Here is a 109,534-nt window from a genome sequence, read left to right as displayed (position 1 = left end):
TTCGGGAAGTCTTGTATTCGGTAAGTCTTGTATTCGGTAAGTCTTGTATTCGGTAAGTCTTGTATTCGGGAAGTCTTGTATTCGGTAAGTCTTGTATTCGGTAAGTCTTGTATTCGGTAAGTCTTGTATTCGGGAAGTCTTGTATTCAGTAAGTCTTGTATTCGGGAAGTCTTGTATTCTGGAAGTCTTGTATTCGGGAAGTCTTGTATTCGGGAAGTCTTGTATTCGGGAAGTCTTGTATTCAGTAAGTCTTGTATTCGGGAAGTCTTGTATTCTGGAAGTCTTGTATTCGGGAAGTCTTGTATTCGGTAAGTCTTGTATTCGGGAAGTCTTGTATTCGGGAAGTCTTGTATTCAGTAAGTCTTGTATTCGGGAAGTCTTGTATTCTGGAAGTCTTGTATTCGGGAAGTCTTGTATGCGGGAAGTCTTGTATTCGGGAAGTCTTGTATGCAGTAAGTCTTGTATTCGGGAAGTCTTGTATTCGGGAAGTCTTGTATTCGGGAAGTCTTGTATGCGGGAAGTCTTGTATTCAGTAAGTCTTGCATTTACCTCACTTAAACATTTATTTTCTCTTTAAAGATATCAATCGTACAATCCTTCCGCTATTCCACAACGGTTATTTTTTTTGCTTCCTTCCATCCCAAAACTCTTTCTATCTATAATATAAAGTTTATTCGCTTATTTCCACTTTTCCCTCTCAAGTTTCCGTTACTCAATACCGACGAGATTGCTGTTTTGCTCTTCGTTCGGTCTTTTTATCGGGTACACAAATAAACTCGTTATTTTCACTTTTCCCCTCAACGTGTATTGAAATTCCTGCGCGACCGGCAAGAACAAACAACAACAGCCACTTAGGAGGACAAAAGTGGTACTGTTAACTCAAAAAATAAAAATAAATAAATAAATAAAACCAGCGGCAACTTCAACTTCCCCTCACGATTCACTCAGCGGCTGCCTCGCATTGCTCCAGAGAGAGAGAGAGAGAGAGAGAGAGAGAGAATGTGAACGTAATAAGTAAAAATAAACACCACGAAACAAGCTTCACTAGACTTGGCGTGTGGAGGCGAGTAAGTTTTTTTTTCTTTCTTTTTCTACTGTGTGGGCGAGACGTGTGTGTGTGTGTGTGTGTGTGTGTGTGTGTGTGTGTGTGTGTGTGTGTGTTCTTACCAATCTGTAATTATAAATGATAGAATCGAGCTCGTAATGTTCCTCGTGTGTGTGTGTGTGTGTGTGTGTTGGCGGCCAGTTCGTGACTGAGGGTATGTTTTCCTAAGTGCATATCCCTATTAGCATAAAAAGGGCCATACGGTCACCCTATTTTTTGGTCCGACCTTTGTATGATTTACCATGCCGTGATCACGAGCTGGACTCGTCATCTCCACTGGGTACGGCTGAGACCTTCACACACTACACACCCCATCCCCCATTGCTCAAGGGGGGCAGTAACCGCTCCCTGTCCGTGGAAAAATCCCGGCCTGAGCGGGGCTCGAACCTCCGCCTGCCAGGCCGCGAAGCCTGACAGCACAGAGCTTTAATCACTGACCTATCGGAGCGATGTGTGTGTGTGTGTGTGTGTGTAATTCATCACCATCACGGCCTGATCACGTGTTGGACTCGTAATTGCCGCAGCAGGTACCCTCCCGACATGAGCAAGTGCTCTTTATCGTCGATCTCTGGGTACTGCCAGGACCTCACACACCACACACCCCATCCCCCTTGCTCAAGGGGGGACAGTAACCACTCCTAGTCGACTGAAAGAATCCGGCCTGAACGGGCTCGAACCGCCGCCCTGTCAGACCGTGAAGCCTGGCAGCGCAGTGCTTTAACCAGTTGCGCCACGGTGTGTGTGTGTGTGTGTGTGTGTGTGTGTGTGTGTGTGTGTGTTAAAACGGGCTATTACACTGGGCAAATTTTCCGTGGATCTTCAGTCATAAAATCGTCGATTTTTGCCAACGTGGACATACTACCGTCGTCATCCTATCACACTTGCCTCGCACTCTCAGCGCACCGTGGTCTTGACCGACACATTTTCACAAGTATGGCTGACGTCCCTGTTCGCACCCCCGTTTTCACTCAAAGTGCTGTTGCTTTGGTTCTAGTGACACTCAATTTACACAAGCAACGGAAAAAGAAAAGAATGTGGAGGCGGCAATGGCTTACAAGAAGAGAGGAGCGCAGTGAAGTGATGCAGCTATTGCAAGAACTACATCTAGAAGACAAGGAAGGCTACAGGCAATGGATGAGTCAGCAAGGACCAGATTTATGAAATATTGAGCCTTGTGCAACCATCTATAGCCAAGAAAGACTCAAGGCTTAGGAAATCACTGTCTGCTCTTCCTTCTATGTAGTTTTTTTTTTTTTTTTTTTTTTTTTTTTTTTTTGCATACAATTCATGCCTGTGATCCTGTGCACAAAGCTGGCATGTCCCGTAATTTCTCAATTAAAGTGGCCTCGGAGGCCTTGGTCCAGGCAACAACACTCATAGCTGTGCGAATGTAGGGACAGTAGGGTGTAGCTTCTTCCTCCTCTTCTTGTTTCTTGTTATTGCTGCTGATGATGATGGTGAGTACTGAGTAATACCATCGTCCTTCGGTGAGATCTACCGTAGCTTTGGAAGATCGATGGACACGTCAGAAAACCACGGAAATGAGAACCACGCCAGCGGAAATTGTGGTTTGACTGAAGATCCACGGAAAATTTGCGGCTGGTGTGATCTCGCTGACGAGAGGCAGCCTTAACTATATATCTTTTTAAATACACATACTTGTTCTTTGTAATATAATTGTGTTATAAAGAATGTAATGAAAAAATAACATCATTGCTTGTCAGGAAAATCTTTACCCCATATTTTTTAAATGATGAAATAAATTTATCATAATGTAATTACTTGTAATAGAAAATAAAAAAAAATAATAAAAAACATTATTACATGAACGTTAAACTTTTATCCAATGTTCATCATGTGAGAAATAGCTCCCGAGAAGTCTATTACGGGATGTTCCTCGAATTTCGCGGTGGCAGACTTCAGTCTTGTATCTAAAGGATCCAGTACTTCTTTGGTTTCATCAGCGCCACGCCTGCTGCTACCTCCTCAGCTGCCACCTCCAGTCAAACGGCTCTTTTTTATAGCTTTGAAACAGTCGTCAACCATCTAGGTAGGTAGGTAGGCAGGCAGGTAGGTACACAGATAGATTGATAGATAGATAGATAGATAGATAGAGAAATAGACAGACAAACAGATATATAGATAGGTAGATAAAGAGATATCGATAGGTAGATAAATAGATAGATAAATAGCGCCTCCTCTCCTCTCCCTGCCCTTGCGTCAAAATCTTCGCAAAGGTGCAAAGATCAGGTTACATCATCGTTCTGTGGTTTCCGTCTTTTTACCTTGTTTGCGATTTATATACTCTCGCTCTCTCTTTCCTTGAACAGAAATCGCCGCCTCCCATCCCTGTTGTCTACTTACGCGCTGTTCCACTCCCGTCTTTTGATTATTATTCGTGTTTTCGATATTTTAGTTTTCCTGCACCGTATTCCCTCTAGCTGTTCCATCCCTTGCCCGTTATTTCAATCCCGTCTTTCACTTGTTATTCGTGTTTTCGATATATTTTTTGTTTTCCTCCAGCGCGTCTCCCTTCCCTCCTCACCCCTGTTTCATTCTCGTCTTTCACTTTCTATTCATGTATTCGCTATTTCAGTTTTCCTCAAGCGCGTCTCCCCTCCTGTCCCTAATACCGCCGTTTCAATCCCGTCTCTCACTTTTTATTCGTGTCTTTGATATCATTTTCGTTTTCCTCCATCGCGTCTGCCTTCCCGTCCCATCCCCGTTGTCTTCTACTTGCTTGCGCGCTGTTTCATTCCCGTCTTTCACTAGTTATTTCTTGTTTTCAATTATATTCTTTGTGTTTTCCTCCAGCGCGTCTCCCTTCCTCTCCCTCCCTGTTGTCTGCCCTCCGCCTGGACTTGCACTCCACCCTTGCCACCGCCTTGCTCTGCGGGCGGGGCAGTTTTTATAAGGCGCGCAGGGAACACCGTTAGTAGGGACAAGTCGAACAAGGTCAACCAGCCAAGCCCAGGTCTCGCTGTGGTCAATCTAATATATTTTTTTTCCAAATTATTTCTATCAAGGATGGTTGGGCGATGTTAGTATGTTATGTGAAAGAGGGGGGAGAGGGGGGGGGAGGTAAGTGGATGAAACTGAACTCGACACAGAGACAGTGGAATCCCAGGCCTCACTAGATACGATTTTTTTTGCCCATTGCTATATTAGTGTAGTTACTATGGACCATATCTTCCACGGAGTCCGCTTGTGCAGCCTGCGTGTGTGTATGTGTGTGTGTGTGTGTGTGTGTGCAGTCTGCGTGTGTGTGTGTGTGTGTGTGTGCAGTCTGCGTGTGTGTGTGTGTGTGTGTGTGTTATATCGGTGACCGTTCAGTGAATCTAGGCCTATCAAAATACGGTTGTTAATTAAATTTTCGGTATACATTCATTTAATTATTTTCATTTATAAAAAACAAAAAATCAACAACCCTGCTTTATGTTAATACGTCTGCCTTCAATCCGGCTGAAGTATCTGCCTGAGTCTGCCATCGCTTCATTCTCTCGGGGCCGCGTCTTGACTGGGCTCCGAAAATGTGACTCTTCCTCTCCCAGACTCTTACATTTCCAAATCTCCAACATCACACATTATCTCTCACCATCGTAAAAACTCGGAACAGCGGAAAGCATACATGGTGTAGACGTTAGAGGCAAATAGATAACTAAAAACGTCCAGGATCAAAATCATTTCAGGAGTGAGGAGAGACTACAATATCGTCGCTCTAAACCTAAACCTTCTTTTGAGCTGCTCCGCTTTGTATCGCTTCTTAGGTCCTACTTGATACTTCTTCACACTTCCATACTTCACAACGCACACTTATAATTCACTGCATAGGCTACACTTATACACTTCACCCTGCCTGCAATGAGCTCTGTTTTTTTCTATTCACTTTCATGCTTCCAATAACTTTGCTCTTTTTATTTTCTTCTCCTTTGTTTTCTTCACTTTACCATACACTGGACTTTTCTTTTTGCATTTAGCTTTTCTGTCCTTATGTTTGTTTTCCACTGTTACACTAAGTCTTGTTCTTTTTATTTCTCTTTTATTGTTGAGTTCTCCTTCTCCCGCGGCTGCCGAGCATTACCGGAGATGGAGAGAATGGTAGAGGGGTCACTATGTTAGTTAAATAACTTAAATAGTCGAATTTATTAGTAAGATATGGAGTTTAGAAGCATTCAGTAAGACAGTAACAGTTGAGAACAAGAAGTATTTTCTCTTCAATAAAGTTTTAGAAGAAGATTGTCATATATGCGTATACTTTTTAGATATAATGCATAGGTAGCCTACACAAATATTTTTTTACAGTATTCTCGACGCAATGTGCAATCTATTAGTTCACTTTATTTATAGTCTACTCATGTGTGTAGGGTCAATATTGAACAGGGATTGCGTTGTGGAAATAAGCCCCTATTGACTTTCTTGTGCCATCCACCACATGTAGCTACACCTGCATATGCTCGTGATTTATTCATTATAGAGTTCCCACATTAATAAATCAATGCATAATCAAGCCAACAAGTCATGTGGTTCGGGATAAGCAGCCTGTATAGAGCGAATATCTATGTGTTTCTATGTAAAATCCGCGCCATCTAGTGCCGGGGCAGAGCGGCGCCGTGAGGGTCGGCGAGGCAGCGGCACCGAGGGACTCCGCGGCCCAGCGCCAGCACGTAAGTGGGACGTCCTTAACCCCAGACAAGATGTGGCCTCTGCGAATGAGCTAAATCGAGGTCCTTGTCGATGCTGTCATGCAAAGTCTGTCAGTTATTTGCCGAGTAAATAACCCGTGAGGAGCGGGAGTAGACAGGCAAGCCGTGTAAATGCTTTCCCAGGGCAGCCTCAGCAGGAGAACCTGGAGAAGGCCCCTGCATGACCCGTTCTTCCTAGGCGGCTCGTCAAACAAGAATAACAATCACGGGCCGATTTTTCATTCTCCAACTATTAGGAGACGTGTTAGGTCCAAGATCCATGGCATAATGACCATAGAGCAGTAGGCACCCCTAGTAGCCGCTGCTGAAGCCTCACTGGTACATGAAGTATGAATACATAAAATTCCAGTTTACTCTCCTGCTTAGCGACTTGGCCTTTCTTCAAAGACCATCAGCGAGAATGGTCAAACAAAGATTGATTAGCATACCTACATGCCACCTCTTACTGAAAGCATCTTGCAAAACAATAAAATGAAATTAAGATGTTTTGATGGGTAAAGATATAGTTTAACCTCACTATCTCAAAATACCATGTATGCCGTCATATGCATAGTTAAAGGATGAAAATATGACCTTTAAGTACAAAATGAAGGCATGCATAGTTAGAAACTAACCTAACGTAACCTTGCTAGCATCGCTGAGACTGCAGTCTGGGGTGCAGTAGTTAGGTTTGATTGTTACATTTTCTTAGATTATTTTAGTTTTTAACCATATTTGCCTTTATATAATTAAAGGGCATGTTTTTGACCCTTTAACAAAAGTATGAAGGCATGTATGGTATTTTTAGTTGGTATAGACAAACTACTACATATTTACCTATTGCTTGATTGTGTGTAATACAAACCAGGTATTTCAGTATTGAAGGACCCGTCGCACTCTGGCTTTGCCACTTTTTTGATGGATCTAATTGTACTACTCATCTCTATAACCATTTCCTTTAGAAATGAATTTCTACAAAAAAAAATTTCCTTTCACTTAAAAACTTTGTGCAACTCTCTACTGTGAGTCATTTTCCTAAGATTATAGAAAGATGGTAGAGGCCCCCCTCAATAGGTTTTGTTATGTTGCAATTATTAATTTAAAAATTTATTTAAATAAATGCTTGATTTTTTATGAATTTTGCAATATTTTGTGCTGCAGTGTCATTACTTGTCTATTACAGAAAACAGTATGCAGAAAATCACTGAACTGGAACCCTCTTTGACATATCGTCCCCTCAGAGACTCTCCAGGTGAGTTTTACTGATGCTGCAGCAGACACAGACTAAGTTAAACAGGAACCATGTAATAAAGAATGGCACAAACTTGTTATCTTACTCTTGCCCACTCTGTCACTGAGGCATTTTGATGGTCTGTTCCCTGGCATTCACCACAGTTACCATATTTTTTGGTACATAAGATACAACTTGGTTTATCTCTGGTGAAAAAACTGCACTCACATTTACTATGATATTATGTAATTTTTATGAGACTACTTTATTATCAAACAAAAGCAACTGTTAATGCAGAAAAAAGATGGATCAAGTGAGCAGGTGGCATTCTTGAGGAGAGGGGATAATGAAAGCTTGCTAAGGATCTTGACACTGTCTTCTAATTATTATTGTTGTGTCTTAGTAACACCAGAGTAGTTTAGCATGTGCCCTAAAATATATTGTTTCCATATTTGAAAAATGCATCATGACTCATTCAGTTTTCCAGTTTTGCTGTCTGTTAGATTTTTTCAGTAGATAATTTAGATCCCCTACAATTGGCTGTATATGATACATCAAACAAGTTGAAGCTAATGCAGTGAGGCACAATAGTAAATCTTTACTAATTAATAATTCATTTCAGGTCACTGTGCTGAAAAAACTGCTAAAGCAAAGTCGACATCTCAAGAATTTGCAGTAAACTCTAGTACCTCTGCTGAAAAAAACAGAGTGACACACAAAGCCCAGTCAGCAGAATGGGATTTTCATGGTTTTACCAGCTCTGAGAGTTCTACCACTTCACCACTTAAAAGAAAAAATGCTGATGCTGATATGAGTGCCATAAGTGAACACAAAATCTGCACCATGAAAAGTGTAAGTGCTGTAGATAGTAATCAAGATTCCTGTATATCAACTGAAAACTCAGGACAATAAGTTGTTCTAATGCTTCTTTTGGCAATAAAACCCAGCCTTATATGGATGAGAAAGCATCCTCTTTCTCATTAATTCCAGAGCTCAGTAAGGATGATGTCCCACAGCCACCCGTGATCTAAAACTCTCAGTGCCACATTACCGTAACTGTAACAACTAATAGCAGATCTCATTCTAAAACTGTTCAAGCAACTCAAAACATAAATACTTCTTTACAGTCTGAAGATCAGAATGGAGGCCCTCAACCAGCAGGAAGCTCACCAGAGAATTCCAAGTCAAACAACTACAGTGTTGCAATTGCAAGATGGCTTGAAGCTCACTGTTACAAAAACAAGGCTTCCGGGTTTTCTAATGAAAACTTGTCTAACACACCCTGCATGAAAAAAGGTTCATGTGACAAGTGCCAAGTCGATATTAAAAAAACTCGTCAACCAGGTAAAGAAATGGACATATGTTGTAACCATAAAAGCACATGCAAAATTAGAGTAGGAAGATTTTAAAAGAATAATGAAAAAAACTACACCATTAGTTAGTGCATTATATTATTTTGCCTGCCATCCATGACATCCCATATTTTAAAGTGGAACAAGTTTGCATGTTGTGGGCCCAAGGAAATCAAACATATATTACAACTCTTTCACCATTCTAACTGTTAAGGACAAACAATGATTTATTCACTCACACACTCACAGACACACACACCCACTCTTTCTCCTCTCTCTCAAAAAGGTTTTTTGATGTTTGTTTGTTTCTTTGTTTGAATGATAAATTGCATACCATGAGGCTCTACTTGTCGACATAAAGCTTGAATATTGCAAGAACCCCTTTACATAGCAGTGGTGGGCACGGTTCTGCTAATCCGCTAATTGCTCATTAGTGAAGCTAACTTTTTCATTAGCTGATTAATGTTTTCGCTAACTTTGGAAAGAGTTAGTGGACCAGTTAGCTTCCGGTAAATGTAGTTCCTCCTCTGCTAACTTTAAGTCCACTAAAAAAATCATACAGGTTAGTTCTTATCCGTTGTAGGCAGACACAGCACCAGTTGAGCCACATGACGCAGTAATTCCAGGGCTTCCACTTTTGGGTAAATTACGCCTTAAAATAGGCTAATTGGACAATTATTAGGGAAAATTTTTGGTATTTTAGGGTATTGCATCTTTCATTTCCAACTCTTTGAACTGGGATTTAATGATAAGAATTCAATATTTTCCACCTGACAAGAAATAAACAAAATAATAAAAATAAGTGTCAGTTATGGAAAAAAATTAAAAATGCATACATTTGCGGGAATTCTTGGGTAAAATATGCAGATTTAGGATAAACTGGAAGTGGAAGCTTCTTTCTTTTCTCTTCTTGTTGTTGCTTGTTGGGCTCTTTGTTCAGTTCAGCTGCAATGTTGTCACCGTGTAGTCGCATTCATTATTGTCGCCTTGTTTTTTGTTATCGACGTCATGGAAAGTGACCCGAGTGAGGACGTTTTTGTTCCTCCTGAGGATGCTGACCCTGTTTGGGAGCCGGCAGCAGCTGTGGGTGCGGCAGAGGACACTCAAGCTGACAGCCAGAAGTCCCAGAAGTTCCAAAACCCATGGCCCCACCTAGAGAAGTACCGTACTTTGTCCTTAAATCAAGGGATACGACGAACGCCAATGTCTTGCACTTTCTGCGCGTCATGTGCCACCCCTAAGAAGACAATGCATGCTATGCCTTTCTGGAAAGCTTTATGTTTAAGCTACAACATATTGAAATTTCAGGTCACTAGATCTGTTTTTTACCCTTTCCATCTGTGACGCAGACGTCGGCGTCACAGTATGGAAAGGGTCAAGAGGAAATGGAAGAGGATTAATCCTCTTCTAAACCTCTCAATCCTCCTCTAAATTCCTCTTAATCTTCTTCCATTTCCTCTTAAGAGGTTTAGAAGAGGACTAAAGCCCTTTCCATACGGTGACGCCGTCGGAAGCCGATGTCGGCGTCGCCGGAGTGAGGGGGTTAAGGGTTTCAGAGCCAGAATACTAAACCGAAGCTAAATCCACATAAAAAAGTTAGCGGTTAACAGTTAGTGTTAACTTCCACTAATTTCTTTATCATTTTAGTGGTTTAGCATAAGAGAAGCTAACTTTTTAGTTAGTGGATTACCAGTTAGTGAAGCTGAATTTTCGGTTAGCGGTGCCCACCACTGCATATTAGGTAATATGCATACTATGATCACACGTGTTAGGCACATGGAATCAATCTTAGTGCTTGACAAATGTCAGTACTGTATTATGCAGTCAATTCCTGAAATAATGATAAAAGTAATAAAGACCAAGATTATTCAAAGGTAACAAGACAGAGGGCAGTGAGTGGGGCAACAGTGTGCATGAGTAAGTTTTGTGGCTGAAATGTATTTTTTGTTTATTAGTTTATTCTTTTTTCTTTATGTTTGTTGGAATTCGATATTCTAACTACTTGTGAGAAAAGATAGAATTTGGTCATAATTATATGACACCAATGTTAACTATATTTCCTATTACTTGAGTATTCTCCATTCTTTGTTAATGAATCTCATACTAAATATGTTATGTTATTTCAGAAAACAATGTGCGTGATGGGAACTGTGAACAAAAGAAAAATTCAGCATCAAAGATAACGAAGCTGAGTGAAATTATCAAGCCAAATGACTGTCGGACATGTTAGTTTTCCTTCTTGGTTTAGTTTTTATCTTATGATTTTTTTTTCTGAAAGTATGTGGAGATAATTTCACAAACTATTGATATTGGGAAATTATATTGACTAATCTCAAATACTATTTACAGATTCTGGCCCTATTCAGCGTCGCGTTGTAAACATGAAGGAAGGCGGCAAAAGAACTATTATGATTGTGAAAAAAGAGTCCCTCAAGAACTTACAAGCCAAGGGTCTTATTCAACCAATTCGAAAATGTAGGTATTTTTTAACTTGTATAGTTGACTTTCTTTAACAAATAATTTTGCTATCATTTATGTATCACACTTTTAATGTTATACAGAATGCTTTGACCATTAATCCAGTCACTAAAATAAATAGACAAAAGTAATTCTTTCAATCTGACTCAACAGTAACAACAATACATACTGTGCTTATCTATATCTATCTATCTATCTATCTATTTATCTACCTATATATGGATAGATAGATAGATACACATATTTATATGGCCACTTTGTTCAGTGGCAGTATTGTATCCAGTGAGACTATTTGTTTCCTGCAACACTGTAATGCTACAGTGTTGGATTAGAATATGATATGTTAGTGTGGAGGTCATGCTGGTATGAATGTACTTATGTAGATAAATATGGAAACAAAGAATAATAGGGAAAAGTACAATTGTTTTACTTGACATTTCAGCAGATTGCAGTCAATTTATATTTCCCTTTCAGATGTGCCTCATCAACCAAGTGCTTCTCAATCCTTACAAGAAACAAATAACCAGTTTTCTTCAGAAAGTACAAAGCATCTCGTTGGACATACCTCTGAGAATTTGAGTTCAAGAAAAGGAGATGCATTGGTCTGGAAGGATTCATCCATTGTTTGTGAGGGCCAAGAGCCAAGCACAGAATCTAGCAGTGATCAGTGTGCCTACAGCAATTCCTCAACTCAGACATGTAACCTCCTCAAAACAATTAAGGGTCTCCAAGCTCCTGTTACAGTGTCATGTGCAGATGTCAATGGATCTGATTCACAGTCCATTAAATTTACTGTTCAGCTGCTTGGAGGAGGTAACAAATCTTCAGGGACAAACCTCCCTCAGCATCAAACAGCTTCCTCAAATAGTGGTCCTCTCTTTACAGTTAGTCAGCCTAGAACACAAACCAGAGCTCTTGTAGATTCTAAGCAGCCTTCAAGTAACTCCATAACATCTTCAAACTCTGAAGTAGATCATCTACAGATAAGCCCAGAGGAGAACAGATCAACTGGTGGCTGTTCTGTACTTGGTTCTGTGAGCTTAGATGAAGATATGTCCTTTGAAATCGCTCAAGATAAGGGCACTGGTTTGCCTTCTAAAGATAGCACTGAAGTTAACTGCTCTGATAGCAGGACCATAGGTATAGAAGGAGATACAGTGGGAGATAAGCCTTCAAAAACAAGGCCCCAGAAGAGAGACAATGTGCAGTGGATTGCCATGCCTTCATCAGGAACTGCTGTTAAAGAAGAGCAGACAGATTCTCATAGTAAAAAGTTGCCTACCATAGCTCTCACTTCTTCAGAGAAGCCTGGTGTTATCTACAAAGCCATTCCTGTTGAATCACTACTTCAAACAGGTATGTCAGATTTTCATATTTCATCATGTATTGTTACCATAGTGTTGTACTGTGACACATTACTTTATTGATAGTAGTAGTCCAAGGTAATAACATAAGTGATGTGAAAATAGCTGTGACTCATTTCACTATAAACAATACCTTTTGATATACAGGCTCTTCCCCCTTTTTCCTCATCATCATCTCATCGACGCCTGCTCCTAGGAGCTCCCACCAGGGGATCGCCTCGGCAGAAGAGTTTCCATTTCTCTCTATTCAGGCACTCCCTCCTTGCCTGATCAAAGTTTCTCACGGATCTTTCCCCCTTCTCCATTCACTCCATGTGACCAAACCACTTTAAAGTCTGTCACTTCACTTCTTCCACCACTCCACACTTTAACCTCTTTTAACCTTTGCTTGTATATTAAATTTATCAATTATTTTTTTAAGGCTTCTCACCATGATGTTGTTATTGCATCATGCAGAACAGTAATATTTTTATTGGCTTTGTGTAACATGGATGAAGTGCAGTGCACCTCATTTATGAATCAGAGACAGGTCTGAGTTGTTCTTTTTTCATGATGTTTACAAGTTTCATTATTTTTTTTTCAACAGGTCAAAAGCTGCATATCACACCTTCATACAAATCTGCGAACAAAGAGCTGAAGGTTAAATATGCCCGCCTTCTGAAAAAGCATAGATACAGGTATCATATGCTGCTTAAAAAATACACAGCTCTTCAGCAAACATGTGCTGAGCTGAGTGAGCCTGGGACACCTCAACAATTTATTAAAGATGCTCATAAATTTTTATCAAAAGAACATGTTCTCTTTCTGGAAAGCCAAATGTTTTTGAGAAACCGGGCTGGATCAGGCAATAGATTCTCAAGAAACTTCATGAAACTCATGATAGAATATTATAAGCGGAGTCCAGCGGGCTACAGATATCTGAAGACAATATTTACGGTGCCATCTGTACCAACTGTCCAGAAGTGGATGAATAGGTCATTTGAGTTTGGAGATTTATATGGCAATGCACCTGAGGATAATAGCAATGAAGCCGATCCACCACCCAAATCAAAGGTCAGTGATACTTCTCAAAATTCTAACTCTAATCAAAAAAAGGTTTCAAAAAAGAAAACAGTAGAAAACATGGAGTGTGAAGAGGGCTCATCTGATAGTGATAACTCAGAGGACTGTAGCCTTAAAGTGACTGTATCATAGGATGCACAGTGTTTCAAATCAACAGTCACCCAGCATGTTGAAAAAGAAGGATGTGCCAGGTTGTAACAGTTTGAGGAAGGATGAAACCTCCAGTGAGTGGGAAGTTGAACATTATCAACAAGCAATAATTTCAAGGGCTGACAGCCATTTATTGCACCATGCCAGAATGATGTAATAGTAATGGCCTGTGCTAATACTAATATTAATGGCCATTATCTATATCCTCTCTAGTGAATATTCCTAACGTTACCAATGCCAGATGTTTACGTGAGTTTATATTCTTAATGTCGTCATAATTTCAAATATTTATGACCTGCATATGTTTCATTATCTACCGTTAATATTATCAATTCTATAAATCTAGAATTAGAAGGGAATATATCATGAAGCCTGAAACAATCAGTAATAAAGAGTCATATATTTATTATGTATTACCTGATTGTATGTGTACCAAGATATTCTGTGGTCTATATTGGTGAAGGCTGGTAGAATTTTGTAACCAATTTATACCAATCAATAAATATATCTTTCTTAAGAATTTTTCCACTGCTGTAGTGCAAACTGAAATCCTCACTCTGTTTATTCTGCTTTCCGGTTGTTGGTCTTTCGGTGAGGACTTGAACTTTATTTCTTATTATGATGTGGATTTGTTATTTTCTAGATTGAATTTTTTTACTACTTTTACTTCCTTATTCCTTTTTCTGTTTCTTGGAGATGACATCGCTGTTAGCTGACATGATACAAAATTACTGGTTCACCAAGAAATTGGTCCTGGCAGACTGTAAGACAAACATACCACTTGAATGTTTACTACCAGCGTCATATTTGCTGCAGCACTAAAAAGGCCTTCCATGATGTGATTTGAGTGTGAGTAGCAATGCAGAAACATATGATAATAGTGTAGCCTTTCTAAGACAAAAATATAAAAAAATGGAGACCGTTCTTATGGCTAATTGTGATACTACTATACACGCACACATGTCAGTTGCATACAGATAGACAAATGAACTGACAGACAAAATGAACAATAGCAGAAATAGTTGTACATAGTGCTAGTAATGGTGTCAGCTGCAGTAGTGGGGGTAGTGTAGGGTAGTATGCTAGTGGAGACAATGGTGTTTTCAATATAGAGAGAAACATTAATAGGAATTCAAGACAATCTTATAACATAATGAAGGACTTTATTTACATTGACGATAACAATAGCAGGGACAAAGCGTAACTAAAGCAAAACAACTTTGTGGTGGATATTTGTCACCTAAAGTGTACTTTGAACATGGATATTTTTTTGTTATGATTGATATTATTTTTATTATTATTATTATTATTATTATTATTATTATTATTATTATTAAGAACAGCTCTACCAGCAACTAAACCTTTTTTTTTCTTATATTAATAAGATACAATCATATGTATTTGGTTAGCTAGAGAGGTCTGTCACCTATCACTTCATCTGACCTCATCTGTGTGTTAGCTGGTCACCCGAACGGCCTCCCGGACCCACCCAGTCCAACACCATGTCCTCACCGCCCACCCTCAGGTTCAGCCACTCCGCTTCTGTTTCCCCCGTCCCCCGCAGCGTTACTCTCTTATTTCTGGATTTCTGCCCCCTACTTAGTTGAGGTTGCCGTTGCTGCTCCACTGCCTCCGTCAGCCTTGGGACTGTTTCCTCGGCCTTTGCACATGGGATCTGGCGTCCTCGAATTCTGAAGCCGGCGCCACTGCTGAATTGCCCACCGACAAATATGAGAACAATGGGCTCTCTTCCACTAAATGGTACTAAACCTGCAAAGGAAAGGACCTTGCCGTCATAATCGTAACTCATCCTAATGGGTTGGCAGAAAGTAGGAATAATAATATTTTGCAACCCCTCCAAAATATGCCCCAGAGTTATCAAGGAAAAAAAAAAAATCTAAAGTGGTGAACCGTATCTTGCAAATGAAATTGCATTGCAATCAATTAAATAACTCGTTAGCTCTTGGTCCAACATTTTTGTCTGAAAAATTACAAATGTCTTGTCAAATTCGCCAGGTCATACTTACTCTGCGCGCCTTGGTCGATGGAACCACAGTACCGTTGCTTGGCCAGGAAGAGGTATGCATTGGCACAGCCCGGACTCTTCTCTACGTCAAATTCTTCCACCACCAGCTCAACTCCGCACGTACTGCCACTCTGCCTGGAAACAAAACACCAAAAACAGGTTACAGCAAAACTAAAATATGAGACCCCATATTACTGCTAAGAGTGTGTGTTTGTGTGTGTGAGAGAGAGAGAGAGAGAGAGAGAGAGAGAGAGAGAGAGAGAGAGTTCTTACTATCTACAATTTTTTTTTTTTACCCAACTTATGGAGGCATTAAAAAATACATATCCCTTTTATTGGTCATTTTCATCCATCCTTGATAAATTTGACAAAAATGTTCTCTGTTTTCTTAATTTCCACATCTCTTAAGAACTAGGAAAAAAATCTAGAAATGCTATTCCACATTTTTGCAAACTCCCTTCTCCTTGTCACACTCACAATACTCCAGCATGCCCCTCCTCCCCTCAGGCGTTACATAACTTTTGTACGCTCCTTATGAGTACACCGTGTAATATAAAATGTTATAACACGGGCATCTCCATTGTTGTACTCACTCATCAACAAACTGATCAATAAATGCTGTTAGATGTTGGGGTTGGTGTACCTGGCCATGGCTGTCTCGAACGGTCTGAACCACCAACTCGGCGATGTGAACTCCTTTGTCCTCTTCAAGAGTCTTCATTATTGTCTCTCGGGGAATTTACAGTTTTATTGAAAGGTGAATATTTATATAGACGTGTAACAATTTTTGATACATGAAAAAGCCACATGGATGCGTGTATGGCAAATCTATTGATCGATTGATTGATAGTTTATAGTCGGGTCGACTGGTCATCTGACGATTCAAACTGGCTCTCCATTACCATTCAAGCCAATTGATTAATTACCCAGCCTGATTTTGGTCTAAATAATATACGGATGCATACTCTTGCTGAGTTATATTTTGTCGTGGACTTGGCCATTTGAAGAGTTTTTTGGGTGTCGCATTGAGGGAATCTATTCCAACTGTGTGTGTGTGTGTGTTTGTTCTGTGATATGAATTAACCTGCTGATTGCAAGGTATTAATTTAATTATATGCATACTATAATCGCTTACTTTGTTGTATTTTACAACAATAAATATTTCAATTCAATTCAATTCACTGTGCTTACCAAATAAAGAAAATTGGTAAAGAATCCGAATTTCGTTATTTTGCTGGAATAATTTTCATTGCTGTATTATATTTAAAACCGAGTCTAGCATCTTTGTATACTTGAGAGATTATCGTACTCAGAACATTGTATTTACCGTTGTTGTTTTTTGACAATTATTGCAAAAAGACATCAATAAATTACCATTTCAACGAATACTATAAATGAATCTAGTTATTGGGGGTGGAGGGGACAGATTTTGGGTCGGAGATCGGCAATTATAAGAGGCTGAGTACGATCATTTGCCACCAACCCACCGCTGATTCCCCGCCCGCCGCAGAAGCCGTTCCGCCGCCATTGGGTTTGCTCGAGCTGACCCTCACTGTCTGGGTGTTGACATGTACCGGCTTTCTGTCGTGGGTGACGTTCTGACGTGGATATTTGTACACTAAACACCTCACCGTACCTCTTGAAGTTCTAATGGAAGTTGGAAGAGTGTGATGGAGCACTTGCGTGAGGATATTACCGAACGCCAGAAATTGGACCCCGCCTCGCCGCACCTTCACACAGTAAGAATATTATTTTCACGCCATTACCATTTCTATGATATTGCTTCATGCTAGATTGTATAACTTAGCCGAATGTATCCTTATGTTGGCGTATTACGGTATGTAGCTTATATGATTATAGTTAATTTGAACTTTGTAGGTTATTACGAAATTAGACGAGACAATGGAAACGCGATGTCCATTTGGGAAGTTAATTTCTTGATGTGATTGAAGAGAAGTTGGCTAGTCCGATTGTTGCCTGGTAAGTCTTTAGTTCTCCCCCCCCCCCCCAGCATTACGCAGAATATGGCGCGGAGTATTCATTCGGCTGTTACCCAATAATTATTCTTTACCCCCTACAGACTGACCCACATCTTAGATCATATGTTAATCTTCGTCACAAAAGAGCTTATTGCGGACTTGGCTGATCTTGCCCTTGACGGTGGTTGAGGACCCATGAACCTCCGAAGCCCGTGTTCACGCCAATCTTCGAGAATTGCAATGTTGATATCAGTTATTAATGATTGTGCGCACATTAGTATATGCTTTTAAATCTCGCTCTTGACAAGGGAACTGTTGTAAGCAATAGGTATTTTAGGAGAGCTGCTGGGTAGTAAAATTATTGCAGTCGAAAAAAATGCAGTTGGTTTGAAAGAGGAGGAAGAAATGTGAAGAGGAGGAACTAATGAGTATTGCTGTTGAGGTGAGGTGATGAAAGCTTACCTCACGATAGAGTAAAAGCAGCGGGAGTTGGCGTAGTATGGCGCTGGGAAGCCAGGACTCTGTAGGGTAAATTCTTCCGTGTTGACCACCTGATGGCACGGCCTGTCCCTATGGGGGGCTCCCAGCGTCCTCTTGGCTTCCCTGTCGGCTCCTCTATTGGTTACATTGCTGACAGAGGATAGGATGGAGGAGGTGGTGGTGGGGATGTTGAGGGAAGAGGCATTGATCTGAGGGGCTGGCCGAGGAATTAGTCGGACAGGGGTGACGGTGGGTATAGTGGGGGTAGGCGTAACGGGAGGAAGAGTTGGAGGAGGGAAGGTGGGAGGTGAGGTCGTAGTGGGCGGGAAAGGTGTGGTGGTTTGCCATTGGGGTGAGACAGGGAAATACGGGCATGGGGTGGTCTGCTGAGTGTATGCGCTGCTGTACTGGTGGTTGGGGTATTTTGGTCGCGTGTTCCACCATGGCCGATGATGGCTGTATTGCGGTTTGTTGGGCCTGTGGTTTTGGTGGTGGTGGTGATGGCTGTGAGGGTAATGATGGTGAGGTCGATAGGTCGGACGGTAGGGGTACATAGGTCGGAAGTGACCACAACTGATTTGAGTTACCTCGATACTGAACCCTCGCCCTGACCCGAAGACATCAGAGTGGAAGAGGATGTTCAGTTGTCTGCCCGTGAAGTGATACTTGCCTGACAGGGTAAAGAAAAGTAAATGCTTTACTAGATACAAAGTATATAACATCATAATTTTCATATCTGACGCTGCAACACTTAGCTTTCTTTCGATATTTTGAAAATGGCCTATGTAGTATTAGAATGCTCAAGAACGGTGATTTTATTATTTTTCATAACATTCATCCTTCATTGACAAAGACTCTTTGGCATTGATATTGGTATAATTACAAAGTTGAGCTTTGCCAAATGTAGCCTTTTGTTTGATTCCTGTCACCATTCCATTGCGTTCCCGAAGATAGTTATGGGTGAATCACCAGGTGGGGGGTACACGCACGAACGAAGGAGACTGAGGGGAGGGAGAAACAGAGGAAGGGAAAACTCTACTCACGGATCTCCCCCGGTATCCTCCGCCCACACAGTCGTTCCTGGACTCCAATTTGAAGGTAGTCTCGAGCACACCCCACGCCGTACTCGATATCCATGTCCAGCACCTGAAACAGAGACGGACCGGAAGCTTATATCGGCTCTCTTCTCAGTGTGTACCTCCATATTCCAGCCTCAAGTTCATCTGATTCTCATCCCTTTCCTTACATTTCCTGCCATGGTCTCTGAAGCAGCAAGAAACTTACAGTTGATGGCGGAGCAGAAAGTTGGTCCGGTTTAATCAACGAAGCTATAATTAATTTACTCCCTCATTACTTTTTACCTTTATATGAAGCTGGCATATGTCACCCGAGACTTTGTTGACAACGTAGCGGCAATTAGAATTTGGTGGGTAGGAGTTGGGGTAGTTCGGTGACTGTAGGGCGGCGGTGGGCGTGGTCACGAAGCCGCCACATCCACCGGGTATGACGGAGGAATTGGTCTGAAGCACTCTGATACTGTACCCGCGGCCTCCAATGCTCACATCAGCGCCGGAGTGAAAGCGTATGACGACTGAATTTCCGACGAAGGGAACGGTTCCTGAGGACGAGGATAATACCATTTCCAATAAAAGGCGAAAAATAGCAGTGCACTCATCTGAAAATACCTGAGAAAAAGATCATAACTACGGAAGAGATAAAATTAGAGAGGTGGAGAACATTTTGAAAGCCTTTTGTTCTACAGTGGACTCTGAGAAGATAACTAAAGATGATGATGAGATAAAAATGTGGCAGATGAATAGTCTAAAAGTTGTATGTAGCCAGTTGAACGTAGAAGCCAAGCTATGTATTAGGGACTGCAGAACACTCACTCGTCTGGCCTGTGAGCACTCCGCACAGCCGCTCCCCGCCCACCTCCAGATAGTCGCCGGTGCACCCAAGTGTTGTCCCAAGCTCGAAGTCTACCAAATCCAGAAACAAACTGAAAAAGGTGGAGTTTGCCTTCATTCGCCATCGAAGATCTAATTGACTCGACTCTGCTACAATCATTGCAATTGTAAAAAGCCAAAATTACTAAATTTATTTGTAACACTTCACCACGCAAAATATATTGTGAAACTTGACAAGAAACAAGCCGTTGGGAAAAGTGTATAAGGGTTACTATACTGAAAAACACGACTCATTAGAATGAGGGAACGATCTTCTCAGGAAATAAAAATCATCTCCAATACGCTCTTCATAGCTTCAGCTGAAGGACAGTGAACTGCGCACTAAAATGACATCTGGACCTCAACTTGCCTGGTGATGTCCGCGGATGAGCGGAGGACTGTAGTGGTACAATCTGTGGAGGGAGGGTAGCGCACGGGGTAGCTCGGGCTGTTCAGGCGGAATTGAGGCAGTGTCACGGTGGTGTCACACTCGCCGGGAGAGATCGGCGGCAGCACAGGCCCGAGACAGTTGGTACTCAGCTGCGCAACACTTATCTGTAACACGGGAACACGAGATTGAAAAGGGTTGATGCACAATAAGAATATAGGCTACGCTCTTCCCCCCTCAGTTTTATAAGCATTTTAAAATTATATTATTGTTATTAAAATTTTTACTGTAAAAGACAGACCCCCGTAACATGCTGCTGACATTAAGAAAACTAGTTTATATATATATATATATATATATATATATATATATATATATATATATATATATATATATATATATATATATATATATATATATATATATATATATATATATATATATATATGTATGTAAATATATCTATATATATATATATATATATATATATATATATATATATATATATATATATATATATATGTGTGTGTGTGTGTGTGTGTGTGTGTGTGTGTGTGTGTGTATATATAGCCTATAATTTAGGGTCGGAGGCGTCTCGATACTTCCCTCTTGAAGGGGCTTAAGTCATAAGGAGGAGGAAATGCTGTAAACAGACTTTGCATTCCTTAAAATTATTGTATTAAATTGCACTTGAAAATGTATAAAATTCCTCTTATTATTTGTATATAAAATAGTACTACCTGGTGATGAGTTACCTCTCCGCACCCATCGTGAGAGCAGGATTATGGGAGAGTCAAGAACATAATAATGACAAACCTTAAAGCCGCGACCACTCTCCGCGGCGTCTGAGTGGAAGCTAAGCGTGGCAGTCTGACCGGTGAAGGGGATGGTCACTGAAAGATGAAAGAGAACGTTTACGAGGTAAACACACGCCTTCGAGTTCCCTGCCTGCTGAGTGTATGTGACAGAACTTTGTAAGTCTCCCATGACGCACCACTTACCGACACGGTTTTGAAATGTGCCGCAAAACTTGGTGCCTCCCACTTCCAGGTAGTCGGCGTTACACTGGCTGGTGACGGGGTCCAGGAAGGGCAGGTCCACATCCACGAAGGTCACCTCGAGCTGTCGGGTGCCAAAAGTTAAATTCGGAGCATAATACACTATAGCTGCCTATGGCCCCAGTGTTCATCTCCGTGTCATTGTCACTGTGGTGGGTATAAATCCATTACCCTGGGACATGGGACAAGTACATATAATTCGGGTTACCTAGTTTACCTTCCCCAAGTTTCCATAGGTCTCCGGAGGCTTTCCCCTGCACCCGTCATAGTCGGCAGGCTCACGTACCCTATCCAAATATAGTAGGGGAGCCCGCCATGTTGTCGGGCCCCCCTCGTAGAATTGGGTCGAGGTCGCGACTGGAGTCTCGACCCCGACCACTACTTATTTTGTATCGAGCAAGGATTAGTTTTTTTTTTTATGGGGAGGGGTTGCAGGGCCCACTCTAACCAGTTCAGATCAAAGTTTGGGCAGACTGACTGCTGTGGGTAGGGGCTTATAGCCCCTAAGAACAATGGAAAAGTTACTTAAACCAGACTTAAAGAAATCGCTCCATAAAGTTGGCTTTTCATAAGTATAAACAGCATTCAGTTCAGATAAGTTCAATTTGAAATGATAAACAAACTCATTCACTCGCACACACGGACTCATTTCTTATTTTACTTACCAAGCAAGTGTTCGTATCTGCTCGACCCATCGTGTACGAACAGTCCGTAGAGTTTGGGTATTCGCTCGGGTAGCTGGGACTCTGGATTTCAGCAGTGGGAGTCGTTATAAGTTGGTCACAGTCAATTCGTGTAACCGAGGGGAAGGTGGGAGTCAAACCAACGTCAAAAGTGGTCGGGAAGTCTGTCGGGATGGTCGGGAAATTCGTGGGGTTGGTGGAGAATATTGTGGGGTTGGTGGGAAAAACTGTGGGGTTGGCTGGAAAAACTGTGGGGTTGGTTGGAAAAACTGTGGGGTTGGTGGGAAAAACTGTGGGGTTGGTGGGGATATTAGTTGGGGTGGATGGAAAATTTGTTGGGAAAGTCGGAAAGTCAGTGGGTAAGGTTGGAATCGTTGGTGTAAGACCTGACCCTGTGAAAGGGTTGAAGTTAGGGGAGCCGGGGATGTTCTGGTCGGCGTTTGTGTGTTCGTCGTCAGCTTCCCTAAATGTCACCAGTCCGGGGTCCAGCTCGGTAAAATCCTCCTCGGACATGTTACGACCTTCAGGGCCTTCTCTTCGCGTTGTCTGTGTAGGTTGTCGATTCAGGAGAGAAAGGATGAAATTAATGTTGTCGTTTGACTGATTCCCTGAGAGTGAGATGGATGTTGAAGGCCGTGAAGTGGGTGAAGTTTGGATGCTCTTTGGCTGAGTGGTGGAAAGGGTTTTGTTGTTTGATTTGTCGGGAAGGGACTGGCTGAGGGGGGCCTGAACCGGACGCTCAGAGCACGGGACCTGCTGCCCGCTGATCACAAACCCAGACCTCTTGGTGGACTCGTCAGACCGAAACCGTATATGCAGTTCGTCACCCTCGAAGTCGAAGTGCCCTGAAATGTTTGTGACGGTCATCATAACTAGAGACAGAGAGAGAGACAGACAAATAGATAGACACAGACAAGTTTTGCATACATACATACAGACAGACAGTAATAACTCACGTGTGAAGCCAGCAGGAAGGGAGCCACACAGCCGCTGGCCCTGTACCTCCAAATAGTCGAACATGCAGCTGCCGTCCTCCACACTGAAGCCTTGCATGACCAACTGCAGCTCGCACACGTCGGGGCTGGCGCGCATCACGGTGTAGCGGCACTCGAGGTTATGCGAATACTGGCGTGGGTAGCCCGGGGACCGCACCACGAAGCTCTCCCCTATCAGCCTCCTGCGATGGTGGTGGTACGCGAGTCAGGGTTCAATAAGGCCGTAGAAAGAATTACCAAGTGCAAGAACACTGCGCCAACACCTAACCGTGGCATTAAGGGCTCGAACGATTACTTTGTGCACTGTATATGGTTGTGTGCTCACCTGTTGCATGGCGCTGATGAGACGAGGGGCGGGCCGAGGCTGCGGGGGTGGCGGCACGTGGTCACCTGTCGCCCCTGCAGCAGAAAGCCCGAGGCCCCGTGCCCCGGCCTGCTGCGGAACTCTACCGTCATGAGCGGCTTCGTGGTGAAGGTGAAGGTGGCTGGGGGAGAGGGGCGAGGTCAAGGCCGCGGTACTTAACGTGAACAGTTAATGCGGTTCAGTTGTGGATTTACTTGGAGGGAGAATGAGTGTCTTGGTGAAAATCGATACATAGAAGATAAACTGTCCAGACTTTACGTGAACAGGTAACGTGATTTCGTTGTGGGTTGACTTAGAGGGAGAATATGATGAGTGTCGTAGTGATGGTCAAAACAGAGGAGAAACTCTTCTTGAACACTTAAAACGCCAATCGACTGGAAAGCACAGGAAGGGAAAACTGTATATTGATGACTATTAAGTCTTGTGAGCCACCATGAGGCGTTATGAGCAGCAAAGAGGCTAGTGCACTGCCAAGGCCCGTATTCATAAAGCCTCTAGCTACTAATAACAACTCATAGGGCTTACTAACGGAGAGCATAGACTAAGGGGCGCGTCGCTTCACTCACGTGCCGCCTCCACTCCTGTTGGTCCCTCCGAGCAAGCCTCCACGTAACCACCCTTTCCATCCCAAGCCCTTCCCGGCAGGATTGATCAAATTGCCTCACCCATTAATTACGTGGGCATCCCCTTCGTTTTCTAGAGTCACAAAGCTTAAAAGCCCCACGAGCCACCACGAGTATCTGAGTGGCAAAAAGTTACTAGTGAAATAGCAAACCATTGACCATTAAAACTGACCTGTCTTCCCGCGCTGGTATCTGCCACAGTACAGCACGTCGTTGATGATGAGGCTGTCACCGGGACACGCCGCCTTCTCACCGTCGCCCGCCGCCCCGCCGCCGCCCTCGAGCAAGTTATCCAGCAGGGCGACGCCGTAAGGTGTTGCCAAGTCGAGGCGCAGGACCGTGAACACGACGCCGCAAACGTTCTCATGGCGCTTGAAGATCTGGTACTGGCATGACGTGCTGATGAGAGAGAGAGTCAGTCAGTACTGAGCATATACATTACAAGCAGGAAGGAGATAGGCAATGGAGATAGGCAGGTTTAATAAGAATAACTCACATGCGATATCTGGATTACAAGATACCTCCAAGATTATCGGTTGTTGCTCTTTACTCCTGCGCTCTTGTCTTTCTTGGTTTCAGCATATATCGATGTGGAAATTTTCTGACTACCTATTCATATTCTTTGTCCTTCACATAATCTGTTTTCTGACAAATACCATTTTTTCATTTATGTCACCCCTTCCCCACCCCGCCCATGCAAAACTATACCGTCCAAAGAATATGAGCTGTTCCTCAGACACACGGCAGTTGTTATACTTACTTTCCGGGGTAGTTCGCGGGATAGCCTGGCGAATGTATATAAAACTCTTCATTGGTAATCAGCTCATCGCAGCGGAGAGGGACATCTGCAACACGAGCGAGAATTAGGTATATAAATCTTTGTTCGTTGTCGGCACATTACTACTACTACTACTACTACTACTACTACTACTATCATTATTCTTTTATTTGTTACTATGGCCGCACCTGAAAAAAATAAATAAAAAGTGCATCAGCTACACACCTTTATTTCCTCCTTTCATCTGCTGCTCTAATAGTAAAGTAGGTATTGCGTGTCTCCTTCCTGCACCGTTTAGTATCCATGCGTAGTTGAATAATAGGCTACTAATACATAACTGGTAATGTCGTGTCATGCAAATTCTCTCTCTCTCTCTCTCTCTCTCTCTCTCTCTCTCTCTCTCTCTCTCTCTCTCTCTCTCTCTCTCTCTCTCTCATCATTCCTTTGTTTCGTAGATGTGAAAGCTGCGGCGAGAGTATATTTAGTGGAAGCTAATATTGTCGCAATTATTTCATTCATTATTTTTTTGCCCGCTTCGGTGTGTGTGTGTGTGGGTGTGTGTGTTTGGTCTCTTCATTCAAGTTGTATACGATGAATTTTGCATGCGGCCGATTGACATAAGGTCTTCTGTAACTCATTTCTTGCTAAAAAAAAAAAAAATAGGTGAATTAATCTGACGAGGAAAAGGTGAAATGGCTTATGTGTTCCGTAGTGAAACTAATAAATGGCTTCAAAGCATTTCAGAATGTTTAGAGGTTAATGATTTCAAAACGTTTCAAAATGTTTAGAGTTTGTGGTCTGACGCAGATCGATTCCAGCAAATTCTTTTTCGATAAGTTACTATTACAGCTTTCTCATCTTTATCGTTGCTGCGCTCTACGAAAAACAATTAATCTTTTCCATCACCCCGACCATCACCCTCGCCGCCATCACCACCATTTTTTTTTTTTTTTGTGATAGTTCGATTTCGCATAATTCAGATTTTACCGACGATCTGTTTAGACCACAAAGAACGATACGTCATTTACTAATCACTGTAGGTAGTTCCGTGTAGTGATTTTATGTTTCTCTCTCTCTCTCTCTCTCTCTCTCTCTCTCTCTCTCTCTCTCTCTCTCTCTCTCTCTCTCTCATCCCAGACACATGCTGTACTAGATATTGCGTAAAAAATGTATTGTTGAGTGCTAATTCAAGTGTTTGGTATGACTTAGGCTAAACTCACTATATAAACTGTGCCATATTTTACCATTATGTGTAGGCGGGATTTTTCTCGCTGTCAAAGCCTTTTCTATCGCCAAATGCTTCAGACTTGTAGCATCTCCCTCGCTGCTGTCTTGCCTCTTGTCTCGTCTTTCTTCATCTGTAGCCGCCGCTCCCTCTGTATTTCCAGTTTCTGTCCTCCAGTTAGTCTCCTCATGGTCGGAATCCGTACCCAGGTCCCCGTCACCTGGCCAAGACTGCACACGTAACACCACTGCACACAACACAAGCAGACACAGTGTTCTCCCCATTCTGTGGGTTTCAGCACACAACCGATTGCAGGACCTCTCTGTGTTCTTCCCTTTTCTTTTCCAAACTTTTGAGTACAGAATTCAAGGGATGAATACGGCTGAAGCAACACGCTTGTAAAAAGACACACCTCGATGTCAGTTTTTTTTTCCACCGCAGCCAGCTGGTCCGGGGAGGCGTGCTGGCGCCGGGTTTGTCAAGGCGTGAGTGGCTCTGCGGGCACTGCGGCCGCCAGGATAATCACTCCCTCTTTAACACTTAACGGGGCACGCCCGAGCCAATTATATACGCCTTACAGCCTCATGTAAGACAAACACACGTGACGCATACTTCCCTTGGCGGCCCAAGGGTTCCAGGTATTCTCCGCCCGCCATGCTCCCCCGCCCAGCCGCACAGCCATCCACGACTGAATCGACAGATTTTGTTGCTCGTTCAAAGTCCAATTTCATTGGTCTTAATGAAGTACAGGAAGACATAACATTAACCATGTTTTTCATAATACGTTGCAAGACAACTCGAGACTTTCTCCAGGAAGCGTGGGTCGCCTTCTTCCTCCTCCGGCCCTCCCTCCGGAGGAATTCCCCCTGCCCGGATATGACGACGGAAAGACATAATTAAAGAACAAGACGATAACGCCCTGGGAGGACGATCTGTTATGTAGCTGCCAATAGCGAGGAGGTCATCGCTCTGGGTGAAGTAATGGTTAACTTATCCCTGAGCACTGCAGTCAGGGGAGGGGAAAATCTGAGTTATTGTGTCCCCTGACAAGCAACGTCGCCACGCAAGCTAGCTTATCGCTTCCGTCGTCCGTCGGTCAACATGGAACCATACACATGCACTCACACTTCCACCCTGGAAAAGAAAGTTACTATCAACCGATTTCACACACACACACACACACACACACACACACACACACACACATTCAGGAGTGCGCGCGTGAGCTCCAATATTGTGACATCATTGCTTTCGCAACCGTCTTCCGGGGCTCGTATTGGCCTCGCGTGCTCGGGGATGATTCTGTCCGCTTCGTGAAAATAGTTGTATCAGCAAAGTTTTGTGAATGTATCACTACAACATAGATGAATCACCGCCATCAATACTGCTATAGCGGTGTGCCCAAAGGAAGTCGATACTTACTACATACAAAGGTACATTATGAGGCCTTTGTCCTCCAGCAGCAGCCCATTTAAAGGAAGATGCCGTTATCGGGCCATTAGAACATATAGCTCTTCCGCTCAACGTTTTACAGATACTGGGTTTTTATGTTGTCTGTTTACTGTTATGCCCTAAACACGGATGTAAAGGTGTGTGTGTGTGTGTGTGTGTGTGTGTGTGTGTGTGTGTGTGTGTGTGTTGTCATGCATTAATTTTCTTGCTCCTTGTTTTAGATTGCTGTAATATCAAATAACGGTAAAATTACTATTGTGCTTTCTCTCTCTCTCTCTCTCTCTCTCTCTCTCTCTCTCTCTCTCTCTCTCTCTCTCTCTCTCTCTCTCTCTCTCTCTCTCTCTCTCTCTCTCTCTCTCTCTCTCTCTCCTGTATGTGTGTGTGTGTGTGTGTGTGTGTGTGTGTGTGTGTGTGTGTTTACCAAATCAGACTAGTGCTTTTATCTTCCGGTTTGTGATCTAGTGACAATAATAGACAAATTTATTTATATTCAACTTAACAGTGATGGACGTCTCCAAGTCTGGTTTGAAATGTGAAGTGTTTGTGACTTGAACACGCCCGCAACGGAGAGGGAACAATGTTATAAAGCAATGTTATAATATGGGGTTATCAAGACACCTCTCTATCTGAAACTCACCTCTCTTTTGGCCGCTCATTTCTACTCTCTTTATAGAACCAGTGATTATCGGACCTTTACTCATTTACTCTTGCCCTTGAGAAGCCTCCTTTACCGTAAAAATAAAAGAGTGCAATTATAACAAACCTACAGTGCACCGTTGCCAGATTGTCGTACTCAGAGCATAGTATTTACCGGTTTCTGACGCCTAACTATTGTCAAGAAACATCAGGATCTAACTCTTTTAACGATAACTGTAAATGAGTTTCGTTATTGGAGCCCAGAAGACAGTTTAGGGGTAAGAAGTCGGGAAATATAATCAGCTGAGTACGACAATCTGGCACCGTTGCTAGAGTGCACAAAGTAACAACATTTCTCGTTCTAACCGCCTCCTTTCTACCTTTTCGTCTCCGATATACGTATAAAGCGCGAAACGTGGGAGGGCAAACACGTGCGGCGCGATAACACCCTACCTTTTGTAAACATCTTAGTCCAGCACGCACGCACACAGGAAAAGTCTCGCGATAAGATTATTTCCACCGTCTCCCGCCCCCGCTAAATCACCTTTCACTCCTGTCCACACGGCTCCACCTTATCGCACCTCCTTTATAGTTTTCCTTTCGTAGTTTCTCTCACTCTTCCTCTTCCTCTCCTCCGACTGCGACTTGTTCATCTACATCTTTATTCTTCATATTACTCATGCATTTTTTTTTTCTGGTTCATCTTTCTCCTCCTCTTCTTCTTCCTCTTCCTCTCCTCCGGCTGCGACTTGTTCATTTACATTTTTATTCTTCATTTTTCTCATGCAGTTTTTTTTTCTGGCTCATCTTCCTCCTCCTCTTCCTCTCCTCCGGCTGCGACTTGTCCTTCAACATCTTTATTCTTCATTTTTCTCATGCATTTTTTTTTCTGGTTCATCTTTCTCCTCCTCCTCTTCTTCCTCCTCTTCTTCTTCTTCCTCTTCCTGTTCTTCTTTCTCTTCCTCTTCTTTTTCCTCTTCCTCTTCTTCTTTCTATTCCTCTTTTCCTTTTCCTCTTCCTCTTCCGGCTGTACCACTCGTGTTTCAGTCGCTCATGTCGAATAGGAGCCATCGTTTGAAGTATCCATTAACTCGCAATTTTTATGTATTTATTGTGATTTTGATGTAGTATGACCTGCCCGAAGTTGTGCTCGCTTACGGTACGAGAGGCAGGAACATATACCTGTGACACCAAGGTCGCCTCAAGTCGTCTTTTTTACGCTTTCTTGACTAGTCCGTAAAGGCTGAACGGCTGGGTATGACCTAGGTGTTCTTCCTCATGCGGGGCACAAAGCATGGTATACATAAGTTGGAATTCATCAGCAACATTCATCTTCGTTAGTTTCGTCCTGTGTGTCTTTGTCGAGCCGCGTTCGCTTCCCTCTACAACACCTCCCTCCCTGGTGATTGTTAGCGCTTGGAGGCATGCATGAGGTTTTAAGTTGGTATACTCGTGCGTGCCGCCATAGTAACCAAACAATAGACTTCCTTTTCGTTTAAGTGTGTACTCTTATTATTCTCCCGAAGGTAATCACAAACCGAATAAGTGCAATACAACAATAAACGAAGGAGAACAAGACAGATTTTATTGTGGATATGAAACAAGTGACCACATCCACGCCTTCCCGCAGTTTATCAGAAGAATTAAAATGTACATTGAATATCTTTATACCCATAGATGTGCAGACGACGTATAGTCTTATTGGAAAGTATGAAGAAAACTTGAAAAAATAAATTATCGAGGAACTCCGCAGAAAGTCTAAAAGTTTGTCTGAATTTATAAGTATGAAGAAAACGAAGACTTTGTTTAATATTCATGTGGCAGGACAATAAATAAGGATGGAGAACGAATCACTTGGAAGAGGAGAGAAATACATCTATATAGACAGATAATTGTAATCCGTCAAGGCGAGATGCACGCATTCATCAGTAAAATGTATTGCTTCCGAAAAAAAATGCAACGTAAGAAGCTATATCAATAAGAAATTAATAAATAAACGATATTCTGGCTCAGGTAAAATCCGTGTTTCAAGTTTGGCCGATGGATGGTCCGCGGGTGTCGAGTCGTGTGGAAGAAATAAGATGAAAAATAATGGACAAAACTAAGCTTGTTTTTTCATCATTTATTGGTGAGACGCCATCAAGACAGAGGAAGAGCCGCAGCAGGATATGAGGTCGGTATTCTCAGACTCCTCCGCCTCACATCAACAATATCCAAAGGCCAAAAAGGAGATCAATGAGTGTTTTTAGGTTGATGGTACAGAAGAAGGGTCCAACTACCATCAGGATCATAAAGCTACTACTGGAAATGCTCAAAACTCCCACGAAAACCTTGTCAGAAAATTATGTGAGCTTGGGCACCGAAATGTTCAAGAATATGGCATAAGTCTTACAGAGGGACGTGTGGAAGAGCAGGTCGCTCGCACCCCAGGACGACCCCAAGAATCCCGAGGTCAACGTTGTCTAAGGCGCTGTTGGTCAGGTCCTTGATGACGGTCTCCACAATGTTACTGATGAAACCTCCAATGAATATCATCACGAAGTCTATCAAGGAGGCGATGATCCAGCCTAGCGCTCCCAGGTCCTCAATGGTCACGTTGATCTTCCTGCCAACGAAGGAACAAGTTACGGGAGAACATAAACCATCAGCACCGCCTCCGCAGCAGCTTGCCCAGTAATGCCGAAACGAAATGGTTAGGCTAATGACAACGCTTAGAAAGAAAATAACTAAGGTGGAATATAGATTGTGGAAAAGCACAGCCCTTCACATGCCAATCAGTTAGGGCACACACACACACACACACACACACACACACACGCTGACTATACCCTAATTCCACATCTCTTGACAGTTGAACAGACGTGCCTAACACCTACCCAAGATCGGTTACTTCCAAGACTTCAGCACGGAATTTGCATTCCACGGGGTCTAGGACAGCTTCGAAGTAAACATCTGCTCCATGAACTTCTACGAAGACATTAACAATGGGTCCCAGGTCCATGAACTTCGCCAGGCACACATAATGGGCCTGATGGAACGTAATAATTATTCATGTTGGCTGTGTGATGAACGTAGTTTAATTAATAAGGCAAGTGTTCTTTTTCTCGTTTGGACATTTCTCAATTTTTTTTTAGTGTTGTTATGTCGTGTAAAATATGAGAAAGTATCCAGGCAATAAACACGGACCTCCATGTCTCCGATGGCAAGTCCCGTCTGAATGCCCAGAATGCGACCCTCTGAATTCCTGATGAAGTCGGCGTCCACGGAGCGGTGGATGGTCGCCAGGCCTCGCAGCCACCCGTCGTACAGACTTGCCTCACCATGCCACTCCACGCCCAGGACCTGAACAATGTGTGTGTGTGTGTGTGTGTGAAGGAAAAAATAATTGATTATTGTTCAGTTAAAAAGAAGAGCTGATTTTTCGGGTACACACACACACACACACACACACACACACACACACACACACACATACACAGACACACACACACACCTTGCCCCCCTTTAAGGCCCCTGTTTTCTCTCTCGCCATCTCGATCAGGCTTCCTTTGTTTCCCCTACTTTGCCGCCCGCTGTAGTTGCAACGCCATGACTACATACCCCCAACCCCTACCTTGCACACTTCCCTCCCCACACCCAGAAGGCTAACGCTCCTGCTGCAGTCATTACATCCATTGTGATCTCCTTTGTTCATTATGCAACGGAGGTATTGTTGCAGTCCCGTTTTTAATTAAGCCACCTTCCCACCAGTCTAAGCCTCCTAACAGTATCTGCAATCATCTGAGGGCCATGGTCTGAATTCTCAAACATTTTGGGATTTAAACACTCAGATTTGAAAAGATCTTCGTAGAGTTTGTGTTAGTATTTCCATGGGTAGTTTTATGGGCCTAGTGATAGTTTGACAAGGCTTCTGCACCATGAACGTGAGAAAACACTCGTGAAAACCCGACTAATCTCCTTTTTGGCCACCGGCATATGACCACAGATGTTGTGCCGACTAAACGAAAGTTTTTTTCCTTTTTGTCCTTTGAAATGTTTGTTGTGAAAGCCGTAAACGTGTGAAAATACAGGTCCTCTCGACACCCTGGCTAACCTTTCTTATGTCTCCCATTAACCGTAGCTGCTTTCTAAATAAACGTATTGTTCTTTTTTCCTTCCTTCACTGATATATTCCAAAGGCCAAGAGGATCAGTTGGACTCTAATGAGGGTTATTTTACGTTCGTGGTAGAAAAAGAAGGATCGGACTGCCACCGGGGCAAGGAAATACCCAGAAATCCTACGAAAGCCTTGTCAAATGTGTGTGCTTGGGCGAGGAAAGGTTTTAAGAATATCGGCAAAGCTCTTGACGCACCACATCGCTGAAGCCCATGGAGGTGTTGGGAAGGGCAACGGGGTCGAGGCCGTTCTCCATTATGATCACTTGCAGGTTGTCCATCACCAGGTCCATGTAGTGGTTCAGGCTCTCGTCCCTCGGCTGCTTACCTGCGCACGTGTAAACATTTGTGATTCTCTCTCTCTCTCTCTCTCTCTCTCTCTCTCTCTCTCTCTCTCTCTCTCTCTCTCACACACACACACACGCACACGTATATCTTGCTATTCTAAGGTTTAATTTCATTTTGTATATTTGACTAGATTTTTTTATTTGTAAAGGTTAAAAATTCAAACGGGTAAAAAAAAATCCATTAATTCTTTGCAGTTTACCTGGGGCAGCTCCCACCAGCCCGGCGCACAGCACAATCACCATGAGCAGCATCATGATAAATCTTGCTGTGGTACAAATCTGCAGAGACACAAGGAGGTGAGGTTCGTTACTGTATTGTGAGGCGCTTCGCGGAGCTCCAGTCAACACGTGAGTCCTACACTCGTACAACGAAAGATTCAAGTAAACAAATTTTTCCTCATTTCTGAAGGGAAAAAAATTTACTAGTTTTGGTTTACAGCAGATAAAATGTCACCTGTTTTGGTCTGTCTGTGATTTGTTTATTCGTTATAAATATCGAGGAAAGTTTGTTTTTTTGCAGTATCAGTTCATTACATATATATTGCATTTATGGAGGCAGCTCAAGGGCAAAACAAACATAACCCCGCTAAATAGTGAGGGTCAAGTTGTGGGCATACGCTATAGTTTATGGCCTCGGTGTTCATCTCCTTCGCTTTGGCCCTTGAGCCTGTGGTGGGTAAGACCCATTACCCCGGGATACAAGGCCAGTGTGACATCCGGGTTATCACAGTTACCTTCCCCAGGTTTTCCTAAGTACCCATTTATTGACCAGTCCGAATGGGAGGATGAAGAGCTGGGTGAGCTGCACGCCGACTGTCTGAGCCGGGATTTGAACCCGAGCCCGCTGTTTCGTAGCTAGGGACGTTAACTACTGCACCACGGAGGAGTGAAATAAGAGAATTTCTAAAATAATATTTTGTTGTTGGAAAGGTGGCACTGCAGGAATGAATCAAGCGTGGTAATCACTACACGAACAGACGTCTGATAACTACTGCAACACCAGTCATGTACTTCTAGTTAGTTACATTGGAATTAAGTTAGTAAGTACTGCGGAGGTGGTGCCTTATTGTCGTGTGCTCGTACGCGTCCGCCAGCCGACACTCACCTGCTTCAAGACGTGGAGGCTCTGTACTGGCCGAGGGACAATCACTCACTCCTTATAATGTCGACTCCTTATAATGTCGCTGCCTCTTATCAGGCCCACCTGCTGCTATTCAGGGGACAAAACAGGTGGATCGATGTAAATAATGTTAAGATCATATAAACAAACAGCCACAGTACCTACGCAGTTCAAGTTAGGTTTATCAGGATTTCCCCTGCGAGAAAATCACTTGCCTGAAATATAGCTTACAATGTTGATAGATACATCTTGCGTATGTTCTTCCTGTAGCCTGAAGTGAGTTCAAATTAATAATATTACAAGAGCCACAGGGCAGGAGTATACGGTCATTAAGATTTACATAGATTTGCATAGAAATTCAGACCACACAGACCCCATTGTCATACCTGTCAAGTCTTACGTTTTTTGCGTGTCTTACGTAATTTCGGTGATTTTCAAGTCTTACGGCGTAGGTTGAAAATCTTACGTTTTTTCTCCGCTTGCGATGTTTTTTTTAATGTTTGTTTTAAACAATTTGAAATACATCGTACGCGCCATATTTAAATTCATATTAGCGTGCTGAGTAACGGTTACTGTTACGGTTAGTGTGTGTGTTTGTGGGGGGAGGTACCTCGTGCACCTTGCTTGAGTCCGTCGGAACCATACCTGTCAAGTCTTACGTTTTTTTTACATAAAATTATGGTCTCTAACGCAAAATCTTATGGCAAGACACCACAGTAGCTTGACAGGTATGCATTGTCCTTAAACCTAAGTGATTATATACATTAATCACAGCTTCAAAATATTGCATTTCTACTCTAGTTAATATCAAGTTGAAGGCGATAGGATGACAAAAGTCGCAGGTGTTTGATTCTGACACCAGTTCCCGCATAGACCAGGTTTATAATCCACACATAATAAATCGCCAAGGAAGTGGACCAAATTCTCAAAATTAAGCATGTCCCTTGATCTGTAGCCCTGAACCCAGCTGAGACGATGATATCTAGGGCTCATTGAAGCTGAATAAAAGGAAGTTATGCTGATGTACCCATTATTATGGTCTCAAAGTATTTTCAACCTTTTTTTCAGTTCTGGTTCACTCACCAACTTAGTGGTCAACTTTTAGTAACACCTTATTCTTCAGTAGTTTCCTAAGGTGGAGATCGTAAAAACATGATAGCACCAGTAGCAGCAGTAATGATATAATAGTTGTAATGATACAGTAAAAGTAGTAGTAGTAGTTTAATTTTCATCGTACCCTTGAAACACGTCATTCAACTAGACTTTGTATATTTCTTTATTCACAGCTTGTCTGGGGATTCGATCCGTCAACACCTTTCTCTTTATATTGTCCTCTGCATTATTCTCCTGCTATGGCCAAAGCACCTCATGAGACCCCTCCCTCCTTCGCTTATTGACGATTTTATTTCTCGCACCTTTCACAACTCCCCATCATTCCCAACGATCATCAGTGTCCGTCCCACGTATTTCGTATATTTACATAAACAATTCTACCTCCGACTTCTGCTCGTGCCACGCAAAGGTTTTCATCCATTCAAAAGACCAATGTCTCCCTCTTGTTGCCTCCACATTTAACTGACATTTGTAGGGTTTTCCGAACTCTAGATAAGAAAATTAAAATAGACTGCCATCAGATAGCTATATTACAATCGAACCTATTAAGTGTTACTCTTTTGTATTATGCCGTATTATCTGTGTTCAGTGTTAATCCCTTGTATTGCAATTGTGTTGGTAGGCGCGAGGCAGACAACGACCTTCCTAGCAGACAACGACCTTCCTAAAGAGACGACAATAACCTGTGTAAAACAAGTCGTTAACTGACCTTGAAAACTCTGGGAGTCGAAACACCTGACGAACCATGCAGTGTGTGTGTGTGTGTGTGTGTGTGTGTGTGTGTGTGTGTTATTACCTATTTGTGTGTATATATATATATCTATATATATATATATATATATATATATATATATATATATATATATATATATATATATATATATATATATATATATATATATAAACAGAAATGAGTGAAATTCATCATATCCTGTATTATATAACTTAGTCGTTTAATTCCCTGAACATTTTTTTTGTGTGTAATTCACCAAGGCCTGATGATGCAGACACTGGTCATTTATCAAATTTATAGTTAACGTTTTGAAGTTAATAATTTGTTGATAATGTGTAACTTAGTTTATTACGTGTCATCTAAAAAACAGCGAAGCAGTTGGTTGTCGAAACTTGTTCAAATATCAATCATTCTCTCCTCAGAGGAGTGGAAAAGAATAACGCGTCATTGGGCATAGATGAGTAAATGAAGCAGTAGTTATCGAAGCGAACTATGCATTGACTTTACTCTTAGCCCAAAGTTGGCCTGATAAATATATCTTGGGTGTGAAAACTAAGCTGAGAAAAAAAAGTGGGAGAGATGTCACATATGTGTGGAACATGCTTTTAAAAATCTGTAAAATAGAAATAGGTCAAAGGATTGATTTTGAGGGGACATATTAGAGCAATGACATCCTTTTCAAGAGGTGTGAAAGTGAAAGAGAGTATGTTGAATAACTAATTAACTGATAAATGAGCCAAAAGAAACCATGGAGGGGGATCGCGCTAACCATGGGAATATAAGCAAGTGGCAGACGTCCGTATGGCCGGGGTGATGAGAGGCAGCCAGGTGAAGCAAAGGGAAACCCCCAGGTGCAAAGTGTAACAGAAAAAAATGTTGATGTATGGAGGCCACGAAATGAAGTACTGGATTCCCTTATAACACAACATTTTTTAGTAACAGTGTGATGGCAGATAAGAAGAGAGCTATTATTAAAGTCCTCAGCACAAAAGTGAGGAAAGGAAGGATGTATGCGGTATGGGAAGTATGTATAGGTACTCTGATTTAATTACCAGCACAATGGTAATTTTCAGGCTGGTGAGAAATTTTTTGGAAAAAAATATTCCTACCACGTTTTACTTCATGATTTTTTTAAAAATGTGTGTGTGGATTCCAAAGTGGAGCATATCCTGACCCATTCTCCCACTGCCAAAGCATCTTAGGAGATTTCAGTGTTCATTGCAAGCTTTGGCTTTAATCATCCCTCACTGACCTATCAGAACTAGCTTACAACTTTGTTGTTGTTTCAACCCATTACACGTATCCCTGACCATCTTGGAGACAGTTCTAATGTTTTAAACCTCTTACTAACCAGCTCATAGTCTGTCCTATTGCTCCTGTACTGCCTCTGAACCTACCAGGCAAGAGGTACTTTTGGCATTATGCTTCAGCTAAAGGAGAAGACATGTCAAACACATGTTAAAGCATATTTATATGGGATAAAAAAAATTCTTAAAATATTTATGTATTGCCACTGTCATTTTATTTTTCTCTACATTTTTTCCCAGTAATTAATATGTAGTTTACATGATAATTTCCATTATTAAGATATGGTAATTTCTCTGTAAAAATATTATTTTGGGGAATTAATGACACTGAAAATAACAACACGACAATTTGTGTGTATTGGATGGATGGATATTTACAATGATTCTATATATGATTATATGGTGAAGCACCTGTGTGGTGAAGTGGTCAGCATGCCTGCTTGAAATATATGGGCCCAGGTTTGAATCCCAGCCCGGATAATCAGTGTGCAGCCCACTCAGCTGTTAATTATGACTTTCAGGCCGGTCGATAAACGGATACCTGGAGAAAGTAGATATGAGATATGCAAAGTTCATCAATAAGTTTTCATGTGTCAAGACAACATGACAGGTTAAGCTGTTTCAAAATGTCCAGTGTTAATTAATACTGCTTCCCCCTTTTGCTGCTTATACTTTTCAGCTTTTTGTATTTTTCAATGTGTCTAATCATGGGAACTGTCCTCAACAGGGTGGCATTAGCAGAGGTCATGTTAATTGTAGTTAACAGTAGCAGTAACAGGACAAAGGACACATAAGTATACTGTAATAGGCCAATATATCGACAAAACTCAGTTCTTTTCACTCCCTCCTCACAACCTGACGATGTCCACCCTCATAGCTCTCTCTTACACTCTTCACAAAGTCATCCTCATTTATTCTTATCAAATGTCCAAAACTATCATATTTCACCCATTCAATCCACTCCCTTTGCTGCTACATATTTTAATTTTTTTCTTCATCCTATCTTCACACACCATATCCCTCTACTGCAGCTCATTATCATGGCATCTATTCATGATTTCATATCCTATAAATTAAATTGCTCTGTTAATTTACTTTTGCACAATATCCTTATCATCATGACTTACAGTCCACATCAATTTTAAGCTTTGTTAAAGTGTTAATAAAGTAGTTTCCCTGAGCAATTGAAGCTGACTTAATCCACGAAGTGAGATCACAGCAGATGTTACTTAATAATATCGGGCTTAAAAAATTAATGGTGAAAAATACTGTGGAGAAATAGCATCCCTGAATGAATTGTGATGTACATACAATAATGATTGAATAAGGTTTAAAACTATTTTTATTGTAGCTCTGTCAAGTCTCTTTTGAATGTTCTGATTCTTGAGAGTTCTTAGGAGGATTCAAGTCATTTGAAGGGAAGTCACTCTCAGACTTTCTCTTCTTACAATCCACATCTTGTTTCTCTGGCCTTGCGTCTTCAGTTTCTACACTTCTCTTTGCTATGGCATCGCCTTCTGGTATCCCTTTGGAAATCACAGTGAGATATTTCCTGGCACCTTCTGGAGGAACAAAACCATATGTCTTTCCAACTGCTCCCACTGCATGCAGATAGACAATGGCCGCACCTTGTTCTGAATACCTCTTGCTTTTCTCTCTGTACGTAAAGAAAATTTTTGAAAGGTATTTTGATATGTTAATTATAGGTTGACCTATCAACTCCAGGTGACAGGGATTCCCGCACCCTCTAGGAACCCCAGGTGATGAGTTTCCATACTACTCAGTTTTGCCAAAGCTTTAATCCCTGGCCAGCAAATAATCTAGCCTGATTAGAACCTTCCACTCATTTTTTGTTTTGTTCTTTGACCCTTCATCTGCAACATGCAGGCTTACCAGTTCTGAAAAATAGTCCTTGGGTGGAGGGATACTTATATGACCTTGAAACCCACACCACTGAGTGATCACTAAAATACACATGGTAATTTGTGTCATATATAGAAATTATAAGATAAAGATAGATGCCAAATGAAACAAGTGCCAATGCATTATCTAAAGCAGGAGCAGCTTCTATGTAGTCAAAATATTTTCTCTAGGTGTATTACCCTTTAGATTTAAGGCTAATAGATTGAAAAAAATGCACATAACACTTAATGACAGTTGTATTCTTTTGTTTACAGTTTACCTGAGTGTGGAGGCATATCGGACACCATCAACGGTAACTGATGCACTGAAGAACTTGTCAACTACAACATGACTGTACGTGGGTCCTTTCAACTGGTTCCGATACACATGTGTCTGAAAACAAACAAACAGAATTATACGGTTTTCCTAACCTTCTCTAGACATACATATAATACTGAGACCTCTTATGTTGTTAAAAAAAAGTGATAAATAATGTTGGTTTATTTTTTCCACTTTCAGCTGAGCAAGTGTTCTACCCTGGGTTCACTGAGCTGAGGTGGGGGGGGGGAGGATTCAGTTGTGCACAACAAAAATGGTAGCAACATGGAGAGAAGCGACAAGTGAGGTCCACATTCTGAAAGCAGTGTGCTACTGACAAAGGCCATCATGATGCTAGTATCAACTTGGTGAGGAGGAAGTAAGGTCAGCAATCTCTGCACCACACACTCAGCAGTGGCTGAGTGGTCAGTGTGTGGGCATGGTGAGCCCATGGACCCAGGTTTGAGTCCCAGTGAAACAGGTTGATTTTTCAAACCATCACCAAGTGGCAGCAGATTAACCACATGCTGCCCAGATCTTCAATCAACCCTGACTTCAGTGAAGAGGAGCAATGGGGGAAGCATGGTCCAAGCAAGAGTCATATAACACGGCATCATTATAAATAAAATTCAAGACAACCTACCAGTGCTATAGACAGCACGTAAAAAATTGACCACTGTGGTGTCAGTACCAACTTGGAAAGCAACAAGTGAGGCCTGCATCTTGAAAAGGACCACAGTGATGTTGCCTTTCTACGAGAACCAGATATTGTCTACCGTTTGCCAGTATTAGCCATGTATATATATAATTTGAATGTTTGGTACACAATTATAACTCTTACTTACATTTAAGAGCATCTTAGGTAGGTCAGCATTGTTATAATTTCCTCGTATGAATTGGATGGGCATTTCCACAACTTTTTGTCCATTTTCTTCCCGTTCCACTATCTTTACATGGTCAGCACTGGGAGGCATTGCTGTTTTGCCCTCTTTCAATTCAAAATTCAGAGATTTTCTTCCCTCATTCTGTTTGGCCAGTTGTTTCTTGAAATAGTCTTCAAGGCCCCAAATTATACTGAAAGATGCAACAGAATTAGTCCCACCTACATGTATGAAACATCTCGCAGAACCAGTCATTTAGCGATGGTGATCAGTGTAAGGTATTCATGAAAAATTAATAACTGTTACCCATGACAGATGCTCAAGAAATTACATCAGCTAAATTGTAAATACTCTGCAAAGACTGACTCAGTGGCTGATCTAACAACTTGACTTGACTTGACCAACATCAAAGTCATAAACCTTTCTTAAATCACCTTATTTCTTGTAGGGTCTGAGTTTCTAAGAAAGCTTTCCCACGAGGTGTGTTCTGAAGTTCCCGCAGCATGTTCTGGACAGCGTATTTACTGTATGTGAAGGGGTTGTCATAGTCAATGCAGTATCTTAAATATTTTTCAATCTGAAAAGAAACCAAAATGTAGTTATTTTTCGGCATGCGTAAACCTACATTATCTTTGTATATCTACCTATCTATATCTCTATCTCTATCTCTCTCTCTCTCTCTCTATTTCTCTCTCTCTCTATCTATCTATCTAAAAATAATGCTCTAATGGCAGTTCACCCATTCTTTATTTACTTTTTCATATCTTCTTGCTAGTTGTTTAATGTGAGGTTCTATTAGATATAAGAGTTGTCCTAGACTATATTCCTGATAAAGTGATGAGTTTCGCTCAACATTGAGCATCTTCAGGCTATTAATTGTAGTGTAAAAAAGTAAAATTATAAAATGTAAAAGTATAAAATGTAACATATAAAAAATCTAAAATGGTCTAAAGGAGTGGCACCAGCAAGGTGTTGGCCAGGTGGTAGTCAGCGAGCCACTGGACAGCTGCGGGGTGGTAGGGGTGTGGCAGAGACTGTGGTGCCGTCTATCGGGAAGTGGGGAGGTTAAATGAGCTTAAGTGTTCTATGGGAGCCTGTTGATTGGTTGTTTTGCTTAATTATTAGGGCCTCTAATATTTGTATTCTATTATATTCAGTTTCTTTTCTTAGAATTTTTGTATTATTGATAAGTATATCGTGTGTTGTGGATGGTATTGAGATGGGGCTTGGGGCCTCCAGATGCCAAGTGCATAGTCATAGGACGAGACAGGGTTGTTGTGGGCATGCCAATGTACGATTTACGTTGGAGCTCACATTCTCCAAGAGGACAAGAGAACTTGTACATGACATTTGTTTGTTTTACAGGAGGGGGTGTTAGACTATTAATGTTTTCCATTATGAGGCTGGTTGTAGTTCTGCTTTTATGATATATCCTGAGTTGGAGTTTATCATTGGGGTTGATGCATTCTGTGTTGTTAGTTATTGTTTTAAGATTCTTTCATCTGTTTTATAGGCAGGTTTTTTTATATTTTTCTTTTTTTACAACAAAGGAGGCAGCTCAAGGGCACACAAAAAAAAGAAAACAATAATAAAAAAAAAGCCCACTACTCGCTGCTCCTAAAAAAGAAAAAAGAGGTGGCCAAAAGGAAGATCATATACGGGAGGAGAGGTGTCCTGATATCCTCCTCTTGAAAGAGTTCAAGTCGTAGGCAGGAGGAAATACAGATGAAGGAAGATTGTTCCAGAGTTTACCAGCGTGAGGGATGAAAGAGTGAAGATGCTGGTTAACTCTTGCATAAGGGGTTTGGACAGTATAGGGATGAGCATGAGTAGAAAGTCGAGTGCAGCGGGCTGGAGGGGGAGGCATGCAGTTAGCAAGTTCAGAAGAGCAGTCAGCGTGGAAATATCGATAGAAGATAGAGAGGCAACATGGCGGCGGAATTTAAGAGGTAGAAGACTATCAGTATGAGGAGGAGAGCTGATGAGACGAAGAGCCTTAGCCTCCACTCTGTCCAGAAGAGCTGTGTGAGTGGAGCCCCCCCACACATGAGATGCATACTCCATACGCGGGCGGACAAGGCCCCTGTATATGGACAGCAACTGTGCAGGGGAGAAGAACTGGCGGAGACGGTACAGAACGCCCAGCCTCGAGGAAGCTGATTTAGTAAGAGATGAGATATGAAGTTTCCAGTTGAGATTTTGAGTTAAGGATAGACCGAGGACGTTTAGTGTTGAGGAAGGTGATAGCTGGGTGTTGTCAAAGAATAGGGGATAGTTGTTTGGAAGATTGTGTCGAGTGGATAGGTGGAGAAACTGTGTTTTTGAGGCGTTGAAGGACACCAGGTTCTTCTTGCCCCAATCGGAAATAATAGTAAGGTCTGAGGCTAAGCGTTCTGCGGCCTCCAGCCTTGAGTCGTTAAGTTCCTGAAGGGTGGGTCTTCTATTAAAAAGTTGAGTAATGCAGAGTGGAATCATCGGCGTAGGAATGGATAGGACAGTTCGTTTTGGAAAGAAGATCATCAATGAACAACAGAAAAAGTGGGAGATAGGACAGAACCCTGTGGGACACCACTGTTAATAGATTTAGGGGAAGAACAGTGACCGTCTACCACGGCAGAAATAGAACGGTCAGAAAGGAAACTGGAGATAAAGGTACAGAGAGAAGGATAGAAACCGTGGGAGGGTAGTTTAGAAAGCAAAGATTTGTGCCAGACCCTATCAAAAGCTTTTGATATGTCCAGCGCAATAGCAAAAGTTTCACCGAAACGGCTAAGAGAGGATGACCAAGAGTCAGTTAAGAAGGCTAGGAGATCACCAGTAGAACGCCTTATGGAACCTATACTGGCGATCAGATAGAAGGTCAGAAGTGGAAAGGTGCTTTTGAATCTTCCGGTTAAGGATTGATTCAAAAGCTTTAGATAGACAAGAAAGTAAAGCTATAGGACGGTAGTTTGAGGGATTGGAGCGGTCACCCTTCTTAGGTACAGGCTGTATGAAGGCATACTTCCAGCAAGAAGGAAAGGTAGATGTTGACAGGCAGAGGCGAAAGAGTTTGACCAGGCAGGGTGACAGCACGGAGGCACAGTTTTTAAGGACAATAGTCGGCACTCCATCAGGTCCATAAGCCTTCTGAGGATTGAGGCCAGAGAGGGCATAGAAAACATCATTTTGAAGAATCTTTATCACAGGCATAAAGGAGTCAGAGGGGGATGAGTAGGAGGAATATGCCCAGAATCGTCCAGAGTGGAGTTTTAGAAAAAGTTTGAGAGAAGAGTTCAGCCTTAGAGATAGATGAGACGGCAGTGTTGCCGTCAGGACTGAGGAGTGGAGGGAAAGATGAAGAAGTAAAGTTGGAGGAGATGTTTTTGGCTAGATGCCAGAAGTAAATGTAAAGTTCATAATTAGCATTAGTTTGAAGGCTCTGGTACCTTTTGTGAGCTACCTCTCTATCATTGACAGCACGAGAACAAGCGTGATTAAACCAAGGCTTTTTAGCTTGAGGAGTAGAGAAAGAACGAGGAATGTATGCCTCCATTCCAGAGACAATCACCTCTGTGATGCGCTGAGCACACACAGAGGGGTCTCTATCCTGGAAGCAATAATCATTCCACGGGAAATCAGAAAAGTACATCCTCAGGTCGTCCCACCGAGCTGAAGCAAAATGCCAGAAGCATCGCCTCTTCGGTGGGTCCAGAGGGTGTACAGGAGCGATAGGACAGGATGCAGAAATAAGATTGTGATCGGAGGAGGTGAGTATTGGTTTAGGTAATAAATGTTATGAATATTTTATTGATTTTCAGTATTAGGAGGTGGTGAATATTTGATTGATTTTCAGTATTAGTAGGTGGTCCACAAGCTGTGACTTTGTCTAGGTATCTAGGAGTATGTTGTCAAAGTTTTTGTTAGGGTAGCCATTATTTATGAATGCTTGCTTTAAAATATTGATGCTGTTATGGAAGTTCGGCCAGGAGGAGGAAATTTTGTAGTTATGATGTAGGAATGCCTTAACTGTTCCATCTTTGTATCTCTGAGGGCATTCACTTTTATAGTTTAGGTATATACCACTGGTAGTCAGTTTCCGGTATACTGTAGTGATGAATTTACTTTCATTATTGCCATCTACGTGTACATCTAGGAAATTTATATGATTATTTATGCCTACTTCATGAGTAAATGTGAGAACTGCATTTTGTTGAAAGGAGTCTTTGAGCTTGTCAAGTGATTCTATATCCTGTATTACAAGGAAACAATCATCAACATATCTGCAGGAGAGGACTGGTTTGGGGTTGTAACTGTTATCAATAATACTGTTTTCAAGGCAAGTCATATAGTAATTTGCAAATGTCACCCCTTGTTGTATGTACATATTGCCGTCAATGTGGGTAAAAGGCCATTTTGTGGTGCATGCTATTAAGAGGTCTTTTAAAATATGAGAGAGAGAGAGACCCCCCCCAGGGTGGCCCTGACACTCCCCCCAGCGGCGGGCCGTTGCCCGCTCATCGACATATATGTACTCATTTGTAAGATGTAAAAAGAGAGAGAGAGAGTATAATTTCTCGTCTTTGTTGTCACATGCAATTGCTGATTAAATAACCAGAGAGAGAGATTTAATTATCCACATCATACTGAGAAAAATAGGGCAAGATCTGAAACACACTGCCAAATTATCCTTATCTGACGCTTTGTTAATAAATTACCGAAAAACAATATAACATGGCCTCTGAAACCCATAGTCTTAGTAACACAATAACAGCTATTTCAAGGCGGGTTATATTACCACAGTGTCCAGAGGTAGGTATCCATCAGGTCTCAGGATGGAGCAGTTCCACATGGCTGCCCTGGCAATCATCACGCTGGATGCTCCTGTATCTTGTCGGAATTTCTCAATGTCTTGGTGACTTGATATTTCTCTAGAGCCACCACTGAAAGAAGAATGAACATATTTCAATCCTAAGCAAATGATATAAGGTTGTATAGTAGCACTACACCTCTATGATAAATTAAAATCTGTGAGGTAAGCAATTTACTGAAACTGGAAAAATGGTAGTGACTACAGTGTCTCTCATGGCACACAACAGTTAAGTGCAAATGTGGCAACTTGCTGTCTAGCTCTCACTGTATAATGAGGTTATTTCTTCAGGGACCTATTAGACAACTGACCATGGTAAAAGTCCCCTGTATGTGGTGCGAGTAATGTGTCCTGGATCAAATCTCCATTGAACACTTGCAATAACCAACTCATTTTATAATCCAATACACTTTGGGAACACATGCCAATCATAAAATAAGTATGTTATGTGCATGGCCACCCAGTAATTCCTTCAAGATCATATTCTTGAGACCATGCACACCCTACAGATGGACAAGTTTGTGTTGCAAACTTTGTGAAATTCCAAATCCAGAAAACAGGTGGTCTAAAAAGAAAGTGGTCTCCTGTATTTCTATTGCTTGGTAGACTTCACAAGTATTTTCACTATAAAAAGATAGTGAAAAAAAAAATGTATTTGAATGGAAAACTCACTTTGCAATTACTGGTATCGTGAGAGCCTTTGCTATCTCTCTTATTACGTCATTATGGTTAGGATGGCGAGGTCTTTCCTGTCTTGTGCGGCCATGGACACAAAGGGCTGCAACCCCACACTGCTCAATCATCTTGCAAAGTTGGAGAGTTTCTGGCAGCGAGTTCAAAATTCTGATCTTGCAAGTTACTGGTATGCTGAGGCCTTGAACAAGTGTTGTCAGTATAGATTTGACCTGCAAACAATAAAAGTAATAATAACTAATAATAATAAACTACCCTCCCATGGATTCTATTCCTCTCGGTACTTTTCTCTCCAGTTTCCTCGTTCCTGAGACTTAAATGCTTTTATGAAGAGTGTATAAAGACACCTTTTCTAACTGAATGTCACCCTCTCTTTCGAATACTCCTCTGATCCTTTTTGGGGGAGCAGCTACAACTATATATGGGGTGGAACAAGGGCCTGACAGAAGCCACATGGTTTTCTTGTGGAAGTGGTGGAAGCAGTGTTCCAGTTTTGTCCCACTGATGACCGACCATTTCCATGCACTGCTGATATCCATTAACCCTACCTTCTGATTTTTTTCTTTAATCCATTAAGGGAGTTTTTTTAATCAATTTCTAAACAGCACCCATTTTTTAATTAGTGAAAATTAATTATTAAAAGAGAAGACATGGTAAAGAGCATACTACTTTTTTTCTAAGTAACAAAACTGATTCCAGAAAACTTAAACAACCCTACCATTTGCAAAATCACTCATAACAACAAACTAAATCACATGGAGACTTAAACAACTAAGATAAATACAATATGTCCAAATAATTATGATACATAAATAATAATCTTGCATAAAACTAAAAGCATACATGCATCTGTGAGCCAAAGATGGGTCCTTAACTAGGCGACTTACCTTCTCTGGCTGAGAAAGAAGTGCTGCTCCCATTCCTCCCTTGAGACTGAACTCCTTGGGGCACCCCATGTTGACGTCCACGCCTGCCACATATGGTTCCCTAATTGGTCCAATGCCAAGCTCATTTCAGTTGTTAAGCAGTGTGATGGCTATCATAGAAGCCACTTCATAATTTACAATGTCTACCTTCATCATCATTATCTTTAAAGTGAAGCTTTGTTAATAATTCTAAAAATAAACTACTCAAATTTTCTTTTGAAATGGAAACTGAGATATGACACTTATTCTACAACATATCTACATGCTTAGTCAATTCATATTGAACTTATAAAAACAACTTACACTATCTTCCCTACTTTGAGTGCTCTTTGGGCATCATTTGTGCCAATCTGGAATATTACTTTATTTCGTTCTTTTTCACAAGTCCGGAAAAATACCGTTCCATCTGACTTATCAATGAAATCAGTGGTGCCCAACACTTCTGAAAAAATAAATAAATAAATAAATAAAAAAATTTAAAAAAAAATCATTACCTGTCAAGGCAAAGGGTTAACCAAGTATGTATTATATATAGTCCATATAAACATAAATTAAACTTGAATTAGCCTCAGTAAACAATGTTATCAACAATATGAATTAAAATATTTTGAAACCTTACCATTGTATCTTTTGACAGAACGTAATATCTTATAATCTACTGTTTCTTCAGTGTAGACCAGATCGGTGCCATAATCAATGGTGAGGAGTCTAAAGGGCAGCGTGCACACTCTCACCATGGGTGCTACAATGACCTTCCCCATATACTGATTGTTCCTGCTGCACATTGTGACTGAAAGCAAGGAAGCATACACTGTATACAGTATGAAAGACTAAAGAATTATCATTCTTCCTCTCATGATTAATTAATATTCCTTCGTTTCAGCATCTCCAAGAACAAACCATCTTATATTTGACAGGTTTTGGTATATGTAGTCTGTTTGCCATCTCGTCCATAAACCACTGCTCTAGAAGGGGGGACAGATCAAATTGTAAAAAAAATTGTTATTTAAGAGTGAAACGACTGACATTCATAAAACACATAAAAACATGTCAGAAAGTGAAATCTTGGAGTGATCTCTAATGAACATTTACCTTTAATATTTATTCTAAAAAATCTGAGATGCTAAACATAGACGGCTGTACATCCTTCTACATTAAGAGTAAGGCCATGATCAATACATAATGAATATTATACAGAGGAAGTGTGAGGGATCAAGGCGGGTGTGGGACATTTCTTTTCATCTTCTACAGAATAAAGACAAGGAAATGCTGGTGTTTTTCTATGAAAACCTGTACAGACATCCTTAGTGCATATACTGCAGCAGATGAATAACTAAAAACATATATGTGGAAATAAGGCAGATAAGCTCATTTACTCCGATGATCTGGGAGCAAGAAATCCAATGTTTTGAGTGGAATTGCTCACCAGCTAAGCTCTGCCCACCCCTACCCCCCATGCTTCACCTCAAAGTGAAGAGCGGCCCACTGAGGGCCACTACATGTATGCGTGTTATGCACCATACAGGTGCCCTGCGCATTATTATCCAGATCCAGATCCAGGTCTATGTAAATCAAGCGTTGTGAACCCTTGTGGAATACACTGCCGGAAGGTGTCAACAGTGCCAGAATTATTTCTTTAAAAAATAACCCTTTATGCGCACTATTTCCCTTGCCTCTTAAGAAGTCATCAGGTATATAAGCAATCATTAGGTAAGCAACACATGTGTACTGGCAATGCTGGAGTGTCTGTACGAACTGCCAACTTATTACTCTCCCCACCGCGCTCTGAAGTATACAGTCTTACACTAGCAGCAGGCGCGTAACTCAGTATGGAATTCTCACCTCTGTGAAGACCTCTCGTGGATGTCACTTTGGGATATAGACCAGTGGATTGTGGACTCCCAGGCTTAGCACATTGACGGGGCTCTTGCTCTTGCTGTACAGGTGGTCGAGCTTGGTCTTGGTCACGAGAATCAACCATTTCATCGGCGCTCAAAGGCCACACATGCTGGAAAGAAAAAGCTTGAAAAGTGGAAACAAACAAAACGACAGAAAAGAGACATGCAAAAAGAAAAGTCCAGAGTAATCTAAAGTGAAGAAAACAAAGGAAAATAAAATAGAAAAGCAAAGTCAGTGGAAGCAAAGAGTACAGAAAAAAAAGAGCTCAGTGCAAAGTGATGTATAATAATGTACGCAGATAAATAACTAAGTGTGCGTAATGAAGTGTAGAAGTGTAAAGAAGCACCAATTAAGGAGGACCTAAGGAGCGATACAAAGACGGACAGCTCAATAGAAGGAAAAGGATAGGAAATGCGTGATGCAAGCAAGAATATATATAAATGGATTAATCAAATTATTATGTTAAAGTGTATTCTAGCAGGGGAAGATATATAATGTAATGCCACTGAAAAGTAAGGCAAAGGAGAGGGAGGGACTATACCATATGGTTATGTGAAACTCCATTGTGCAACGGGTGTAATGATTAACACAAATACCTTTAGATGATTCCGTCGTCGTGGGTATGGAGGTATTAAGGGGGTATCTCCACTTCTCAAGGCACACAAGAAATAAATATATTCGAACAACAAATCCTTTTCTCAACAATAAACTATCAATCAATCAATCACTCAATCAACAATCCACCGGGCACTCGAAACGGGAGGCAGATCGATATTTGTTGGTCGGTCGTAAGTCGAAAATAATATTATTCAAATAAGTGTTTTATCACTTTGTATGACTGAGTTTGTAATTTGTCGACTTAACTGTGAAAATCCAACACTTCTAACTCCATCTCAAAAATGTAATTAAAACCCAAACTGGTTACATAACTTAATAAATACTCAAGAGGATGTTTTAACAGTCAGCCGTTAACCCGGTAGCTGCAAGGATCATGTTTCTTAAAAGCCCTCTAAGCGAGAAAAATGAGAAAAAAATCATCACTCACACAAACCATTTCATAATATATATCAACGCATTTCTGATCAGTTTATGCATCATCTATTTTGGGGGGTTTATATCATGGCAAAAATTTGGCCCGTCGCTGCTACACAGTAAAGAAACCACAAATTTGGCCCGTCGCTGCTACCGGGTTAATCAAAATTAACACTAGAGAAACATTTTAGCATCCACGTCACTCCTGCCTTAAGATGATGACTCCAATGTCGAAGGCTGCAGACACGGCAAAACTTCATGTTTGCAATTTGTAATCAAAAACACTTTCACATACATGGATGCCGACATGTTTCTGGCTTTCTGCAAAACCCCTATTTGCTCCCGCATGGAGCATAGCCTCCAAGCTTGGTCACTGTACCTCCAGAAAGACATGGATACCCTGGAAGATAAGTCCAAAGAAGGGCCACTAGGCTTGTTCCAACTCCGGAGGAACACTCATATGAAGAAAGACTGAACACAGTGGGCCTTAATTCACTGGAGGCAAAAAGAGTAAAAGGGAACATGCTGAAAGCTTACAAATTAACATGGATTAGAAAATATTGACTATAACCAATTCTTCAAGCTTGTCCCTAGATACCAATTTTGTCATGAGAGGATACAGCCTAAGCTCCCAGAAGGCCATTTAGAACCCACAGAGAAAACTTCTTTGGTTGGCAGGCCTCAGTTGGGACTGGAAAGCAGCCAAGAACTGTCATTCCAGGGCCTTGGATTTTTTGTCTCAGGGAGTGGGATTGTGCCCACTGGAGTGCTTCAGGAAACACAAGACAGCAACTTTACAATGACTTATTCTGACATAAACCAATAAGGAATGGAGAATTGACAACTCCACAACACTTCACCTAATCAGATAGCAGCAAATTTCTGTATGTGGTATGATTAAAAAAGTGAATGATAGGCTTAGACATTTTTTGGTATAAATTTTAATGGATTTCCATTCAGTTTTCAAGGATCTTTACACAATCAATTACGGTACACACACAAAAAAAAAGCACTGCATTTCATATATCTTTCTCAGATTTTCTTTTCCTATTCTATTTAATTAAAAAAATAAATATTAATTTATTATTTACTTAAATTAATTTATCAATACATAAATTCATAATTTTTGCCTTCCATTATCATTGCTTTTCTAGTTTCCTGTCTTTTTTTTGTGGTGTTTCATTTAAATTTACCCCCAATTATTGGTCTTTCATATTTTCTTGCAGCAATAAATTAAGATTCTGTTTTCTTATTCTATTTATATGAATAAAATATTAACAATTTATTCCTTAAATAAATTCAGTAATAATTGAATGCATAATTTTCTCCCTATTATCATTATTTTCAATTTTTTAGAAAAAAACAAGAAATGGAAAGCACACTTAGTTTAATTGTTGTGTTGCCTTTTCATTTTCCCTCAATTACTGGTCAGGGGCTTGTGGTAACAAACTGAGCTTAATGTTCAAATTTCTCCTTTTTTATCATTTTTATTTCCTTCTTGTTTTTTTCTTGTTGCAATGACTGCTGAAGTTCTTTGTGGTGTACTCTTCTTACATGTGAAGAAAGGTAGTCAGATCTATTGCCACAATAGTTGCAGTAAGGGCAGTGATAAGGCAGGTTCTTGGAGTGAGTGCGAATGTGCTGTGTCAGCCGCCAGCGAGTGCGATAAGCATTTGTGCAGTGTGGACACTTGTAGGGCGTTTCACCAGTGTGTTTCATAAGGTGCAGCCGCATGTAGTCTTTTCGTTTCACACATTTTCCACAATACTTACAATTTTTACTCTGTGTACTGCTCACAGTTGATTTATCACTGGTTACCTTAATGAGCAACTTTGGAGTCTTCATGTGATGTTCATGTGTCTCAGAATTGCCTAAAACCTTTTTCATTGCTTTATGTGATGCCTTTTTCATATGATCCTTTTGTGACAAACTGGAGATATCTGAGGGATCATATATGCGTTTTTTCTTAATGATTCGCTTATTGGAACGTCCAAGAAGTGCCTTTTCTTTTCTTTCAAGTTGTTGAGGTGATTCAGGAGAGTAAAATGAGATTGGTTCCTTATTTCCTTCAAAGGTCTGATGAAGAGGTGATGCCTTTGAACTGGACTCACTGCTTACCATGGTCTGTGTAAGGGATGGCTTCCAGTCATTACTACAATCTTCCTCTTTTTTTATTATCAAACCAGTGTGTACTGTAACCATTTCAACAGCTGATTGATCAAAGTCATCATAGTCTTCCTTCTCTTTTTTTATCATCTTACATTCATTTTCTTGAACATTCAGTGACCTCCCTCCATTGCCTGAGGAGGCAACACTACTGCTAGTGGTGGGTGTATTATGATTGGGCTGCTTGAGCAGAATATTCATGAACTCTTGAGACACCATCCTTTGCTCTGAAATAAAACACAAACAATGCAGTGTTCATGCAAAACCAAATGACTTAACAACCTAAACTGTGGCCAGCTGTCAAAATGCAAAAAAACCTAAATAGATCTCTAACTTCATTACTTATATCAATTTGCAAAATACATATAAATATATGAGGAACGAAAGATTCAGAATGACACGATCTACAGTATGTGACAGATAAAAATTGACTAGCTTGAAGATGACCTCAGCTGAAATAATACCAAAGGCTGATATGCTATTTGCAGAGCCATGTATGGTACTGATTCTACATATTAACCTTTAAATTAGCTGTGCCTAACTAAATTACAGATTTCAGCACTTCTTTGAACACCAATGAAAGGTATAGTTGGGAGCATACAATATACAATGTGTGGTGGAGTGCTCATCTCAATCTTGTTGGCCTTTTGAGCCAATGGTATGAAAGAACCCATTAACTTGATATATAGCCAGGGTAACATCAGGGTTACCACAGTTTACCTTCCTCTGGGTTTCCCCACATACCCATTTATCCATCAGCCCAGAAGAAAAAATGAATAGCTGGGTGGGCTACACAATGACTGGCCAGGCTGAGATTTGAACCCAGGCCTGCAGGTCATTAGTTGGGGACGCTAAACATGAACTGTGAGGCTAGCATAAGCCAAACATATCAGCCATATAAATCAAAATTGTGCATTAAGTACTTGTAACCATAGAGCAAACAACTAGTTTCACAATTCTTTGTTGTGTAACCTCAGTAATAAATAATAATTTTTTGTTTTTATCATAACTATTAAAAAAGGTAAAAGTTCATTAGAGATCACTCAAAGATTTTGAAGATGAGACTGCTATTTCTGACATATTTTGATCCAGTACTTTTTTATGGATATCATAATCTTTCCCCTCGCAAATTGTATTTTTTTTTACCACCCACCCAACCCCCACAGTAGGAATGACAATTTACAAGAAATGGTAACTAGTCTACAGACAACACATCAAAGTCTATCAGAAATAAAACAGTTTTGTTCTGGGAGATGCTAAAATGTATAAATTTATTGTGGTGCTTATACTAATCACTGGCAGAAGAACATGAGGACAAGTGGGAGGAAGATGGGCGGGTGGCATGAGCCCTAAGGACAGTCATGGCACAGGCTGCTGCACATCTGCCTGCTGAAGGCAGATAAAGGGGGGCTTCATGAAGCGTTGCTGCATAATAGTACATAAACTAATCTAGGATCAATTGAAGAATCGCCCCCCCAGAGTTCCCAATTGAAGATTCGCCCCACCAACTCTGCTCAACTGAAGAATCTCCACCCCAACTAGAAATATCGGAAATTATACATTATATTTGGTTTATGCCATTTATTATGCATAATCTTATATTTTATATATTGCATTATTTATAACTAATAGTTTTATTGTTATGTAAATGTATACTAAATGGGTGTGAGAATACACAGCATATGTGGAGCACTTTATTTTTTGCATTTTTCACATAGGGAATTGAGTGGAAAAATGAATACACTGATTTTCAGATGCACTGGCATGTTGTTTAAGCCAACTGATCACAGGTAAAGGATCCTCGGTCAGCAGAGGGAGCACGACAGGCTTGAATGTGTCACGGAACATGTCGAACAATAGACAGAATATATGAACCCAATGGTGCTAAAACTGATCACAAGTTGTGTCAGATTAGTCAAAAATGTTAGGGTGAGGTTTTGATCCTCTGATGTCAGGTCCACCGTTGAGGTGTTAAGGTAAGGTCAGGTCAACTGCTGAGGCTTTGATCCCCTGATGTTTGATCTACCGGTGAGGTTTTGGCCGCCCGCTGTAGTCCTGTCATCAACTGAAGAATTGCCCCCCCAACTCTGCCCAACTGAAGAATCGCCCCACCAGAGCGGTCTGGGGGGGCAATTGTTCAATTGATCCCTAATCTAACCTAACCTATATGAAACAATAATCTATTGCTGAAAAAATAACTTCATTCTTGTCGCCACACAATTATATAATCCAACCTAACCTAGCCTAACCTTACGCAGATATAAAATAACATCCTCCTTAGAAAGACATTATAGTACATTCAGTGACCTAACCTAACCTAGAAATGAGCACGTACATAATTACTGGTTCTGGATCTGGATAATAATGTGCAGGGCTCCTGTGCCAGTGACAAAATCCTTGCTGCGGCATTGCCAGTCATCAATCATTGGGAGATGACAGTAAAGACTGCCACGCATGACGCGCCATCACTATGCTATAATAATTTATTTCATTTCACTTTGCGAGGAGTATCATACACACCAGGCATCACAGGGTAGTGGTAAGTAAGCAAAGCAGGGTACAGAATATTCACATCTTTGGAGTGACCTTTAACGAAATAATACCTTAAAATTAGTAACAGTTTAGTGAAAATTCTGAAGAAAATGTAAGAATAAGTGGAATAGTGTGGACAAGTACCGTGAGCTGAGGCTGGGGTGGAGCAAGTAGCCAAACACTTGATCAGGCCAACCCTCAATGGCGCATCAACCCCGGGCCCGCACTCCAAAGCAGGTAGAGGCTTGATCCAGAGGTCCTTGTGGCACTGGAACACACCAAAATGTACTTAATATCATCCTCCAAACGAATGCCTTCTGTTATTACCTTACGACTGAATATAGTCCACAACAAAACAAGGAATACCCACCTAACCGCACGGGTCAGCTGATTGGCCTTGACAGTTTGACAAGCTCGGTGCATTCAGTCAACTTGTAACACTGCTTTTAATTTTCAGTACACTCAGATAGTCTACTTTTACCGTAATACTTCTCTATCAACTCTTAATTCTCGATAGTACACTCAGATAGTCTACTTTTACTCCTCTATCTTTACAACTTTTATTTCTCGGTACACTCAGATATTATATAGTCTACTTCTACCCTAATACTCCTCTGTCAACTCTTTTATTTCGCGGTACACTCAGATATAGTCTACTTCTACCCTAATACTCCTCTATCAACTCTTTTATTTCTCGGTACACTCAGATATTATATAGTCTACTTCTACCCTAATACTCCTCTATCAACTCTTTTATTTCTCGGTACACTCAGATATAGTCTACTTCTACCCTAATACTCCTCTATCAACTCTTTTATTTCTTGGTACACTCAGATATATAGTCTACTTCTACCCTAATACTCCTCTATCAACTCTTTTATTTCTCGGTACACTCAGATCAATATAGTTTACTTCTACCGCAATACTCATCAACTCTTCTATATCTCCGTACACTCAGATATAGTCTACTTCTACCCTAATACTCCTCTATCAACTCATTTATTTATCGGTACACTCAGATATATAGTCTACTTCTACCCTAATACTCCTTTAGCAACTCTTCTATTTCTCGGTACACTCAGATAGTCCACTTCTACCGTACGTAATACTCCTCTATCTCCTCAATCTACCTCTACCGTAATATATAAAGGACTCCATATATCTACTTATAGCTGGTACACTATTTTATTTTTTATAGTCTAGTCTATTTCTATCGTGATACTTCTCTCAATCTATACTTTTGATAGCCCTTAATCTACTTCTACGTTACATTAAATCTACTTCTAATAGCCCTGAGTTAATCTACTTCTAATACTTTTAATTCTCGTTACACTCTCAACTAATATGAATTAAGTATTTTATTATAGTGTGTTCCAATAGCTTGACATAATAACACAGAGAGAGAGAAGGAGGAGGAGGAGGAGGAATGGATAGTGGAAATGTTTGCTTTGGTGATAGGCTATGTTGGAAGGAGGATTTACATAGATTTACATAGAGATTCCGATCACACAGACCCCATGGTCCAGACTAGGTGATCTGTCCTTAATTAAACCGAAGTGATTCTACATCAATCGGATTGCTCTAAAACTTTTGAATTTTCTACTCTAGTTAATATTGAGTTGGAGGAAGTGTCGGTCGAGCTTGTTTTCATAGGAGTCAATCGTGTTACACTGGACCACTAGGAAGGTGGGAGGAGGAAGAGGAGGAGGGAAGGAAAAGGGTTTGGGAATTAAGGTCATGTGAAGTATACAAGAATGAACTCCGGGGGGCAGCATGAGCCAATAATAATGGCGCCACTATAAACAATTGCCTGCGCCATGACGGGCTCGGGCAGACCATCAAGTCCCTACGGATAAGCCTACCGGCGCTATAGGCCACATGTAAAAGAGAGAGAGAGAGAGAGAGAGAGAGAGAGAAAGAGGGGCCGAGTCAGCTGATTACTGTCAACAACAACAACAACAACACGTGGACGCCGCCGGAGGGCCGCTGTTGCCTATCGCCCTTTTCTCCTATGTTCTGAAGCAGGTGACATTATCAAACCTGGAGGACTTATATAGTCAGGAGGACTGTATATATTCGCTTAAGTTCAGCTGGTTAGTGAAGTTATTCGCCCTCCTGAGAGAGATCTAAGAGAAAAGCCTGTTATGTAACGTCTGGGAAACGCTCGAGGTCAGTGGGTCCAGAAGTGCATTTGTGGGAGTGCTTGCGTCTCGGCCTCACCCGTGTGCCACTTGTAATGGGTTCCAGGAAATAAATAAAAAAACGCCTAAATCTGTACTCTGTCGGTTTGAAAGGGTCAATCCGTGCCATGCATTCTATCTGTTCCCTGGCAGCATCCTGTCCTTGTTCAGTATAGTATGACTTGCTGCAGCCTAGCTTTTATTTCCAGGCGGCAGTAGAATAATTTCATTATTTGCTCTACTTTTAAGCAAAAAGATTTTGTCCTCCTCAACCTCCTGGAACCAGTAATTTCACCTTGTCCTCCTCAACTTCCTGGTGCCAATAATTTCATCTAGACCCATAGCCCCATACCCAAAGCAGCTGTGCTAATCTTCCTGGACATTGTGGTAAATATGGAGATTCACTACGCGCCTCCAATATTGCCCCCACGAGAATAACAACCTTTCCAAGGTCTCACATACTGTTGTACTTCTCTAGTTTTACACACATCATGCATGTGAGGGGGGGTCCACCCCCCCTGGTTAGGAAGGGGGGGTCGAGCCCCCCCCCCCCCCCATTAGAGGTTAGGTTATGTAAAGTTCAGTTGGAGTAATTTAAATATGCTCCCCCCCACCCAAAAAAATATTTTCCCACGGGTCCCCCAAGATCGTTAGGGGAAGGGGATTAGGCCTTTTTCTTTACTTTTAAGTACCGTACTTGTGCCTTCATATTATGGTTGAGGAACATGTATCTCGTCCCTTAACTATAATGTGGAGGTGTAATATTGTATTTTGGGAGGCATGGAGTCAATCTCCACAATTACCGACATTGTGCCCCATAGAATCTGATGTCGGGCAGATTTTGTTTTCCATTAACTCACAATTGGATGAGATGAAGTAATTGTACTAAGCAATATTTCCTGAACCAAACAATCTATTTTCCCTCTTACCCTTGAAATGTGTTCAGGGAACCTCCAACCATCCTGAATAGTCAATGAATAGGTAAAATATGCACACCAGATTTTCCATTTGAAAAATGGAGATTCTGGCAGTGGCTCTCTAGGCACTGCACAAGGACTTCCCTGAGCCAAGACCAAGGCACAGGTGTTCAGAGGTTTACTGGATGAAAAAGTACTGGCTGTTCATGATGTGGGCAGGACATTGAAATCCTGGAAAATTTCTCGTACCTTGTTAGCATAGTGCAGAACGGTTGTGGGTCTCATCAACTACAGAAACGTTTCTTGGCCCACAGTGTTATGGACCCTCTCAGCACGAGTATATGGCATTGTCAAAGCCTGTGCATAAAGGACAAAGATCTGGAAGAGTGACGAAGAAGCGATATTGATGCCATTGGCAAAAGTGTCAATGCAGAATCATGGGATATTCCTGAAAGGACTGTCAAATTGGTGATAAATCCATGAACCTGAATCAAAGCCTGCATTTTCTTTTGGAATTCTTAAATTACACCTCTGGGCAGAGTTGAAATCAAAGGGTAAACAGATAGCTACTTAGGGAAAAGTTGGGCTATTAGGTTACAACACGACTGGATCTCTAAATGAAAATGCATTTCTAAATGAAATTAACACAATCAGTGAAGGATATTATTGGTCACTATTACTCAGCAGTATTTATAAGATAGGTTTTCATAAGAGGGGGACTGTTTGTATTGTTATATCCACCTGTGAAATTGTTGGCCTTTTTTTGTCATTATTGAAAATCATGCTGACCTGACTATCATGCAAGATATTTGATTATAATTACATACACAGGTGTCTCAAAATGAAAACTTACTGAATCATATCTTTGTTCAATTTCAGAAGGGGAATATTGAGTGACCCTGAAAACTAATGACCTTTGACTTCATGAAAAATTCTGAAGGTTGTGAACTATGGTGTTGTGAGCTCTGTTTCCCTGTATGTCCTAAGATCTTGAGGGTCATTGAGGGAAAGAGGCAGTTGGCTGTGTGAAGGGCTGCTGGCTTTCTTCTCGGGCCACTGAGAAAATGTTAAGAGTATTTGTGAGAAATGTGCAACTTGCCCATTGCCCTCGCCATTTCTGGAGCTCACCATGCAGCCAGCCTTCCTTCAGGTGGCTCAGGCAGTCCCTGTCTTCCACTTCCACCACCAGCACTGGCTCCATCCTGCCAGTGTTTCATCGTGCAGAGCAGCACAGTGATAATATTGCCCTCAGTGACCAGCATGGCGAACACACTTACGGACACATCTTCAGATTAAGGTATCTGGTGCTGACTCCCTGGCAGTGTGTATATTTCAATTATTATTTCAGTTCATATCAGTCTATTTGTCACCATTTGTAGTTGTGTAGCTGAATGCCTGAATGGTTATCTAGCTTTATCTATTTATTTATATCTAATGGTCTAAAAAATAAGCAAGAAAATTTAAAAGACAAATGGACAATAAATGTGGTGATGGGCATTTTTAAAGTCAGTTTGGAATCAAAAGTTGAAGATCGTGTGTCTTTAGTCTGTCGAGTTTCTACTCAAGATGGTTGATGTACTACAGGAAAGATGGATGGGTGGATGTGTACCTAGACTTGGAAAAAAACTTTGATTAGGCACCACATAAAAATAATGTGAAAGTTGGAACATACAGGGAGGGTAGACAAGGGACTTCTTAATAAACTAACAGAAAAGGACAGTAATGAAGAACAAGTTGTCAGGGTTAAAGGAAGTAACAAGTAGGGTCCCATAGGGCTCAGTGATGATGCCCATAATGTTTCTTGTTGACACAAACATGGGCCTTTTTTTAGCCTTTGTGTCAGTTGTTGAACTCTATGAAAAGTTATGATAATGTGGATATCCTTAGAATTATTACTGTGATCCCCTATAAGTGTTTTCACCTTGCTGCAGCGGACACCTGGCAGGCCTTATCCAGAACATTCTTGGGGAGGACGCAGTGCAGCAGCGCATTGCCTTCCTCTGTCCAAATGATGTGTCTTATGTCATCGCCCAGTGGGCCACCTGGATGGCAGGCCACATCGGTGCGTCTCTCAAGCTTTCAGAGGTTATGGGGCTGAGCCGGGATTCAAGGGCACAGAATTTGTAGTTTGGAGGGTACATTAGGCAACATGGCTGCTGCACAGATGACTTAAAGGTAGAGTTACTTTAACATTCTTCAAACTCCTTGATACACAGTTTGAAATGTAATTTCTTATTTGTGCACTGTGTGACGTATCTATATTTTTTGAGGGAGCTACCATGTGTAGGCCACCTGGCCTCTTGTAGTTTCTTAACACTGTATCATTGTGTACATTTCAAGGTTTTTAGAATATAAAGTGTCAGTGCAAATGGGAGGTTAAGCTGTTTTGTTCTTTAATGTATTAACATTAATTCTAAAGTATATATAGTTAGATATAATAGTTATTCCTAATTTAATGGTTAATTTTTACACATATGGTGCATACTCTACAGTCCTTGGAGCAATTTACATTGGGAATCAACTTTGTGTACAGAAACGAGACCCACCCTTTCTCCTTCCCCCTACTTGTGGTGTGCTGCCGCTGCCCCCCTCCATTCACCTCACTGCAAAAACTTGCTCTTACTTTATGAAATAGTATCAGCTCTACCTTTCTTATTTTTTCTACTGTTAATGATAGAAAATAGGAACAGCCCTTAACTTTCTTCTTCTACTGATATTGATACTCTTGTTGATGTTGCCTTGAATAAACGGAATCACTTCTTCCCCCTCCCACTAGCTGTGCCACTCTACCCGAAACACCCAACACCAGAGCTAGAGTACTTTGTGAGGGATAGTGAGGCAGCAGCCATCATCACCACCTCTGAGCATGCCCCCAAGGTGAAGCCAATCCTCTCTGGTCAGCAGGTGAGTCCATAAGTGATCTCTGGTAGGGGATCCATACGTATTGGTAGCATCATGGGTGAGGCAGTCTGTCAGGTGCTCTCATAGTTGATCAGATAGTTAAATCATTCAGTCAGTTAGGCCAGGTGTGCAAAATTGCTTCTGACGAGACTTTTAAATCTGTATCTTAAGGGATTAGATTTTTCATTTACACACAAGAGTCATGGCTGAAGTACGTGATACAGATAAGTGAGAGTCGCTGCATATTCTGCACCATTCTGTAAATGTACGTATTAATATTTTCTTCATGTCTCAAGGTCATTGTGTTGGAGGATTTCTTCTTCAAGCCATCAAATCAAGAGGACTCCCCAAGGCCAGGATATAATGGCCAAGACCCAAACTTCTATGATCTCAGTGATGCCATGATTATTTACACGAGTGGCACAACTGGTCCCCCAAAGGGTAAGTTACCTAACCTACCCTCCATCTTTCAATACTCCTCTGCTGGCATCCTGAATGCTTTTGTACAACACAAGAAGCAGACTACATATAAGGGAAGTGGAAAAAACTTATGTTAAATGTTGGTTACAGGGTGCTCAAAATTAAAGGAGAAAAAAAATAGAGTTGGTAGATGAATGATACTAAAGTTGCTTGTTAAAATATATAGAAGTTATACATGAAAGTACTTAATATGGCATATTAATATAGGCAGTGAAGAATGCAGAAAATCCTGCAATATTTATCTATGTATCTATATGTCCTATGTCTATAATCCTGCAATATTTATCTATCTATCTATATACACTCTTTTTGTTGCCCTTGAGCTGTCTCCTTTGCTGTAAAAAAAAATGTATAGGAGGTGTATATTTTTTCCCTTAGTCCGTCAAACGTGTGACACTGAGGGTTTTGTGTTCCTACAGGTGTGTTACTAAGCCACAGCAACCTACAGTCACAGGTGAGCTGCCTTCACCAAGCCTGGGGGTGGTCACAGCGTGATACACTGCTGCACTGCCTGCCTCTCCATCACACCCATGGGATTGTCAATGCACTCCTCTGTCCCCTTTATATTGGTGCTAGGTAAGGCTCCTTTAAATACTCATCGTATGTGCTTGATTTTCCTATATATACTCAGGGAAGAACACAATAGATCATCTTCAGGAATGAGAGTATGTACATTTATCTACAGTCACTACAAAAAGTCTTACAACACTCACATTCCATCTTCTATTTTCTTTAGTTCAGCTCTGGGGTGTGGAGTCAGATTTACAAAATTCTGCCGCCAACATCATTTCTAAGAAATTTTAAGGTTGTGACCCAAGAATGTTTGATTCAGTACGATTTTTCTGACAAACCCCTTTGCTCACTGAGTTCTCCCTCCCTCCCAGTATGAAAAAGCTTAGAAAGTTCCAATCTTACATTCATGACTGGCGGCAAAAGCTGCCACACCACTGTGTGAAAGGTGAATACAGTTTCTAGCAAGCATAGAGTTTCTGCCTTAAAAGCTACCAATTATCCATGAAGAACCACCCATTACTTGTGTACTGATCAGCCAGCCAGATGTTCATTGCAATTACTTGGGAAAGCCACCCAATGGACACATGGGTAGGCGGTGGCCGAACTGGTAGCGTACTGGGCCCACATTCACTGCGTGATGGACGACGCGGGTTCGAATCCCCACGCTACCACTCGGATTTTTCAGTCACCGCCGAGTGGCTTAAAACTACCCACATGCTGTCCTGAAGACCACCCATCAACCCGGACTCTAGAGGAAGCCGTCCAAGCGAATCAAGAATGAGTTCCGGGGGGCAGCATGAGCCAATGCAAGATGGCGCCACTATAAACACTCGCCTGCGCCAGAACGGGCTGGGCCGACCATCAGGCCCCACCTGGAAGAAGCCTTGGGCCGACCATCAGGCCCCATCAGGAAGATGCCTACCGGCGCAACAGGCACATACCACTATCATTGGTGGCTGGCTTGCCCAGTGCTAATGCATCAAGGGAGCCTGCAGTGTGGTTACACCACCCAGCAAAACTGAGCCGGGTTCATGGCCAGAGCCTCAACCTGAACCTCTACTTCCTATTCTGAGGCAAGCAGGGTTAAGGGCTTTACAGAAAGGGGTTACAGGCCCACCTTAACCAATCCAGACCAGGAATTGGGCCGACTGCTAGCTGTGGGCAGGAACACAGAATCCCTGAGAGGACAGAATTCCCATGCATCACTCATCTTAACCACTAACATCTTCACTTTCCTTTTTCTGGTTTTCTAGGGTGGTGATGCTACCAGGCTTCTCCCCAGCAGAGGTCTGGAGCCATCTGCTGGCATTAGATGCTCCTGTGGAAGCTCGTGTGAGTCTGTTCATGGCTGTGCCCACCATGTATGCAAAGCTGCTGGAGGAGTATCATGTAAGCCTAGCAAAGACTTCCCGCACCAAGGAGTATGTGCGTTCAGTGTGCACCCAGAATATAAGGTGAGTATTGTGTGTCTCATGGAGGTAGTAAGAGTGGAGTCTACCTTAGTACCTGAAGTGTGAAGCCACTGAGCTGTCATTTCTAGGCGCCTGCAAGATGGCGAATACCTGTCATGTGTCAGGTGTTAGTCAGGTCAGGCTCATCAGATCACAGTCCACCTGGGTTTCCGCAGTGTGGAATGACCATAGCAGCCTCATTTTTAGTTCAGCTATGAGACCATTAATACTGCTAATCAAAGGTGTTGCTGAGATCTGTTTACAGTTTACAGCAAAAATCCCTGCTCTAAAAGCTGTTAAATGTAGGAATACTATGAATAAGTTAGTGTTGTTTCGTGGCAGAAAAACATTTATGTAAAGAAACGTCAGTGAATTAGTGGTGTAGTAAGCTTGTGAAATTTTGAAGTTGGTTTCCGTTTAGTATGTACAAAAATATATTAGTATATACAAAATAAATCTACCGCATCAATAATAATAAAAACAACACGATCAGAATGGAAAAGACATGGCCTGGACGTACTAGCAAAGGTGGTGGCAGTGCAGTCTCACCAGGGCATCCGCCATATTGGCAAAAAACACTTGGGGTCGCGACCCCAGGGTTGGGAAAGGGGGCTCTAGATCCTTGATATTGTGACTTATTTTCACCACTGCCTGATTCAGTTTCTGTTGTTTACTCTTCAGCTGCCTTTCCAACCACAGAATGTCCTTTGCTGTGTGGGCATGTGCCATGTGGCTATCCATGTCAAGTCTATCAAACTTGCTAGTCACATCTAGGGGGTTACTCATTTCCATGTGTGTTTGTGTGTGCATTATAGTATTTTAATAATAGATAAATAAATTAATTTGTGGAGGGGTACACTAGGAATATTGACAATTTTTCACTTATGTGGGAGTCCTGCACCCCTAACTCACCCAAATGTGAAGGGTCAACTTTAATGATATTAAAAGTGATAAAGTCAGTAACAGATAAACAGTAGTAGATACCCTTGAGACATTCTATGTATCTAAATTCCACCAAGGCTGATGATCAGTGGGTCTGCTGCCCTTCCCGAGTCCATATTGACAAATTGGCAGGAGGTGACAGGCCACGTGTTGCTGGAACGCTATGGCATGACAGAGATTGGAATGGCTCTCTCTAATCCTCTCAAGGGAACCCGCCGGCCAGGTAAGAGTGAGAGAAATTAAATGGCAATATATATGCTAGCTACTTTAATACTGGAGTAACAAAATCAAGCAACTATCAAGGCAGCCATGCAGACAGACAAGAAAGAAAATTAACTCACAGAACACTAGTTAGGCATTCTGCTATCCTTTGTTGAGTGTTTCCTGTTCTGGCAGGGTTTGTCGGGACACCGCTCCCTGGGGTAGATGTGCGAATCGCCAAATTCGCCCCAGGCCAAGAGGACTACCAGGTGTTGTGTGAGGGGAGCAGTGCAGGCACCAAGGTCATGCCTGAGTGTGAGAATGAGGTGAGTTTAAGTTTCCTTATTTTTGCAGGAGGAAAGAGATTAGTAAGTATGATTGAATTGCTCCGTATCACATGCTGTTTAATACAATCAAGAACATAGGTTGGAGAAAAAAAATAGTTGAGATAGAAGAGTTCAGGACAGGCTGCCCAAAGCTTATGATACCTGAGTATTAGTCATTACCAGAAAATAATGCAAGGCAATAATTACGAAAACAATACTGTCAGTTATCTTGCCTCATTTATCAAATTCACTACAAATTTGCAAGCTATGAGAGCTCGTCATACTTGATATTGGACAAGGGCAGTCTAGATACATAGTGCATTTCATGTACGTCAAGCCCCTTTCATTTGAGCATCACACATAGTTCACCCTATTTATGTGAGTGCTTGTGTGTGTATTTACCTACTTTTATTATGCATAAAGTGACCTATGTGTCCTTGTAAAAGACTGCAGTGACATGAGCATCAAAACAAGGCACTAGAGCAGACAAATCACCTCATAAACTGTTCTGTTTGGTGCCCGAGGTTTAGGTTGCATAGTTACTTTTGCTCCGTGGGTTTTGATATTTTATTAAGGTAGTATGAGCTTAGCTGATGTTATAGCTGTAGGAAATCATTGCCTTTTCTCATTTCTTTTCTGCCCACAGTCTGGCGAGCTGTTGGTCCGTGGCCCTAATGTCTTCAAGGAGTACTGGCGCAAACCAAAGGCTACTCTTGCTGAGTTTACCTATGATGGATGGTTCAGAACAGGTATACAAATATTACATGCTATTTTCAGTTGACATAATGGCTGTGTGAACAAGAAAGGGAGGTAAATAACGAGGGGAAAAAATGGAAAACTTAGAAGAATTTAAAGGAAAGCAGACTTTATAAAAAAGAAGAAAGCTTTCTGCTTCTGTGATAGTCAGTTGGGATTATCCAGGAGCAGGGAAGCTCATGTTCTCCACAAAGGAGTTAGTGGTAAGTTTAAAAACTGAAACATACAAAAGTAATCCAGTTGGGAAGGGAAAACTTTAGTTATTTTTGGCTTCCATCTCACAGGTCGAGGTTTGATTTCTGGCCACAGCAAAAGTTTATTTCCCCTTTGGATTCAGTTCAATTTCTCCTGGGGTTCAACACTATACTGTCCAAATCCCTTATGCAAGAGTTAACCAGCATTTTTATTCTTTCATCCCTTACACTGGAACAGTTTTCCTTCGTCTGTATTTCTTCCTGCCTACGACGTGACCTCTCTCGGCCACTCCTCTATACGCTCTTTTTTATCGGGGCAGTGATTAGCTTTTTTTCTCAAGTTATTTTTATGCCCTTGAGCTGCTTCCTTTACTGTTAAAAAAGAAGAAATAAAAGAGAGAGGAACACTTCACATCTCCAATGTCTATACTTGAAATTCCATCTTAGGAGATGAGAATTTTATTATTAGTTGCATGTGCACCACATGATGAAAGAAGTGAAGTGGATTTTCATTGCAGAAACACCAAACCTCCCTAGATAGAATATTTCCCTTCTCTAGTGAAGCCACACCATTTGCTTTGATAATCTTATTACATAATAACATGCTATTTTCTTCCTAGTACCATAATATCATCCTTTCATATATCACAGTATCTTTATTCCTTTACCTTATTGTTTACCTCTATCTGACCCCAGTGCCACATAACCTTTGATGTCAAACACATTAGTTTTAACTCACTCCCTTTGATGTAAGTAGTTCTTCTCCCTTTCTTGCTTCCAGTTCTGTTTATTAAAACTTGTAGTCAGAGAGACAATCAGTCCTCTACAATGTATTTGATGCCATCCTCCAGGGGACACAGCAGTGTACCGAGAAGGATCCTACAAGATAATGGGAAGAACCTCAGTGGACATTATTAAGAGCGGAGGCTTCAAGATATCTGCTCTGGATGCGGAGAGGCAGCTCCTAACCCATCCAGATATTAAGGATGTAGCAGTAGTGGGTGTGCCTGACCTCACTTGGGGCCAAAAGGTGGGTGGTAAATATTAAATGTAGTAGTAGTGAAATGCCCCGAGATTTGATTTTCTCTTTTCTACTATCCTCTCGGCCCCATACGTCCTCTGCGTGTATCAAAACACATCAGAAATTAACTTGTATAATCAGATTAAACCATGAACAAAAGAAAGCTTTTCCAAACAAATCTGAATAAATACATTTTATAACCTTAAATGTAACAAGCTTAGAAATTGTCTTGTAATAAACACAACTTTCCTTCCCTTCCCAGGTGGCAGCAGTGGTGGTGTGGTGTGGTCAGGAGGAGCTGGACCCTGTAGCACTGAGGGAGTGGGGGAGAGAACGCATGCCCCACTATATGGTGCCATCTGAAGTGATTCAAGTCGAGGAGAGCCTACCTCGCAACAACATGGGCAAAGTCAACAAGAAACAGCTAGTTCAGCAATATTTTAAGGGCTCATCTAGCTCCTCTTAAGTTCTCCCACTTCCATTACTGTTGATTCTTCTATGATACTACTACTACTTCTACTACTACTACTACTACTACAAGTACTTCTAATGGCTTCATCCCTCTCCTTCCCCTTGCATTCATTGTTATGTCAAACCAAACAGAAAAAAATGTGTCAAATGTTGTGGCCTGTTGAAAGAAATGAGATAAGGTTGTTGTGTTCAAGTTTAATCCTTATAATATGGTACTGTTAATGAAATTTGCTATTTGTGAGGCAAAGCTCATCTTCTTGGTGCTTGGTGCAGAGTACAGCAAGAAGAGGATTATCTCACTGAAGTGCTATGTAATACATGTGGCTGTGTTTATAACTGATTGTGAGGTAAAAAAAAAATTGTTACATTATTAAAAACTCTGAATACCATTTCTGAATTTGAGGAACAGTGTAGCAAGAAGGCATTTGCTTGTTAGCACTATCTGGTGGCTGTTTTTGTAAGTGATGGGGTACTCTTAAATTTTTATAACAATTTTTATACATGCTTATAGCATTATAGCAGAATATAATGATACCCTAACTGGTCATTACTATGAAGCATAAATGTGCTGGTTTGTGTTTATGTGAATGGTCATGGGACCTTAAAAGACTTTAGTGGTTGCATTGGGTTTTGGAATCTTACCAAACTGTTGAAATGATCATTAAGTATCATGTTATTTTAACCTCTTACATATAAAGAAAAATACTCAGGAAAGTGCTCAGTTTCTTAGCAATATAATTTTGGTTTGCTATTGTTTGAATAATCATTATATTAAGTAAACAGTTTCTACAAAATAATCAAAGCCAATCAGCCTTTGTTGTTAAATCAGTCAGCTATCCTAGAATATATATATATATATATATATATATATATATATATATATATATATATATATATATATATATATATATATATATATATATATATATATATATATATATATATACACACACACACACACACACGCACTCACACAGTAGGATCTCGCTAATACCATAGAGCAATTTGTGTCTGAAAATGCAGTTATTAACAAAAACATTATTTTCATGACATGTACAACTGTTTTATTTTTGCTCTTACCTCATTATTTTCATCCATTTTTCCTCATCTGAACCCTCCCGTCAGTAATCATTTGCTGAAATAAAAAGAAACCAATAAATTGACATGAGTAATAAAAAAAAAAAAAAATCACGTTACTTGCATTTCAATTTCCCGCGCCTTTCATTGGGCACGTTTACTGTAATCCAATGCCACTCAAATATCACATGCCACTGGTTTGGGAGGAGGTATGTGCTATCTCTATGGTCAACAGTTGGAAACGAGAGAAAATCAGTGCGCCACTACAACACGCCATTGATATAAATATTTCTTACCACCTTGTGCCACCGATGGACCACTCTCCTTGTTGACCCCAGGTGGTACTATACAAGAAACATTACCCATAGCTACATTTGCGTAAATAAATACAGAAATAGCACACAGTCTAAAATGCTCAAAAACACATACCAAAACAGTCTGACAAGGGAAGGGGAGACAGTAGACAAGAGATAGATAAGCAGCCCCCCTCTCTCTCTTCGCATTTTGCTTATAGCGCCGGTAGACTTCCTTGATTGTATACCTGGTGGCTGACCCCAGCCCGTTATGGCGCAGGCAAGTGTTTATAATGGCGCAATTCCTTGTTTGGCTCATGCTGTCCTCCGGAGCTCATCTTTGATCCTCCTTTAAAGAGAATTTAGAGTCCGAGTTAATAGTTGGTCTTCAGGACAGCACGTGCAGTCAGATGCCACTCAGCGATGACTGAAAAATTGCCAGCTATAAACAGTTTGTAGCGGCGGGTGAAACGCGAATCTGCGTCACCGCGCGCCCGCACGCTGACCACTCGATCAGCTATTCATGTATCAATTTCCCAGCAAACACAATTACGTATATATTACGTTGTATAAGGGTAACGGTTTTGTAACTTTTACGTAGCGAAGATACGTAGTTATTACGAAAATGTGTGGACTCCCAGGTACGTCCTTAAAACGTATTTCGTTACGTAACTACTACCTTTTTACCACGTCCCCATCACCTATTAACAACCCATTTACTACGTACCAATTACGTTTTTGCTACGTTATTGCTACCTTTAGTGTGCATATTGCCACGACCTTCCTGCTACGTAGTATCATTAGCTTTCTACAACGGTTCTTGCAACAGGTCCTTCCAGTACCTGTAACCTGTGTCATAACTCTCATTTTCCTTTACTGCTTCAGTCACATAACCATATTCTTTACCCCTTTTTTATGCATATAATCAACAGTGAAAATCAATGGTAGTTCACTTGCAGATTAGTTGAGCCTTAAAATCTAAGTTGGTCTTAACAAGCAAATGACCAGAGATGGAGCAAAATGTGGTGAACTAATATTTTATTCATGCTTTTCTCTTTTCTCCTCTGAAAATCAGTATATCCAAATACAATATAACACTTAGATCATGTCAGTGTGCTAATTATTGACAAGGTGTATTTTTCCCTTGCAGAGCATAGACAGAATACCACAGTTCACTAATTAAGGCACTTAATTGTTCTGTCCACATATTAAGAGTTATTTTGATGGAATAAACAATTCAAACTGCAATTTTACCTACCTTATTTTTCTAATTACTAAGCTTCTATGGAGTTCTGGTATCAAATAGGGATTCTACTTTCATCAAAATAATTTTCTTAATGTATGGACAGAATAAGTGCCTTAACTAGTGAACTATAAAATTATTATTCTATCTGCTCTCTGAAAAAAAATCAGCCTTGTCAATAATTAGTACTCTGACATGATCTAAGTAAGTGTTATATTGTAAATGTATACAGTACACCCCGCATAAGTCGGACCAATTGGGGGGAAGGCCAATCCGAGTTATCCGAAAATCCGAGTTACCCGAGGGATTTTTTTTTCTTCACATTTTGCACGCCTGTTTCCACCAACAGTTGAAATGATGTGTAATGCATTACGTAAATACGTACTACATACATGGCGCGCGCACACACACACACGCGGCGTACACACACACACACACACGTCCCACACCATGAGCTCGGCACGGCGCACATCTCTCCCATGGTCCTGTATAACAGCCATTTTGTCCGCCACCGACAGCACCTTTAGCTGCCTAACTGACGTGGAAGACACAGCCTTGCCCTTAGAAGCCATGGTAAAATTAAAAAGGCAACAATAAAGGCTACAGGGCGAGTGAAAGCAGAGAGACACTGCCACGCACTTGCTAAGTCAGCTGTGTAAACACTGAACTTGGCGCCGGGCCGCGGCACACGCGTTCGTTTCGCGTCTCCAACGGCTCTGACACAACTCATATGACTCTGACAACTCCTCAAATGACTCGGACGATGTAAGAGCTATCAGGGTGCGTTTGAAAGAGTGACTCGGGCCGCCCCGGGCGCCCAGCAATCCGGTCCTCTCTATCAAACGCTTTTGTGCGCCTCTCAGTTCCTCGTCGTAGCTATGGTAACGGCGTCTCACTGGCAGCAAAATGGCGTCCGCTGATCTTTTGAGGACGTTTACTAGCTGTTCTGGCAGCAAAATGGCGTCCGCTGATCTTTCGAGGACGTTTACTAGCTGTTCTGGCAGCAAAATGGCGTCCGCTGATCTTTTGAGGACGTTTACTAGCTGTTCTGGCAGCAAAATGGCGTCCGCTGATCTTCTGAGGACGTTTACTAGCTGTTCTGGCAGCAAAATGGCGTCCGCTGATCTTTTGAGGACGTTTACTAGCTGTTCTGGCAGCAAAATGGCGTCCGCTGATCTTCTGAGGACGTTTACTAGCTGTTCTGGCAGCAAAATGGCGTTCGCTGATCTTTTGAGGACGTTTACTAGCTGTTCTGGCAGCAAAATGGCGTCCGCTGATCTTTTGAGAGAGAGAGAGAGAGAGAGAGAGACGTTTACTAGCTGTTCTGGCAGCAAAATGGCGTCCGCTGATCTTTTGAGGACGTTTACTAGCTGTTCTGGCAGCAAAATGGCGTCCGCTGATCTTCTGAGGACGTTTAAACATGCATCACAAGCTGCTCTGGCCGACGAGTTCCTTGCAACAAAGGTCAGAGGATGAAAAGGAAGCTGCAGTGGTTATGGTGGCACAGAGAGGTGAAATGCAATGGAAGCACCTACTTAATATCAACTAGAGTAGAAATGCAACGTTTTGGAGTCTTCTGATTAATGTAAAATCACTTAGGTTTAAGGACAGACCACCAAGTCTGGACCATGGGGTCTGTGTGGTCTGATTTTCTATGTAAATCTATGTTAATGTGTTTGTTTGTTTGGGATGACGACATCACAGCACGGAGGCGCTCCACCTTTCCAAACCGAGCTGCAGCGGGCGGTCCGAGTTGGCAACTCGGGCCGCGGCGTCACGCGTTTGAGAGGACCCGGGACGGTCCGGGCGGCCCGAGTCACTCTCTCAAACGCACCCCAGGGGTATTTAAGCCAGTGTATAAGCCGAGTGGCTTAGAATAATAATGCCTTCCAGTGCAGTCGTGATAGAACGTTAAAGAAAAAAAAATATCCTGAAAAGGTCCGATTTATCCAATATCCGGCTTATTCGGGTCCGCAGGGTTTACTGTATATATATATATATATATATATATATATATATATATATATATATATATATATATATATATATATATATATATATATATATATATTGCTTTTAATTTAAAAGAATTTGTCACACAACATACACAGAACCCTATATCTACCATATTATCAGCATTTATGGAAGTTATCTAGATAAGGTGAAAAAAAAGTCAAGAAAATATATAGTAAACTTTTAATGAAAAAAGTGCAAAACTATGTACAGCTAGGTACTGTGTCATGTATCATGGAGCAACATTTCAGGCTTCAAAATATTTTTGATTTATCATATAGAGATGTTAACATTCATCCAAAACTTAGTTACTTTTCAATAAATGGCAGTGACTTTTTAGTTTGGAGTCATTTATTCATCAGCAAAATATAATTGCTTTGAGTAAAGTCTTTTGGGACCTGCATAGATACAACAGTTTGTAGCAAAGCTGCCACGACTAATTCATTTTAGAATATACTACACATTTTGTTGCTGCCGCATAGTTTCATCAAGATGTCAATATAAAAAGCACAACAAAACAAAGTATATGTTAGTTTCAATGGAACCTGCATTTTGTACAGGGTTCAAGAGTTTTCAAACCAACAAATGCCACACTTTTTAGATTATAATTATGATAATTATTACTATCATTATCATTACTATTATTTCTATTTTGGCACTCCTTTTTTCCAGTTATTGCATGAGCTTTCATTTAATAGGATTTACAGGGTCAGGTGAGTCCTAGTTAAGGGACCACTATCAGCTCACACAATCCTCTCCATCACAAGTTCACAATCCATGATATACAGCTGGAAGCAGTTCAGTCTTACAAAAACTTCGGTGTCCCTCTCCACAAACAAAAACTTCCATCACACACAGGGCTGTATTACAAGTCCAATCCGAGAAGTTTCGGGTCCCTACAGAGTTTGGGATGAATAACTCTGTAGGGGCCCAAAACTTTTCATATTGAACTTGTAATACGGCCCCTAAACCGACCTTTGTAGGGACCTGAAAATTCTTGGATTCGACTTGTAATACGGCCCATAAACATCACCAGTTCCTAAGTCAAATGGACACTGGATTTACATGGCTGTACACATATGGTTTATAACATACTTGTAAGACCAACACTGGAGTACTGGCAAGGTTTCCCTACCCTGAATGTACCTAGAACCAGGTGCAATAGGATAGTACACCTTTTGACTGATGTTTTATGATATTTTCAATTACTTAAAATAGGTTTCATTAAATTTTTGTGGTCATGTATGACTAGGGGTAATGGGGGGCACAAATTACTTACAATTTCATGAATTTGCATATCCACTTTCCCCCGACCCTAATGGTGAGGGTCGACCATGCGTACTAATGTACTAATGTAAGGTCATGATTGTTTTATGTAGTTGGTAATATAAATATTGCGTGAAAAGTATTCACATTATCTTAGCATAAGAAGAAGCTTATACAGTACTGATAGGATTTGACAACAGAACATGCAACAGCTTTAGTTTGTAAATATAAGACTGAGGATGGAAAAATATTTCAGATGTGTAAATAATTGAAGGCAAATCAGATGATAAAGAAATGGTAAGGGGTAAATCAGTAGTGTTTAGAAAGCAATATAAAAAAAAAAATAAATAAAAAAAAAAAAAAAAAAAAAAAAAAAAAAGGGAATTATATTTTTGTATGAATACAGGTTAATATGTAGTGTAATAATGCATGACATTCTGTGTAGAATAATAATAAAACAGTAATTTCCACTGCAATTGTACAATTACTAAAAGCTCCAGTTTTGTTTGGTATTTTTTAAGCTGTACATTTTATATTTTTTATCAAGAGGTCAAAAAAATTCATATTGTTGGTTGGTGTAACATGGGACCAGGTCATAGGCATATATTATGTGATTGATGTTAACTCTCACACACACACTTCTCTGTTGTCTCGTCACACAATTGTAGTTACAATACAGCAATAAAAACCAGAAACAGGATCAAGCATCATCAGCAGAGCTATATTACAGGAATAATTGCATTTTCACTACTTCCACCCATTTTCTAGATCTTCATAATTTATGTGTTCATCATCATTAGTGATACAACTTCCTGATAATGCAAAGAAGGAAGGGGGAATAACACTAACCACAGATATGGGAGATGAGTTCAATGTGAATGGGAAAGAGTGAAGGGAGACCAAAATGGACATATAGAGTGGGAGATGGAGAAATAATAAAAGTTCAAGAAGAGAGAGATCTGGGAGTGACAATACAAGATAATCAACAGTATGAGTCATGTAAATAGGATATTCGGAGATACATATAGAATGGTGAGAAGTATAGGAATGGCATTCCATTACATGGATAAAGATATGATGAAAAATATGATAACCACTATGATTAGACCAAAATTGGAATATGCAGAAACTGTGTAGTCTCCCCTTAAGAAGAAACATGTAAAAAAACTAGAAAGAATACAAAGGATGGCAACGAAAATGGTTCCAGAATTAGAGGGATCGTTATATGAAGAAAGGTTAAAGGAAATGGACTTGCCAACATCGGTACAAAGAAGAGAAATGGGAGACCTAATACAAAAATTTATAAATTATGGAATAAAATGGAAGAAGTAGATAATGCGGAGTTACTACTAAGAGAAGGAAAAAACACCAGCAACACACGAGGACACAGCAAAAAAATTGAGAAAAGGAAGATGCTTGAGAGACATAAAAAAATATAGCTCCCCGCAGAGAAACAGAGGTTTGGAGCAGACTAAGTGAGGATGTAGTATCGGAGAATAGTTGACAGAGTAGCTAAAGTGTTCATATCTTGAGAGGATCTAGGTACTGATGGTTGAACACCAGAGTTGGTGAATAAAAAGAAAATGTCTGGCTTGGCAATGCTACGCTACAATTCTTAGCAGAGCACATACTAAGAGATAGTCAATGGGTTGCTCTAGGAAATGCATGAAGAATTTTAGCCCAATGACCTGATTCTGGGCATGACCTGAAGCATGGACAACAAAGCTGCTTTAGGAAGAACAGGTAAGAGTATTGTTTAGTGATGCAGTACTTGGCTCTAGGACATACTATGGGAGCTGTCTGGGGAAGTATTGGAAGATGTTTGGCTTTGTGATGCTGCACTGGATAGTACTGACAGCACTGGAAGGAAGGGATTGGCACGATTTTGAGGAACACTAGATGTCTGGCACAATGATGCTGGACTTGGTACAAAGGAGTGGACATTAGAACTGTTTTGGGTTATAAGACTTGCTTGGCTTGATGCTGCAGGGATAATGCTGGGAGTTGTGTTAACTCTAAGAAATTTTGATAGCATTTCACTTATAGGTGTTAGTGGGGGGCAGGTAACTCTCTTCACTTTTCTTGCTATTTGTGGGGAGATCAGTTTCAGAGGGGGAGGAGGCCTAATAACTACTGGTTTACCAAGTGTGTTATTAGTCATCTGGTTATTTTCTGTCACTGGAAACTGTCGGGTCATATCACTATTAGTTTCCTGGTTATGGTCTTCCTGTGTCTTAAGGTTTACATTCATAGAAGTTTGACCATGAGGTAGAGAGAAAGGACAAATGAAATTCTGGGGACTGTCTGTTTTGCTAGTTCCAACCAGTAATTGTGGAGAAGTTCTTAAGGTCTCATTCAAATATGATTCCACAGTTACTGGAGTGTTGAGTGGTACACTGGAAGGTTGCTCACTCACCATCATTATGTCACCATCAGTTTTGGGGGCACTGTTTCTCACAGCTACTGTGGGGGTGTCTGAATCAAGAAATAATAATCCATCATCAACAAATAGCTTAATATGAGGTGAAGACTTTTTCTTGAAGCTGGATTTGGTAGATTTTCTTGCAGTTTGTTTAAATTTCTTAATACCCACTGCCATCTGATTGCTTGTGTTCAAAATGGTTGTGTTACTTCCACGTCCTGCCTGATTGCTTCTATTACCAGTATGAGTGTCATTACTCATATTTGATGCCACAGGTGCACTAATAATATTTGGAACTTCCTGCTGAGCATAATTCACATTTATCTGCTGGGAATGAGTCTCACCTGAAACTGTATTAAACAGTTTACTTATTATTGGAAAGGTTTGGCAGACATCACTATTTTCTGAAATCACCTGATGGCTTTCATCAGAGGTTGAAGCAACCTGGCAGACAGTATTTATGTTTACAAATTTACGGTAAGAGCTTTTCACATGCTGATCCACCACACTTTTTGTGATTGCTGGTGCTATTGCTGGTTGACCATTACTGATGGGAAGAAGTGACCCATTGTCTGTCATTCCTGGACAGTTGGTTGTGGTTATGATTGGTGTTTGGACTGTCTGGTGTTTATGACTTGAAACTGGAGTTGACAGGTGACTGCAGTTTGAGATTGGCACAGACTTATTCATGCTAATAACTGTACTTACAATAGGAGCAGGCTCTTCATCATAGCTCATGATTGGAGATGATTGCTGGAAGCAATTTGTAACTTGAGTTGACTCATGCTTCCAAAAGAAAGGTGAAGTTGATGGCTGCCTATGGTTCACAGCTTGAGTTGTCTGCTGCTTGTTAATCATTAATGATGACTGTTTTGCATTTACAAAATTATAAGTTACTCGTTTCAAATTGCCAATAACTGCAGGTGACTGTTGCCTTTCATCTGTGGCTAAAGTTGGTGCATATGATTGATGGTACTGTCTGCTGTCAGTTACTGGGATTAGCAATGACTGTCTGTTGTTGATGACTGGATTTGACTGTTGCCTAATGCTCATGACTGGAGTTGGCTGTTGGCTGTTACTCATGACTGGAGTTGGCTGTTGGCTGTTACTCATGACTGGAGTTGGCTGTTGGCTGTTACTCATGACTGGAGTTGGCTGCTGGCTGTTACTCATGACTGGAGTTGGCTGCTGGCTGTTACTCATGACTGGAGTTGGTTGCTGACTGTTAATCATGACTGAAGCTGGCTGCTGGCTGTTACTCAATACTGGAGTTGGTTGCTGACTGTTAATCATGACTGAAGTTGGCTGCTGGCTGTTACTCATGACTGGAGTTGGCTGCTGGCTGTTACTCATGACTGAAGTTGGTTGCTGACTGTTAATCATGACTGAAGTTGGCTGCTGGCTGTTACTCAAGACTGGAGTTGACTGTTGCCTAATGCTCATGACTGGAGTTGGCTGTTGGGTGTTACTTATGATAAAAGTTGTCTGTTTTCTTTGACTCACAACTGGAGTTGGCTGCAGCCTGTTACTTATGATAAAAGTTGGTTGCTGCCCATTACTCATAACAAGAGCTGGCCACTGGCTGTTTCCCAAGACTTGAGCTTGCTGTTGCCTGTTACCCAAGACTTGAGTTTGCTGCTGCCTGTTTCCCAAGACTTGAGTTTGCTGTTGGCTGTTACCAATGACTTGAGTTTGCTGTTGCTTGTTACTAATGACTGGAGTTTGCTGCTGCCTGTTTCCCAAGACTTGAGTTTGCTGCTGCCTGTTTCCCAAGACTTGAGTTTGCTGTTGCCTGTTACCCAAGAGTTGAGTTTGCTGCTGCCTGTTTCCCAAGAGTTGAGTTTGCTGCTGCCTGTTTCCCAAGAGTTGAGTTTGCTGCTGCCTGTTTCCCAAGAGTTGAGTTTGCTGTTCCCTGTTACTAATGACTGGAGTTTGCTGCTGCCTGCTACCCAAGCCTTGAGTTTGCTGTTGGATGTTACCTAAGACTTGACTTTGCTGCTGCCTGTTACTCATGACTTGAGCTTGCTCCAGCCTGTTACTCAAGACTGGAGTTGGCTGTTGCTTGTTGTCCATCACTGAATATGGCTGTTCCCCCCACTTCATTGCCAAAGATGATGTATATTGATTTCTCAAGATTGGAGTCGGATCCTGTGGATTATCCAAAATTGGAGCTGACTGCTGATTGTTGAAGCTGCTCTCTAAAACTGAAGATGATTGTTGCCTGTTAGCCATGACTGAAGATTGCTGCTGCTGACTGACACAGTAAGTTGAAGAGTACTGTGTTTTACTAGCAGCCAAAGTTGACTGCTGACTATCCTTATCTGATAGATAGGGCTTCTGAGTTACGCACCAATAGTTGTTTAGTGACAAACTCTTGCTCTTAACTCGGACTTTTTTCAGGTTATCTTTGTTCATTGCAGAGCTTGGGATAATGTAAGTAAAATCATGTTGGTCCTCTTCATCAGATTCCTTACGATTGCCAGATGGAATGCAGGTCTGTGTGCTGCAGGATGTTGCTGCAGTGGTTCTGTTCTGCATATTTTTTGGAGGATGCAAAGGAGGGGTGAAGGTTCTGCTGTTGGCTTTCTGAGAACCACTGTTTAGCTTTTCAGAGTCAGCAGGAGAATCAAGCATGTTAAACAGTCTCTGTGCATCAGCTGGCTTGTAGACATTGACAATTCTAGGTTGAAGGATCTGCTTGGGTTCCCTTACATTATGAGCCTTATGAGGTGCTGAATGAACAACTGGAGAAGTATAAATGTGGGTGTGTGAAGAGGAGGTGTTTAGAGTTGACATGGCAGAGATAGTGGATGTCATGTCTGGCACTGTGATAATGTGTGTGGAGGAACTTCTTGGTACAAGTTTTGGGTATGCCGGGGTGGTGTTTACAGATGTAGCATTGGGGTTGTTCTGTTTAATAATGCTGTCCTGGGTAACAGTTGCATTAGTAGGAGTAGGGTTTATACTGCTGGACATGGGGGTTATGGTGTGAGGCGTAGTGGTTAGCCCAGATGTATTGATCAAACTGGCTGGTCTGGAGGCTATGTTAGAAATTGTGCTTAAGTTAAGGGGTTCAGGGGTCATACTACCACACATAGGAATGGTGATGGCAGTTGGAGTGGTTATGGTAGATGTGGTGGTTATATTGGGAGGTGTAGGCTCAGGCACTTGACTCAAACTATTAGAGTCCATTGACATGATAGATGTAATGGTATTGCTATGAGGTGAATTGGCTATGATAGGTGTAGTGAGAGCACTGGGTAAGCTGGCAGTGCTATTTGCAGTGTTTATGCTACCAGTGGCAGTAGTAGTTGTGTTGGTTGTAGTGGCTGCGTCATTTGTACGGGTGATGCTAATTGTAGTGGTTGTGGCTAAGCTCTCTGATAGGGATGAAGAATCTTTACATTTAACTGTAACATTCTGATTCACCTCTGATGTGCTATCCGGGGCCCACTCTTCATAGCCTGTCAATTCTCCATTCTCATTTACAATCTCAATAATATCTGAAACAAAGAAAAGTAATGCTGATGCCATCTTAAAAAAAATGGGTTAACTGTTACATACAGTAAAGAGTATTCAGGAAACCAAGTCTAGCAGAATAACAATTGAATACTATTTCATATAATATTATCAATACAATGAAGCACCCTGAATTACAGACAGCATATTTAGCACCTTACCTGTCTCCATGGTGTTGTGGAGGTCATCAAAACAGGTCACCCAGAACCTGTCACTCGGGAGGGTCTTGTCAATGACCAAACAGTCTTCACTTGTAATGGTTAGGTTTTTTGAGTTCCTGGCATCCATCAAGTGGTGCCTTCGAGGGATCCTTTGTGGAGTCTGTGAAGTAGCATGGAAATAATGTAGTATGCCATAATGTGCTAGGGTACAACTTTCTTTAACCCTTTGATTGCAGATTTCCTACAAGAAGACATCACCAAGCTACAGGAATGGAACAAAAAGTGGCTGCTACAATTCAATGAAGAAAAATGTAAATTCATGCACCTTGGGAGGGGATATCCAGCATACCAATACGACATGGGAAACACTCCACTAACCACCACAGAGGCAGAGAGAGACCTGGGAGTATATGTTACCAGGGTACCAGTGAAAGCCAAATCTGTGCCAATTGCAGTGGAGGGGTTAATGGAAACATGGCTATATATATTTGTTAACAAGCTAAGAAAATGAAAATATAAATGTTGTAGACAACAGCTATGAATTTAAACATTGCCTCTTTAATTGTATCTACATAATTCCAGAATTGGGTATAAACTTACCTCCAATAAAGTTACTTCATACTAGCATTCAGCATTCTGCACATCAGTAATCATTTTTCAGCAGGACTTTGTGCTGCTCCAAAGCCACATGTAATGAGCATGAGTACCACTATCCTCTACTACCAAGGCTCGTCAGTAAGTGGAACAAGATTCAGACAAGAACTCACCTGAGCAGCACTCGCATCTGTACAAGCAGACTCACCTCATACACATACTCATGCTGTATCTACCCTGGCATCCCACATACAAGCTTGCTTAATATTGTACAGATTTGCTTGTAATTACAACTTTGCAATGGGTCAAGTGACTACCTGCGTCTTTTACTGCATGTGGAAGATAACACAATGGTACTCCAAACTCACTGTAACTAGGCTGTGCCTTGGACGGTCTTGAAGGAAGGAGAACCGCCTCAATGTTGCCATGCGAATTGCTTCATATGGTTCTCCAAAGCCCAGCGCAAGACGGAAGAAGGTGAAGTTGTCCAAGGTGAAGTCTATGATTCCATTCTCTTCCACTGTGGACCACCCCCCACAAAGAATGAGAAATTAAAATCATGTTAAATGACTGACAGAATGATGCAAAATATAGTAGAATAATGGTATAGAATACAGTAGTCCTTGAGTTACAAAAAGTTTTGTTCCAATAGGCAGGTCTAAGTCAAATTGGTCGTAATAAAATAAAATACAAATACAAATGTATAATTCAAATGTCTCTTCATACATACAGCAGCATTCCCGTACTTCCTATCATCCCTCCCTACCCCACCTTTGTCCTCATGAGCTTACTACATTCCAGGTGTTTAGTTGACCCGTTAGCCACACAATACCGTGAAATGTTACACTATGGAGCTTTTTGTCAAGATGGGGCTGTCAGCTAAATGCTCTGTTGTTGTTGTTGGTGGTGGTGGTGGGGCCAGTGTCACCTCTGCTGCATGTTCTTACCTTCTGTAAATGTTTCGTTCAACTATGGTGGCTGTTTCCAGTGAATAATCACCTATAAGTGCTACTGTTGGAATACTGCGAGGGAGCTATTGTTGTGAGATGCCATTTTGGTTGAGCTCAGCTGATTGACTGTCCAGTTTGGCAGCAGGCCACTGTTTGGACCAAATGAACCTAAAACTTGAATATTGGAGATAATTGGGTAGACTAACGTGATAGCCAACTGGCATCAGCTAGATCAAGCAATATACTTGTATATCAGCCTGTAAGCTTATAAACTGGTAGAGTAGCAACTAGCAACTATAGCATGAGTAGAACTTACAGCATGAGCTCCACAGGCAGCTAAGGGGGTAGTAAGTGGACTGGCCCAGCCCCCCTCCCTCCCCCCTCCTGCCTTACCCCAGCCTGACTAAGGTAAGACCAGTGTGTGAGGACAGTGGCGGGGTAGAGGGGGTAGAGATGCGGGAATGCTGTGTGAACAAACTGCTGTTCTACCCAATGCTCCCACAGTGGGATTTTTGAAATGTCAGCTCATTACTTAACCAAGTACTACGTATTACTAATATCATTGGTCTGGTTGTAAAAGTGAGCAGTCATAAGTCACATACACTGTAATTTAAGGACATGTATTATGTTTGTTGTGAGTTTATTTGTGCACACACTCACACAAGATGAGCGAATAATATTGTTAGTGCATTAGTCACTAATTTTTTGTATTTTTATCACTTGCACTTATATAAATGTCTGTTGTAATGATTTCTTCCACTTATTATTATTTAGAGCCTCTAAATGATTGCTCTCTTACTTATTATTTTCAAGCATTTGTTTTGTGTTCATGTCATTGTTCACGATGATGGGTTTTTTTCTCACTCATTGTCTCTCACACTTTACACTTATAGTTTTGTAATGTGCAGTAGTCAATGAAGCACTTCAACAAGAGACTGGCAGTTTCATGATCTAAGGATAATGTATGGGAGGCATACAGTCGAGCCAATTGCCCCATGAAAAAAAAAAAATAATAATAATAATAATAAATAAATAAATAAATAAAACCAATAAATGATAATAAAAAATAAAATGGGTATCAGAATTCAAATACTAAAACCCACTGCCCCAAGCACTGAGCAATGTTCTCCAGACTCATCTACACATGTGGGCTCCAAGCCAGTGACCTAGTACCAGTTGTTGCTACAGTAAATTGGAGGTGTAACTGCTATGCTGACAACATGAATGAATAGAAAAAAACAATAACTTACAGTATTTAGCAATCTCTATAGATGATCGCAACTTCTTGCCATCTGGAGTGTGGTAGTAGATGTCCTTGTTGGGGGCGGCAGCATTCCCCGTTGCCCGAGTCACTACTTCCCTCCTCCACCCTGTAAACACCGAAAGTATCACATAGTTAAGCTTAGAAACACAAACACTCAACTGAGAAAGTTAGGGTAGATAAAATGCAGTTCAATTCTGGGCCAGGCAGATGAATTATTGATGCTATTGTTACTTACAGAAGCAGAAGAAATACATTGCTAGAAAGATGTAATTGTACTGATAGGATGCCCAGAGGTGATGAAATGATCCATCAGGAGATTGAGGTTGAAGGAATGGCTGGTATAATGCACAGTGGCAGTGTAAAAGGGAGTAACTACTTTGGTGTGAATGACTGGAAGATTGCATGAGGACTTTTCTGCTTTTGTAAGGGTGCAGTAACCCTTAAACGGTGGCCATCGTTAACCCTCTCGTGCACCGTGACACCATTGGCATCAATTTGAACAAAAATATTACTTTTAAATAGTTATATTCACTTAAATCGCGTCATTTTTTGTCTGAGGGTAAGTTTCCTCACCCTCTCCGAAATTAACTAATTGGTAACACTCTCCGCATGCACAGATTTGAGCGTGGTTGAGAAAACAAAGACAGTTTCCGGTCACTCTCTCATCAGTCAATCTGCATGTCTTGCTGCTGTGGGCTTTAAACTTTTTGTGAGCTCCCGCGCGCCCATGCGGCCCACCGCATAACAGTGATAATAGTGTTATATAGTGCAATACAGTAATTTGAGTGGGTGTAATTTGTGTTCTATTCTCTTTACAGGCAGTAGCGTATTATATTTTTGTGAATTACGTAAGGACGTAAATATGTAATGGCACGGAGGCTCCTGAAACCTGAGGTGTACCACTGGTGGTACATATCGCATTTGCCACTGTTGTGTGTTGTGCCACCCGTAGCACATTTGTTTGCAAACACATAACAAAAATGCAAGGATTTTTAGACCTTTTTTCTTTTGTTTTATTATATAATATCATTTGATTCATGTTAACATATGATGGAATGAAATTATGACCAACAAAACGTTTAGTGTTATTCAGTTTAAGCACAGAAAAAATATTTCAAAATTACATTTATCCTATGTGAAAACTTTCCAGTATTCAGCTAAATTTGGCCTCTTAATTGTAAGTTTTTTTTTAAACCCTTTTTATAGGATAAAGTAAAATACATAGGTTCTGTACCACCAAAGACCACCCCAAGCCAGGCAGTTAGTCGGTTGGTCAGTCAGTCAGTCAGTCAGTCAGTCAGTTAAGCATTCAGTCAACTGGTTAGTCAATGGTTCAGTCAGGAAATAAGTCAGAATCTTTTCTTTTTGCTTATTTAGGTAGACTTTCTGACACTCAGTCAGTCATTCAGTGAGTTAGAGAATAACCTAAAAAATTAGTTATCTTATTGTTCAGCTATATATACCTTTAGTGAGTCAATCAGTCATTCAGTCAGTCAATCACTTTGTCAGTCAGTCAGTCTGTCAGCTAGTCAGTCACTCAAATATAAAGTTAAAATGTTAGTCACTCAGCAACTTTTTCTTGTTAGTCAGTCAGTCAGTTAGTAAGCATCAGCCTACATCTAGAATTTAGTCTAAAATTTATTGAGTCAGTTCACAGGGAAGTCAGTAAGTCATTTATTTAGTCAGTCAGTCAATCAGTTAGTAAATAAGCGAGTCAGTCAGTCAGTCAGAATGTTAACTATTTATTCAGGCAGTAGAAAGACAGTAAGTTAATCACTCAAGTCATTAGTCATTAAGAAATTAGTCAGTCAGTCAGTATGACAGATAAAAAGGGAAAAGAGAAATGCAAAAGAGAGATAGATGAAAAGAAAGATTAGCATGACGCCAAAAAAAGGTATAGAGAAGGATGACGGAAGGAAAGGAAGAAGAAAGAAGATTTTGTAGGATAAAGTAATACTAAGAATAAAGTGTCACAAGATCTCATAAGATAGGCTATAATTATCTTGTAATGAATCAACAAGTAGTGTGATCCACAAGTGGTACAAGACGCATGCTTTTGAAAGAACAATGTGTGTATGGCGGCTTTTGCCACGGATGGAGCAAAAGGAGCATGCTCCACTGGTGGCGCACTACACAATGTGATGAATGAAGAACAAGTCTACCGCGTAGTGTACCACAGGAGGAGTACGAGTTTTATTGTCTCAGTGGCAGCTCATACCCAAAGTGAAGCTACACACCTCCTCTCAAGTCGGTGGCTCGCGTGGTATTGAGGCTGCACTGAATTGAACCAAACGTGACAGGGAGGAGGTGGGGGGAAGTTAAAACGTGGTTAATGTGTTTTTAAGGATTTTAGAGCCAAAATACTAAACCGAAGCTAAAACCATACAAAAAAGTTAGCGCTTAGCGGTTAGCATTAGCTTCCACTAATTTCTTTATCAGTTTAGCAGTTTAAACCTCATTGATTACGATACTGCCATTGCGCAAAGAGATGGAAACTCTTCTGCCGTGGCCATCCCCTGGTGGGAGCTCCTAAGAGCAGGCGTCAATGAGATGATGATGATGATGTTTAGCGGTTTAGCATAAGCGAAGCTAACTTTTTAGTTAGTGGATTACTGGTTAGCGAAGCTAACTTTTAGTTAGTGGATTACTGGTTAGCGAAGCTAACATTTTAGTTAGTGGATTACCAGTAGCGAAGCTAACTTTTCAGTTAGCGGTGCCCACCACTGCCTGTTTTAATCGTATTTCCCCACATCCTAATTTATCATCTTTCCCATTCTCACACATCCTGCCTTCATCCCCTTATCATTCGTCCGGAGCTTTCATCTCACAATCCAATCACCCTTCACCATCCGCATCTAGTTCTGATGAGTAAAATTATTTAAGTCAAGTATATTTTGTCTAAGTTATTTCAGAGTAAAGAACAATTCAAATTGACATTCAGTCATGAGGACGAAAGAGAACGTGTGAAGGAAATGGCAACTTGCTGCCACCCTCGCCACCCTACTGACTTCAGTGTGTCTGCCTGGAGTAATGATTTGCGCCAACAGCTCACACCCTAGCTATACTTCACACCATCTAGCGAGACTATTACACAGTTTATTGTAATTTAGATTTCTCATGCATGATTAAAAGGAATAGGAGAGTTTTACTACATACAAGTGGAGGGGCATGACATAAGAAGTTGAATAGAAGATGTAGGAAGCAGCAGACAGTCATATACAAATACATTACCTTTCAACAGCGGATCCTTGAACCTTTGCAGATGGTTTTCACGAATAATAATTGATGGTCTTGATGCCCTGCTGGTTTTCATCTTCTTACAAATCTTAGGTCTATAATCTTCCTCATAGTAATCCCTTAGCTTAAAGGATTTCCATCGTTGTCTCTTCAGTGGATTTGAATTTACAATGCTGCAGGTAAACATACTTGTAAGATATTTGTATGAATGCCTGCCTGCATACACACACGCACACGCACACACACACGCACTCACATCTCCATAGTGCAGTGGTTAGCTTGTTCTACACCCATGAAACTTATATGATGTAAGAACCTTGCCTAGGCAATGAAAAAAATACATATACATTTTACTGAACATCCTTAATTTGCAGAATATGAATTTTTACTTTTCAGTGCCATTATCACCCCTCGAGAGGCGGGAAAAAAAAATCTTTGAAAATTCAGTCCTTCAGATATTAGGAAAAACTATCTTTTGTTGCAATCAGACAAGTCTAGGCATAGTTTGAGCTTTTGTTTCATTGAAATTGGTTGAAAAATGACAGAGGAGATGCAGTTCAAAGTTAAAGAAGTTATGTTTTGAGAAATGGGCTGTCAAAGTTTTCATGAACTGTAAATGCATAATACACAAACATAACCAAGTGATATTGTGGCATTTACCTCTTCATTTATCAATAATCATATAAAAAGTAATATTTCTTCATGTTCAATTATATATTTTGATGTGCAGGCATAAAATCTTAATTTTTCAGGCTCCTGGCCTCCCCCATACCCCAGGATGAGGCATGGTATTATCTCACAAGGAGAGGCTCTCATAGCTGCCCAAGATACTTTTGTCCCCATTTTTTTTTTCTAAAATCCTCCAGGGAGGCTTTCTTATCCTTTTTAGTTTCCTTCTTCTTTTTGAGTGTTTTCTACTGTTTACTTCTGATGATTCTTCGTTCTTGAATTTTCATGAAGTGGTCAAGGGCAGCAACCACAAGCCTTTACTACGCCATGGGAAGGGAGGTTATGCCAGATATCCCTTTTGTTACTATCATACTTAGTATAGTAAGTAGGTTTTCATAAATAATGGGAATATACAATGCTCTGCATGACTGATATGTATCATGAAGTCACCCTTGATAGTGAGGATCCATTATACACCCTTAAAAGTGAAACTATTGTGAGTTTCGATGAAATACTTTGTATTTACACTCTCAAAGCCAATACGTGGGTGAACAAATTTTTTCCAGAAATTACGTTTTTCACCATTTCATGACTGACCGCCTCCCATAAGGTATAATGTGATGATAACATGATGTATAGGTGAAACTGATATTACACAATGGTTACAGGCTGCTGCAGTTAAATTCCTCAGACAGCAATAGTACTAGCTATTTGAAACTGTGTATGCTCAAAACTGGTATGAAAAAGCAGAAGCATTAAAATTATCCCATTGGTAATAATAACAATACATTAAGAAGCACACATACCTTTCACACCTTTCCTGTTTAATCGACGAGATGCTTGGGATCCGGAAATGAGATGCCGAGGGTGTCAAATGATCCTGAGTCCCAGTAGAAGCCTCAGAACTACTGCTTATTTCATATGTTCCTCCATGTTCAACTGTACTAGCGGTTTTTGAAGCTTTGGTAATGTCTGGATCATTTGGTTTGCTCTGCTCTGCTGTTACTGTGTCCACCAATGCTGTTGCTGTCACATTGTTTGGAAGTACATCGGGTGCCTCTGAATTATCGTCAGCTTGAGTGGTTTCCAAATGCTCAACCAAGGAGGGACTTTCTTCAGACTGAGTAGTGCAAAGTTTCATTGGTTCATTTTGACCTCCAGATGAATCTCCAGAGGCTGTGGATTTCAAACGGCCATGAATTACCCTGGGTGCTTCTGAACTTCTGCTGACTTCATGTGTATCCACAGGAGACTTGGTTGTCAAGTTACTGTGAACCCTGTTAAGAGTTGATGTTTTTGTGCTTTCTTGTGTTTTCAAATGCTGGGCGATGCTAGGTGTTTCTGATGCTTGGGCACTGCAAAACCTGTCTGATTCATTTTCTTCTAACAGTGAATCTGCAAATTCCTTGGCTGATGAATAATCTTGGATCATAATACCATTTTTGAATACTGATAAATGCTTGGTTGTGATAGGAGCTTCTGAGGCCAAGATGGCAGAGAGACTGCTTGATTCATGCTGTCTTGATGAGGTATTCACACTGACCTTGACTGTCTTTTGACTCTGCATCATGCTGGATTTTTCTGCTGGTGGAAATATTTTAGGTGCTACAGAACAACATTTTGAAACACTGGATTCTGAAGCCTGAGTAATATTCTTTTTATTTGGCAATTTATTCATGTTTATTGAATAAGAGTGTTCATACCTAGGATATGATGAGTTTCTGGTCCATAATTCTGAATCATCCCCATTCTCTTCTTCAAGATTCCTCTCTGCAGGTTGGCAGTCTGGATCAGAGACAATTGTAGATAAATTTTCTGTACCTGTTTCACAAACTGATATCTCGGATAAAGTTTTGGATGTGCTGTGGTCTGTGGGTTGGGTTGTTCCATCTTTCTGGGTTGTGAGTTGGGTTGTTTCATCTTTGTGGTCTGCGAATATCTTTGCTTTACCTCTCTGGTCTGTGAGTCTGGCTGTTTCATCTTTTTGGTGATCTTGCAGAATAATGCCACCTTGAGCATCTCTCACATTTTCTTTTGCCTGTTTCTGCTCATGTAACTCTTTGGTAGCACAGGAATTTTTCTTAGTTATGTTCAGGGAAAAGAATGGTGAGGAATTCATTCTAGGGGAATGGATGTATTTCTGATTTCGAAAGTTTCTCAAGATTTTGGTAATATCTTTTGGTGTAGTTAAAGACTGAGAGCTTTTAATTTCTGAACCTTCACTAGCCTCCTGATGCTTTGAGAACCCACTTCTTTGGTTATTCTCACACTGTTCAGTTTCTGATGCAAGACCTTCAGCTGGGAAGGATTTACAGCTCCCTTTACCTTCTCCCGCTGAGCTGAGTTGTTTACGTTTAGATCCATAACTTGCCACAGATGCAGAGGCATGATGTCTTGTATTATTCATGATCTCTTTGACTTTTGAAAATGGTCTCACTGAATCTTTTGGTGATACACGAGAGGAAGTAGGATTCGTGTCCTCCAAAGATAAATTGTCAGTGTTTAACAAGCTTCTACTGTTTGTTTGACTTTCATGAGTACGAGGGGACCTGTTGCATTTTGTGTTGGATGTTGGTTCCATATTTTGAAACTTTTCAGGGAACTTTTCCCCCACAGTGTCAGTCAATATAGACTGAGAGATGTAATTCACTGGCTTGGTGGATGATTTGTGTTCTTTGGTTAAAGAATCCTGCAGACTTCCAGGAACGAATCTTACTTTTTCTTGAAAATATGAATGATAATTATTTACATTTTCACTCACATTTGAGTTTTCAAAATTACCAGTCTTGGGAGTAATCTCTTCAACACTACCATTAGAGCTAATGGTACTATGATTTTTACCTGGATCTTTGTCAGAAATACAATTAGAATAGCGTTCTGGTTGTGTCTCTGCTACGTCTCGGGTGTTTGCCAATAAGTCTATATCCTCTGTAGATTTCAAAGTTGCTGGAGGAACAATAGTTATTTTGTTTGGGAGAGAGTGGTGGTAAATCTTATCAGTAAATGATATGTAGTAACTTGTTTTTGCAAACAGAGGACACCTGTACTCACTATTCTCAAACTGTTTTACAGTCTTTAGGAATGGGGAGTCAAAGGTATTGGGGAGATTTTTTGATACTTTATCAATATTACTGATATGCTTTTCTGACATTTTAGAATTTGTGTCCTCTGTTATGTAGAGCATTGATTCATCTTGATCACTACCTTTGTCACTGCTTAAACTTGTGCTACCGTCATAGCTCTCCTCATGGCACAAAGCCTCTTCATCTGATACTTGCATTTCTTCAGTGTCCCAAAACTGATTAACTTCACAAATCGAAACATTGGTTTCAGTTGAAGAAAAAGTCTCACTGGTTACACTTTCAAAGCATGTGGAGGGCGGAGTTTTCGAGCAACCACTCGGTTCCTCTTGAGATTCAATATGGCTGCTTCTCCAAGATAAATATTCTTTGTTCTGCTCATTGTCACTAAACTGATCATGGCTATCTTCCTCATCTAGCAGATCATGTTCAGTTTTTATGTGAGACTGAGGAGGATGAGAATGATCAAATGTTAGTTCTTCACTTTTTTCAAAAGTTAGTTCTTCACCTTTTTCAAATTTTCCCCAGCTTTGGCCCTGTGGTTCATCAGGCATGTCAGATACAAGAGCTGAGTCCCAGGCAATTTCAGTAATCTCAGATTCACTCACAAAACCATCACTATCTGTCTGTGAATCAAGATCAGGAAGCTGATCACCCTTTATAAGTCCTTCATACAAAGCTGCTGTCCTTAAAGCTCTTTTATAATGCTGGCTTGGCTTTGGAACTCTCTTAGCTTTCCTTGTTATGAGACTTAAGTCCAAGGGGTGCTCTGAGTCTGCTATACCTTCCTCTGAAAAGGGAAAGAAAACTTAAGTGATATGTTTTTAATGTTCCTTACACACATTATCTACAGTGAGGCCTAGTTTTTCTTACTAGGCATTTCAAGTCTAGCAATAGAATAGAAACAGTTCCAAGTTTCATAATTAACAACCGAAGTCGTGGAACTAGCAAAAACATTCCCATAGGCAGGGAGGACTGAGTAGGTGAGTTGCATCAAGATGGCCCAAGGGGTCAATGTACAGGGGGAGGGACCAGTGTTTGCAAACAAAGGGGATGTCATAGTTACATAAGTGTGGGCAGTCACCTCTATTGCACCTTCTTGCTTTCTACAAATGTTTCATTCAACTACGATTGCTGCTTCCAGTAAAGGGTTGCCTATGAGCTATTATGGGAATATTGTGAGGGAGCTGTTGTGTGGGATGCCATTTTTGTTGTGCTCAACTGATCCACACTCCCATAGGGCTCACCCCCACTTACGGGGAGTTGTGTGCCTAATGGGTCAACCGAACGCAGTTGTTTGAAGGAATGATGGGCTGGGTCATGGGGGTTCAGAGGGTGAAAGAGATGAAGAACAATGAGAAGATGAAAGTGACGGGTCATGGAGTGTGGGTTGTGAGATGAAGATCCTGGTAATGGTGATGAGGGTGAATGATGAGGGGATGAAGGCAGGATGGATGAGAGTGGAAGAGATGAATCAGGATATGAGGAAACTATCAGAACAGGAAGGGTCAATGAAAAAGTAAGAAAAGCTGGTGAAGGATGATTGTAGAAAGGTGAGAAAGGGTGGTGAGGTGAGGAATTAGGTGAGGAAGGGTACTCTGGTAAGTAAGGGCATTGTGGTGAAGAATTAGGGGATGAAGGGTGTTGTAGTGAGGAATGAGGAAAATAACAACAGTGTGAACACACACCTGATGTGTTCTCTATTTACTCGCATTTGCGACGGCAGCCCTTGCTGGGGTTAAAAAGAGTACAGTACTGATGACGAAGTGACATCATCGCTCTACACCACTCTCACTACTCCTGTAACTGCTCACAATGTATTATCGGCGATGTCACTGTGCTCAGAACGATCTTCACTTTCTCTCCCGTCCTTTTCTCTTAACTCATCAATGTGTTTTCCTGTATTTATTTGAGAGATGGTTGGTGTGGCTTCCATGGGGGCTCAATTAGGACAGATGACACTATCTCAAATCCACGAGGGCCAGATATAGTGGTATGCAGCAAGACAAGTGATGGAACTCACAAAAATTGGGCATAACATCAATAATAGGTGGCATGCAAGTCTGCTTTAATCAACTATGGCTGGCTGAATAGGCCTCAGTAGATTTGATGGCTGTCATTTTAGGGTCAACTAACAAATATGACAAATTCATCTCTTGATCTATAAAAAATATCTGTGGCCACTCATCTATACACTCTTATATGGGGGCAGTGATTAGCAGATTTTTTTACTCAATTATTTTTTTGCCTGAGCTGCTTCCTTTGCTAAAAAAAAAAAGAAGTTAGTCTTACCTTGATCCTGACTCTTGTAGAATATATTGCATGATGAAAGCGTCAGGTACACCAGTTCTCCAAGTTCTGCACAGTGTGGAATGACAAAAGAGTTGCAAATGATCTTCACTATGTCTTCTATTGTCAAGACACCATGTCGCAGCAGGATGGACTTGACACATTCTTTCCTCAGTTCCTGGGATTGGTTAGGCTGCCCAAGGCTTGCCCATGCTTTGCGCTGCTCTAGGATTCCCAGCCAGTGGATAAGGGGATATGCTGTGGCAGAGCTTGTCCCTAAAAGCAAAGAAAGTTACATCAACTGATATACTTCAACCACTAACCCCTATGATTTTGTTCAGCATAATTTTTATCCACATAAGTGAGGGATACCATGAAAAAAAAAAAAAAAAAAAAAAAAACGGCTACGGTCTTCTTTTCTTGGTTACTGATACTGTAAATTCATCTGTCAAGGGCAAGCTACACGACACTCGCCTCCCCTCTTTCTCCCAAATACAGTATAATATAATAGGCTTCAGCACAAATAAATTAGGTATTCTGAAGATGACAAACTCCAGAAAACAGTTACAAGCCTGTTTTTTTTTTTTTTTTTTTTTTTTTTTTTGCTAGATATGTCACTGGACTGAAGAGGTGGTTTAGGATTGCCTGAGCAGAAGTTGCCTTGGGAGTGTCTGGGGCACTTGGAGTAAGGGACTAATTCCCTGCTTTGGTAAATTTGTGTCTTTGTACACTGTGGGGTTAGTTTTAACAACACAGTATCTAATTTGGATTTGGAAAGATTGCTAATATCAGATAAAGATTCATTAAAATCAAACCTTTGCCATACTTGATACCTATCACCAAAATTCTGAATCACCAGATTATACATACCACCAAAATGGGAATCCTACTGTATTCAAATATACATCCCAAGTGCTTCATTTGGCAATTTTTTTTTATGCATGAATATAATAAATCATTGGTGACAGATATCTAAAAAGAATAGATTTCTTACCTCCTTGGCGCCTCAGGCCTGTCCTTTCCCAGACCTTTCGATGTGTGACGGAGCAGAACAGAGGACTTAAAGTCAGTGTTTTCTCTATCCACCACTTGGTAGAACCTCTGGTTGTGGTTCGGTGAACAAGCTGTTCCCACAAGCATTGGCTTGTGAGCCTATTTGAATCACTGATGAACATTGTCGCATTTACACTGCTCTCCAAATTTACAAGTTTTGTGTAATATCGATAACTGAGGTCTATGCTTTTATTTTTATCTCCAGAATCTTCCACGACTTTCTCAAACCAATGGGCATGATCCAGCGCTGTGTGAGGTGGGTCAGATGAGTGCTGTTCCCTCACCTGCCAGGAGGTCAACAGATTTATCTGGTCTGGTTGGCCTTTGGAAAGTTGAGACAGAGATGATTTCCCTGATTTCCTTCCATTTCTTTGGATCTTTTTCTTTAATTTAGGGGCAGCATTTGAAGGCCTTGCTTTTATGATCTGTTCCAAGCAGTTTTTCACTTTCAAACTTAGATCACAATCTTCAGGGGTAAAACCTCCAAAATCTTCAACATCTTCCATGCTTGATTCTTTATTTGCAAAACTTCACTGAATAACTGGTGCATAAAGCACCCAGCGTGCAGTCACCTGAAAATAAAATTTAGTGGTATGAAACTTCATGATGCAGCTTTCATGTAAATGTAGAGGATATAATGAATTTCAATGCAATTAGTTCATAAAAAAAATATATATATATATTGCTCTCCCCAACTACTGGACTTTTTTATATTAATATTTTAATACGATTGATAAATTGGTACATGAGATAAATTTTTCATTCCCATAATTTTTCTTAATATCTTAGGTTCATGTTCTCAGCCTATCACTACCTTTCCCCGTTACTTACCAAACACCTCGGGTAAAGTTAAGCCTCTGCAAGATTTGTGATAAAGAAAGAGTAAGAAGAGCTAGTTTTTTTTGTCCAGAACCAGTGTCAATGGTGCCTTTAAGGCATTTTTTAATTTAGAAAAAGCTCTGAATGTGGTTGGACACCATGGTGCATGAAAAAAAAAATAAAATAAAAAAATAAAATAAAATACATAAATCTCGTGGATAGCAACGTCATCTGCAAGAAGCATGGAGCCTTCTTAAACAGTTCCCAAATCATGAAGAGGGTAAGGGAAACCATAGCTAAAAAATGTTGAATCTATAATTTTGTGAAATGCTATACAGTGGGGCTCCATGTCTCATGTTGATAAGAGACTTAAGATGCGTTGCTGGTTCCAAAACAGCTGGTTTGAGGCCAAACTCTAAATAGTAAAAAATTAAGTGTAACTTTTTGTAATTTGTCCTTTATTTTGCTCATTTCACCAGCTTTTAATAGTTAACCCTCTGGACCCCAGTGACACACGTGATGAGTCAATAAAAAAAGCTAATCGAGGGACCACTGGGGGAAGGCGGTGGCTGAGTGGTTAGCGTGCCGGTGCTGCTTTTCACCGTGTCCTGAATGGTGTGGGTACGAATCCACCATTACCACCTGGGATTTTTCAGTCACCATCGAGTGGCCTAAGACTACCGACATGCCGTCCTAAAGACCATCTATCACCTTGGACTGTAGAGGACCTGTTCAAGTGATATCAAGAATGAGCTCTGGGGGGCAGCATGAGCCAAGAGTAGATGGCGCCACTATAAACACTTGCCTGCACCATGATGGGCTCGGGCTGACCACCAGACCCCCAAAACAAATGAAAAACATACTGGCGCTATAGGCCTTGATGAAAAAAAAAAAAAAAAAAAAAAAAAAAAAAAATTGCACTGAAGCCTAAGTCATATATTGTTGCATTTATAGCTTAAACTATTCTTAACACTCTTATACATAGTATGTGAACACTACATAGCTTAACATTGTGTTATAACATTGAAATACTAGCAAAATATACTGACCTCCAGTGCCACGGATTGAATCACTGCTCCACATCGCTGAGTCCACAATTCATCTCCACTTATAAACGACAGACTCGCTGCCCGCATAACCCAAACAAACGAACATCTGCAGCTGCATGTAAGCATTCTTAAAGGCACCTATGTTGCCTTCTAATAGCATCATACAAGGTTTTCCTTTTACCACCATATAAATTCTATAGCACCATATAAATTCCTTTCACATTAATATTTTACGTAATAACAATGAGGTATAATGAAGTATATTGATACCACAGTTACACAGGTCCTCTAGAGTCCGAGTTGATAGGTGGTCTTCAGGGTAGCATGTGGGTAGACTCAGGCCACTCGGCTATGACTGAAAAATCCCAGGTGGTAGCATCGGATTCGAACCTGCATCATCCATGACACGACAAACAAGGGACCGGCACACTAACCACTCAGCCACCGCCTCCCCTGCAACTTTGGCCATTAGTTCTGAAACTCACATTTGCTAGCCTTGAAATTGCAAGTTAGAAAAGCACTAGTAGTAGGGCCCCACTCTTAAGACATGAAAACCTTAAGATTACAGGGGAAAAGCATCAGCTGACACCAAAACAACATTCCAAGATCAGCCAACAACAATCAAGCCCCCACCACCACCATCCCCCTCCCTTGACCCAATCCATTCTCCCGGGACACCAAGTCAAGCGACCTCTGACCGTCATTTGGGAATTATATTGTGTGTTATTTACATATGAGTGTTCTCAATACTGTTTAAAGTCATAAATGTAATATTATATAGTACCTTCCCGAGTTTTGCGCTTGCTTCATTCCAAAGTATAGCGCTAAATTTGACGATCGTGAAACTTGGGGTATTGAAAACACTAAAAAGTGCTTATTTGTTCCGACCCATGGAGAAACTGGCTTTTTTTTACTTTACTCCCTTGTTTTCTCAAAATACTTACCTTGGAAAATGGAAGAAAATGGGAAGTGAGAACGGGTCATTTTGAAGCCACAGTCGAGGTGGCTGCCTAATGATTGGCTGGCAGTTCTAAAAACATGCTTGTGATTAGCTGTGAGTCCAATGACGTCATCGACGGCGCTCACTCAATCAGCAGCCTCACTGCCTTAAGGTGGTTTCACACTGGCCGTTTTCCTCCAACCATTGGGGCTACGGACAAGTGTGGTTGCCCATATGCCAAACCGGGAGTGAGTTGTCGGTTGTCCGTAAGCTGGTGTCACACTGGGGCTTCTTCCTCCAACCACGTTGGTGGTAGGGGCAACCAGAAACCCCAACTTTTCCAGGTGTGTGTCACACATGGCCAAGGTCGGTTACCCATTTCCACAATGTAAATAAAGCAGTCACCCTGTATCGACATGGCACCGCCCGCAAAAGTAATGACAAAATGAAAGCTTTGTTCTGAAGTTAAAGTTGATATTAAATTGACAGTTCGTAGTTTTTACCGAGGGCCATTGCTATGGATCCCTGTAATTCTCGACCATGGCCCCAGCACATGTGAACACGGACAACACGGTCACCCAACTGAGGGAGTCTAAAGCTGCTGGTGTCAAATTGGGCTTTTTTCCTTCAACCGCATTGGCGGTAGGGGCAACCAGCAACTCCAACTTTTCCGAGTGTGCTTCACACACGGCCAAGATCGGTTGTCTGTAAACAAAGCAGTCGCCCTGTATCCCTGTGGTGTCTGATAAAATAAGGGCTATTTCAGCTTGTGCTGCCGTTACCCAAATTAGGGACGTGTTGCTGCAGTTAAATGGAAGGAAGAAGCAGTTGTGGGAATGATTATGGCTTCAAGGACGGGAAGACAAGAGTGTTTACCCAAGCCTCGTCAGAGAACTGGGTAAATTTCCAGAACGTCACCCGTGGGACACTGTTGGATGTACCTATATTTTTCTGGTAGTTTTTGGTGTGTAATGAAATAATCTGCTAACTGTTTCTGTTGCAAATAATTAAATCATTAATAAAATGAGACTTTTCAATGCCTGCCGCCCACTGCCACAGCCACAAAATACCTCTCAGAGAGGTTCAACTTACTTACTGTTTCTATATTTCACTAACTGCTCACAAATATCACCAAGTGGACAAACTAAATCAAAACCAAGCAAATTAATGTTTTCCTGGTGTGTATTCCCCCAGCTCGCATGTGTTGTGGACAGGAGAGCGACTTATTTCTGCAAGGAGGTATTTCTAGCAACCCCGGCCCGCGTAATGGATTGCCGCCACCATGTTCCGTCCTGTGCTGTGCATTTCCACCGCCCCACACCACGTCCTGAATAAATTTAAACTAACCAAACCTAACTTAACGTAATCTACATAACGGGGGGCTTCTCCCCCCTTGACATAGGAGCTCTGCCCCCTTCGAACCCCCTCCTATTTAATACAGAAAAGCAATACAGCAGTGTGTTGTATAGGCAAAGAATAATTTGTATAGGCACCAAGGTGTTCTTTGTTGTGAGTCGGGTGAAGTTCTGGAATAATACCCAGGTTTTGACTGCCAAGATACTATGGGCTACTCAGCCATCTAGGTTCCCACACTCATTTTTTAACATTCAATGTTTTGATCTCAACACTTTTCCCTATTGATTTCTGGGAGGTTTAAAGGTTAGCAGAAAACATATGCAACAACAGAAGAACAGTTACTCAAGTAGGAAACAAGATACCAGCATGACAAGAAAAACAATATTATCCTAGCCTGATCAAATATTAACCTAGTCCAACCCCAACTTTCAACCCATTCTCCAAAATCTGCAAGATACCATCGTCTTCATGACTGCTCAAGAATAGGCATTATATACCACATATAATGGGTGAAATTACTATCACTAGCCTGTATTCTGAACTAATGACGGGTATTTTACACACCAAACATCACAGGATTTTGGTGCGTAAAAATGGTACAAGAGAAAATTATTGAATATTATGGGCAAATAACAAAATAAACACTGAATACACAAATAAAATGCATTTTCCCTATAATCTCCCACTATTTTGAGCCATAAGCTTGATTTAATTTCAGACATCTATGTATATATTAGGTAAACGCGACAAGCTAGGTTAGTTCGACACTGCGACAAAATGTCGATAGCCTGAATATCACATAGAATATAGGTCAAAATTGTAATATCATCTAAAATGTTGTCTATGAGCTGTAAGAGAATGTTGCTCTATAGAACAATTTGACTAATTTGCCTTTGTTAAACTATATTTTGAGAACTACATTGCCAAGAGTCATGAAGAGAACACACAGCCTCATGATTACAATGGTTTGCCTAAGTTAGGAGAAACTGTGTCCTGCCACGGGTTACATCCTAGCATGATCACCATGACCTGAACAAATGACTGACCTTCGGACGGTGGCACAAATCGTCACTTCGGAAAATCAGTTAGGTCGGGAAACGTCCGGCAGAGGGACGCTGGCAGTAAAGGCGCGGGAAGTGTTGCCAGATAAAAGTTAATTCAGAGCCTCTATTTATGTTGCTCCGCCTTGAAAGTAGCTGAGGGGGGAAGGGGGAGAAAATGATGAAAGAAGGACCGTATCACACACATGTTGATAATGATGGGGAATAAGCTGCAAAACGTTATACCTCGTTACCCTTCTCATCAACTCTTTTTCATATCAGCGGGCTTTTTTCCATTGTTTCTTTGGCCTTGAGCTGCTTCCCTTACTGAAAAGGGGATTAGTCGTGTAAATAGGTAGAACATGAATAATCTCCTCTCTGATGGTGCAAAATGACGAATAGCACCCCGCTCCGGGCCCCACCCGGCCTTCAGTTCAGTGATCCATTGTTTTCCTTCTTTACTTTTCATTGCTTATTCCAATAACTACGTAGTTTGACGCGTAATCATCCATTACTACACGGGAGACAAGAATTTACACCCCGATGACGTTAATCAATATCCAACCCCCCCCAAAAAAGTTCATTGCATCTGAAAACCTCTCGCTGAATAGTGTTACATAGTATGGGTGTCATACTAATAATAAAAACTTATATAACTGCGGAATTCATGAAGGGTTGTTTGCTTTATCTGGCAATACCGCCGCGCCTTGGGCCTGGTCTTGGGCCTCAGACAGGCGGCGACAACCTCGGCCATCCGGAGAGGTGTCAAAGCGTCGGTTGATGTTGGCCTTGACCCCGTGGCCTAACCACCCACCTAAACCAATGCAGAAGAAGAAATCGATTGTTATTCCTACCCAGTATTTCAACATTGGGGAATTTGAACACTATAGTCAAAATATGGGCATTTGGGGTAATCCTGAACATATATTTTGATTTTATTTACATAATAGCAGTATCTCCTTGTATACCTGCAACATTAAACTATTAATCAATCATCAGTCCCAAACACAGTCAGACCTTTAATTTTTTTTTTTCTGCATTCAGCCTATAAGACCGGCAGGTTTCTTGATGAGGTCTGCTGGTCGGCCCTAGCCATTAGTGATGCAGGGAAGTGTTTTATAGTGACGCCATCTTGCCTTGCTTGCCAACTTTTAAGGAGGATGCACACACACAGTATAACCATGAATACCTACCTGGTTTTGGGTATAATAATTGTACCATAATTGGCCTCAATATCTATATTCCCAGTTACCCTCTTCCCTTTAGAATACTCTCATCCTTTCACTCACACTTCCCCCCTGGCTCACTGCAAGTAATTTTTTTCACTTAAAGTCATCACACTATTCCATTCATTTTAGCACCCCAGACCTATCAGGCTCTGTTATTGAAGTGTTCACTTAGAGTCAAGAATAAAAGATAAATAATATTGTACCTAAGCCCAGTGGTGGGCACCGCTAACTTGTCTAGTAATCCAATAACTAAAAAGTTACCTTCGCTTACACTAAAAAGCTAAACTGATAAAGAAATTAGTGGAAGCTAACGCTAACCGCTAACGTTTTTTTTGTATGTATTTAGCCTCGGATTAGTATTTTGGCTCTAAAGCACTTAAAAACAGACCTATAGTGACCAAAAATTTCAATATGTTGAAGCTTTGCAGAAAGACGCATGCCAAAATCAGATGATGATCAAACTGGGTGGCATGCGCTGGGTGTGTCCTCTTGGCATGTAACTTCAAGTTGTAAAGGCTCGCCGTCTGTCCGTTAATGATGGTCTCCTTGAGGTGGCACATGACGCACCGAAGTGCAAGACATTGGCATTTGTCATATCGATTGATTTAAGGACAAAGTACTTCTCCAGGAGGGCCACGGGTTTTGGAACTTCTGGGACTCCTGGGCATCAGCTTGAGTGTCTTCCACCTCACTCATAGCTGCTGCCAGCTCTTTAACAAGGTCAGCATCCTCAGGCAGAACATAAACGTCCTCATTCGGGTCACCTTCCATGGTGTCGATAACGACAAACAAGGCAACAATAATGAACGCGACTACATGGTGACGACGTCGCAGCTGAACTGAACAAAGAGCCCAACAAGCAACAGCAAGAAGAGAAGAGAAAGAAGCCTTTGTAGTGCAGCTGACTTGCCTGATGGGCAAGCCTTCCATAACTCACTCTGCGAGTGGGTGTACCTCTTTGGACGACTGGTTAACGAGTGGCTCTTCCGTCTCGCTGGTCGCGGATTTGATCTCCGGCGCAAAACCTTTCCTTGTCTGGATCAATTTCTTGTGTATTTTGTTACACGCAGTGGTCATGTGGGAGCAGAGAAAAGAGAAAAATTCTGGTGTTTCACTGATGGCAAAGCGGTGGCATCCTCTCCTGTGATTCTGTTGTGTCACCTCAAGTGGGTGACAAGTAGAGTGATGGCTCATGCTTTCCAAAGTTCATAGAAAATGGGGAATTTCAAACACAGAAATTAATCTAGATAGGGATGGGGAGCCGTGTAGTGCAGCCAACTTGCCTGATGGGTGAGCCTCCCATAACTCATTCTGCAAGTGGGGTACCTCTTTGGCCGAATGGTTAAGGAGTGGCTCTCCCGTCTTGCTGGTCGCGGGTTCGATCCCCGGCACCGGCAAACCTTTCCTTGTCTGGATTAATTTCTCATGTGTTTCATTACACGCAGTGGTCATGTTGGAGTAGAGAAAAGAGAAAAATTCTGGCGTTTCACCTCCAGTTTATCCTAAATCCGTATACTTTATCCAAGTTTTTCCACATTTTTAACTTTTTTACAAAACTGACATTTATTTTTATTATTTTATGTTTATTTCTTGTCAGGTGGAAAATGTTGAATTCTTGTTATTAAATCTCGAGTTCAAAGAGTCAGAAATGAAAGATGCATTACCCTAAAATACCAAAACATTTCCCTAATAATTGTCCAATTACCCTACTTTAAGGCGTAATTTACCCAAAAGTGGAAGCCCTGGAATTATTGCGCCATGTGGCTCAACTGGTCTTGTGTCTGCCCACAACGGACAAGAACAAACCTGTATGAATGTTTTAGTGGACTTAAAGTTAGCGGAGGAGGAACCACATTTAGTGGAAGCTAATTGGTTCAATAACATTTTCCAAAGTTAGCAAAAACGCTAATCAGCGAACGGAAAGGTTAGCTTCGCTAATTAGTAGTTAGTGGATTAGCGGAACTGTGCCCACCACTGCCTAAGTCAAAGCTATATGCTAATCAAATACAAGATAACGCCAAATTCTAAGAAGGCACACAGTTCATCTGAAGTAGAAAAGATGATAAAGCTATTAATATTTAAGCTTTTATAAGTTTTTTATGATATTATGTACATGTTTATATATACAGCGGCCTCGATCATGCCTATAACATGTGATTGTCTGGCGTATTTCATGCTCAATGGGGCATTTTTCAGACAAATAACTTATTTTAAAATTATTGTAACGTTTAAAATGGTCCAACGCACAACAAACCCTGGCTGACAAGTGACCCAAATCCATAGAGATTTCTGTAACATAACTGTGAGGAGGGATAAGGAGAAGTACATCAGAGGCCTCGCTTGTTTAAATGCAAATGACCTTAGACCTGCCTTTCAAGCTTTTAAAAAGCTCTTCTCCAAATCTACATCTCAGATGAGTAGGGGAGAGTGGTGATGATTCGGACAGTGGGATGGTCCGGACATTGCATTTATTGTAAATGGATGGGTTGAGTGCTGAGAGATTTTGTGTGAAGGTGCAAAACTTAGCTTGGCCCACATGGGACAACCACGCCCTCATAGCTGTCCTTTTCGATGCAGTCCAATTTTATGTTTTTTTTGCTTTTAGTATATAATATTTTCAGGGTGTATCATAACTCTCACTTCAAATATAAGCCAAATAGCAAAATGTACATTATTACGGTGACACAGCGATGCATGGCGAAAGTATTGCCGTATAACACACGATCACCCAGCTCTCGTCCTAGAAGTGATGTGTGACCACCCACTTAATTTTTATAGTCGTGATGATTCAGACAGTTGATTTTTTTATAATTTTTATTAATTCTATATCAATTTAAACACTACAGGTGTTGCAACAGTTATAAAAAGGTTAATCTGGTTGATTTATATTCAGATATTATGCTTGTGAGAAGAGCAGTAAGCCATAATTCCAAAAATTCAGGAGAAGTTTCTCACAGGTCTCCTTTTAATTTATTTTTTCCTATTAATATTGAGAGGATACGTTGGTGCTTATGCAAATGTTTTGCAATAGATATATTCTTGTTTATTGACAAATCAAATTTAAGTTATATTAACATTTTGCCGAGTAATACGAGTGTCCATACCATCCCACCCCCCAAGCTAAACAATCACCACGGATGAGGATGGTACAGATTATTTAGAAACTTGTGTTTCATCACCTACATCTGAAAACTGGAAATGGCTATAGGTGTCATATTAACAACCTAAAGAGCCAATGGATGAAAGAACGTCTTGAGATCAACAAAATTACACTTCTTTAACTTTTTTTTCTAAAAATATATAAAAAAGTGGCCAAATCATCACAGCCCTCCTATACTATCCGAATGGCTGATGGGCAGATAGTATCAGATGGGGATGGGTACCGGGCTCGTTGGGCTGAGTACTTTAGGCAGCTGTACATGGCAGAGCCCCCGAGCAGACAGCTCTCTCTGACTGGGTTGCAGAAGGTGGCTGCTGATCCACCGATAGACAAAACGCCACCCTCTCTTGTGGAAATGAGAGAGGCTGTGAGGAAGTTGAAGGTGGAAAGGCAGCTGGGATATGTAATATCAGCACAGAGATGTCGAAAGCTGGGGGTGAAGAGCCATGATTGGTGGTTTGCATGCCGTGCTATCTGCCATGTGGCAGTCTGGTGCCATTCATCTTGACTGGAAAAGAGGGTTGGTTGTCCCTATCTGAGAAGGGAAAAGGGACTGACAGGACTGTAACAATTACCGTGCTATTACACTGCTCAGAGTGCTGGGCAAGGTGCTTGATCATCTGCTTCTGATGTGAATTCAATCTCATCTGCTTAAGTTACAGAGACCTGAGCAACTGACTGGATCATAGCACTTCACGTCCTCGTGAAATGCCAACATGAGTTTTGCCATGTGTTGCTTTCAGTCTATGTCAATCTCAAGAGGGTTTTTGACTCAGTGTATCATGAGGCACTCTTGGACATTTTGAAGATCCGTGGGATTCCTGCAAAGATTAATGACCTGATGACTGGCTTTAGGTACTCTGTGACCGAGAGTGCTGTGAAGTGTAGGGGAGGTGTCTCTGGTTTCTTCCCTGTTAATTCAGGAGTGAGGCTGGGGTGTGCCCTTGCTCCATCACTTTTCAACACTTGCATGGACTGGGTATTAGGCAAAGTTGCTGATCAAAGTCATTGTGGAGCATCTGTTGGGAACATCACAGTCACATATCTTGTTTTTGGTTACGACTCCTTGTGCAGTCACTGGAGGCCTCGGTGATGGCTCTCGAAGTGCTGCATGAGGAGGCGAAGCCTATGCGACTGAAGGCCTTCTGTGCCAAAACCAAGGTCCAGTCATTTGGAGGCTTGCTGCATGATGCAGTTCAGTCTGTCCATGCATGTGGTGAGGACCAAAAGCTTTACATACCCTGGTAGCATAGTGCATAACAATGGTGGGTCTCAACTGGAAGTCACTCGATGGATTGGGCTGACCCATTGTGTTATGGACCCACTCAATATAAGTAGTATATGGCATTGCTGATATTTATGCAGGTGGACGAAGTTCATTATATTTGTTTCATTACAATGAGGTGATGAAAGATGCGGGGGGCACTGGTCAACTATAAGAGTTGAGCTAGGATTAGAGCATTTTTCCTCAAGTTCACACATTTTTGTAGGGGAGTACACTGCAATAAAATAAGAGATACGAAGTTTAAGGTGTGCTTCAACCTCATCAGCATCATATGCTCAGCAACTGGAGTAACCCCAAAACACATGAGAAATTGATATAATTCATTAAGGGGGAAAATTTCTGAGTGTGGGGACTGATCCTGAGACCAGCCAGATGGAAATCAGTGCTTTACCATTCAGTTAAAAAGGCAACTCCATAGTAAAGTGGGTTTTTAAGGTCTCTCTGCATCAAAAGTATCACTACATGGTTTTCCCCTCTGATCAAGATCAATTTCTGCGTTGTCACTCATCTCCAGAAACACAGGACAGGCCATCCAGCTTGATGCCCCAACTGGGGATAATCAAAACTCAGAAGATGCCCACCATCGTTTGCCAGTTTACTGGGGAGCACTTCCCATTATTGAACATGACATCTCAGTGTCCTGAAACACATTAGACATTGATCTTGTCTGGAAAGGGAAAATATAAATTTCCGATGCCAGGAATTGAACCTGTGACCAGCCAGACTCACTACAGCTGGGCAGGACTTCCTACAGGCAACCTATTGACCTCAACCTCATCAGCTCCCCTCCTCATACTGACAGTCTTTTACCTCTTAAATTCCACCATGTTGCTTCTCTTTCTATCTTCTATCGATATTTTCATGCTGACTGCTCTTCTGAACTTGCTAACTGCATGCCTCCCCCCTTCCTGTAGCCCCGCCGCACTCAACTTTCTACTCTAGCTCATCCCTATACTGTCCAAAACCCTTATGCAAGAATTAATCAACATCTTCACTCTTTCATCCTTTACACTGGTAAACTTTGGAACAGCCTTCCTCCGTCTGCATTTCCTCCTGCCTATGACTTGACCTCCTTCAAGAACTGTATCAAGACACCTCTCCACCCAAAATTGACACTCTCTTTTGGCCACTCTACTACTGTCTGTTGTAGGAGCAGTGAGTAGCAGACTTTTTTTTCTACACTTTTTGTTGCCCTTGAGCCATCTCCTTTGTTGTAAAAAAAAAGAGAATTATAAATGTCTGGGAAATACAAGGCACACTGATTCTATGAATAGAAACAACCATGACATGGCCCTGCATACATTAGCCAAAACTTTGATCAGGGAAGGCCTTTACTTTCTCAACGTAGATTTTTTAAAGAAAGAAACTTCAGGTTACAAAAATGTGTATACAGGAAGTGATGAAAATAGAAAAATCAAAGAAAAGTGGAGTAGACTTGGATAACATTTACAATCCTCGACTGTACTATATATGTGTAATCTTTGCTTCATCCTCAACTTTGGTAACTATCTGTTATAGTGTACTTAATACAAATAATGATGCTGACTTGATGGCTACTCTTGTCAAACTATCCTAGTATCAACATGTATTTGCCAGGTAAGTTAATTGGTAACTTGCACTAGCAGCTGGTAAACTAGCTCTGTGTCAACAAGGTTCATAATAAATTCACTGTCATGCTTTCATAGCTGCTGTCAGAGGAAAAATCAAAGGTATTACTTCAGCCTTTCACCAAACTCACTCAGGCAGTCAACACTATTTTTCTGATATAACTCAATGTGCTCTTCAACATTTTTTAGTATCATTTCTAATGCAAATTCCTTGTTTAAGATATTTGTTTTCTTTCATTTATATATAGGGGGGAGTTCATGGGGGTGAAGCCCTGTGTAGGAGGTGGGGTGGTCACGGGGGTGAAGTCGCTTCAGTTAGGGGTTAGTTTTAGATTACATTTGTTAGATTGAATTAATTTTTATATTTGTTTGTAGCCCATTTCCTCGTGCGTAGTGGTGGCATGTGGAGGCATGCTGCGGCAGTGATAGGCGAGAAATGACAACTCCAGAGCAAAACACAACATGATAAAGCATCAGAATGTGGTAAGATTAAGTGCAGAAAAGGATTAGTACCTCAGGAACAAGTAATTTGCGGTGGAAACGGCTATAACAAAAGATGATTAATCGATGCAATAAAAAATAAAAAAAAGTTGATGAAGTTAATTGGTGAGACTAGTTTTACCAAACTATCAGTGAAACAAAAAATACATTTAACTCACTCAGTATCTCTGGATTAGACTGCTCAGAGAGGTGGTGGCTGAGCGGTCAGTGTGCAGGCGTGGTGTCTTGAAGGATCCATGGTTCAAGTCCCCGCCCACCACTAAAAGCTGACAATCTTCAGTCATCGCTGAGTGGCCAAAGACTATTCACATGCTGTTCTGAAGATCACCAATCAACCTTGACTCCTGTAAAACTTTCGAGGGGGGAAAAAAGTTGGGTAAACGGTAAACGGTAAACATGGGCCCCAGGATATAGAAGGAGAACGAGGAAGACAGAAAGTGGAGGAAGAGAAGGATTAGGATATAGACGGAAGAAGAGGAGGAGGAAGACAAGAAGAGGAAGAAGAGACGGATCATGATATAAAAGGAAGAGGAGGAGGAGGAAGACAAAGTGGAGGAAGAGAAGGATTAGGATATAAAGGGAAGAGGAAGAGGAAGACAAAAAGAGGAGGAAGAGATGGATCAGGATATAAAAGGAGGAGGAGGTGCAGGCTACTGGAATACTAATTGTGATGTGTCTCTGCAGCAGGTGTTACATAGTGCTGAAATGGCCTGACGTGAGCATGAAGGCTGTTAATTTGTGTGCTTGACGTGGGCGCCGCGGGTGTTTTTGGAAGGAGGAGCATAATAGAAGTGTTGAGAAGGAGGACCGCGATACAAAGCGGGATAGGTCAAAAGAAGAAGTGTTGCCAGCTACGGCGCTTCTTTCCCGCCCCAAAAGCACTAAGTGTAATTGATTGATTGATTGATTGATTTTTTTTTTACAACAAAGGAGACAGCTCAAAGGCACACAAAAAAGGAAACAATAATAAGAAAAAGCCCGCTACTCGCTGCTCGCTGATTGTTGCAAAGTTACACAGCAAATTAAGGAGAAGGGAGGAATTAACCTGCCATCCCAACCCTCAGGCTATATATACATAGTGTGATTGTACAACTATATATATGATTGATTGATTGCATGGTGGTTTATTGTTGTAAAGTTACACAGCAAAGGAGAAGGGAGAAACCTTTATAGCTGCCATCTCAACCCCTAGGCAATGTATTGTAATTGTACAGCTATTGCAAGTATATATCCGCATTTTTATTTATTTATTTATTATATACACCATATGAAACTAAACAAGTAGGCTAGATAAATGAAATCCAGACTTCAGACAGTAAAAATGAATTGCGCATGGTACTAATTAAGAGAAATCAAGGGAACTCACATCAGACATATCACATCAGACATCAGGACAGAAATCAACTATTGAGATCATGTAGCCTATATGGGAATATTATAAATAATCTATGTAGAACAGAATAGACTGCGATGATCTGCACACGTTCAAAGGATGGAGTAAAAGAAGCAAATCCTGAAGAAGAATAGGCCCTCGATCGAATCATTTCTGCTCTTTGACATATCGAATGATGAACAACAAGTATGACTGATTGCTTTAACAGGTGTATCGGTGAGGAAAGAAATGGGGGTGTAAGGATATGATGATGAGAGAAAGTGTGGAAATATGATGGAAGGCCTGATGTGCGATCTTTTGTAGGGTTAAATGAGTCCACCTTTCATTTTCTTCGTTTTCTCTGATTATAAATTTATACTTGAGTCTTTAGATGTAGGAGGCATGACTATTGAAAAGGAAAGTGTGTGAATAAGAAGAGAGGACCGAGAGGAGGAGGACCTATAAGAAGCGATACAAAGCGATACAGGCAGAAGAAGAAGATGTGCGTACCACTACACAGTTAATTATCACTTACATTTTTCTACAAAGTCTTGGATTGGGGTGAATGTGTCTACTCATGGTGGCGCTCGTGGAGGGAGGTCGTGTTGCTGAGAGCTGCTAGCTGTTTTACCACCAGATTTTCAAGTTTTTTCCTTACCATTTCATTGCTGGGAGGTTAAGATTAAGAGACTGAAGATGGCTGATAGTGGAAAAGGAGAAAAGGGACAGAAAGGAATAGATGGAAACACAGAAGACTGCAGGAAAGGGAACGCTTCCACTGGCCTGGTTTGTGTACCAGCTGGACAGGCTGAGAAGGACTGTAGGCCTAAAGATGTTTGTGGACACTGAGAGTCAATGCACTAAAAGAGGTAAATGCAGTGATGGACTATATACTGTGATTACTGCTCTTATTGGGTTCATGCCTCATGTGAAGGAATGTCGATCACAGGATCGACATGTACAAAATGTTCACCAAGGAGCTGAGACTGCCCAGTGTGTAATATTATTGTCTCTTCAATCATTGCAACACAGTATCAGGAGATATATTGAGGCATGCGTTGGGACCGATAAGACAAAGAGTAGAGGAAAACTTGCAGATCGAGAAAGCACCGTAGGGGAGAGCGGTGATAGTTCGGTCGGTGAGATACTCCGGCCACTGCATTTTCTGAGGCTTCTGTAGTTCCCAGAACAACGAGATTTCCCCTCAATATACACTAGCATGTTTACGTCCAGCATATTAATCCCTACAATACTAGCGACGCGTATACGCGTCAGCGCCTATGATTGCAGGAAATACTAGGGACGCGTATACGCGTCAGCGCCTATGATTGCAGGAAATACTAGCGACGCGTATATACACGTCGGGCCCGCTAAACACTGTTACAGTCGATGTAGCAGTTTTTTTTTGCTGCAGAGACTGCCGCAGACAATGACAACACTACGCGAGTGCGTTTGTAGCATTTGCAACACTACCCAAGCTTGGGAGGAATCACAAGCCACCTGTGACATCAAGATCAAGATCAAGACCAAGTGTAAACAATGTCTCAGCGGCCCATTCGTTTTGCTATATGAGTATATGGCGATAGACAGTGAGTTTGAGGTTTCCTCATCTGAAAAAGACGTGGAAGCACTCTCAGACTCTGGTTCGGACAAGGATTATGTGCCAGATGAGGATAGAGGCCGCCTTTGTAACGCGAGATTCTACTGTCCTGAAAATCATTCTGAAAATCCCACACTTATACCCCATGAAATGGTGCTCTCTGGAGTATTCTACACCTGTGTGCAACAAAAATGGGCTACCTGGCCTCTATCACTTGCCAAATCCTCCATAAACCATCGATCACGTACAGGGGCCGTTTCCAGCCACACCGTGGTAACACTTCATAGAGTTCACCTGCGAAAAGTAGGTCTATGACATGTTTTTTTCTTATTTTTTCCACTTTTCCCATCACATGGAACATTTCTAAGCCCCCCACCAAAAAAAAAAAAAAATCAAATATTGGCCGGTACTAGGCAAGCCAAAACTATTTAAATCGGCGGTCACCACAGTGTGGGATGGTTCGGTCACTTTATGCATATGATGGGTTGTCCCCATAGAGTACATAACTCTTTGGTTGTCCCTCCCCCTCGTTAGCAGCGTGACATTCTTTGGCTAGTTTAATACCGGTGTAGCCGAATGTGACGAAAAATGGAGACACAGGGGGGTCGAAGGGGGTGAAGCCCCCCTTGTTAGGAGGTTACATATATATTCATCTGTTTTAAGTAAGGTAGCATTGAAGGGGTCGAGCCGCGAAATTGGGCTACTTTGACGGTTGGCGCGCTGCGTCGGCGCAGGTATAAAAGGTCAATACAACCTTAACTTATTTTCCAAGAGGTTTTAAGGTTAGTACAATTGACTGACCATTTATTTATGTGTATTACATGGTGTTTTTGGTCGTGGAGGAGATAACTATTTTCACCGTGAAATGGTTATTTTGTGATTCAGAGAGACATTTAATGCGGTACCTCTATAGCTGTTTTGGGATGAAAAAAAAAGGCCTCCACGTGATAGAGCATCATGTTTTACACGGAAATAAGTAGTCAGTGTCACGAAATTAAACCGCACGAGTCCACCTATTTACCGAGTCTAGCGCTTCTTTAAACTCCGATCAAGCCATTTGACGTTACACACAAGCCCTGACCTCGCCTCGCCTTGGCATCGGCAGCACTGCTCATTGTTGCTATTGTTGTATTTTCGGCAGTACTCTGGCTGGCTGGGCTATGGAAAAGCCCTGCTCAGTGCACTGTGCACTGGACAACAGCCAAAACCGCAAGGTGTGTGACTGCTGCCTGTGAGGAGGATTTTTCTGAGATTTTACAGTTTTAAGTGAGAATCAAGAGTACCTGCCTGTGAATTAATGTGGTGGGTGTAAGGTGGAGTGACCAGCGAGAGCCATAGAGGGAGTGTGAGGGGTGGTACTACCTGGTGGTGGATGTGAGAGGTTGGGGTTTTATGGATGTTTGCAAGGATCTAAGTGGAAATTTTAATTAATTATATTGACTGAAGCTCACGTGAGAGATGATGTAAGAATAGAAAGGAATGAATATGCAATGGCTGGAAAGGATGTAAGCACACACTTTTCAAAGGGGGGCAGAGCCATTACGTTTTCGATCCTATACTTACATCAAATTTAATATTTTCGTATTTTAATTGGTTAACCACAAGGCAGTGGCACAAATATATAAATAACTGAAGCACCAAGTGACCTCCTGAGGTTTTGAATTTTTTTATTCTGATATAATTTGCAAATGAGAATTTGAACAGGAATATAACAGATTTCCAAGGGGCAACTGCCTCCCCTCGCCCCCGCCCCCCTTCTGGACATTCATGGATGTAAAAAACAAGATAAATTAGGTGGCATGGCCTCGCTCCAGAGAGAGAATGAGAGTTAGGAAGAGATAGATGTAAGAGACAGTGCTGTGAGTGAAAATGTTCTGGCTGCTGGAGTGGAATGCAAGGATGAATGATGTTGGTCTGAAAGGTTTATAGCAGTTGTTGATGGTAGATATGAAATCATATACTGGTATATTAGGTGAGAAATTTAATCAAAACGGTGAAATGCTTTTCGAGTTCACAAGTGAAATAGATGTTGAAAACTTGAATGAGACCTTGGCAGGGGGATG

The 109,534-nt window shown here is 41.2% G+C and overlaps 6 protein-coding genes and 1 long non-coding RNA gene across 18 annotated transcripts; 3 read left to right on the top strand and 4 right to left on the bottom strand.

Annotated features, from left to right (window-relative positions):
• The first annotated feature begins 5,678 nt into the window (after positions 1-5,678).
• On the top strand, positions 5,679-14,421 carry LOC127007042 (uncharacterized). The gene is made up of 8 exons (XM_050877549.1): positions 5,679-5,769; positions 6,971-7,039; positions 7,641-7,870; positions 8,146-8,362; positions 10,497-10,595; positions 10,720-10,845; positions 11,323-12,204; positions 12,799-14,421. Exons 2-8 carry the CDS (start codon positions 6,979-6,981, stop codon positions 13,404-13,406), a joined length of 2,223 nt encoding a protein of 740 aa, XP_050733506.1. The 5' UTR covers positions 5,679-5,769; positions 6,971-6,978; the 3' UTR covers positions 13,407-14,421.
• A 150-nt stretch (positions 14,422-14,571) lies between these two features.
• LOC127007040 (uncharacterized) lies at positions 14,572-27,537 on the bottom strand. 2 transcript variants are annotated; one of them, XM_050877548.1, is made up of 15 exons: positions 25,989-27,537; positions 24,727-24,811; positions 24,139-24,365; positions 23,305-23,464; positions 22,941-23,161; positions 21,967-22,829; positions 21,245-21,365; positions 21,060-21,136; positions 20,226-20,410; positions 19,799-19,908; positions 19,271-19,527; positions 18,953-19,055; positions 17,892-18,579; positions 15,452-15,585; positions 14,572-15,194 (listed from the first exon to the last, which is right to left on the bottom strand). In XM_050877548.1, the coding sequence occupies exons 1-15, from the start codon at positions 26,251-26,253 to the stop codon at positions 14,869-14,871; spliced, it is 3,822 nt and encodes a 1,273-aa protein (XP_050733505.1). In that variant the 5' UTR covers positions 26,254-27,537; the 3' UTR covers positions 14,572-14,868. The 2 variants fall into 2 exon arrangements, with proteins under 2 accessions (XP_050733505.1, XP_050733504.1); XM_050877547.1 differs by having other exon boundaries at positions 21,967-23,161; positions 25,989-27,529.
• A 2,627-nt stretch (positions 27,538-30,164) lies between these two features.
• On the bottom strand, positions 30,165-33,727 carry LOC127007045 (uncharacterized). Its single transcript, XM_050877560.1, has 6 exons — positions 33,665-33,727; positions 32,760-32,838; positions 32,410-32,540; positions 31,244-31,399; positions 30,934-31,085; positions 30,165-30,662 (listed from the first exon to the last, which is right to left on the bottom strand). Exons 2-6 carry the CDS (start codon positions 32,812-32,814, stop codon positions 30,446-30,448), a joined length of 711 nt encoding a protein of 236 aa, XP_050733517.1. The 5' UTR covers positions 32,815-32,838; positions 33,665-33,727; the 3' UTR covers positions 30,165-30,445.
• Positions 32,742-39,147, top strand: LOC127007047 (uncharacterized). The gene is made up of 2 exons (XR_007760045.1): positions 32,742-32,856; positions 39,010-39,147. It is a non-coding gene; the product is annotated as an uncharacterized LOC127007047 (long non-coding RNA).
• Positions 37,023-63,770, bottom strand: LOC127007044 (tRNA-dihydrouridine(20) synthase [NAD(P)+]-like). 3 transcript variants are annotated; one of them, XM_050877558.1, is made up of 12 exons: positions 63,756-63,770; positions 54,175-54,298; positions 48,244-48,409; positions 47,021-47,191; positions 46,705-46,843; positions 46,363-46,462; positions 45,455-45,687; positions 44,711-44,855; positions 40,368-40,510; positions 39,898-40,126; positions 39,015-39,127; positions 37,023-38,489 (listed from the first exon to the last, which is right to left on the bottom strand). In XM_050877558.1, exons 3-12 carry the CDS (start codon positions 48,380-48,382, stop codon positions 38,189-38,191), a joined length of 1,713 nt encoding a protein of 570 aa, XP_050733515.1. In that variant the 5' UTR covers positions 48,383-48,409; positions 54,175-54,298; positions 63,756-63,770; the 3' UTR covers positions 37,023-38,188. The 3 variants fall into 3 exon arrangements, with proteins under 3 accessions (XP_050733515.1, XP_050733514.1, XP_050733516.1); XM_050877557.1 differs by lacking the exon at positions 63,756-63,770 and adding an exon at positions 54,401-54,561; XM_050877559.1 differs by lacking the exons at positions 47,021-47,191; positions 48,244-48,409; positions 54,175-54,298; positions 63,756-63,770 and having other exon boundaries at positions 46,363-46,838.
• Positions 55,904-67,569, top strand: LOC127007043 (malonate--CoA ligase ACSF3, mitochondrial-like). 6 transcript variants are annotated; one of them, XM_050877550.1, is made up of 12 exons: positions 55,904-56,055; positions 58,007-58,424; positions 59,059-59,189; positions 59,904-60,031; positions 60,325-60,469; positions 60,928-61,084; positions 62,275-62,475; positions 63,492-63,637; positions 63,811-63,941; positions 64,588-64,690; positions 65,743-65,921; positions 66,175-67,569. In XM_050877550.1, exons 2-12 carry the CDS (start codon positions 58,192-58,194, stop codon positions 66,376-66,378), a joined length of 1,758 nt encoding a protein of 585 aa, XP_050733507.1. In that variant the 5' UTR covers positions 55,904-56,055; positions 58,007-58,191; the 3' UTR covers positions 66,379-67,569. The 6 variants fall into 6 exon arrangements, with proteins under 6 accessions (XP_050733507.1, XP_050733509.1, XP_050733513.1 ...); XM_050877552.1 differs by having other exon boundaries at positions 55,971-56,123; XM_050877556.1 differs by lacking the exon at positions 55,904-56,055 and adding an exon at positions 56,067-56,199.
• On the bottom strand, positions 67,436-105,343 carry LOC127007039 (uncharacterized). Of its 4 annotated transcripts, none has more exons than XM_050877545.1 (10): positions 96,724-96,971; positions 91,455-92,085; positions 90,464-90,736; positions 85,898-88,961; positions 84,417-84,595; positions 81,172-81,291; positions 79,340-79,491; positions 78,378-78,537; positions 78,127-78,200; positions 67,436-67,518 (listed from the first exon to the last, which is right to left on the bottom strand). In XM_050877545.1, the coding sequence occupies exons 2-10, from the start codon at positions 92,017-92,019 to the stop codon at positions 67,474-67,476; spliced, it is 4,632 nt and encodes a 1,543-aa protein (XP_050733502.1). In that variant the 5' UTR covers positions 92,020-92,085; positions 96,724-96,971; the 3' UTR covers positions 67,436-67,473. The 4 variants fall into 4 exon arrangements, with proteins under 4 accessions (XP_050733502.1, XP_050733503.1, XP_050733501.1 ...); XM_050877546.1 differs by lacking the exon at positions 67,436-67,518 and having other exon boundaries at positions 71,178-78,200; positions 85,898-86,672; positions 86,795-88,961; positions 96,724-96,986; XM_050877544.1 differs by lacking the exons at positions 67,436-67,518; positions 96,724-96,971 and adding an exon at positions 104,658-105,343 and having other exon boundaries at positions 71,178-78,200.
• Positions 105,344-109,534: the final 4,191 nt, after the last annotated feature.

Source organism: Eriocheir sinensis, chromosome 34 (genome assembly GCF_024679095.1).
Source record: "Eriocheir sinensis breed Jianghai 21 chromosome 34, ASM2467909v1, whole genome shotgun sequence".
NCBI lineage: Eukaryota > Metazoa > Arthropoda > Malacostraca > Decapoda > Varunidae > Eriocheir > Eriocheir sinensis.
Note: the sequence above shows the minus strand (reverse complement) of the source record. Positions and strands in the feature narration are given on the sequence as shown.

Excerpts from the sequence above, each read along its gene's own strand:
- LOC127007042 (XM_050877549.1), top strand. The coding sequence starts at position 6,979 with ATGCAGAAAATCACTGAACTGGAACCCTCTTTGACATATCGTCCCCTC. Across the intron at positions 10,846-11,322 it reads TATTCAACCAATTCGAAAAT|ATGTGCCTCATCAACCAAGT; the intron begins GTAGGTATTTTT and ends TTTCCCTTTCAG. Across the intron at positions 12,205-12,798 it reads TGAATCACTACTTCAAACAG|GTCAAAAGCTGCATATCACA; the intron begins GTATGTCAGATT and ends TTTTTTCAACAG.
- LOC127007040 (XM_050877547.1), bottom strand. The coding sequence starts at position 26,253 with ATGGGGAGAACACTGTGTCTGCTTGTGTTGTGTGCAGTGGTGTTACGT. Across the intron at positions 19,909-20,225 it reads TCATCCGCGGACATCACCAG|TTTGTTTCTGGATTTGGTAG; the intron begins GCAAGTTGAGGT and ends CACCTTTTTCAG. Across the intron at positions 15,586-17,891 it reads TGCTTTTACTCTATCGTGAG|GCAGAGTGGCAGTACGTGCG; the intron begins GTAAGCTTTCAT and ends TTTTGTTTCCAG.
- LOC127007045 (XM_050877560.1), bottom strand. The coding sequence starts at position 32,814 with ATGATGCTGCTCATGGTGATTGTGCTGTGCGCCGGGCTGGTGGGAGCT. Across the intron at positions 31,400-32,409 it reads CCATGGGCTTCAGCGATGTG|GTCCTGGGCGTGGAGTGGCA; the intron begins GTGCGTCAAGAG and ends CACATTGTTCAG. Across the intron at positions 31,086-31,243 it reads TTGCCATCGGAGACATGGAG|GCCCATTATGTGTGCCTGGC; the intron begins GTCCGTGTTTAT and ends ACGTTCCATCAG.
- LOC127007044 (XM_050877558.1), bottom strand. The coding sequence starts at position 48,382 with ATGGTTGATTCTCGTGACCAAGACCAAGCTCGACCACCTGTACAGCAA. Across the intron at positions 44,856-45,454 it reads ACGATACCAGTAATTGCAAA|TGGTGGCTCTAGAGAAATAT; the intron begins GTGAGTTTTCCA and ends TTCTTCTTTCAG. Across the intron at positions 40,127-40,367 it reads CAGACCCTACAAGAAATAAG|TATAATTTGGGGCCTTGAAG; the intron begins GTGATTTAAGAA and ends TGCATCTTTCAG.
- LOC127007043 (XM_050877550.1), top strand. The coding sequence starts at position 58,192 with ATGTTAAGAGTATTTGTGAGAAATGTGCAACTTGCCCATTGCCCTCGC. Across the intron at positions 60,032-60,324 it reads CAATCCTCTCTGGTCAGCAG|GTCATTGTGTTGGAGGATTT; the intron begins GTGAGTCCATAA and ends TCATGTCTCAAG. Across the intron at positions 62,476-63,491 it reads GTGTGCACCCAGAATATAAG|GCTGATGATCAGTGGGTCTG; the intron begins GTGAGTATTGTG and ends AATTCCACCAAG.
- LOC127007039 (XM_050877544.1), bottom strand. The coding sequence starts at position 92,019 with ATGGAAGATGTTGAAGATTTTGGAGGTTTTACCCCTGAAGATTGTGAT. Across the intron at positions 88,962-90,463 it reads CTACAAGAGTCAGGATCAAG|AGGAAGGTATAGCAGACTCA; the intron begins GTAAGACTAACT and ends TTCCCTTTTCAG. Across the intron at positions 78,538-79,339 it reads CAAGGCACAGCCTAGTTACA|ACTCCACAAAGGATCCCTCG; the intron begins GTGAGTTTGGAG and ends GCTACTTCACAG.